The sequence below is a fragment of the Lissotriton vulgaris genome, chromosome 6 (genome assembly GCF_964263255.1).
Source record: "Lissotriton vulgaris chromosome 6, aLisVul1.2, whole genome shotgun sequence".
NCBI classification, from domain to species: domain Eukaryota; kingdom Metazoa; phylum Chordata; class Amphibia; order Caudata; family Salamandridae; genus Lissotriton; species Lissotriton vulgaris.
Genome location: NC_141694.1, coordinates 568184071 through 568328249, shown reverse-complemented (window position 1 = coordinate 568328249; position 144179 = coordinate 568184071). Strand labels below are relative to the sequence as shown.

The window sequence follows — 144179 nt, the reverse complement described above, 5'->3', positions numbered from 1 at the left end:
AGTATATGACGGAAGAAAGTGCATGGCGCATGTAGAGAAAGTTTTTGTTTTGTTTCATGTAATTTCGAACTGGAAATATGACAACCAGGGGTAGCAAAACGCAATAGGATCAGCTGATAATTCCTTTCAGAATAATCAAACAGCCATAAGACAAGTAGTGCAGATAATCTTGAACTTTATGTTTTCCCCAACACTTACAAGATGGGCAGATTTTAGACATTTGTCAATACGAGTACTTTGTATACATATTAACCACCATACCAAATTGTAAAGGTCAGTTTAGAAAGCAAGAGGAATTTGACAAAGAAAATGCAGGTTGCACACTATTTCATTTTGACAATGGGGCAACAAGTGCAGTGTCTATGGTTCACAACGTGTCACACAGTGGATGACCCACCAGTTTATTGCAAGTAGTAATGCATCTCATCCTCTGTATTATGTCTCCTTTCCACACATCTCAGATGGCATATCCATGCTGCTTCCCTTTTTCTTAGGGTAAGTTCGCGATTTCCCCCCCTCGGATGTGGGGGTACGTGATCAATACCCTGAAACCATATTGTCTTATTGTCTTTATGATGTTCTTGCATGTGGTAAGTCATGGGGTACTTTAAGTCATAGTTTTTCATAGCACGTATATGTTCTTGAATCCTTACTTTTAATGATCGTACAGTGCTTCCAACATATACATATAGCATTCGCAACCGATCACGTAGATCACATAACTTGTATTACAGTTTATGTAGTGCCTTATCTCATATTCACGATCGGTGTTGTATTTGAACTTCTTAGATTTATTCTTGCCTAGAGGGCAGATGTTACATCCTCCACAGGTATAGAAACCTCTAGGTTTTGAGGGTATCCAAGTTCCTGTCCTCTTGGTAATGGGGTAACTGGGACACAAAGCATTATGGCCGGGATGCCCGCCACCCCCTCCCAACACCACTTCCCAATGGGAGAAGACAGACACAGGTTTGAACTTTTGGAAGGCGGGGGGGGGGGTTACCCCCCCGGCCGTATTTATTAAAATATGAAACAAAATTTAAAACATTAAATAAAAGTTTCATGAATTATGTACAATTTTACTTTTATTACATTTTGATGAAGACATGTTCTTTGGCTAACCTTAACAGATCTCTAATACAAAGGTTTCCTAGCCGAGTCTAGCATCCTGAAAATGCATACATTCTAAATTAAAATTGTACGTCCTAGCATTAAGGGCCAACGGCAAGGTCTTAACCGGTGTCAGATCCCTACTACCAAAATCCCGCCCTCACGGTGTGAGTGGCGCATGCGCAGAGGACTTTACCCTCATTGCCAACTGTAACTTCCCTTGTCATGGGGGCCCCCTTTCACTCGACGCCATCTTAAAGGTCGTCCGAGTTCCCGTGTGAGGTATCTGTAGGAAGGACAGCGTGGACTCCCCCCCCATCCCCACACTCTCTTCCGCCGTCGCGGATATCCGGCCCCCGGGAAATTCGTAGGAGGGGCATCAAGCCGCCTGCCCCCTGGGAGGGGCCTATGGCCGTCTCCCCCTAGGCGACCCATCCTTAGTGGGTGCCGCCTCCCCGTGGAAGGGGCCAATGGCTGCCTCCCCCCGGGCGCTCCCATCCATATGGCTGAGATACCCGCCACCCCCTCTCAACACAATCCCCAAGGATGGGAAGACGGAAACGGTTCTGAACTTTTGGAAGGCGGGAGGGAGTTACCCTCCCGGCCGTATTTATTAAAATATGAAACTAAATTAAAATGTCAAAATAACAGTTTCATATCATGTACAATTTCATTTACACATTACGATGTTCTTGGCTGACCTTAACACATCTCTAATACAAAGGTTCTCCTAGCCGATACTAAACATCCTGCAAATGCATTACTCAAACTTTGAAATTGTACATCCTAACATTTATGTCAGATCCCCACTACCAGAACTCCCCCCTCACTTGTGAGGGGCGGTCGCACAGAGGACTGTACCTCTGTGCCAACTTCCAATTTCCCTTGTCTTAGCGGGGGCCCCTTGATAACTCGACGCCATCTTTAGTGGTCGTCCGAGGACTCGTGTGAGGTGTCTAGAAGGTAGCGTAGACCCCCCTCTCACCCCACACAACTTACCACATCTGCCGTCGCAGATGTCCTGGCCCCGGGAAATTCCCAGGAGGGGCCCTAGCCCCTCCTCCCCAGGGAGGAGCCTATGGCCGCCTTCCCTTTCGGCGTCCCCATCCTTAGAGGGGACCGCCTCCCCGTTTGAGGGGCCAATGGCCGCCTCCCCCCGGGCGCTCCCATCCATAATGGGTGACGCCCTACCTCTAGGGATCTTCTAATTCCTGCTCACCGATCATGACCTTACCGCACTACCAAAAATAAATACGACAATCTAAGACTAAAGTGGAGAAAACAATTTATACTTAAGCAAATTGAAGTATAATCTCAACCGAGCATCCGGTGCAACTACTTTGCTGAATAAAACATGCTGAAAAGGAAAAATTATCAACTTTATTACACACCAAATTACCAACTTTATTCAAAACAACCTGTAAGAAAAACAATATCATGACACTCGACTTTATTCCAACAAATCGCTGTCATCAGGGGCTGGTGGGTGGGTCAAAATTGGCTCTTCGTTCCGTCTCGAGCTCACGTGCAACGGGGAGGTGCAGCTTCAGAGCACAGGAACAAGAGGATGCTTCCTTGGCTTGTCGCTCCTTTTATCCTTCTTCGGGCGGGCGTGGACCCACCTCCAATCCGCCTCCGGGGCGTGGCTAGCGGTGTTGGTGTCTAGGACAACCCCCTCTTGGGCGGGAAAAAGGCGCGCCCCGGCTACGCCGCTTCGGGCATACCAGCCGAGGCTCGCCTCCCGCCCAAAATGGCTTCCCGGGGGGATCGGGGTACTCCACCATACGTTCGGGGGGACCGAGTGGTCGCCCCTTTCCATATGGCTGAGATACCCGCCACCCCCTCTCAACACAATCCCCAAGGATGGGAAGACGGAAACGGTTCTGAACTTGTGGAAGGCGGGAGGGAGTTACCCTCCCGGCCGTATTTATTAAAATATGAAACAAAATTAAAACGTCAAAATAACAGTTTCATATCATGTACAATTTCATTTACACATTACGATGTTCTTGGCTGAACTTAACACATCTCTAATACAAAGGTTCTCCTAGCCGATACTAAACATCCTGCAAATGCATTACTCAAACTTTGAAATTGTACATCCTAACATTTACGGGCCAACGGCAAGGTCGTAACCAGTGTCAGATCCCCACTACCAGAACTCCCCCCTCACTTGTGAGGGGCGGTCGCACAGAGGACTGTACCTCTGTGCCAACTTCCAATTTCCCTTGTCTTAGCGGGGGCCCCTTGATAACTCGACGCCATCTTTAGTGGTCGTCCGAGGACTCGTGTGAGGTGTCTAGAAGGTAGCGTAGACCCCCCTCCCACCCCACACAACTTACCACATCTGCCGTCGCAGATGTCCTGGCCCCGGGAAATTCCCAGGAGGGGCCCTAGCCCCTCCTCCCCAGGGAGGGGCCTATGGCCGCCTTCCCTTTCGGCGTCCCCATCCTTAGAGGGGACCGCCTCCCCGTTTGAGGGGCCAATGGCCGCCTCCCTCCGGGCGCTCCCATCCATAATGGGTGAGGCCCTACCTCTAGGGATCTTCTAACTCCTGCTCACCGATCATGACCTTACCGCCACAGGCCGGATAGTTTACCGGCTATCCGGACCCCCCACAAAAACTCCTACTTAAAGGTCATGGCTGCAAACTCTTTAACCAAGCTACGAAGTCTCCTATGAGTAAAGAATTCCCCACCCGGGACAAATGAACTCCATCCTCTAGATACATATGGTCCCCCCTGATACACCCATGCGGAATAGAATGCAATGTACTAGTACGGAACAATCTACCAAGCTTGTTATTCACCTTCTTCACTGAATGATTTACAGCAGCCACAGAAATAGCCCCCCGCCACACTTTTCGTGGAATCATATGGGACCATGCAATCGTGCACCCTGGAACCCTTCTCGCCAACCAACTCACTGTGGATAGTATCAACTCGAGAAGTATTCGTCTACCAGTGGTCACCAAATCATTGCCCCCAAGATGCACTATGATTACAGATGGCGGTGACCTTGTCCGCCCTAACAAACCCTCGGTAAAACTTTGAAACTGGTCAATACAGAGCCTGCCCCTTCCGTAGAAGGTCACCCTGTACCCGTATTCCCCAGCCATGTGAATCATGTCACCTGCTTTGAATACGTCTGCGGCACGCCTCACGTATGAGTGGCCCACGACCCACACCACTCTTTCCTCAGCCGGTGATCTTTGACCGCTGGTTCCCAGGTGTCGGGTCGACTGCACAGTCCGCCCCGCTTCGTAAGCTCGCGACACTGTAAACCAAACAAAAACAAGAAGCGTGAGTGCAAGACATAGGCTTCACAACATGTGCAACCGCACATACCTTTTATAACAATTCGAGGACCAACGCCCCAACTGTTTCACTTTTTCCACACTCAGACCCCTGGCTGTAGCCTCTGTAGCAGCCCCTATCCGGAAGGAATGGGTCCCAAACTCGCACGGGTTCAAGTCCGCCGCTGCGATCGCCATCGTTAGCACCCGCTGAAACTGAAAACTAGTCAGCGGGGTGGCATCGGCGTGCTTCAGCAAGCTTCCCTCCCATGATGCCGCCCTCTGCGCCAAATACTCCTCAACGCATGCTACCGGGCACATGGGAGATCCCGGAATCCGCTGAACCACTACACTGTCCCCGATCGCTTTCTGATCGGTCTTGGACCTGACAAATGAGACTACCATTGTCTCCCCCTTAATTTGAATGTGCTCACGGCACAGACCTCCCCCCGTATCCTGCTTGTTCCTCGCTACCAGCTCGCTTACCCGCATAGCCCCATGGAATGCTAATGCAAAAGCGGCCCGGAATAGCACTGTCTCTGATTGAGACGAACATGTCGCAGGGAGTACGGACAGTAACAGGGCCAACCTTTCAAGACCTATCGGATGTCTTTCATCCACTCTGCAACCCTCACGGCGTTGCCACCCACGCAGCGCCTTCTGCACCAAGAAAGACGCCGTGGGATCCTGTATGCCATGGGCCCGTGCCATGAAAGAAATGGCGGCCCGGTGCCTATTGGCCGTAGCCACTGATTTGCCTGCCTGATGTAATGATAACAAAAAGTTCAGGCATACTCTTCTTGGCCCCACAGCTCCCCCCTAGCTGAACCCAAAAAGGACAAATAAGAACGGAACGCCCCTTCATAAGCCTTCCTTGTCCTGGGTGCTAAACTCTCTCCCACGAGGTCTTGTAGTCCGGGGCACCGAGAGACCAGAGAGCTTCGGGAAATGGTGCCGCCACCGGGTCCGCTGAGGGCAGAAAACCCCAGAAGGCCTGCATACGGGAACGAGAAAGCGCATCAGCTGCCTGATTTAACACCCCTGGCACATGTCTCGCCCTAAAGTGGACGTTTAGTCTCATACACAGCAGGACAATTTCCTTCAACAGTCTCAAGATCCATTTGCAGCGTGCTGCCTGACTATTGATACACTCAACCACGGTCATATTATCAGACCAGAACACCACAGAGCGATCACGAAAATCGTCAGGCCATGTTTTCAAGGCCACCAGGATAGGGAACAGTTCGAGAAACCCAATGTTACCTGTCAGCCCATTCTCGTGCCACCAAGGCGGCCAGGTTCGTGCCGACCAATGATTACCCAAGATGGCGCCAAAACCCACGCTCCCTGCCGAGTCCGTCCACAACCCCAGCTCCACGGAGGAGACCGCTGGTTTGGTCCACACGACACGACCGTTGAAATCCGCCAGGAATGCCAACCATATGCGCATGTCCTGGCGGACCTCTGCCGAGAGCCTTGTGCGGTGGTGCCCTTCCTTAAGGCCGACCATGGCTTGAGCAATAGAGCGGGAAAAGGGGCGAGCCATCGGTATTACTCTAAGGGCAAAATTCAGCTGACCCACAGCCTGCTGCAACTGATGCAAATTTACCTTTGTCTCACTAATACATGTTTCAAGTGATGTCTTAAACTTCGTTACCTTTTCCTTAGGCAAACGGAAGCACCCCCCTTCGGAGTCGAGCTCTATTCCAAGAAACTCGAGCGAAGTAGCCGGGCCCACTGTCTTACCTGGTGCCAATGGCACGCCAAAGCGGGTCATGAGATCACAAAATTCATTCAAAGCCTGTGCACAGTCCATGTCCCCGGCTGCCCCCAGAAATAGAAAATCATCAAGATAATGCATAACATGTGTAAACCCTGTTGTTCTTGTGAACGCCCATTGTAAAAAACTACTGAATTTTTCAAAATACGCACAAGAAATGGAGCAACCCATTGGCTTACATTTATCCATGTAATAGCGTCCCTGAAACATGAAACCAAGGAGACGCTGATCATCTGGGTGTACCGGGAGCAACCGGAACGCCGACTCAATGTCCGACTTGGCCATCAGCGCTCCGGGCCCCAGGCAATTCAACATGGCGACAGCCTCATCAAAAGATGCGTACCGCACCGAACAAACTCCCGGGTCAATCGCATCGTTCACCGAGAGACCCCTTGGGGCTGACAAATTATGTATCAACCTGAATTCCCCTGGGTCCTTTTTGGGGACCACTACCAGAGGCGAACAAACAAAATTAGCAACAGGCGGCATGTCAAATGGGCCGGCAACCCGACCTCGGGTCACCTCCTTCCCAATCTTTGCTTGTACCACCGCCGTATTCTGCAGAACCGACAGTTGGTTCCTGCATTGCGCTTTACCCTGAAAATCCCCCGCCGGGATGCGGAAACCATATGAAAAACCATCTCGCAACACCCCAGCGGAGATATGATCCGGATATTCGTTCAACCAAGGAATCATTGCCATGATATCAATCGGGGTAGGGAGAGGCGCCCCTCGGACTATTTAAGACCTGTTTGGCGCCCCCTCTACTTCCCGGGTCACCATTTTTGGCTCTGCACATGGTCTCGGGGTGAGAGGACTGCCCGCACCCAGTACATTCATGCCTAAACCTGCAAGATCCCTGCGGCCTAGTACATTTACCTCTGTTAAAGCTCCAACAGACCCCTTTTTTACCTGAGTTGCCATTATTCCTTGTGTGCTGATCATTGCTTGATCCTGCCCGAAAGGGCGCCCCAGACGAATGGCGGGAAAACTCGACCATACCCCTCCCCTAAAGATGGCGACTTCGCCGTGCCTGACTTCTCCATTTTCTGCCAGGAAATGGAGTCGAAACAATCCCACGTCAGGGATGAGTCGTGCTCCTTGGACTTACGAAATATGCTATCGTAATATAACCATTGATTGCCACCATATGTTCCAAAAAATTCCATGATACGTGTCTGATACACGGCTAATCCCACCAATAATTCGGGCCTACGTTCCCCCATAATTGCAATGAACATTCCAAACGCTCTGCCCCAATTGTCGATCGACTCATCAACTCTGAAACTGGCCATCTTGGCGCGCCATACACTAGGATGCAGAAATTCCTTTTGATTTTTAACATGTTCGATCTCATAGTGATCGGTCAACAAGGAAAACATGTTCACGTATTTGTCAACCCAAATACTTTCTTTCACCTCAATCGGGATATGCTGAACAACTTTTTCCCTCCTTGAAGGTACCGATCCCTCCCCCGCAATCGGCAACAGCTGCTTACCTGAACCGGCCACTGTGACCGTAGTTCCTGCCGAACCAACGCCCGATACTGGTTGTTCCACGGGAGCCTGCGCGGAAACAAAAGGAGACGGTGCCTTCGCAGCATCTTTCGATTGCCGCAACTGCTTCATTATTGCCTTGGCTTCCTCAGCCGTGGCCCCCTCGTTTTCTCTGCCTAACGATGCCGCCAACTGGGCAGCCAGCACAGGAGGCATATCCTCCCCGTTCACAGGAGTAACTACTACAGGGATCGGTTGGCCCACGTCTGGGACCGGAGTCGGGGCCTCGATCGGGGTGTCCGGGTGCGCAGGGGGTACTTCGGGCACCGGGGCCTCCCCCCCCGACGCTCCCTTCTTGGCCCTTCTGCCTCTCCCGCTAGGGACCACTCCCGGCAATGCTGGTCCGATGACTCTCTTAGGCCCCCCCACACCATTCATTACCGCCATCTGCTTTTTCATATCCGCCATGTCTTTCATCAGCATACGGAGCATCTGATCGGTCCCGATCCTCTTTCCGACCTTCTTGCTAGGCATCGTCCACTTATACTCCTCAAAGGTCCTAAGCAGAAAGCTCCGAACTCACTGAAAGAAGAAACACACGATTAATTCTCAAAATTGGCTCTTCGTTCCGTCTCGAGCTCACGTGCAACGGGGAGGTGCAGCTTCAGAGCACAGGAACAAGAGGATGCTTCCTTGGCTTGTCGCTCCTTTTATCCTTCTTCGGGCGGGCGTGGACCCACCTCCAATCCGCCTCTGGGGCGTGGCTAGCGGTGTTGGTGTCTAGGACAACCCCCTCTTGGGCGGGAAAAAGGCGTGCCCCGGCTACGCCGCTTCGGGCATACCAGCCGAGGCTCGCCTCCCGCCCAAAATGGCTTCCTGAGGGGATCGGGGTACTCCACCATACGTTCGGGGGGACCAAGTGGTCGCCCCTTTCCATTCAGGGTGGCGCCCCCCTCTAGGGACCTTGAAATTACTGCTCACCGATCATGACCTTACCGCCCGACCAAAAAATAAATACGACAGTTGTTTTATCTACTAAGGGAAGAAAAAATTCTGACATAGCCTTGATGAGTCATCAACTTTACCTTTCTACAAAGGGAAAAAAATGTCCTAAAAGCAGAAGCAACATCATTATATGAAACATTCCCTTACTTTTCTAAAAAGAAAAAAGGCCTATACACTTCTTTCTAGTCAAACTTTATTTAAACAAACATTGCCATAGGGGCTGGTGGGTGGGTCAAAATTGCTGCTTGTTCCGTCGAGGGCTCACGAGCAACGAGTTGGTGCAGCCTTCAGAGCACAGGAACAAGAGGACGCTTCTTCGGATTCCCGCTCTTTTTATCCGTCTGCGGGAGGGCGGGGACCCTCCTCAGGTAAGCCTACTGGGCGTGGTCTTCCGTGCGGGTGTCTAGGACAACCCCTCCTGGGCGGGAAAGGGCGCGCCCCGGCTACGCCACTTTGGGCATACCAGCCGAGCCACGCCCCCCGCCCAAAATGGTTTCCCGGGGGGATCGGGGCACCCATCCATACGTTCGGGGAGACCGAGTGGTCGCCCCTTTCCATATGGCCGGGATGCCCACCACCCCCTCCCAACACCACTTCCCAATGAGAGAAGACAGACACAGGTTTGAACTTTTGGAAGGCGGGGGGGAGTTACCCCCCCCCAGCCGTATTTCTTAAAATATTAAACAAAATGTAAAACATTAAATAAAAGTTTCATGAATTATGTACAATTTTACTTTTATTACATTTTGATGAAGACATGTTCTTTGGCTAACCTTAACAGATCTCTAATACAAAGGTTTCCTAGCCGAGTCTAGCATCCTGAAAATGCATACATTCTAAATTAAAATTGTACATCCTAGCATTAAGGGCCAACTGCAAGGTCTTAACCGGTGTCAGATCCCTACTACCAAAATCCCGCCCTCACGGTGTGAGTGGCGCATGCACAGAGGACTTTACCCTCATTGCCAACTGTAACTTCCCTTGTTGTGGGGGCCCCCTTTCACTCGACGCCATCTTAAAGGTCGTCCGAGTTCCCGTGTGAGGTATCTGTAGGAAGGACAGCGTGGACCCCCCCCCCCCATCCCCACACTCTCTTCCGCCGTCGCGGATATCCGGCCCCCGGGAATTTCGTAGGAGGGCCATCTTGCCGCCTCCCCCCTGGGAGGGGCCTATGGCCGTCTCCCCCTAGGTGACCCATCCTTAGTGGGTGCCGCCTCCCCGTGGAAGGTGCCAATGGCCGCCTCCCCCCCGGGCACTCCCATCCATTCTGGGTGGCGCCCCCCTCTATGGACCTTGAAATTACTGCTCACCGATCATGACCTTACCGCCACAGGCCGGATAGTTGACCGACTATCCGGCCCCCCCACTCCTCCTAAAGGTCATGCTTCCTCAAACCCCTTAGCCATGCTATGAAGTCCCCTATGAGTAAATCAGTCCCCTCCCTGGACAAGTGAACCCCATCATTCAGATACATGAGATCACCCCGAATACACCCGTGAGGAATGCTATGCAACTGCGCGGAGCGAAACAATTTCCCAATTTTATTGTTGACCCTTTTCACCGAGTGGTTCAATGCTGACACTGAAAGACCCCCCCGCCAAATCTTCCTGGGGATCATGTGGGACCAGGCAATCGTGCACCCCGGGAGTTTCTTAGCCAACCAGCTAACTGCCGACAGGATGTGTTCTAATAACACTCGTCTTCCCAGCTTCACTAAGTCATTGCCCCCCAGGTGTACTATGACTACAGATGGCGGTGACCTTTGCCGCCCTAAAAGACCCTCCAAAAACGATTGAAATTGGTCAAAACAGAGCCTGCCCTTCCCATGGAAGGTCACTCTGTACCCGTATTCCCCAGATGCGTGAATCGCGTCACCTGCCCTGAATACGTCCCCGGCGTGCCTCACATATGAGGGGCCCACGACCCATACTACTCTCTCTCCAGTCGGTGATCCTTGACCACTGGTCTCCTGATGTTGGGTCGACTTCCAATTCCGCCCCGCATGACAGGCTCGCAAAACTGTAATTCAAACAAAAGACAAGAAGCGTGAGTGCATGTCAATTGACTTTTACAACATGTGCAATCGCACATACCTTTTGAAGCAATTCGAGCAACAACGGCCTAGCTGTTTTACTTCCTCCGCACTCTGACCCCGGGCCGTAGCCTCAGTAGCAGCCCCTATTCTAAATAAATGGGTCCCAAAATCGCACGGGTCTATGCCCGCGGCAGCGATTGACAGTGCTAGCACCCTCTGAAACTGAAATCTTGTCAGTGGGGTGCCATCATTGTGCCTAAGCAGGCTCCCTCCCCATGTAGCCGTCCTCAGTGCCAAGTATTCCTCTAAACACTTTATTGGACAAGTGGGGGACCCTCGTGCGCGCTGCACGGCAACACTCTCTCCCATAGCTTCCTGGTCTGTCTTGGACCTGGCTATCGAGATTACCATCGAATCACCCCTTATTTGTAAGTGATCCCTGCACAAGCCTCCCTCCATATCCTTCTTGTTCCTTGCTACTAGTTCGCTTACCCGCATTGCCCCATGGAATGCCAAGGCGAAAGTTGCCCGGAACAGAACTGCTTCGAAAGGGGAGGAGCACGTCTCATCCAGCTTTGCTAAAAGCAGAGACAATCTGTCTAAGCCAATCGGGCGCCTCGTATCCTGCTTGCGACCCTCGAGGCGTTTCCAGCCGCGGAGTGCCTTCCTAACCAAAAAGGAACCCGTCGGGTCACTTATGCTGTTTAGCTGTGCCATGAACGAAATGGCCGCCCTATGTCTATTGGCCGTTGCCGCTGATCGGCCTTCTCTGTGCAGTGCCACCAGGAACCCCAGGAAGGATTCCTCCTGCTCCCAGCTCTGTCTCCCTGTCGGACCCAAAAATGTGCAGTAGGAACGAAACGCTCCTTCGTAAGCCATCCTTGTCCTGGGAGCTAAGCTGGCTGCCACGAGGTCTTGTAATCCGGGGCACCGATTAGCCATAGCGCTTCGGGGAACGGTGCCACCACTAGGTCCGCTGTGGGTAGATAGCCCCTGAAAGCCTGCATGTGTGAACGAGAGAGTGCATCAGCTGCATAATTCAGTACGCCTGGCACATGTTTTGCCCTGAACTGTACATTCAATTTCATGCAACGTAAAACAATTTCTTTCAACAATCTCAAGATCCACTTGCAGCGGGCTGCCTGCTGGTTAATGCACTCAACCACTGTCATATTATCAGACCAAAACACCACGAGCGGTCCCTAAAGTCGTCTGGCCATGCCATCAGAGCAACCCAAATGGGAAATAGCTCCAAGAACCCAATGTTACCTGTCAGACCGCTGGAGTGCCACCACGTCGGCCATACTTGCGCCGACCATCGGTTACCAAAAATGGCGCCAAATCCCACGATCCCAGCTGAGTCGGTCCACAAACCTAGTTCATCCGAAGATGCTGGTGGTTTGTTCCACACAACTCAACCGTTGAAGTCCGCCAGAAATACCAACCAAATGCACATATCCTGGCGAACCTCTGCCGACAGTCTCGTACGGTGGTGTCCCTCCTTGAGGCCAACCATAGCATGTGCAATAGAGCGTGAGAAGGGGCGGGCCATTGGTATCACCCTTAAGGCAAAGTTAAGCTGACCCACTGTTTGCTGTAACTGGTGCAGGGTCACTTTCTCCTTGCCCAGGCATTGCGTCAAGGAAGCCCTAAACTTGGCCACCTTTTCCATCGGTAAACGGAAACATCCTTCCACAGAATCGAGTTCAATTCCCAGAAACTCCAGTGAAGTAGATGGTCCAACCGTCTTACCTTGTGCCAATGGGACTCCGAACTCCCGCATGAGGATGCAGAAGTCCTGCAGCGCCTGCGCACATTTCGTATTGCCGGCCGCTCCCAAGAACAGGAAGTCATCTAGATAGTGCATAACATGCCTATGCCCTGTGGCCTCGGTGAATGCACACTCTAAAAAACAGCTGAACATTTCAAAATAGGCACAAGAAATGGAGCAACCCATAGGCATACATTTATCCATGTAATAACTCCCTTGAAACGCAAAACCTAGCAAGCGCTGGTCTCGCGGGTGTACCGGGAGCAACCTGAATGCCGATTCGATGTCCGATTTCGCCATCAGTGCTCCGGGGCCTAGGTGATTTAAGATGGCAACGGCATCGTCGAACAATGCGTATCGCACCGAACAAATATCCGGGTCAATGGCTTCGTTCACCGAGGAACCCCTTGGGGCAGACAAGTTGTGAATGAGTCTAAACTCCCCTGGGTCTTTCTTTGGAACCACCCCTAGCGGGGAACACACGAAATCCGCCACCGGCAGGCAATGAAAAGGCCCCGCCACCCGCCCCAAGCTGACTTCTCTGGAAATTTTCTTTGCTGCTACGCTTATGTTATGTTGGACAGATAACTGATTTTTACAAAAAGAGTCCCCCCGAAAATCCCCCGCCGGGATGTTGAAGCCATATAGGAATCCCTTCCTCAACACTCCGGCGGATACATGATCAGGGTATTTGTTCAACCAAGGAGTCAGAGCCATGATATCGACAGGTGTAGGCAATCGGTTCCCAAGCATCACCTCACTCTTGCTTAGACCCTCCTTTTCCTCCCGTTCCGCTGTTCTTAGATCTACAGCTACTCTCCGGGTGTGAGGAGTTCCCACAGCCCGCACACGCATGCCTGAACCTACATGTTCCCTGGGGCCTGCTACAGTTGCCTCTATTGAAGCCCCAAAAAAACCCCCGCTTGCCGCCATTTCCGCCGGTCTTGGGCTGAAATTCCCCACCGGCGCCTGCTCGAAAGGGCACCGCAGGCATCTGGCGAACTGACCCTGACCCGCTCCCGCTCCCGCCCGGCGAGGACGTACCCGCTGCACCAGGCAAGAGCTGCTTGTGCCATGACACCGAGTCGAGGCAGTCCCAGGTCAAAGATGTATCAAACTCTTTCGCTTTTCGGAATTTCATGTCATATCCTTTCCACTCGTCCCCCTCATACATGGTGTAAAAATCCATAATCCTATTCTGGTAACAGGACAACTCGGTCAGCACTTCCGGCTTTCGTTCACCCATGACTGCCGTAAATATCGAAAAGGCCTTTACCCAATTCGCTACGGTCTCATCGACCCTAAATTCCGCCATCTTGGCCCGCCATACACTGGGGTGCCATAAATCTTTCTGGGACTTTGCATATTCCATCTCGCGATGGTCAGTCAACAATGAAAACATATTCACATATTTTTCCCCCCATATCAATTCCTTTGTGGCCGTAGGGATGTGCTGGGCCACCCTTTCGCGCCTTGAAGGTAACGAACCTTCCCCTGGCATTGGCAATGTGTGCTTACCGGGTTCTACCGTCGTGTCTGCCGCCTTTTCCCGGCTAATCGTAGATACTCCTGGCGCCACCTGTGGGGGAACAAGAGGAACATTCGCCGTCCCGGCTTCTCTCGACTGCCGTAACTGCTCGATTATTAGTCTAGCCTCCTCGGCCGGGTCCCCCGTGGCCACTGCCCCTCCCGCTTTCTTCTTGAGCCAGGGTAACACTGCCGCTAACTGGATGGCCAGTTCCGGGGGCATCTCCTCATCATTAACAGGGGTAATTACAACCGGGATTGGTAAACCTATATCTGGACTTGGTACCGGGGTGTCGTCGGTGCGATGGGGGCGACTGGGGGCACCTCAGGAACCAGATCCTCCCCGGAAACCGCCCTCCTCTTAATACGCTTCCCCCTACCCTCAGGGACGATACCCGGCAAGGCCAGGCCTATTACCTTCTTAGGACGGCCTGAGCTGTTCTGAGCCGCTAACTGTTTTTTAACTTCGGCCAAACCTCGACCGATCGAGTCAACTTTACCGAGTTTTCGGTCCATGATCGCCATTCGATTCGACAAGGTGCCCAGTGCCTTCTCCAACTCGGAGCTCTTTCCTGCTTTTTTGCCGGCCATCGCTTCGTTTACTCCGCTCTAGTCGATCAACGAGGTCCCAGATCCTTCGTACTCCAAATAACTGAAAGAGAAACAACAAGATTACAAGTTCTCAAAATTGCCGCTTGTTCCGTCGAGGGCTCATGAGCAACGAGTTGGTGCAGCCTTCAGAGCACAGGAACAAGACGACGCTTCTTCGGATTCCCGCTCTTTTTATCCGTCTGCGGGAGGGCGGGGACCCTCCTCAGGTACGCCTACTGGGCGTGGTCTTCCGTGCGGGTGTCTAGGACAACCCCTCCTGGGCGGAAAAGGGTGCGCCCCGGCTACGCCACTTTGGGCATACCAGCCGAGCCACGCCCCCGCCCAAAATGGTTTCCCGGGGGGATCGGGCACCCATCCATACGTTCGGGGGGACCCAGTGGTCGCCCCTTTCCATGCGTAGGGTTTTTCCTCTCCTAAAAGTGATTCTAGGGGTATCACTGATTTCTTCTTTTAGGTTGGGGACCTCACTCAGTAGTTTCCAATGTCTCCTCAAAACTTTAAACACCTCGGTGCTATTTTGTGTATATTGAGTAATAAAGGCCATGTTGGAATATTTGGGTCTTTTTGTTGTTCTTTGCTTTCTTGATTAAGGTATTACTACGAGTGACAGTCGGAATTCTCTTCTCAGCCTTATCCAAGACTCTTGCATTATACCCTCTGTTGGCAAATCTAATTTTAGTGTCCCGTATGGTGTCCTTGAAGTTTTTTTCATTGCTACAGTTTCGTCTAATGCGCACCATCTCTCCATAGGGTATATTATTAATGGTGGAACTAGGGTGCGCACTAGATGCGTGCAGTAAACTATTGCACAATGTACTTTTACGGTACAGATTGCTCTGTATTGTGTTGTTTTTCACATAAAAGAGTATTTCCAAAAATTCTGTCTGAGTGTGGCTTGATTTTACTGTCAACTGTACATTATAGGGGTTATCATTCAGGTAATTGAAGTAGTCTGATAGTTGTACATCGCTTCCTTTCCACAACATGATGATATCATCAATATACCTCCCCCAGAAGATAATCATATCTATCCAGGGGAGGCATATTTTCCCCACGCGTGTTCACTTTCCCACCACCCCATAAAAAGCCCCGCGTATGAGGGAGCAAATTTGCTCCCCATCGCGGTGCCCCTTATTTGGTGGTACCAGGTGTCTTTGTGTAGGAAAAAATTTCTAGAGAGTATCAATTCGGTCATTTCAATAAGCATCTCATTGTGATCAATGTGATCTGATGTTCTCAGTGATAGAAATGAAGAAAGTGCTCTAATGCCAAAATGTTGCGATATGCAAGTATATAATCTGGTCACGTCTAGTGTTACAAACATAAGGTCCGTAGACCATTCTAGACCGTCAAATGTTTTTAGGACATCACCTGAATCTTGTATATAAGACGGTAGGTCGACCACCAAAGGTTGTAAAAACCCGTCTACATATTGGGAAAGACGTTCAGTTGGGGAATTGATCCCCGATATGATGGGGCGACCGGGTGGAAATTGTAAATTGTTGTAAATTGTTGTGTCTTGTAAAGCGCACTGCTACCCGGAGGCCTCGTAGCGCTATAGACCGCTGGGGAACCCGTCCTGGCTTTCCCTGTGAGATAGTCCCTCCTGGGGGTCTCCAAGGTGAAACCAGGCATCCCCGGTGTTTGTGTGGGGCCGTTGTGGAGATGAGGCAAGCTAATGCCCAGAGTTGCCGAGTGTGCTCCCTGGTCGGAGTAGGCACCGATGCGAGAATTATCAGTCCGCTGATCCTGGTCCAAGACCCTGCCGTGTCGGGAATCGAACCCTGGTCCCGGGCCGTTCTCTGCACTCGGGTCTGCCGCCTCTAACCAGTGAGCCACACCTCTCCTTGTGTATTTTAGGGAGTAGGTAAATGCATGGTGCCATAGGATGTGTTACTTTTAAGTACCGACATTCCTCTTCAGAAAGAAGACCTACTTCACCCCAATCCTGTATACGATTGTTAATGTGAGTGACAAGAGAGGGAATGGGGCTGTCCTCCAGTTTTTTGTAACAAGTAGTGCCACCTAGTTGTCTGGTGATCTCATTGTCATAATCAACAGTATTCATGACAACTACATTTCCTCCCTTGTCTGCTTCCTTTATTGTGATGCTGTTCTCTTTAGCCAATCCATCAAGTGCAAATCTTTATTTTTTTGTCATATTCTGTTGTTTACATATGTATCTGTTAGGAGAGTCAATCAGTCTGCAAAAATCCTGTGAAACTCGTTCTTTAAACAAATCAATGTTTTTATGTGTGTTTGTAGGAATGTATTTGGAACGAGCTTTAAGACCACTATTAATTGTTATGTCTTCCTCAATATTCAGGTCCGAGTGTATTTCCTGCAATGAGGGATGGTCACCGGTCTCAATAGACAATAACAATTGTGCATTCTGTAAGTCAGAGATGGTAGTGGTACAGGAAGATGTAGTAACCAAATCATCACTATGAGATCTCGGATTGTTTCGGAAATGATCTTTTAATTTCAAAAGTCGTGTAAATTTAAACAAATCTACCATCAATAAAGTCGGGTCCCCAACTTGTGATGGGCAAAAACTTAAACCCTTTTTTAGGATGTTAATTTCCACATCTGTAAGTCTGCGGTCTGATAGGTTTACAATTGACAGGGCGTTGTCAGTAGAGATTTTGGGGTCAATGTTGACACTTAAACTTTCTGACGGAGTCACACTATCTAGGTCCTCTTGGATCTAGTGTCCATTTGGTGTACTGCTCCCCCTCATGGTTGTACTGTTTTTCCACCCTTTGCCCCCCCCTCCTGGTTTTGGGTCTGGGTTGGTATTTGGTATCTTTTTCCCTTGTCGGATACGTTCCATCTCCAATAAAAAATTACGTTTTGGAGAGATGGCCTGACATGCCCCACCATCCTTAGAGGATGAACTATCCATGGAGGACATTGAGCTACTGCTGGCACTCGCAGATTCCTCTCTAGCTCGTTTACCATCTCCTCCTGGTTTTAGATTATCGAATTTGTGAGCAAAGGTATAAATGCGCCCTGTCTTGTAATCGTTATCGTCGCGCTTTATTTTGCGTAGTTTTTTATCACGTAAGTAGATTTGGTACCGGCTTATTACCTCATCAAAGATTTCATAGTTCTTTTTTATGCTATCTTTCAAACTAGATTCATCTATTTCACGTTCCAGATCTACAATTTCTTGTTTCAAGGTTGCAACTTTTTTCTCAGAATGGCGGATCAATATTTTCATCATGGTATGGGAGGCCTGTTTCAAATTCTCCTCCCAATCTCTGATGGCATCGTCATCTAAGTCCTCAAAGGTTGGGAAGATCAAAATCCACAAGCCCCGTGGAATCTTTTGATTGTCTAAATATTTCTGTAGCGTTATTCCGTCTCACCATCTGGACATCTCTAACTTTTTTAGTCTTTCTAGCTTTAGAAATTTAGCTCGAAGGCCTTCTGTGCTAGGCTCTTTTGATGTATTGGCACCAGCAGGCTGACTATTGCCAAATAGACTTGAGGCCATCTCCTCTCGGGTATCTTTAAATTTAGACATAATGTTCCAAAGTTGAATCAAAGCTAAAATGAATAGTACATACTAGGTATCCCACAGAAAAATACTTCTAATTCAGAGGGGCCATATAAACTCAACAATTTACTTGGTTGGGATTGTGCAACAAATGGGTCCAAAACATGAAATTTTATACAACACAATTCGGACAGTGGACCACTCTGGAAATCTCAAAGCACCAACCCACATATCACCAACATGTGTAAAAAGTTTCCAATAGATTTGCGTGCAATTTTCAAATACTCCCTGTCCTCTGAGTGTATCCCAAAACCTTGGGAAAACCGTCAATATTTTTTGTCCAACTTGAAAAAGCACCGCTTCAAAGTTAAATCTCGACCAAACATAGGTGATAAATAAGTCATCAAAGAATGTCCCAAATGAAAAGACGCTGAATCGTGATTGCAAAAAGTTCAAGGTTCTTTTAATAATCCATTTAAGAAACCAGCCAACGCGTTTCATTCCTTCAAGCGGAACTTCTTCAGGGCTGTAAATCATAGAAAAAAGAAAAACATACAAAAAGCCAGTGTAAGATACAAAGAAACAACATGTGTACATACATTAAATAGATAAAAATTACACCAAAATACCCATGTTAAAAACATGCTACTGTCTAGAAATTGCAGCAATTGAATACATAAGACCATTATTAAACCATTTTTTAGTTGTAATGCTGTATATTCAGTTAATTTAAGTCTCTTTGTGTGTCTTGGGTGTGAGCCCAAACATTGAGGTAGTTTTGTTATAACAGACGCCATTTGGCTACTCTTATATTTACTGGGAGACAAATCCTCCTAAAGCATTAAATTCCAAAGTGCAATCACAGATGTCAGCGTCTACAGTATTATAAACATTTGAGCAAACAATTGTGGGAGTCGTCCCGCACTAAACATGTTCGTAAAGTTTTTGATTCATTATGCCTAATGTGTTGCCACAGGAATTCGTTTATCCCGAGGGGGTGTTGTTTACACAGGTACTGAAGAGAGGAGACTGTATTTGAGAAACTGTCAATATTGGACATATAACAGAGCCAGAATATAAAGCTCAAAGTTGTCCTCATAAAACAATATTCCAAAAAGACCTCTTAGAAACTTATTTATTTGCGGGTAAAAGGTCAAAAACCCATTTAAACCCCAAGTCGTCAAAAGACCAGTTCGACATACATGAAACCAGTATTTCCTTCCCCATTCACATGTCTTAAAAAGAAAAATCCTTTTGCGCTAGATTGAAATGATGTAAAAATATACATAATTCCTACCGTAATAAGCGTCACCGCACGTATGTATATTCCAAGTCAAAGTGTCATATCAGTATATATCCATTCCCTCTATGCAGGTGTTCCAAAAGAGATTAATCCAAATTCAAGCAAATATTTTTCGATTGCGTTTCACACTAATTTCTCTGAAAGATATGGAAAATAATATTCGCCTAAGAAAGTACAGGGAATAAAATGTAGGGGAAATTTTTTAGTCCCCAAATATTACATATCTATGGCATTACATGCCTACATACATACTTCTCACGTAGTACAAGACGCAGTAATCCTGCCTACCTTAATATTTGGACGAGCGCTCTTCTCACAGTCCAAAGGTCCCACTTCTTGTGCTTTTATTTCAGACGTACTACATGAATCACTTTAAGGTTATAACCTGAAACAATATGTTTGATATAGCCGATTATCATAAAATATGTTTTCCTCATAGATACCAATGTAAAGCAAAACGCGGAAAAATAAATGCCCGCCAGGTTGCTTGGAGAATGGAATTGTGATTAATCGACACACCTACATTGGTCAATCCTATCATGTAGCCCATGTGTTCATGTAGGGCACAATATAGAGTAGTTGTTTTACACAAAGTGAGAGTGGTTACGATCTCTATTTCGAACCGAATTTGTATATGGTTCACACATTAAGCATAAACTATAGTTTAGCATACCTTAATAGTGTAACGTGCGCATTTCGAACCGTCCAGTGGGCCCACTTTTTGGTCTTCAGTTGGAACGCAATGTTTTATTCAAGTAGGAAGTCCCGCCCCCATGGGCGTCACACAGCAAGCATCTTGGTAGACGTAGTTTTCATGCTGCTCAAGACTGCAAAAGTTCATGAACCCAGTGGACTCCGACACAGCCATCAGTAAAATTATAATAAAGTTCCCTGTTGGGTGAGTAACATACCACTGTGCTGACGCCTCACTAATGTTTCCCGTGACTCAGGACCCCTGTGTCCCTTGAAGTTTCCAAGATTGCAGAAACTCGGGGTCCGCCTGCAGGCAGCAGGACGCTTCGCGACTGGACTAGCCGCTGTAAATTCATGAAAAAGGATGCCCTTTGTGAAGCGCCACACGCAGAGGAGTATAAACACACGATGTCATAGGCAGCAAGTCTTGAGCAGCATGAAAACTACGTCTACCAAGATGCTTGCTGTGTGACGCCCATGGGGGCGGGACTTCCTACTTGAATAAAATATGTTCCTAATTAACCTGACTGCCGTCAGTACTTGCCAGTGAACAAGAGCACAAAAGAGGCTCGAAACGAGTATGGTAAATTGAGAAGCCTGCTGCCTGTTGAAACCTTGCTGCCTATGACATCGTGTGTTTATATCATCGGAGCATCAATGTTATCCAATTCAATAGGACAAGTACCTTGTTTACAGAATAAAGTGCAAGTGCTTTAAGCGATCCAATAGTTTATAAGACTTTTGATTGATGTATCAGTATAAATACCATAATTAAATAAGAAGGGGAGTCATAGCACTTACTATTAAAATATGATTATTAATGGCTGACAAGAAAGGGTCCCCTATCTGTCAAAGGTATATCTCAAGAAACCATTATATGTACAATCTGTTATACATAATAATTGTTACAGGATAAATATAAATAAGCTGTAAAATACGATCCTATATTGGATATAATATTAGCTAAAAATATTATCATATAAAAATTATTTTCTTCTCGTATAAAATTGGTACATAAAGTTACCTGATTCTAATAAATAATCAGTAAATATAAATAACTTATAAAACCCCCAATTATTAAAAAGTCCTTTGTAGGTAAAACCTATTGCTATTTTGTACTCATATATAAAGGATCACGCTAGAATTACAGAATACACCTCATTGTTGTTTACATTAGTGAGTTATTAGAGGCATGTGAACAAATCTTCTGTGACATTGAGACCTGACGGCTGTTTTGTATTTGGCTCTAATCTTTATTCGGCGACTTAATCACCATAAAAGAGGACATATACAATACATTTCCATACAATATAAATATTTTAAGATACAATAAAAGAAGAGTTACAACTCCAACACCGATGTAGTACCAGCGGATATACCGTCAGACCATTAAGCTCTCTGGCTGCAGTTTCAATAGGCGGGATCGTGTCATCCATGCACTTCCCAAGAACTTTGCTACCCCACAAATCATAAAGGGAGATGAGGAGTCTGTAGAGAGGACCCGAAGAGCTGATCTGTGGCACCTCAGGCCCAATTCTCTGCACACAGGTTTCAGCCAAAATTTGCGTGCCCCTTTATAAGCAGGGCAGGCAAAAAATACATGGGCCACAGACTCAGTTGGTGCAGCACATCCAGGGCATGAACGCAGGGGGGCACCAGAGTTAGACCATCTCGACGTAAAGTCATACACCGGAAGCGTCCCATAACGCAATTTTATATATAGAGCGCGATCAAGGGGTTTGGTTATCAAGTCCAGGAAGGGCTCTAGTTTCCTCGTACATTTAAATAGCAAAAATTGGTCCGTAAGAGTGCCCCCTCCCAGGTCCCTCCACATGTTGCTCTGAACCCAGTCCCAGTATAGCTTTTTGATCGCATCCTTTGGTGGCGGCGATTGTGTCTCCCAAGCGTCTCTTAGGCCTAACTTGAGCACTAAGTCCTTCAGTTTGTACAACCATCCAATTTTTTTTCCGGTATCCAATAGGAGAAGATCGTCCAACCCCTCTGCATATTTAGCAAGTTCTTCCGTTCTTCTTAGGCGGGTCCAGTAGAGCAACGGGCGTAGTCTTACCAAGTCCTTTAGTGCTCTTCTGCCCAGATCTAGTCTCAGGGGAACTAATGGGGTGGAAGCAGGGAGAGCCACCACCTTCCTTAGGAATTTATTTTCCGCAGTCGATAGATCTGATACATTTTCGAACCCCCATAGTTCAGCGCCGTATAGTGCAGCTGGGAGGATCTGGCCCTCATATATGGCCATCGCCGGGGAAATAGGTTTACTGCTGGATTCACGGAATTCCCTCAGGACCATCCCCGATACCCTTTGATGATTGAGTAACATTTTGGCCAAATGATCCTTCCATGTCATACGGCTGTTTATCCTGACTCCAAGGTAGTCAAAGGATTCGACCAACTCCAAGGGGACATCGTTCAGCAGGAAGTTATTTTTAAATCTTTTAGAGGGGGAAAATGCCATCAGTTTAGTTTTTGAGGTATTGATGGTTAAGCCTCGGGCGGTACAAAAGGAGCTAAACTGGTTCAAGAGTTTTTGTAGGCCCACCGGGGATTTGGAGATTAATATGGTGTCGTCGGCGAAGAGGAGAGTGGGGATTTTTTCCCCCGCCAGGGATGGGGCATCCGACTCCTCCCCCTTCAGATGGTCCACCACTCCATTCACAAAAAGGGAGAAAAGAGTCGGAGCCATAACACAGCCCTGGCGTACTCCTCTTCGCACAGGGATTTTCTCTGTCAGTTTCCCCTGGGATCCCCATCTAACCCTTGCATAGTTCCCCTCGTGGAGCCTTATGACAAGGGTCAGAAGACCACTCGGGAATCCCATCCCACCTAAAATCTCCCATAATTTTGCACGGGGGACCAGGTCGAATGCAGTCTTGAGATCTATGAAGGCCATATATAAACTGCCTTTCTTGATGGTAACTTCCTTCCAATAGATAACAAAAAAGCGAAAGACCTGGTCCATCGTGCCTACCTTTCTTCTAAAACCCGCCTGTAAGTGCGAGAGAATGCTGTCCCCCTCTATCCAATCACCTACTCTTGAAACGATGACCCTGCCGACTACTTTCTGAATTATATCGATCAGACTAATAGGCCTGTAATTCGCAGGGTCCTCTCTTGCCCCCTTCTTGTACACAGTTACTACCTCCGCCCCCTTCCAGGAGTCAGGAACCTGGTGACCCCTGGAGATCAGATTCATAATTGTGGCAATTAATTTTGCCCAAACCTGTGGCTCTGCTATCAACAGGTCTCCGGGGATCCCGTCTTGTCCAGCTGCTTTCTTCGGGGTTAGGTGCCTAATCGCCATCACGACTTCTGTGGTCGTGAAAGGGGGCTCGTCCACCCCTATGGGATCACCATCCCTCAGACTAACTACCTCACGGCTGGGCGTTTCCTCATTACCACCATAAAGTAATGAGAAATGGTCAAACCATTGCTGGCTGGTTATATGGACAGCCAAGGGTTGCGTTTTCCTACGTCTAGAAACATTGATCAGGTCCCAAAAGAGGTTCGGGTTCCTACTTTTTACAGCACTGGATAAGTCCTGCCAATGCTGTTCCTCCCACTCACATTTGGCCACTAATTGAACTTTGAGGTATTCCTTCCTGGCCGCTCTAACCATCGAAGGATCCCCCAAGATCAGGGCTTTTGTTAGCTGTTTCCTTTTGCCCTTGCACAAAAGCGTATACCAGGGTTTACTAGAAGCGGGGGGGTTAACAGTCACCCTATTGTCTTTCCCTTTCGAGGTAAAATAATTACCAACATGATCAATTGTATCTTTATATACTGAGACAAGGGGGGGGGGGTATAATGCCCTGCTGGTCTTATGTTCATCCAACCAGTCTTCCAGCTCGGAGGTCAAACCCTCCACCAACTGCTTTATCGCCCCTAGATCTTCCTCCTTAAGTTTAGCCTTATCCCATTTTAATCTACGGTTGTTACTATAGGGGATAATCTCTTTGGATGATTTTATGGAGTCATTCAGCCTCCTATCTTTAAGAGTGCCCCAATAAAACTTACAGCACAGGGGGTTGTGGTCGCTATCCTGGGTTGGGAGGACTTCCATATCTATAAGCTCCGGCCAAAAACTAATATCCATTAGGATGTAGTCAATACGAGATGGCCCAGTGAGCCTATTAAAGGTCAGTGCCCCTGCCTGATCGGATTTAGTCCTACCATTGAGGGCTCTGAGCTTATGGACCCTGGTCAGTGTATTAATTTGAATTGCCCTAGCCGACCACTTCCTGATGGGGGGCAGAGATAAACTTGGGATGGACCATTTTGAATCCTCCTCTTCGATACCCAAAGGGTCATCCCCGAGGAGGGGTTCAAACGTGCAGTTAAAGTCCCCCCCCCACAATAATTTTTGCTGCTGAAGGGCAATTATCTAGGGCGGAGTCCAGGGCTGCTAATGTCAGAGAAGCCGAATCCCCAGGTGTCCCTCTAGCATAGACATTAAAGATGTCAAACCTGCTACCTGCTGGCTTCCCATTAAAGGAAAGATGGAGTATGTCATTGCACTCCAGATTATGAGGTGTGGCCTCCCAATTTAGTTCCACTTTAATCCATACCATAAGGCCACCCGCAGGTCTGCCCTTCCCCTTACTTACTGCTGGCAGGAAATAAGTTGTGTACCCGGATTTATGTAAGGGTGATAGGCACCAAGTTTCCTGAAAAAGGCAGACATCGAACCTCTCAATAAACGTGTGCCATTCTGGGATATCTAGCTTCCTTTTTAGCCCCGCAATATTCCATGAAAGGAAATTTATTACCTGCCGGCCATTGGGTGCTATGGTTAACTCCCCCCCCATTTACACCTATCTTATCCACCCTGATCTTACGTCTCCCCCCCTCCTGTACCAGGAGAGTAGGTGTTATAGGGCGACCAACCACACTAGACATTGGCCCAACGGAAGGAGGAGCCTCTATAATGTCGCATGTACTAACAGTTTGGACTAGAAGGGGGCAGTCGTCTCCTGTATCTGTACTGCCATAAGCTCTTATCGGAGCCCCCCCTCCCAGAGGTTCACAAACCTCCCCCCCATGAACTGAACATCAATCACAATCCTCCAGCCTGGAAAGCTGGGAAAACCGATTGTAAGTGTCCAATGGAGTGAAAGGCCTCAGATGGTTCATCCTATTGCCATGGTTCGTCGTATGCCTGTAAGGGACAGTAGACCAGGCAGAGAACTGATCCGGTGGTAGGGGAAAATGTTGCCCAAAATAGTTATAATTATTATTATGGGGCAGTATAAACGGAGGCCTGAAGGAATAAGACTTGTTTGGGTATTTAAATGGAGCATCCTCTGGCCTGGGGTAAAAATATGTTAGGGCCCGAGGGGTAATACAAGTTCCCCCATTTCCTGGTGACCAGTTTAGAATGTAATCAACTGCCCGAGGGTCTCTAAAGTTAATCACAACTAGATCCCCCTCCAGGTCTTTAGTTCTAGAACCCAGCCAGTTTATGCGCCTAACGTGGACTATATCTCCATCTATATTCGGCCCTATCGGTCTGTACGTTCTTAACCAATGAATAATTTTGTATTTAATTCTAAGATGTACCTGGTCTCAAGACGGTGCAATTTCTCTTCTCTATTTCCGCCTCTCTTACTTGCAGGGACACAGTTGAGTATTTCAAGTCGCGACTTTTCGAGTCATGTTTAGCTTTAAAATGTCTCGCCACAGGATATGATTTGTCCTAATTATTTATTGTCCTAAAGTGTTGTAATATTCTTTTGTGGACTTGGAGCTTAGTGCTCCCTAAATAAAGTAGATTGCACAGGCAAGACAAGACATAAACCGCATATTCGGGTTTACATGTGAACAATCTGCCAATCTTAGGCTCCTTTTGGTCAAATGGTGAGAAATGTCGTTTTGTTTTCACCCTGTTGGTAGGCTTCACACGACTTGCAGTTAAAAAAAACAGTATGCGTTTGTAGCCTATGAGATGACTCAATAACTTCTGGGCTGGTTTTGACTAGCTCATCTTTCATTGATTGTCCTCTGCTGTAAGTTATTGATGGTCTTTTGGGTAGTTCTGAACCTATTACGGGATCGCTTAGAACTAAGGGCCAATTCTTCTTTATAATGGACTCAATCTTTTTATGTTGTTTACTGTATTGGACAATGATCCTAAATTCCGTATTGGTCTCAATATTGTTTGTTTCCATTGGTTTGACTGACATATTATTGGTATCTCCTCGGTGTGTTACCGCTACAACGCATCTTTTACAACGCGTTCCGTTACAACGCGATTTTTACATCGCAAATACCATTACAATGCATGCCATTACAACGCATGGCATTACATAGCAGATGCTATTACAACGCATGGCATTACATCGTAAGTATTGGTAAGTATTTAATTTTTTTTTTTTTTTATTTAATATTTTATAATTGATTTAATTATTATTAATTATTTAAAAAAAATTATTTCGTTTTTAAATATTATAAATTAAATATATTAATTTAAGTATTTTTTAAAATAAGTATGAGTATAGGAGTATATGTTTTGGGGTACTGATGTATATGTTTTGGGGTGTTTGGGTATTTTTAGGTTTTAGGGCAGTGTTTGGGTTTTGGGGTACAGGGGTGTTTTTAGGTTTTAGGGCAGTGTTTGGGTTTTGGGGTACAGGGGTGTTTTTAGGTTTTAGGGCAGGGTTTGGGTTTTGGGGTACAGGGGTGTTTTTAGCTTTTAGGGCAGGGTTTGGGTTTTGGGGTACAGGGGTGTTTTTAGGTTTTAGGGCAGGGTTTGGGTTTTGGGGTACAGGGGTGTTTTTAGGTTTTAGGGCTGGGTTTGGGTTTTGGGGTACAGGGGTGTTTTTAGGTTTTAGGGCAGGGTTTGGGTTTTGGGGTACAGGGGTGTTTTTAGGTTTTAGGGCAGGGTTTGGGTTTTGGGGTACAGGGGTGTTTTTAGGTTTTAGGGCAGGGTTTGGGTTTTGGGGTACAGGGGTGTTTTTAGGTTTTAGGGCAGGGTTTGGGTTTTGGGGTACAGGGGTGTTTTTAGGTTTTAGGGCAGGGTTTGGGTTTTGGGGTACAGGGGTGTTTTTAGGTTTTAGGGCAGGGTTTGGGTTTTGGGGTACAGGGGTGTTTTTAGGTTTTAGGGCAGGGTTTGGGTTTTGGGGTACAGGGGTGTTTTTAGGTTTTAGGGCAGTGTTTGGGTTTTGGGGTACAGGGGTGTTTTTAGGTTTTAGGGCAGGGTTTGGGTTTTGGGGTACAGGGGTGTTTTTAGGTTTTAGGGCAGGGTTTGGGTTTTGGGGTACAGGGGTGTTTTTAGGTTTTAGGGCAGGGTTTGGGTTTTGGGGTACAAGGGTGTTTTTAGGTTTTAGGGCTGGGTTTGTTTTTGGGGGTACAGGGGTATTACGACTTTATATAAATTAAATTAATTAAATTAATTTTATTTAATTTAATTAAAATAATAACTATATTTACAATTATTAATTTAATTGTATTAATAAACGATTATAATTAAATTATATTATTTTAAAATGTTTAATTAATTAAATTCTTTTAATGTTATTAAATATAATTATATTATGTATTATTTATAACTTAATTAAATTATAATTATATTTATTGTTATTAATTACATTATATTATTTTCTATTTATAAATTTTTTATATATCATTAATTATATTATTTTAAATATATTACATTAATATCAATTTTAATATTAATTAAATTACTATAATTACATTAATTACTGTTTTAAAAATGTTATATTATTTTTATTATTTTACATTAATTTAATTAACTTTATTACATTTTTTTAAAAAAAGATATACTTACCTATACTTACGATGTAATGCCATGCGTTGTAAAAGTATCTGCTATGTAATGCCATGCGTTGTAATGGCATGCATTGTAATGGTATTTGCGATGTAAAAAACGCGTTGTAACGGAACGCGTTGTAATACATCGCGTTGTACTGACACCAATCCATCTCCTCCAATGCCCAATAGATTTAACCTATTCTTTTGCATAGATTTGGTGATAGCAGAAATAATCATTTTATCTGAGTAGCCCCTTTCTTGGAACCTCTTTTTACTCTCTTCTTGGGCTATTATTATATCACATTCCTTGCTGTGAATGCGTGTTAACCGTAACATTTCCCCGTAAGGAATACTGCTAACCAAATGTTTTACATGTGCACTATTAGCATGGAGGGTTGAGTTTCCTGCAGTTAAGTTTTTGATGGAGTTTTCTTTCAATTTTATTATTCTCAATTAAAACTTCCTTGTCTAAAAAGGTCACTGCTGTGGAGCTTATGTTGGCAGTGAAATGCAAGTTGAGGTTATTAACATTAATTACCTCTACAAATTCCTCTGCTGTCTCCAAACTCCCGTCCCATGTCACAAATAAATAGTCTATGAAACAGAGCCATGTTTTGACCTTGGTAGTCATTGCTTCCTTGTGTTCCGTCATAAGGACCAGCTCCTCCCACCAACCCATGTGAAGACATGCGTAGCTGGGGGAGAAGCTGGCCCCCAGGGCCACACCTCGCAACTGCCTATACAAAAGATTGTTGAACATAAACATGTTATTGTTTAAACAGAAATCAACCATTTCCAATTGCATATGCTTATGTTTTGGCATGCTGCCCAAAGACTTTTCCAAATAAAAATCAAGTGCTCTTAGACCATCAGAATGTACAATACTAGTATACAGTGAGCTAACATTCAAGGCTATTAATAAGAAATTAGCTTCCCAATTAATGTCCTTCATTTTACACAAAAAGTCACTTGAATCACTCACGTATGATGGAAGAGCTTTTACATGATTTTGAAGGAAGAAATCCACGTATTGGGACGTATGTTCAACGCATCCTTTTCTTGCTGAAATAATGTGCCGGCCCGGCGGATTTTTCAAGTCTTTGTGTATTTTTGGTAAAAAATAAATTGTTGGTACCACAAGAAAAGTATTTTTGAGGAATTTGAATTCTTGTCCAGTAATAAGACCCTAAGATTTCCAATTTGATAGTTTTTGGTGGAAATTTGAGTACATTGTTTTTAACTCGGTCCCAGTACATCTTGTGTAACACATTCTATCATTCAGCTGATTGTGGGCTTCCTTAGTGTACATGCCCTGGTTCCTTAGAACAATGTTACCACCTTTGTCTGAGGCTCGAATTAGGATTTTGTTGTTTTTCTTCAGTTTAGATATTAAAGTGTTATATTCAGCCTTCTCCTTGTCATATTTAGATTTGCCTCTGTGGGTCTTAATATTGAGTTCCTTGAGTTGAACCGTCACTTGATCATGGAAAAGATCAATTGAATCCTTTAACATGACTGGGTTAAAAGTTGATTTTGGTCTAAATCCAGTTAGAGGGGAGGTCGTTTGAGTTAGTGGTGAGCTGAAATCCATATTTGATGTGGTTGTTTGACCAGGTTGCGACCCAGGATTGTTGTCAATTGAACCTTCATCCCACAACTCTTGTATGTCATTAATGAGTGCTTCTGTAGTTTTGGTATTTCCCATACTGTTAAAACTCTCGTTCATCCTTGATGGTATTTGGTCATTTGCGTTGTTGTTCAGTGCATATAACTTTCAATTTTAGTTTTCGCGTGCTTTTAAATATGTCCAATCTAGTTTTCACATAATTGAAATCATGTGTGGTGCAGTATGTTAAACCCAAGATCAATATTTCCATTTCTTTGTTTAGTGCCACATCCGATAAGTTTACAATAGTTTTGTTTGGCTCTGGGGAGGCCTTTATTTTCCTTTTCTCCATCCCACTCTCTTTTTGCAAGTTGCTCCAGTTTTGTTTGGCCTTCCGCTGCTGTCCTCGTTTCCAGTTTTTGTTTGGCCATAGTTTGTTCTTTGTGTGGGGGGGGCGGAGGCTTTGCCTTCTGTCCTCGCATAAAAAAGACAACTCATCATCCAAGGTGCGTTAGGGCATTGTTTGTAAAGCAATTCCTTTCCCCTCTGAATCACTGTCAGGGCCTGAGCTCAGATCTGATTGTGAGGTGCCCGATGAAACTGTATCTGTTCTCGCCCCCTTAGCTTTTGTTGTAGCTACTTTGCGATTATTTTTATTGGCTCTAAACACTTCATACATTTTAGAGAATGTGAAGATTTGGCCCATTTCATAGTCTGTTTTATCGCGAAAAAACGTATAGGTCTTACGTCCTTTAATTTTGTCTTCCTCCTTTTTCAGCCTGGCAATCATTCCTGACATAATTTTTGTTTTTCCTACTCTTGATCAATTGTGTAAATTTCCTCATTTATTTTAGCAATTTCCTCCAACAGTGCAGTGTTATCAATGTTAGCATACTTTATCAGAATTTGCATTTGGCGCTTAGAGGAGTCCAAATTGAACTCTGCCATACATACATACCATTTATCCATGTAATGTACAGGTTTGGTATATCTACAGCAAATTAGTGAAATAATAATATATAAAAAGCTTTGTAAAGGAAAAAACAATGCATTAAATCGTTTGGCTAAACCAACATTATTTTGTTATTAGTGCAGTACTTCTATATAATTATACCTAACAGTTTAAGGTATAGCTTTATATGCATGTTAATTTGTTAATGTGTGTATGGTATGGTATGGTTTATAAAACAGTAGAAACAACTTTTATATGCATTTATGCTATTTAAGGATTTATGGCCCGATGTAGGTACCAAATACCGGTCGGAAACGGCCGATTTTGGCCGTTTCCGTCCGGTATTTGGCCTACTGAGATGTAGGGCACCTTTTTTTGTCCGATTCGGTATTTTACCGATTCGGTAAAATTACCGAATCGCAAAAATACCGAATCGGTAATTTTACCGATTTTTTTTAAATTTGGGATGTAGGTGGGACTACTTTCAGTCCCACAGGCCCTTCAGATTCGGTATTTTAACACCCAATCCAATTGGGTGTTAAAATACCGAATCCAGGTGTGCATGCACATGTGTGCATGCACACCTATGCCATGTGACAGACAGACATGCCCTTAGGGCATGTCTGTGTACCACATGGCTCACATGCCTTTTTTTGGGGTGCTGGAGGGTGTCAAAGTGACACCCCCTGCACCCTTGCACAAATCGGTAATTACCGAATCGGTAATTACCGATTCGGTAATGCCCATTGATTCCTATGGGCTTCAAGGCCCATAGGAAGCAATGGGGGATACCGAATCGGTATTTACAGAATCGGTAAATACCGAATCTTACAGATTCGGTATTTACCGAATCTGAAATACCTACATCTCCCCCCCTCTAATTTACCACTTCATAAATACCGATTCGGTATGATTCGGTATTTATGAAGTGGTAAATGTAGATTTACCTACATCGGGCCCTTAATGCTTAAAGGCTCTGGGTAGTTGAGGTAAGCATTAGGTAGCATGGTCCTCTCACACGAATATCTGCAGTAATGGTAATCTCACAACTATATCTGCAGTGATTGTGATTTCACATGTATATCTGCAGTAATGGTGATCTCACACCTATGTCTGCTGTGATAGTGATCTCAAACCTAGATCTACAGTGATAGTGATCATATCTATATCTGCAGTGACAGTGATGTCACACCTATATCTGCAGATATATCTGCAGTGCTAATGATCTCACACTTATATTTACAGTGATAATGATCGTATATATATATATCTGCAGTGGCAGATTTTGCACCTATATCTGCAGTAATAGTAATCTTACACCTATATCTGCAGTGATAGTGATGTCACACGTATATCCGCAGTAATAGTGAGCGCACACCTACATCTGCTGTGATAGTAATGTCACATCTATATCTGCAGTGACAGTGATCCCACACCTAAATCTGAAGTAATAGTGATCTCACACCTTTAACTGCAGTTATAGTGATCTCACATCCAATTTTCTGCAGTGATAGTGAGATATATATATATATATCATTATCACTGCAGAAAATTGAATGTGAGATCACTATAACTGCAGATATGGGTGTGAGATCACCATTACTTCAGTTTTAGGTGTGGGATCACTGTCACTGCAGATATATATATATATATATATATATATATATATATATATATATATATATATATATATTCTTTCCACAAATCACCTCAAATCACCGCTATTTGCCATTAAATCTATCAATTATTGCACAGAAGAGGTGTCCGTGCTATCATTTCGTATTGAGGTGATTTGTGGAAAGAATTTATCGGGACCGCTGGTGCCCAGCACGGACCGCCCGCTGACAGTGCTTCTCCACTACCAGCACTCGTGGAAAGGATATATATATATATATATATATATATATATATATATATATATATATATATATATATTTATATATATATATATATAGATTCCAACCGGAGGTTGCGGCGCTTCCACAACAAACCCAGTACGCAGACACAGATGGATAAATCCACAGCCAGACTTTTTTAAAGGTATTTTCTTCGTCCTTTATTTCATCATCGTGCAGAGGTGCAACACACTGCCAAACAGATATATATATATATATATATATATTTATATATATATATATATTACCTACTGGCGGTCGGCAGTAGGTAGTTAAAAGTAGGACCTATTATCCTTAGGAAAAACGCAACATTCTATTGCTAATAACTTTGGCGTCGATTGATGAATATTCTTGAAATTTTCCAAACTTTTGGCCAGCTCCATTCCGCTCCTTCCCTAAATGTTTGTGGGTGTTTGGTGAAGCGGGAGCCGAGAAAAAATGGGGGTCCCAAAACACGTTTTCCCCATGCAATTTCTCATAGGACCTTTAGCCACGGCTACAGCTAGAACGGCTGAATGGAATTGCACCAAATTTGGAAGAGATGTAGTCCTCAGTTCTGACTTGTGCCTTTGGCATATCTGGTGTCCATCTGTTCAGTAGTTTCTTTGAAAATTACGGTTAAAGTCATTTATATATCTATGGACACGAAGGATCCGCGGATTGTGCGAGGATTGGTCTCGTAGGATAAGCACACCATTCCGATCACGTGCTGAATTCTAATTGGCTGTCAAGCGGTTATAAACATTCAAAACCAAGATCTGTTGGCAGCCATTTTGTGCCTCGGTAGAATCGAGGGTGAAGAAGTCTGTGAAATATGTTGGCAAAACGTGAACAGGGGCAGGTTAGACACACACTGACCCTCTAGGCCTGCTCAGGGTGTGACATAGGGACCCGTAGGGCAAAAAAAGTAGGAACATTTTTTAACCAAAAAAGTCGCGAGATGCGCGTAGGATCTGCGCATTTGGTTGCTGAAAAAAATGAAGCATGTATTTTTTAGATATATATCAGGCTTATGGGTATAGATGTTGGGTGGTTCTACAAAAAGCCCTTGTGTTTATTGAGAGATTTTAGTAATTACAAGTAAGTATCGATGCAGAGTCTAAAGTTCATGAGGAAGACTTGGTTTCCTTCATCTGTAAAATGTACACTATCTCTTTAATAGATGCCATGTATATTGAAATGCAGATTGTTGTGGTATATTGACAATATTCCATAGTCTCATTGAAAATTAGAAAGATGTATTCACATGTTTATTCACTTATTTGCGCAGATCAGGTGTTCCAGTCTTCCCCTATCTCGACGACTGGTAGTTGAAGGCGGGCTCACCCCAGACAGTCGTCTCCCACCTCCAGACTACGGTCGACCTCTTGCACCTGCTGGGGTTGTCCATCAACATGCTGAAGTCGCACCTGTGCCCTTCTCAGAAGCTCCTCTTAATCGGAGCGGTTCTGGACTCTGTGCAGTTTCGGGTTTTTTACTCCGAAGAGAGGGTTCGCGATATTTAGGCTCTGATTCTGATCGTTCAGCTTATCCCAGGTCTCGTCAGGTTGACCCTGCGGCTCCTGGGGCTGAAGGCCTCCTGCAACCTAGTGGTGCATCACGCAAAGTGGCATGTGAATAAATATAAACACAGGCCAAGCCCACATACTTTTAAAAGTGGTGCAAGAGAGTTGTAAATCTGGTACACAGTGTTTTGTTTTACTTTTCTTTCCTTTCTGTGATGTAGAAGATTCTGGGTAAATATACGGTTTTTGTACAGCCTGTAACTTTTAACCCTACCCCCAAACGGCTTTCTGACTGTTACCATAGTAACAGTTCATGGAACACTTACATGAGCACAGAGGTTAAAGGTTCACCACACCTCAGAATTCAACTTCACATTATAAATATCATTTCTATTGATGACTGCGACCCCTACAAAAAAACAGACTTGTACTTTTTTAATTAACTTTTATTAAAACAATAGCTGGAACTATAACTAAAAGATAACAATGCAATAAAAAACTAGAACTATAACTAACAAAACAATATAATAAACAACATATAATATGGACTCCAAAAGAAGTATTGTAGTTATTCTACAAAACAAAAAAGAAAATTAGTGTTTAAAATTAGATTGATGTGACTAAATGAGGTCAAACATTACAAGTCAAAGTAACACTTGACGATATTTATATATTTTTTAAAATATTTTCAGTGTGCCTGAAAAGCTTCCACTGGCATTGTACATGCAGACTTTGGTCCACCCTTTTTATCAATTTTTTCAGTTTGAGATATAACGTCCTAGCTCTGTTACTCATTTCCTACTTTCTCCTTTCAAATTCTCTTGTAAAGACCTTAACAACAATTAAAGGGAACATTTTCTGCATATTTTTAATGAAGCATTTGACACAATGCATAGTGACACCGTATTTATTGAATGTTTTGAAATTAATTTTCACAAGTCTTAAAAAAGGTGAATGCAAGAAAAGTTACTTGCCCATATGCAAGACTGCTTTCAAGAGGAGACCCCAATAAAGAGGACTGGTGTGGAACTGCAAGTATGCGGAAGTACTTGCAGGCTAAGAATCCGGTCAACTTTGCAAGGGAAGAGTTAAGGAGATGGAGAGAGGCTCCTTCTGCTTCATGAAAAGGCCCAAGTACCAGGGGAGCAACACCGTCAACCTCTACTGCACAGCCTAATATTCGTCCCCAATTTGGAAACCTTTAAGAAAAAAAGTAAGAAGGTTTGAAGCTCTGTATGCCATCCTAATACCTAATCATCCTGTAGTTATACAGAGATCTACCCGGTATCAGACCTATCCGTACAAGTGTGAATTGGAGATTATCTGCCACTGAAAACCCCTCAAGTACTTATATCCTCAAGTACTTATATCCGTTACTTTTTAGCTTCGTCGAGTAGTCGTATTGTGAGTATTTACCTTAAAGTTGTCCGTAAAAAATTTGTGAATCTCTCTGGCTTCATACAACTAGGTCATGCCATATTTGAGACATCAGTGAAATTAACTTGAACAGGAGGATATACTTTCTTCAATGTTGGTAACTTGCTGCTGACTTATGTAACATTATGGTAACTGAAAAAAGAGTTAAAAATGTATATGTTGTACATATGTCCAAGCTTAATTTTAATGTTCATAAAACAATTGTTCTCAATAGGATTGGGGATGAAAAGTAATCAGCAGAGGTTATATTTGGACAGCAAAATAGGAAATAGCATTGCATTATACAAATGTTAGGCCGAGATTGGTCACTCACTTCATTTACAAACTCCTGGGCTTGATCTGATAGAAACCTTTTTGGACTTTCATGATCTAGAAATTTAGAAATAAATAGCAGGGAAAATAAAAAGACAAGTTTTCATAAAAATAAAATAAAAACAACATTTTTACTTTGTATCTGAAGTACAGGCTAAAAATGTGTAACGAGCATTTAAAGAGAAATGGGTTTCAGAAAGAAAGGTCTATAAGACTATCACAATGCAGATTTATATTTTATAAAAAATATTTATAGAAGCAAGAAAAATTATAACTCATACATTTTTTCAATTTTAAATCACATATTTGGGCTATAAAATCGGGAGGACATGCTTTTTGTACGTTTGGTTGATTTCAGAATGCCCACGAATTCTAGTAAAAGATGACAATAACACAGTTATCCGTCTGCAAACACATGAAATACACAAATGCTTATCTCAGAATGGTTTTCGATCATGAAATGTTGAAGACAAACCTGGTAACTCCATTAGGTCCACTGCAATTTTCGGCTGATAACATATGGAGAGCAGTCAGTGGATCTGGTGTCTTGAGTTGTTCATCACCACGTGGTATATTGTATGGGCAGGACAGCTTGTGGCGACCAGTACGTCTCATGGTTGAGATCTGTATAATGAGATAGAACAGGGGGCAAATGAAGTTTAAGGTTATAAAAAAACATGGAGAGCGTGCTAAAATAGAACATTGACCAATCCATTATATGTGCAGTGCATGGGGAGGAAGCAGCACATAATGCACTGCTTAAAAAATTATATGCTGCAGGAATAAGTGATTTGCTCAGAAACATCGCCTACCAAGGCAAAATATTTAAGTTATAAGCACTGGAAACCATACTAAAATACATGTTTGCCGAAAACATTACTTTTGCAATCCATGGGGCAGGTGACTCACTACTTACACGAGAAAAACTACATCGCATTCAATTGAACAGCACGTAGCACACTGCGGTAGGAGTGGCCACGTGGAGCTTGGCAAATTAAACAAACGCACCAGGATTAAGTGATTTGCACAGAAACAAAAGTCACAAAGTCAAATTTAACCATATAAAAAAGAAGGAAAGCGTGCTTAAAACAGCATTGCCAAATAGAACATAAATTTGCATTATGCGGTATTTCAAGATTGTTCATATTAATTAATTTAATTACTCTTTAAAAAGTGCTCTCCTACGAAGAAGTGGATACGAACACTATCAATGGCTGTGACTGCGGAATAGGAAAAGTTCAAGAAGGTTGGCAGCTTATGAGCATGATGTCACTGGGTGTGAGAGCTTTGATTGGGCATGTTGTAATTGAGCATGCGCAAATAAAATGAAAAAGGTTAGGGGCACATAGCCAGACGGTGGGACGTATGGTGCACATGCATAACATTAACATTCATGCTCTACCACAAACATGCATGCGCAAAGTGACGGCAACTCCTATTGGGTACATACATAGATGAAGTTCGGACGTCCCCGTGGTCTTGAAGTGGCTTCAGGAGGGGGGCTTTGCAGCCTTCCTCCATGAAATAATAATATATATTTAGCCATGCCCCGGGGGCTGGGGACCCCGGTGCTCGGAATTGGGCGCAGGAGGAGGGCACGCGGCCCACTTCCCTTAAAAAAATTCAATATGTATACTCTGCTTATTGTCATCCTACCATAAGCGCACCCTTCCGATCACACACTGAAGGCTAATTGGCTGTCAAGTGGTTGTCAACATTCAAAACTAGAAACTGTTGGCAGACATTTTATGTCTTGGTACATGGAAGGCTGAATAAGCATGTGAAATGTGTGTTTAAAACGTGAAAAGGGGGAGGGTAGACACACCCTGATACTCTAGGTCTCCTCAGGGGGTCCCACAAGGTCTCCCAGAGCCCCTATTTTTTTTTCTTTTTTGGGGAAAAATCGCGAAGTGCGCGTATGATCCACGCATTCTAGCGATATTTTAAAAAAAAAACATGGGTTTACCATATTTGCAACATTGACACACCAGTACAAGTTTCTAATCCTAATCCTTCTAATTCCTACATCTACACACACATCTAAACACCTACCTATAGATTCACTCATACATGCTAACAAAGATCAATAGAAAACTATTAAATATACTTATATACCTACATCAACATTACAAACCAGCACATATCCTATTCCTTTATGCAGACATCCGACTCACTTATGCAAACAATTGATCATACTTGTATTTATTAAGCTACTCACTTACACAAACACCACTTTATTTATTCATATAGATAGTAACTCATACTTAGTGTGTTATAAAATCAGTATTACAAGTATACAGCTATCCATACATCAATCATACAATCACTGAGTATTATGTATACTTATTTATATACAATAACTGTCACATACACTGCCTTTCATATTTTTAGTTTGTTGGACATATATCATTGAGAAAAATATTTCCTCACAAACACACCCATAAAGAGATTCACTCACCCAAACAACTGTTCCACATAGTCTAACCTCATATACTTAGCAAATCAACTGTTTACACATCTTTCCACAGTCACACACGTCCCACCCAACCTCACACATTCATTCAGTATACCATACAAATACTCATTTAACTAATTAATAACTAATGGACTTTCACATATGTAGTAACCAACTTATGTAGTAGTTTACACAACAAGAGATAGAGTGATACAGGTATTCATACAGTTTAATCACTATCCCATATATTTACCATATATTTAGTGAGACACTTAAAATTCCTCACTTAGACAGTCAATCACATTGGTACTAAATCCTCCATTCACACACTTATACATCCACTCAGTCTTCAAGGCAGATTGCTATATATATATAATACATATTTAAATAACGAACCAAACCACTTTTACTGGATGATGTCATCAGTGATATCACTGACCATGTCATGAATGATGTAATATTTGACATCATCAGCAGTGGAATGCTGGTGCGCGAGTTATAGTTAGTACAACTAACTGTAACAGGGGAATTTCAATGGTTTTATACGAGTGAAATGTGTAGCTAACTATAACACCCCTAAAACCTATGTTTTTTCAGTGAATATAAATATATATCTCCGTAGTGTGAATGTCATTTGGCTATACCTCCCTGCCGCTCGTGCTGAATTAAATACTTTGTGATGATTGCATTTGGGCACACTGCAACACCTTTTCCACAGCTAATTCCCCAAGCTCAATACCAGGAGTTTTATGTTTTATTTAAAGCAATATGACGGGCTTGACAAGGTCTTTGTTTTAATAGCGCTTGAGATGAAATACAGCACAATGTTATGCAATCGTATTTTATCTGCATTCTATATTTAGGGCTTTATTTTTTAGAGTGATTAGTGCCATTCTCTTCATTTTAAGGTGATGTTCCCTCTAAAGAATGGTGTTATATTATGTACACATGTTTAGATACGTATTATAGAATGGTGTTGCATTAAGCTTCATTATGTTTTAAAATTAATTGCACTATGCATTTTATTGAAACATATTTGTTACGTGATCTTGTAATTCCACCAGTCACATTCTTTGATGTTAGGAGTGCGTTTAGATATTGTTTAGTGTCTGTACTACTGTACGGCTTTAAACGCATAAGTATTTTCTTTATGTTTACTCATTCTTTGAGGGGTTGGGACTATATAAATTCACAGATGTATGGCACTAATTAGATTGATAAAGGCTTCAACGAAGCGGTAACGCGTCTCTCCAATCTTGGGGTCGAATGAGACCTGTGACAATAAAGAAAGCCATATCGCACATCCTCGAGTACGTGCCTTCTTCCTGGCAGGAGTGGGATGGTGTGTGTGTATATATATATATATATATATATACATATATATATATATATATATATATATATATATATATATATATATATATATATATATATATATCCGCAGACACCCACTCCAACAGGAAACAGGTAGAGGCCACTCGGGGGATAACTTTGAAGAGTCTTTAATAAAAGCAGCGTTTAGCATAATGCATTTCAACCTTGGCGGTCTTCCTCAGATGCTGCTGCGTAGCCAAGCATAGCTCCTCCCCTGCCTTTGAAACACCAGAGTCACTGCCATTGGCGGAAGTCCGCTGACCAATGGTCGATGTAATACAACTGTATTGTAGTTCTCCCACAACTACAATTCCTATCATGCTGTAGGCTTGGGTAAGTGTTGCATGGCCATGTACTGGTAAAATGCAGGGTTAAAATTTGGAGTCCTGGTACAAATTTAATTACAGCCTCTTCTCAGGTCCCCCTTGCCGTTCTAACCACGTTGCACTTGTGCCGGCTGGATCGTGAAAACGGAGTTGCAGTGAACTCGTTTCCCCATATCACTGATATGCTGCAACCTGCAGCCGTCCAGAATGCAGGCATGTGCTTCGGGGCGGACCGGAGTCTATTCAATCCCTTGAACAAACAAAAAGCTGCACGCAGCGGATGCCAGTGAAGCTCCTGCCTCTTTGCAGAACGGGACCTCTTACGCGTCTCTGGCCGACGCGAACATATCCGCAGACACCCACTCCAACAGGAAACAGGTAGAGGCCACTCGGGGGATAACTTTGAAGAGTCTTTAATAAAAACAGCGTTTAGCATAATGCATTTCAACCTTGACGGTCTTCCTCAGATGCTGCTGCGTAGCCAAGCATAGCTCCTCCCCTGCCTTTGAAACACCAGAATCACTGCCATTGGCGGAAGTCCGATGTAATAGAACTGTATTGTAGTTCTCCCACAACTACAATTCCCATCATGCTGTAGGCTTGGGTAAGTGTTGCATGGCCATGTACTGGTAAAATGCAGGGTTAAAATTTGGAGTCCTGGTACAAATTTAATTACAGCCTCTTCTCAGGTCCCCCTTGCCGTTCTAACCACGTTGCACTTGTGCCGGCTGGATCGTGAAAACGGAGTTGCAGTGAACCCGTTTCCCCATATCACTGATATGCTGCAACCTGCAGCCGTCCAGAATGCAGGCATGTGCTTCGGGGCGGACCGGAGTCTATTCAATACCTTGAACAAACAAAAAGCTGCACGCAGCGGATGCCAGTGAAGCTCCTGCCTCTTTGCAGAACGGGACCTCTTACGCGTCTCTGGCCGACGCGAACATATCCGCAGACACCCACTCCAACAGGAAACAGGTAGAGGCCACTCGGGGGATAACTTTGAAGAGTCTTTAATAAAAACAGCGTTTAGCATAATGCATTTCAACCTTGACGTTCTTCCTCAGATGCTGCTGCATAGCCAAGCATAGCTCCTCCCTTGCCTTTGAAACACCAGAGTCACTGCCATTGGCGGAAGTCCTCTGACCAATGGTCGATGTAATACAACTGTATTGTAGTTCTCCCACAACTACAATTCCCATCATGCTGTAGGCTTGGGTAAGTGTTGCATGGCCATGTACTGGTAAAATGCAGGGTTAAAATTTGGAGTCCTGGTACAAATTTAATTACAGCCTCTTCTCAGGTCCCCCTTGCCGTTCTAACCACGTTGCACTTGTGCCGGCTGGATAGTGAAAACGGAGTTGCAGTGAACCCGTTTCCCCATATCACTGATATGCTGCAACCTGCAGCCGTCCAGAATGCAGGCATGTGCTTCCGGGCGGACCGGAATCTATTCAATCCCTTGAACAAACAAAAAGCTGCACGCAGCGGATGCCAGTGAAGCTCCTGCCTCTTTGCAGAACGGGACCTCTTACGCGTCTCTGGCCGACGCGAACATATCCACAGACACCCACTCCAACAGGAAACAGGTAGAGGCCACTCGGGGGATAACTTTGAAGAGTCTTTAATAAAAACAGCGTTTAGCATAATGCATTTCAACCTTGACGGTCTTCCTCAGATGCTGCTGCGTAGCCAAGCATAGCTCCTCCCCTGCCTTTGAAACACCAGAGTCACTGCCATTGGCGGAAGTCCGCTGACCAATGGTCGATGTAATACAACTGTATTGTAGTTCTCCCACAACTACAATTCCCATCATGCTATAGGCTTGGGTAAGTGTTGCATGGCCATGTACTGGTAAAATACAGGGTTAAAATTTGGAGTCCTGGTACAAATTTAATTACAGCCTCTTCTCAGGTCCCCCTTGCCGTTCTAACCACGTTGCACTTGTGCCGGCTGGATCGTGAAAACGGAGTTGCAGTGAACCCGTTTCCCCATATCACTGATATGCTGCAACCTGCAGCCGTCCAGAATGCAGGCATGTGCTTCGGGGCGGACCGGAGTCTATTCAATCCCTTGAACAAACAAAAAGCTGCACGCAGCGGATGCCAGTGAAGCTCCTGCCTCTTTGCAGAACGGGACCTCTTACGCGTCTCTGGCCGACGCGAACATATCCGCAGACACCCACTCCAACAGGAACCAGGTAGAGGCCACTCGGGGGATAACTTTGAAGAGTCTTTAATAAAAACAGCGTTTAGCATAATGCATTTCAACCTTGACGGTCTTCCTCAGATGCTGCTGCGTAGCCAAGCATAGCTCCTCCCCTGCCTTTGAAACACCAGAGTCACTGCCATTGGCGGAAGTCCGCTGACCAATGGTCGATGTAATACAACTGTATTGTAGTTCTCCCACAACTACAATTCCCATCATGCTGTAGGCTTGGGTAAGTGTTGCATGGCCATGTACTGGTAAAATGCAGGGTTAAAATTTGGAGTCCTGGTACAAATTTAATTACAGCCTCTTCTCAGGTCCCCCTTGCCGTTCTAACCGCGTTGCACTTTTGCCGGCTGGATCGTGAAAACGGAGTTGCAGTGAACCCGTTTCCCCATATCACTGATATGCTGCAACCTGCAGCCGTCCAGAATATGTGTATATATATGTATGTATGTATATGTATATATATGTGTATATATATATATATATATATATATATATATATATATATTCACTGAAAAAACCATAGGTTTCAGGCCTTATATAGTTAGGAATTAGCATTTAAAAAACCTTTGATATTCACTGAAAAAACCATAGGTTTCAGGCCTTATATAGTTAGGAATTAGCGTTTAAAAAACCTTGCAAATTCACTGAAAAAAACATAGGTTTGTGGCCTTATATAGTTAGGAATTAGCATTTAAAAAACCTTTGAAATTCACTGAAAAAACCATAGGTTTCAGGCCTTATATAGTTAGGAATTAGCATTTAAAAAACCTTTGATATTCACTGAAAAAACCATAGGTTTCAGGCCTTATATAGTTAGGAATTAGCGTTTAAAAAACCTTGCAAATTCACTGAAAAAAACATAGGTTTGTGGCCTTATATAGTTAGGAATTAGCATTTAAAAAACCTTTGAAATTCACTGAAAAAACCATAGGTTTCAGGCCTTATGTAGTTAGGAATTGGCATTTAAAAAACCTTTGAAATTCACTCAAAAACTATAAGTTTTAGGGGTGTTATAGTTAGCTGAACATTTCGCTCCTACAAAACCATTGAAATTGCTCCTATATAGTTAGTTGTACTAACTATATTTCACGCACCCGCAATCCACTGCTGATGATGTCACATATTACATCATTCATGACATGAAAATGTATGCAGCAAAGGACTTTAAACAGCAAACGTTAGCTACAGATAAAAGCTGAATTGGGAAAGATTTTTCACTCAATCTAAAAGCCAATGTTTGAGTCCTGGTAGTTCTGGTGCCGTGCTACCATTTTGGTATGTAATTGTAACAAAATTAAGGTGCAGATTCATAAGAAAAAACACCACCTTTATGATTTTACAAGCATATCAGAAATAACCAAATTAAATGTTGGAAACTGATTATACAAAAGCACCTCTACATAACATCATAATGAAAAGCTATAAATTATGCATACGTAACTTAAGTGCATAGGTATTGGCCCAAGCTATAAAAAAAAAATGGTACAATGAACTTTGAGGAACTACGTTCATAAACTCGAAGTAAGGTCTTTTTACCTATAAATAACTGCTTAAAATTCAATGTATGCATAGTATTTAATACAATTTAGTAGAGCCGCAACATTCAAAATCTATATCTTTGGCTGTGTAGCCTCGATGTCCTGTAATTACAGCATTTCCGCTGCAATACTATTGGGCGATGCGGGCTAGCATAAATTTCGCACAAATGCTTACTAATTGCAATAGAGCTGCAAGTATACACAAAAAAACATACTTTTACGGAATGGAAAGTACACGTTGGCAGTTACTCCCTCTACTGCGCAACGAGTAGGCAAGCTGGAATCATAGGCAATAATATATTAAGTCCTTAAAATGATTTGTTCTAATAGTAAAGCATAATTAAAGCAGCATAACGAATAAAAATAAGCAGATCATTATTCGGTTATGACTAATGTATTTAAACACAACCTATACTTGCATGCAAGTGTGCTATATTGCAATTAGTTAAAAAAATTATTGAGGGTACATCAATGTTAAATTCTAAATGCAGAGCAACAGAGAATACCTTATTTAAGAAATTATTTATATTGATATAATATATTTAACGCCAAGACATGATTAATATCACCAGTGCACATAGCGAGATATAAATACCGAACTGTTAGTGCAATTCCTTTTTCGCCATTGAGTGCGCACATCCAAAAGTGATGCAAAGTGCTCTTCAGATTAGCGTATGTGCGAGACAATGCTATATTTGACCCTGTAAGTGTTGTCATTATACTGAACGCATGCAGTACTGTACGCCTGTGAATAACAAAATTAACACGAACCCGCCGAACACAAACAAGCAGCCCCGTGAACAGAGCGAAAGACCAAGCCTCAGAAATAAAAATAAAAAAACAGCAGTGTGCATAAAAGTAGCTGCTCGGCTGCAATGTTATAATGAGAAGAAAGATTCTTAAATGTCCCCATCCGCAACATGCTGAACGCTGGCTCTAACACAAGCTACAGTAGCTCTACTCACAGGCATTGCGCAGAATCTGAAAGTCTAAACAGAATCCCTGGAGAAAACAATTCATTCACTCGTACCACTTGTAATCACTGGTCACAAACTAATTTATACCGTTCACAGACTTGTTTTTATTAATATTAAAAAAACATACACATGTAGATAAAACAGAATGCATTGCATAATAAATTTTGTTATTCATAAAAAGACTGGCACTTCATGCAATAAGTAAAAAACAAAGTTAAAAGTAATTCATCAATGTATACAGATAAAACAGCAGAGAAAAACCTTTTTAACACATTTTAGAGTGTCAACAAATCCTACCAAGGTTTATCACAACTTAATCTAAGGCAGACAATACAACACCTATGAATCAAAAGCATAACCCCAAAGAATCAAGAGTATCTATTTCTGATATTGATTGCAAGATTCAAAAGCCCTTGCTGTATTTGTGGGACAAATCTCATTTAACAATCAACCTTATTCCAGAGATTTACTGGGCTTGAATTCTAAAAACAGAAAAAGCGTCGACGCGTTTCGTTGTCTCTGCCTTTGGATATTGGCACACCTTCTTCAGGACAATTTCGTAGTCATTTGGGGTTGAACTCTTATATCCTTCCTGTGTGTTAGAAAAGGATTGGTTCAATACATGGAAAAAAACGTATCTAATTCAAAGTAAAAGACGTTTCCTAATCTACATAGTGTGTTGTTCTTACAACCATGATACTATAAACATTTTGTAGACATATTTTCTATTTCAAATTTGCGGGCATGTCCCCTCCTCACACTGCATTGCATATATTGATATTCTCTAAATTACTAAAAGCTAATCACATGCTCTACTACATTGTTCATCACTTCCACCCTCCGTTGTAACCTAGTTAATTACCAGTACAATCTAGATCCATTCAAGCACTCCATTCACTCCCATTGTTACTGACCTTCAAATTTAAAGTTCTGTTTCTTTTTAGATGGATAAAGGGCCAAATCCACGTTATGCTGAGTCCTAGATAGGTATCTCTGGAGTATACGTGGTCTGGAAGGACACAATATTATGTGTTTGTTAGTCCTAGAAATATACCATATTATGGTTTTTAAGTCTGAGCTCTCTAAAGAAGTTTGTAGCTCAGGGTATATAGAGTTAGCTAGTATATTACTGTAAAGGGAGAATCCCTTGCCCTTACATCTCTTCAGGTTTGTATGGTCGCCCTGACTGTATGAAACAAACCCCCCTCTGGATACAGGAGATTCACCTTTTATATGGACGAGGCCCCTGTATTGGATGATATCGATAATTTTGTTATAACTGGGGTATAAGGTAATGAGTTTTTGTTAAGCCATTTCTTATGACTATAGACATACCTTCGGATGTCGGGGTTAACCTCTTCCCGTGGTGTTCTTTCCTTTTTTAATTTCCCAAGCACCTCCAGATATCGGTGAATGGCTTTATTGGATAAATGCCTGATCTATATAGAAACATAAATTACAGATAGTAACACCTATTATGGATGCCATAATCAATAGATTTATTTTAAAAGACTTTGTTAAATGCTTAGCTTTCATTATCTTCCCATGTTTATAGGTATATTATACTAGTCTGCATGTATCTAAGAATCGCAATCCCTGACTAGACTGAATTATTCTGTCCTTATCCTTACCCTATGTACCGGAGCCTCTAAGGTTAGGGAGGGGTATCTATTGTATGAATATTCCTCCCCTACAGAGCTTAAAGGTACGGAGGTCCCAATTATATCGTTCTTCATCTATCCGTGGCAGGAATTAATGAGATTTATAGTACTCCCACCTTTTCTCGTAGTATGGGGCATACAAAAAGCTGTTACATTCCCTAATTTAAGATTAATTAAGACTACATGCTTGCCTTAAGTTTAACTAGACTCACGTTAAATCGCTGCTCTAGGTTGCAGTCTACCCTCCTTTAAGACGGGCTACTTTCAAATTCGAGTCCCTCCCGTTTTAATTTTTCGGGACCCTCCCGCTCACCTTTGTAATGATCTGGTCTCGACCGGCAACGGGTACGTCTGCTCCTGTATTCTTCTCTGCTGTATACGCACCATTCTGCCCCCGTTTATATACGTATCCTAGTTCTATCTAGTTAACTGTATTCAGCTGTACGAACCCTGTTACGGGGCGCGCAGAAGATGTCCTTGCGCATTAGGAGGCCGCAAAGTGTGTGGTATTGGACTACACTAAAGAGTGCACATACAGAAAGCGCACTCAAGTGAACTGCAAGCTAGCTGCACAGTCAGTCAACATAGGTATTTTTATTTTTGTAAAAATATACTTTATTTATAAAAAAAATGTCATAGATACATTTTAACCAATCCCATAGGGTGGTGTACATTTGAACCTGAGTAGGGGGTGCACGCAGGCACCAACCTACCGGTTTTCCATCAAGATATTTCTTATCAGTACACTTTTATGCTGAAGTGTATTTTTTAGTTTACCCACTCTGCCCATTTCTCCTGTTTCCATTTCCCCTCAGCAGTAGTTTTTCCAAATAGTTTAATGTCAGAGTAAAGGAAAGTCATCAGTTTATCAAGACATATATGGATTGCATCTTTTACGTCTAGATTTTTTTGCTTAAACATCATTAGGTTTCGTGTTGCCCATAGGCTTTCTTTAGCTGCACATAGGATTCTCCGTAGGGTCCTGTCTTTATTTTTTGACAAGGAGGACCCTAGGCCATACAACATGAGTTCATATGTGATATGCTTTTGGCTTGTTACCCCTTCAATGAGTCTGCCCATTTTCCCCCAAAAGGTGTTGGCAAAGGTACAGTTCCATAGGAAGTGGGTGATGGTTTCTTCTCCAGGGCAGTCTTGTCTTGGGCATTTGGCTGTATTGGCGAGTCCTCTTCTGTGCTGGAAGGCTTTGACTGGGAGGGCGTTGTTGATGGCCAGCCATGAGATGTCCTTTTGGGAATTGGTAATGTCCTGGTGGTTAGTTTTTTCCCATACTTTTTTGGAGAGGCTTTCTGTCAGGTTGTTTGCCATCTCCATGTTCTCTAGACCTGCTATTTCCTTGTTCAGTAGCGATCGGTTTTCCATGCAGTCTGGGTCTACCTCCAGCAGTTTCAACATCTGCAGGAATGGTAGAAGTACAGCATACAGTTTGTGAGGAAAAAAGGCAACAGGTAGTAAATTGTTCCTGGGGCTCAGCTGGAATCTGTGGAAAATGTCTCCTGCCCCATACCTGATAAAATGGGCGGCGGTGTTTCTTTTTTGTTTCATTGCGTTCAGGCACAGGCAAAAGTAGGTTGTAAAAAGGTACAGGTATAAATTTGGCACATTCTTGCCCCTGTTTTGTGTGTGTTTGAACATGATGGTCCTTTTGACTTTCTCCATTTTGGAGTTACAGAGGAAGTTGAAGATACTTTTTTGCAGTTGTCTCAGCGTAGATTTGTCAGGAGGGTAGATCATGGCAGAGTACAAAATCAGTGGAAGAATAACAGCTTTGATGATCATGACCTTCCCGGTCATGGATAGTGTTCTAGTTTTCCACAAGCTTACTTTTTGTGCAATTTTTTGTTGTACTGGCGGCCAATTAGCTTGACCTTCCTTGTCTTCTGAGAAAAGGATTCCCAGAATTTTTGTTGGTTTCCTGGTCGTCTTTACATCTAGCTTGGCCATGTTGTCCCATTTGCCTATGATGAGGCACGTGCTTTTTTCTATGTTCAGGGACAGCCCTGAAGCTTGTGCAAAGAGTTTGGAGTGTAGGAGGACCCTCCTGGCAGAAGCGGGGTCTGGGCATAGTACTGTCACATCATCCATATAGGCTATGCACTTTGCTACTTCCCCGCTAGCTCCTGGGACAAAGATCCCCTTGATGATTTTGTCCTTCCTAAGGGTGGCTAGTAGGGGTTCTAGGGCGCTTATGAACAGTGCTGGTGACAGGGGGATCCCGGTCGAACTCCTGACTTGATCTGTACATTTTGGGTGAAGTGACCGTTTACCAGTATCCTGCTGGTGGCGTTTGAGTATAACATGGAGATTGTTTTGAGAAATGATGGGGGAAAGCCCATGGTTTGTAACACCTTGAAGAGGTATTCGTGGGACACGCTGTCAAAATCTATTTGGAGGTCCAGTGAGAGAACCCCCAGTGAGTTATTTTCTTCTTGTGTTCTCAATATGGAATCCCTAAGTGTGATCAGGCTGTCCCATATTTTCCTTCCTGGGACAGCGCATGTTTGGTCTGGGTGAATCAGAGTTTTTAGTACCTTTTTAAGTCTGTTTGTGACACATTTGCTTAGGATCTTGTTATCTACGTTTAGCAAAGTAATGGGCCTCCAATTTTTGATATTGTTTGGGTCTCCTTTTTTGTATAACAACGTTACTGCCCTCTGGTTGAAAGCGGGTAGGAATTGGGTTTTTTCCAGACTTTCTTTGATCATGCTGCAGTAATCGCCTGCCAGCTCTTTCCAGAAAGTTTTGTAGAACTCCCATGGTAGGCCGTCTTGTCCTGGTGCAGAGTTCTTTGGGGATTTTTGTATGACTTCTAAGAACTCTTGACCTTGTAGGGTGTTTTCTAAATATGCCCTTTCCTCTTCTGATAGGCCTAGTTCGTAGTTGGCGAGCAGATTATCGCAGGCTATCTTATCTGTTCTTGCCTCAGAGAAAAGCTCTGTGTAGAAGTTGTGTACTATGTCGCTTAATTCCTCCTGTTCTTTTTTGAGGGAGTTTGTGGAGTCCTGTAGGCTATCTATTGTTTTGTGATTGCTTTTTGCTTTTTTAAAAAAGGAGTTGCATCTTTCGTCCTGTTCGTATTTTTGGACTCGTGAGTTAAAGATAGTTATCTTTCCTTTCCTAAGTAGCCAGTTTTTAATCTCGTTTTTTGTTTTCCTTATGTCCTGTGACACCTGGACTCCGGCATCTTGTAGTTCTATTTGGCATGTGAGTAGCTCTTGTAGTTCTTTGAATTCTTCCCTTGTTTCCTTGGCTTTCTCCCTGCCTTTGGTGGAAAAGAATTGCTTGGCTTTAGTTTTGGTGTCCACCCACCATTCCTGTTGGGATTTGAAATGGTGTTTCTGTGATTGCAGCTTCTGGTAGAGAGTTATAAATTCTCTTTGTATGTTGGTGTCCTGGAGGAGAGTTGTGTTTAGTTTCCAGTACCCCCCCCCCTTTTCCTGCCTGAAATGTTTATGGCTAGATTAGCGATAAGCGTTTTGTGGTCTGTGAGGCAGCTGTCTTCTAAGGTAGTTGACAGGCATGAGATGGTCTCTGAGATAAAGATATAGTCTATCCTGGAGGAAGTGGAGTTGTTGTTGGATGTCCACGTGAAGCCTGGTTGTTTTGGATTGTTACTTTTGTATGCGTCTTTAAGTTTGAAGTTTTCAAGTATTTCTTTGAGCTTTTTTGACGATTTGTCTAACTTGTACTCCTTGTTTGCCCCTACCCTGTCTGTGCTGTTTAAGATGCAATTAAAATCACCTATCATGATTGTGGGGGAGGCCCCATCCTAAAAGAATTGTAGGGTGTCTAGTAGGTCGATCCTGTCATTTTTGGTGGCGTGTCCGTATACGTTGCAGATGCGGAAATGTGTCCCTTTGTAGTTGATGGTTAGGATCACTGCCCTCCCATGTTCTATGTATTCCTGGTTTATAATGGAGAAATTGTTGTTTTTGAATAGGAAGGCAATACCTGCATTTTTGTTCCCCCCTCCTGACCAGATTGAGGGTCCTAACTCCCATTCCTCTTGTAGGAAGGAGTAGTCGTTATTAAAAGGGAGGTGGCATTCCTGAAGGCATATTATGTCTGCTTGGATTACCTTACAGTATTCTAAAATTGCGGCCCTTTTCCTTTGCTGCTTAAGCCCTCTTACATTTAGGGTGGCTATGGCGATGGCCATGATAAAAATTAGGTGTGTATACATCCTTGATTTATATAGCGTCCACATCTATGTCTTCACTGGAGTCTACTTCTATTTGTGTTTTGTTTGACAAAGGAAGTTCTCCTCCGCTACCCAAGATGGGGTCAAACTCCTGGAACTCTATTTGGGCTGTCTCCGCTGTTGGAGACTCTAGGCTTTCTTCTAGGGCTGTTGTGTAACCTGTCAAGTCTATGGCTTCCGTCTCTGCGAGGGTAGGAAGGTTAGAAAATATGGTTGTCACATTTTTTGGAAAAAGGCGGATTACCCCCTCTAAAGTGTTATCTTCTTTCTGGCTTGTTGACCTTCTTTTCTGGCGTGTGTTTATGGCCTCAGCGGAGAATTTAAGGGTTTTGTTTTGTTTCCGCTTTAATGTTTTCAGCTGGAGTTTAGATATTCTCCTGTGTATTCCTTTGAATTCTTTGCGCGCTTCTATCTTGGCATTTGTGTTCTCTTCCTCCTCCGTCCCCTCTGTGTCCTGTTCCGGGTCTGATTCTATGTTGGATTCTAGCTCCATATTTTGTGGTGTTTGTAGCCTGCGCGATTTCCTTTGTTTGTTTGTGAGTACTGTTTCCCATAGCCCTTCTAATTCTTTGTTGTCTGCTTCCTCTAACCCTGGTGTGTTCTCCTGGGTTCCCAGACCCGTGATGTGTGTGCTGGCATCACTGGGGTTTATATCTGTACTACCAGTATCCTGCCCTTGTTTTAGCTGGTCTTCGGTTGGTCTCTGACTTTCAGGGGTTTCTGTTACTATGTGCAGTGGGTCCTCGCTAGGGTTTGCTTGGCTATTGTTGGTTTCTGGATCTTTTTGGGGTTTGCTGGGTTTTTGATTTCCTTCTGGTTGGGAGAACAGATCTTGTGATTCTGGGGTGGGGGTGGGTTCTTTCTGTTCTCCTTTCCCTTCCTCTTTCTTCTTCCCTGGGGTGCTTGCGTTTTTTTTTGTATTCTTGCTATACCACTGTGCGTTGCTGATTTTTAAGTGGCATTCTTTATATAGATGGTCGTTTGTCCCACATAGGTTGCACGTTTTGGCAATTGTGCAGTTTTGTGCCTTGTGGCCTTTAACTCTGCAATTTCTGCACACATCTCCTGTGCACATCTCTTTTGAGTGCCCAAATTGCAAACACTGCCTACAAAAGATTGGCTGGCCTGGGTAGTACAAGAAGCCTCTGTTTGGGCCAATGGAGAAATTCAATGGAGGGTGTTTAGTACCTCCTATGCCTTCTTTGTCTGGGGACAGGACCACCATAAACCTCCTTTTCCCGTTCCATGCCCCCCATTCATTTTTTAATTCAGTTCCTCCTCTAACTTTTTCACAGTACCGAGAGAAAAAATGTTCAATTTCATAGGTAGGTGCGAATGGGTTGTACATGTGTACAGTCATAGGTATTTCCCTGGGGATTGCGATAGGGGTGACCTTGTAGCCGACTAGTTCAGGGTGGTTCCTATTGGTGTTATAATTGTATAGGAAGCTCTGGTAATCTGTCTCTGAGGACAGTGTGATGTCAAAGATGCCCTTTTTACGAAAGTCTTGGATGCACTTCGTTTGCGCTGGCTCTCTTTTAAAGACCTGTCACATTACTACCTCCATGAGGTGTTTAATGCTAAGTTTGTCTCTTGCATCTTCTTGGATTTCTATTTTCACTGTGAACCTAATGTTCGATGTGGGTATATTACCTCTGTTGCTGTCTTCTGAGGTGTATTCTTTGTTGCCATGTCCAGTACCAGCTGCTGCTGCGTATGATCTTGTTGCTGCTGTTGCCATGGTGCTCTGGGTGTCTGCCCCCTGGCCGAGCGCTGTGCGCGCCTGGGAGCTCACTGTCTTTTAAATCTTTCCAGCCAATAGTTCTGGCTGTGTTCTCCCTCCGTTTGTGTCGTCACCTTGCGTGCCCCCTGGCCGTGCACCAGCCGGTGCGCCTGGGGGCTCGCTATTGCTGTTGTAAATTCGATTTCCTTCGGTTGATTTCTGCTGTGCTGTGCGCACTGGCGTGCCCCCTGGCCGAGCCTCTAAGGGCGCATGGGGGCTCGCTTTATCGATTTCCCGAGTTCTGCCGGTTTCTGCCCCTAGGGGGAGCTTGTGAGCCCTCCTGAGATCTGCTTGGGACAGCTTTATTTCCCGTCAGTTTGCGTGCCCCCTGGCTGAGCACCTGCCGGTGCGCCTTGGGGCTCGCGATGTGTATTCTGATTTCTGTGAATTTGGAGTGTCCCCGGGCCGAGCACCGAGGTGGTGCGCCCGGGGTCTCTCCAATTTAAAATTTGCCAAAGAACGTAGGAAAATCGGATTTCCCTCTTTGGAGTCTCTCCGGGCCGAGCACCAAGGAGGTGCGCCCGGGGTCTCTCCAAAGGTATTTCGTCTCGGTAGCGCTCGTGAATCGGTCCTGCACTTTCCCACCACCCTCCCCGTGGGATTGGGCTCACCTGTCTCCTGCCCGCTTGGGCAGGTGTTCTGAGTGGGTTTTTTCGAGCCTGGGTCCGAGAGGTGCCCCGAGCCGTGCACTATTCCAGCGCGCCTGGGGCTCCTCTTTCAAAGTGTCTCCTCGAGCTGCAGCTATGTGCGAGCTCAAAAGTCTGTCCCCAAAAGGTGTTCCCTCATCAGCACGAAACCGGGGTCAGCGCAGCCTTGCCACGGACAAGCCGTGGAGCGAAGGCCCAGCTTTCCCCAGGTGTACCTTTAAGGTCGCGACCTTGCCTTAATCATTTCGCCTGCCTCCACGCAGCCTTGCCACGGTCCGTGTGGCTATCTCATTAAACAAATAAACTTGGACGGACAGGGCGGGGTTTCAAGTATGCTCCGATCATGTTCCAGGTTTATCTGCTCTCTGCCCTTTTAACGCTTACGTGTTCTTGACTTCAGTGTGTACATATCGGCACGTGCTCCAAGCATATAGTAAAAAATGTATATGAGTTAAACGCTACACAACAGTTTCCGTTAAAAAAAAAACACACATTCTTTTACTTAACCGAAATAGGAAACGCACAGCCTCCAGGCAAGTAATGTTAACAAACAAGTGGTGAACGTAATTTGCCTGTACATGGCATATTAGGAAAATCTTATTCTTTACACATGCATAATGCAAGTTCATAGCTATTGGCCAAGCTATGAGAAAAAACATGGTACAATAAACCTTCGGCAACTACAAATTAAACTTGAAATAATGTAGTTCTACCTATAAATAAAGATGTACACTTCAGTGTATGCATATTGTTTAATACAATTTAGATAGATTCGCAATATACCAAATGTGGTGTGTTACTCTTACAACGCAACTATTACAACGTAATGCTGTTACAACGCAGCTATTACATCGCAAATACCATTACAATGCATGCCATTACAACGCATGGCATTACATAGCAGATGCTATTACAACGCATACCATTACATCGTAAGTATTGGTAAGTATTTAATTTTTATTTTATTTTATTTAATATTTTATAATTGATTTAATTATTATTAATTATTAAAAAAAATATTTATTTCGTTTTTAAATATTATAAATTAAATATATTAATTTGAGTAATTTTTTTAATAAGTATGAGTATAGGAGTATATGTTTTGGGGTACTGATGTATATGTTTTGGGGTGTTTGGGTATTTTTAGGTTTTTGGGCTGGGTTTGGGTTTTGGGGTACAGGGGTGTTTTTAGGTTTTAGGGCAGGGTTTGGTTTTTGGGGTACAGGGGTGTTTTTAGGTTTTAGGGCAGGGTTTGGGTTTTGGGGTACAGGGGTGTTTTTAGGTTTTTGGGCAGGGTTTGGGTTTTGGGGTACAGGGGTGTTTTTAGGTTTTAGGGCAGGGTTTGGGTTTTGGGGTACAGGGGTGTTTTTAGGTTTTAGGGCAGGGTTTGGGTTTTGGGGTACAGGGGTGTTTTTAGGTTTTAGGGCAGGGTTTGGGTTTTGGGGTACAGGGGTGTTTTTAGGTTTTAGGGCAGGGTTTGGGTTTTGGGGTACAGGGGTGTTTTTAGGTTTTAGGGCAGGGTTTGGGTTTTGGGGTACAGGGGTGTTTTTAGGTTTTAGGGCAGGGTTTGGGTTTTGGGGTACAGGGGTGTTTTTAGGTTTTAGGGCTAGGTTTGGGTTTTGGGGTACAGGGGTGTTTTTAGGTTTTAGGGCTGGGTTTGGGTTTTGGGGTACAGGGGTGTTTTTAGGTTTTAGGGCAGGGTTTGGGTTTTGGGGTACAGGGGTGTTTTTAGGTTTTAGGGCAGGGTTTGGGTTTTGGGGTACAGGGGTGTTTTTAGGTTTTAGGGCAGGGTTTGGGTTTTGGGGTACAGGGGTGTTTTTAGGTTTTAGGGCAGGGTTTGGGTTTTGGGGTACAGGGGTGTTTTTAGGTTTTAGGGCTAGGTTTGGGTTTTGGGGTACAGGGGTGTTTTTAGGTTTTAGGGTAGGGTTTGGGGGTACAGGGGTGTTTTTAGGTTTTAGGGCTGGGTTTGGGTTTTGGGGTACAGGGGTGTTTTTAGGTTTTAGGGCTGGGTTTGTTTTTTGGGGTACAGGGGTATTCCGACTTTATATAAATTAAATTAATTAAATTAATTTTTTTTAATTTAATTAAATTAATAACAATATTTACAATTATTAATTTAATTGAATTAATAAACTATTATAATTAAATTATATTATTTAAAAATGTTTAATTAATTAAATTCTTTTAATTATATTAAATATAATTATATTATGTATTATTTATAATTTAATTAAATTATATTTATTGTAATAAATTACATTATATTATTTACTATTTATAAATTTATTATATTTCATTAATTATATTACTTTAAATATATTAAATTAATATCAATTTTAATATTAATTAAATTACTATAATTAAATTAATTACTGTTTTAAAAATTTTATATTATTTTTATTAATTTAAATTAATTTAATTAACTTTATTACATTTTTTTAAAAAAGATATACTTACCTATACTTACGATGTAATGGCATGCGTTGTAAAAGTATCTGCTATGTAATGCCATGCGTTGTAATGGCATGCATTGTAATGGTTTTTGCGTTGTAAAAATCGCGTTGTAACGGAATGCGTTGTAAAATAACGCGTTGTAACGACATAGATCCACCAAATGTATATGTTTGACTTTGTAGCCACAATGCCCTGTAATTGGCCCTGTCCCTTAACTAAGTTTGCTTGTTTTAAGTATTGCTCATTAATTTCTTAAGTGCACATATATTTACTTGATAAACTGTATGTGTTTGTTACCGTATTTCCACTGTAATACTATTGTGTAAAGCGGGCTAACATATATATTGACTTACAAATTACAAATCGCAGGAGATTAACCCTGAATCGCAATATGTAAATTTTATCTGTCCGTGTCCTAGGTGTTGCCGATTTACTCCAATACCATTTTTATTAGAAAACCCAAGGTTATAATTTGCTTGTCAATGTAAGTAGGCAATATATTAACAAAGACTTGTATGCCTATCTATATACGTACAGATTTGTCACATGTAGATATTACCTGTACACCTCCTTAGTTATGATGCTTTGCTATTGGGAAATAAAACATGTAAAGCTAATATGTGCGAGCTAAATTTTTTTCACAAAAAACACTGTATATCCCATAATTTGTTTCTTTGTGTTTTACTCGCAATGTTGGATTGCTATCTGGCAGGCTTTAATAAATGATACCTACTAATTATAACAGAACTAAGGCTATACATAAAAAACATACTTTTGGACAATAAAAATATATGTTGCCAGTTATTAGCTTAACGGCGCAACAATTAAGCAAGCGCAATAATATAAGCAAAAATATACTGTATTCTGTAAAGAATGTAATATATTAGTAAAGCAAGAAAAGCTGCATAAAGTATTACATTACAAGTTTTTTTTTGCGATAAGGGTAATGTACTTAGGCAAGCCTAGAGACATCAGAAATACAAGCTGTAGCTCTGTAATGTTTGAAATTTACTGTGTTTGTTTTCAACAAAAGTAGTGAAGCTGCCCACGGTGGTGATGTCTAGGTCTGGCGTTGGCTCTAGAAATGTTCGCAAAAGTTTGTTTTGTTCCACTTAAGTACACAAATAGGTAAAATAAGCAAAGTTTAAATTTACAAGTAAATATATTGCCTAATTACATATGCGTTGACTTGTATGCCTATCCGTGGGGCATATTACCAACAACTAGCGATAATTATCGCTATGTTGGTTGAGCGGCAATTTTTTTATCGCAGAGCTGCGGTGATTTTTATCGCTTAGGAACCTTGCTATTATCAAGGTATATCTCCTAAGCGATATAAATCGGCCGAAATGCATGAATATCTCTGAAAAGTCCGCGATATTCATGCATTACCGATCTAATGCTCTTAACCATGTTATCCACCTCCCATTGGATAACATGGCTAAGAACTGCTCAGGGCAGGTGTTAGCTTTTGGAGATATTCACGCTTAGCGCAAATATCTCCAAAAGTTGGTAATAGGAGATAGCGATGTTAGCGACTGTTTCCAGTCGCTAACATCTTGGCACGCCCACTTTGCATGTCATTGGTGATAAATATCACTGACATGTAAAGCGGGGCCCAAGATGGTCGGTATCTCCTACTAGCTGTCGCTAACTGGTGTTCGCGACAGCTAGGTAATAGGGAGATAATTTTATCTCCGCTTTCTTGGCTTTTAAAGCCAAAAAAGCGGAGATAAACCCCCTGATAATATGCCCCTGTATACGCACAGATTTGTAACATGTAAATATTACCTCTGTGCCTTTCCAGCTATGATGCTTTGTTATTGGATCATTTTAAATAAAGCATGTTGAGCTAATATGTGCCGTCTACATATTTGTCACCAAAAAACAACCATATAGCTCATAAAGAGTTACTTTTTGTTTTTCTCACTACAGTTAATTGCTATGTGTTAGACTTCAATAAATGACACCCACTAAGTGCAACAGATCTATAGGAATACTTACAAAAAAGTAGTTTACGCGAATGAAAACAATACGGTGCCCGTTATTATGTTATGTTATGTTATCCGGATTTATTGAGCGCACAGATGCCCCAGCGAAGGGGCGTCCTGGCGCTGGTACAGAACAGAAAAGCCGGACAAGAGGTAGAAGACACAACACAACAACGACAGAACTAAGGTGCTAAGGGGAAGAGAAAGGTTTTGACAGCCTTCCTGAAAGCAAGGAGCCCATCGATGGCACGAATGTGGACAGGCAAGGAATTCCATAGTTTGGCGGCAAGGACTCGGAAGGAGCGTCCGCCAATCCTGGATCTCTTAAAACGAGGAACTATGGCAAGGTGGAGAGCAGAGGACCTCAGAGAGCGAGCTGGAATGTAAGGGGAGATAAGTTGCTGCAGAATCTGAGGGGAAGAAAGCTTAAGGATTTTAAATGTCAGAATCAGAGACTTAAACTTTATTCTCTGTGCGACCGGAAGCCAGTGGAGATTATAGATGGTTTTCCTAGCTGAACAAAATTTGGGCAAACCAACCAGAGCCCTGGCGGCAGCGTTCTGGACGCGTTGGAGACGGGAGAGCTCAGCCTGATTGACTCCAAGAAAAAGAGAGCTAGCATAGTCTAATTTAGACAAGATCATGGCTTGCATGATGAGTTGTCGGGTGGGAGCGTCAAAGTATTTAAAGGTGGACCGAAGCTGATGCAGAATCCCAAAACATGATGCAGCGGTCTTTTTAGTATGGGTGGAAAAACTCAGTTGGGAGTCAAACCACACCCCAAGGTTTTTCACTTCAGTGACGGGGGTAGGTGTAGGACCGAGCTCATGTGGCCACCAGCTATCGCCCCACAGATGAGTTTGTTTCCCCACAATGAGCACCTCAGTTTTCTTGGCGTTCAATTGCAGGAAATTGTCATTCGTCCAGTGGGCTACAGATATAAGTCCCTCACGGAACTTAGCTGCCTCAAGATCGGAAGCCCCACTGATCGCAACCGCCAGCTGAGTGTCGTCTGCGTAGGACACGATGGAAAGGTTCCCACGCATGGCAACGGCTAGCGGCTGAACATAAAGATTAAATAGGGTGGGGCTTAAAGCCGATCCCTGTGGGACTCCCTGGGCAATCGCATGTCGTTTGGATTCGAAGGGGGGAGTGATGACCCTGAAGGAGCGATCAGATAGAAAAGATCTGAACCATTCAAGAGCCAGTTTATCCACCCCTGCCTCAACCAGACGTTGGAGTAAAATGTCATGGGAGACAGTGTCGAAAGCGGCACTTAGGTCAAGGAGCACAAGTGCCGCCGTGTGACCAGAATCCTCCAACATGCGAAGATGTTCAGTCATGTATAGGAGCGCAGTCTCGGTGCTGTGACCGGGCCTGAAACCATTCTGCGAGGGATCTAAAATATTCGCAGAATGGAGATGTTTTGCTAGGATGGTATTAACATGAGCCTCAGTCAGTTTAGCAGCCCACGGGAGGAGAGAGATGGGATGATAGTTTTCAGCTTTTTTAGGGTCTAAAGCAGGTTTTTTCAGAATAGGGATTACCTGCGCCTGTTTCCAGGCACAGGGCACAGAGCCCGAAGACAGTGACAGATTAATAAGCTTACAAAGCGGGGGAAGGCAAAGAGAGGAAGATTCTCTGAATAGTGAGGGCCGCAGGGGATCTTTCGGGGAACCCGATTTCACCCTAATAACAAGTTTGTCAAACTCCTCCATAGAAAGCTCCGGAAGATGGGATAGCGAAATGGTGGTTTTAGGAGTGGCTGTGGTACACTGCCGAGGACCTGTAGGGCTGGGAAAAGCTCAATAGATGCCTTCCACTTTATTAATAAAAAAGGCAGTCAAGTCCTCACAGTGGGAGGAAGAGCAAATCTCAGCGGTAGAGGTTCTACAGGTGGTGAGATCTTTCAGGGCTTTAAAAATAAGTTTACTAGGGTTGGTACTAGCACTGAACTCACGAGAAAAATAAGAGGCCCGGGCCCTGCAAATGGCTCTGTGGTATTTCTTGATAGTGGCGAGGTACAAAGCTTTCCTGACCGGGTCATATGACTTGCGCCAGACTCTTTCGGCTTGTTTGCAGGATTTTTTTAATAGCCGAAGAGCGTCATCATACCAGGGACTGGAATGGATGCGCTGTTGTTTAGTCAAGGTGAGAGGAATAAGCTTGTCCAACGCATTGGTGAGCCAGCTGCAGTAAAGATTGTAACCGGATTCCGCATCTGTAAAAGGGGCCAAAGGGACCTCACCTAAAAGCTGATGAAAATCATTAAGTTTCAACTTTTTCCAAGGGCGCCTAAGAATGGCAGGAGTGGAGGCGACTACAGGAGGATCTTCAAGTAGAAGATGGCATTCAATTAGGTGGTGGTCAGTCCAGGCCATGGGTCTAGGGGGCAGGACTTTTGCCGATGTAAGGGAAGTAAAAAAAGGGTCTAGGATATGACCACCAATATGTGTATCATGATGAACTAATTGAGAGAGTTGGAGAGCCTCCAAATCAGCACAGTTACTGCTGGCCGCCGAAGGACAAGGAGAGTCAAAATGAAGATTGAGATCCCCGATTATATTAAAATTGGCAGTTTTCAGGGCCAAAGAGCTAACTACATCGGGAAGGGCGGCCCTGAAGGCAGCATCGGGGCCCGGGGGTCGGTAAATAAGAAGGCCAGAAAAAGTAAAATGCGGTTTAACAGAAACTGAGAAATAAGCACTTTCGCATCCCGTAATATCCATGGCCTTCCATGTACATGGATACCTAGTTTTAATAGCGGCTGCGATACCACCCCCTCTAGAGTCACGATTAAGAGTATAGATGGTATACTCTGGAGGGAGTGCTAAGTTGATGGCAACAGAAGCGTCGTTATGGAGCCAAGTTTCCAACATAAAAAGGATGTCAGGAGCCTCATCGAGTAAATCATGGACCTCAAGATGGTGCTTGACCAAAGATCGAACATTAAGATGATAGATCTTAAATATTGTAGGCTCTGATGACAAACGAAGGGCAGGGCAGTGAGTAGGAATCGGGGTAGGTATAGGAAGCATGAAGTCGCAGTCGGGACACCTAAAAGGGCCACACAAAGGATGGAGAGATTTCTCCGAGCAGGGGACAGAAGTAGAGCGAAGATGGAGCAAGTCGGTTCTAGAGTACATGGTTGGAAAAAAAGCCAGGATAAAGCAAATAAACGTACCGACCAGACAGCAGAGCCCTGCCCTAGCGCTTCCTCAGCGCTGACGGGCGAGAGACGGGCAGGACTCTGGCGCGACTCAGGCGCAGAGAAGGCGCGACCCGCTGCGCGTCACCGCTGCGCGCTAGGGCAGAGCTTAAATAGGGCGGGCGGAGGAGGGCCGCAAGGCTAGAGCGCTCTGTCCGGCGCCTCTAGGACGGCACGTCCTCACCCAAGATGGCGCCTATAGAACTGCCGGCGAGCTAGGAGCCCCCAGAACCCAAACCCGCTAAGTAGCGGTGCAGGAGCCAATTATGGTGCAAGTGGGGGCCAGGAGTCCCTATTAAAAACAGGGTAAAAGGAAAATAAAAGTAACCAAAATAGAAAAAAGCAGTCAGTTAAAAGCGCGGAGCGCTATGCAGCAGAGTGTTGCAGCGTCAGGGTCTCAGCCACGCTGTTTGTCCAGTATTAGCTCTACTACACAATAATTAATCAAGCACGATGGTGTAAACAATAATATACTGTATTCCGAAAAGATTTTATAATAGCAAAGCAAGAAAAGCTGCATAAGGAATTATATTACAAGGTGCTTTTTTGCAATTAGGATTAAATAGTTAGACAAATCTAAAGACAGAAGAAATACAAGATGTAGCTTTGTAATGTATGAAAATTACCATGTTTGTCTGCAACAAAAGTAGTGAGACTCTCAGCGCTGGTGATTTCTAGGTCTGACGTTGGCTCAAGAATTGTTTGCAAAAGCTTGTTCTCTTGCATTTAAGTACATAAATAGGTAATAAAATAGAGGGCGCCCTAATTTGAATAACAAAAGGATAGTACATGGTGTCAGTAGAAAAAATGTAGGCGAGCTCGAGACTGTGTAATAATGTTCTCTTTTCTGCCAAGTAGGTGCGAAAGTTCTGTTGTGAGGATGAAAGAGTTGGTTAGTAGTGGCCCCAAGAATGGTTAGAGGGTATGTTTAACTTGCGCTCCAAACTGTGTTATAGTGAGAGTTGAATAGATGGGGATGTTGATAAAAAGGACATTTCCTGCTGCAAAAAGGTGTAAAAAAACTCACAACATGTGTTTGGAAGAGCAGAACGCTTTGCTTTAGGATGAGATTTTCAAGCAAACAGAAAATGGTGACATAGATACCTTTCTAAGACTTAGTGAAAGGAGAAAAAACAAATGTGAAGGCATGCTTCTTTTATGTGCAAAGTATCTGGTGTCAGGAAATGGTTATCACCTGTTGCACCCTGTTTAACACCTTTTTTTCCCCCAAATGGTATAAAAACATTGGTCTTGTCTCTATAAATGCCTTTACTGATGTTTTATAAAGTCTGAAGTAATATTAGGCAATATTGAGTTATTTGCAGTGCAGACATGAACATATATACACAGGTTCTACCTGCACTAAACTGCATTACATTGCGATTAAGCCTGCAAATAAGTATTAAATATATTAAATAGTAAACACCTAGGCACACATATACTAGAAATATTACAGCAAATTTATCAATATAAAGCTTTACTATATTGTACATGTACCACTGGTACTATGCTATGAATTTGAATTGTTATAAGAACCCAAACTAATTTGTATTAATTAGCGATAAAACCAAAACATGTACGTTTTCATAAGCTAAAACGCACGACGGCCAGCCACCTATGCTTTTAATATTCAAAGTTATGTAATTGTTAAAAAAAGCCTACTTATGTGGCCTGATATGTACGGGGTTTTGGTAGCCTGTGTTAGCCCTTGATAAGCCCACACGGGTAAGTGTACACTTGGTAGATTATATCAACTGTGCCTACCTTTAAGTGTGGGATGATACTATCAGCCTGAAAACTGGAAGTATTACAGATACGTAAAAGGTCCTGCATTTAGCAACATATTAGAAATTAATAAATATAGCTCTATTGCCAATTGTAAAAGTCTAGATTATGGTTTTTATAGCTTTGATGCCTTGCCACTGTTTTGCCCTACGTATCACAAAACTATTGAAACAGGGGGTCCCGCGGAAAATATTTAAAGACCCAACTGTATTCTATCCCCAAACCGAACTTTGTAAAAACCAAGAAATCGTAGGCCGGAAAGAGAAATACTGAGGCAGCAAATGCTTTGGTCAAAAAAGTCCCTAATAAAAGGACAAAATCCCATCAACCCACCAAGGTGAAATATGTCATCATCTGGGATGCCCTCTTAACTGCAGATCCTTATGCAATCAAGGGCTGCAACCTTCCCAAAAGTTGAAGGAAGCTGACAAAATAGTGGCCTACGCTAGAAACCACTATATTTCAACTGGGGAGGAAACAAAAATCTATGGGTAATGATGGTAATTGCAGTGCATTTGAATAATTGTGAAGAAGTGAATTAGTTAAAATTGGCTACCAGGATACTCAAAAATATTAATAGACGCTAACTTGGTGTCAAAACTAAAAACAGTGCGTATCCTGTTTAAAAATGTAACTGTAAAAGGTCAATACAAATGACAAGTCTACATGTTTCAGCCTATAGATTGACTAATCCAGGCTTTCATCAGGCCCTACACAGATGAAATCGCTCATGCAATATATATTTTTTTTTTTTTGTTATTTTTGAAAACCTTTATTGTGCATCAAAGAAGGACAAATACGGGCCTACAACCATCCGGCCGGCCACAAAACTTTTAAAGCACCAATGCAAGCATTACGGCGACACAGTATTACCCCATCATCCTAGTCAAGCATTAAAGAGTTACACATTAATTGCTGTAATACAGTGTCCCAGAACCAGTGAAGGTTAATTTTAAAGTTTTTTTATGCAGATATTGAATCAAATCGTGCTGTCCTGAATCATAAGAGAAGAAGAATCAAAAAGGAAGGATCCATGCGGGAGGAGCATGACATTAGCTACAAATCACTACTCAGGATATCGACCCAACCGTCAAGTCCCACCCGGGCAGCATGGCAGCAATTTGTAGAGCCAGCTAGATGACCCTTCTAACGTCCCACCCGTTGCCCGCCGCCACCTAACCTCTAGTAATCTAGACATGGACCCAGACCAAAAAGGAGAAAATCAACAATAGGAATAAAATAAGGCACCATAGAAATTATAACTAGAAACTAACTACTAACCCCCCACCCTACACGCATGCAGAGGCTACGGCCTGCCCCCCCCCCCAGCAGTGTGTCTGTCGCCCAATAAACCCGAAATATAGCGAGAAAGAAAAGAAAGGAAAAAGAAAAAGAAAAAGGTATAACATCCAATATAGAGAGGGAGAAAAGGACACCCTAATCATCGACTCTCAAAGACAAATAGAACAGGAGGAGGATCAATTCTAGGCAATCCCGGTCCCCACCAACCACAGATACATCTTCCACCCCAAGGTCAGGGTAGCCGGCAAGCAATAAGGCAGATACAGGAGTGAAATGTCAATTTGCAGCGTTCGAGTAAACTGGACACAAAAAACAATCCCTAACCCGGTTCAACCAGCCAAGAAGCCGATAATAAGGAAAGCAGCCTAGCCCTGGCCCGAACGTGGATACACCCCCAGATACGCTCCCCGAGAGAGGCCCGCCCACTGTAGAACAAAGAAGCAATATGGCGAGAGAAAGAATGAAAGTGACTTAGGAACACAAAATGGCCGTCGAAAGTCACCAGAAAATCCGTCGACTGTAGCAGGGAGTTCCACAGAAACATCAGGAGTGTACGAGTTTTTAGGCAGCAAAGTCAAAGGACACAACCCAGGAGCCGTCGATAGAACCAGCAATGCCGTAGATAGGTCCCAAGGCACACGCGATGGTAAATCCAACAACAATGTAGCACTCACCATTGAAAGGGGAAACAAAGTATCCCGGGCGGAGTTGTCAGGCGGGCGGTCTTGGGCGCCAATAAAATCGGAAGCGGGCACAGGTGTCCAACAGGCAGGAGAAAGCGCTGTATCCCCGTGGAATGTAGGCGGAGGCGAGTGGCAGCTTTGCGGGATCAGCGCGTTACATCCCCGCCGCAGCGCAGACGCCATGTCGTCCAGCTTGCCTCCCAATCTTCCGTAGCAATGGTACATATCCGCACGGAGGTCGCACAGGGCGGACAGAACGGCGCCAAGAGAAAGTGTGGGCTGTAGCCCCTGCCTCTCACTTCCCTGGGGAGTCGCTGGAAACTCAGACCCCATCTCAGGCGGGGCAGCACAGGCCACTGGCGGGAACGGGCGCTCTCCCCCACCACGCAAAGCACCAAGCAAAGCCATTATGGCGAAATTCCGGGGCAGTCGCCAGGATAGGTGAAGCACTAGCGTACGCCCATTCAATGCTGGAGGAGCACTATATACCGTGCCAGTGAGGCACACATTGCAGGACCGGGTAGAGAGGCATGGGGTCAGGCAATCCTGGTCAAGCAAACATGGCCGAGCGATCCTCTTCCCATACCGTCTGCCGCCAACAAAGGATCCGTTCCGAAGGGGTGCTGCAGCGTCGCGAGCGCTTCCTTCTCCCCGCCTGCTTCGAGTCGCTTCAGGTGGCTTAGCACGGGCAGCGCCTCGCGAGGATCTCACCGGTGGTCTAGCATTCAGCGCCTATCGAGCACTCTGGCTGTCAGCAGTTCTCCGGGGCACGGCAGACAGAGACCGTGCAGGCGGGGTCCAGGGCTGCAAACTGTTCCGCGGCTATCTCCGGACGCCGGGCAGGTCGAGAGTCCGGGAAAACACCACTGAGATCAGCGCCGCGCCGCCCACAATCCGTCGTCAATTTGCACCAGGATCTATGCCAGGATATCGGTGCGGCGGAGAAAGGCTAGTGGAGCCGGGAGCCTACAGGTCTGCTCCGGTCGCCATCTTGGCTCCTCCCCCCCATGCAATATATTGTTGTGAATATGTGAAAAAACTAAATAGAAGGTCTCAATAAAAACCCAAAAGGAAAGGTTGGTTCAATACAACCTACATTCCCCTGTGTCTCCATTATGGTTACATGTCACAGGGGTATTGGACGCATTCCTACAAAAACAGAAACATCATGGGGCCCATTGGGATGGTGGGCGGATAGCCCCCGCCAGGCTGGCAGTAGCCACGGCCGGCCTGGCCGGGGCGATCCGCCCACCATCCTTGCTGCAAAGACCCCCCACCATATTAAAAAGGACTCTGGGGTCCGCGGTGGACAGGAAGACCGTCTGCCGCTTTTCCGCCCCAGTCGCCTTGCGACCGGGGCGGAAAAGGGTTGAATATGGTGACAGTGTCTATCATACACCGCCAGCCATATTACAATGGGCTTAAACAATGCCTTTCAGTGGCGGCAATGCCGCCACGGTAAGGCATGCAGAGTCTCCCTGCGGGGGCCCGTTGCGGGCCCCCAGGGACTCTGGGGGGTGGGGGATGCACATGGGGGTACCTATGGTACCCCCTGCATTTCAATGTACAACATGATAGGCACCGCCCGGTGCCTGTCATGTTGTGCATTGAAAAGCCCCAGTGCATTTTTTGCATTGCGAAGGGAGGTGCTGAGAGCACCGCCCACCACAATGTTAAAAATGCAGGAGGCGCCCGCCACTGTGGCGGGCGCATCCTAATTCCCCCCACAGGACCCCCACCCTTATGGCGGGCGGTCTCGTTGTCCGATAGGATGGCGGGTGGACAAAGTCCGCCCGTCATCCTAAAATTCCACCATGTTTTTACTCAGAAGACCAAACAAAAGTTAGTTGCTGTCAAAGTACTAGTGCAGTTAACATCATTTTGACATTGCTAAATTAATTATGTTGATACTGTATCATGTACCCCTCAGTGTACATATCATGTGAAAATATTTTTAAAGAAATGTTATCGCACTTACCTGTCTATATGCAGGAGTACTCCTCACCTCACCTGGCTACCACTAAGTGCATGAGGCACCACCCTACGTTAGAGGTAAAAATATATTTTAAAAAACCAGTCGGAGAACACATTCACTGAACAGTGGCTACCTGTCATCATGAAAAAAGTAGTCACGCATAACTCTGACCCTTGACGAAAAAAAACAGGAGCTCTTTACTGTCAGATGAACCAAATCTATTCAGTATGTCTAAACATACATCTATGTGTAGTTTCCTGCTGTAAAAGGAACTCGCACACAGGATTATCTTGCCTATATGGTTGCAAACATAGGTCTTATAAAAATCTGACGCATACCCTAATTACATATAAACAACTCCTATTGGAAAAATATAGGGGATTAAATCTTGTATGTTTGTAAAAATTAATTTCAGAAAAAAAGGTGTGACGCTCTTTATGTTGGTCGTACATCAATCACACAATAATTTTCACCTGGGAAAATTTGTCAATATTCTCATTATAAGAAAAATCCTTTTTAAAATCAATATCCAAATTGGAAATGTTAAGTTCTCACTCAAGCAGCTTTCCCAAGGAAACATCTCCCGAGGAACAGGGACTGGCACCAGAAATCTCTCGCAAAAAGGAAGGCATACACCCAGAGATAAGCGCATAGAGAAACAGCCTGCCGGTCTGCTCCTTACCTGTCCGTCGGTACCCATGACTAGACAAAAGCTGAAGGGGAGGTAACCAGACGGACAGGCAATACTTGTTTAAATGCACACAGTGGCCGCTGTAATTAGCCGTAATTTGTATAAATCAATCACACCTGTGTGATTCAGCATCGGCGGCATGACCCCATTTCCGACACTGTGTCTATGACCGGAGTGGGGTGTGCTGTTGGGAAAGGTAGTGTATTAATCAATGTTTTCAATGAAACACTCGCATATGTCGCGTCTTCATGACAAACAGGCATATGAGGAGTGAAGTGTAACGCTGGGAAAGGTAGTCTATTACTCTCTATTTTCAAAAGAGAACATAGGATGCGTCCCGCGTGCATATGAAGCAGGGTCAATATCCCTGGTACCACTACGAGGTGTACCTAGGAATTGTAGTTCAAAACTTTGAAATGTCACTTATTCACAATATTATCTGAAATGTAACACGCCTATGTACGACGTGATTTCAGTATTTATTATTTCCATATCGCTACAGTCAGACCAAAGCATCTTCGATAAAATTCAGAATCATATTACCTTAATCAAACACATGTTAGCTCTAATTCAAATTTAAATATGAATCTATAACCACTGTACTAAGATGTTCATTTTTACAAAAACTATATAATTCCAACTGAGGAAAAATTTGTGTTGTAGATAACCCAGTATTTTTAAGGGAGTTCACAGAGAAAAGAGAAACATAATACGAACTCTCATACAAATTGGAGAAGGTGCAGACAGGGAAAGGAGAATAAACTGTCTACACACTGAATCATCTCTCCTCATCTCTAATCATGAGATGATTGCAGCTTCTCATTAGAGGATGGAGGAGCGGAAAAAAATGTGTAGAAAAAAGTCGCTACAATTCCAAAAAGAGAGAAGAGATCGGGATACTCGCTCAATTGCAAAGATTGTATATATTTTGATGAGAATTATTCACAACCCTATTTTTAATAAAGATGGCAACAGTGTCACCCAAGGTATTTCATCGTTCAACCCCTGACTCTCGCTTTTGAGCTTAAAAATCCATCTTTGCTCTTTTATAAACAAAAACCTGGAGATATCACTGATATGAGGTGGAATAAAGGGTTGCTTCAGTACAATCCATCTAAAATCTTCTGCCTTATGTTTCAATGCAAGGAAGTGGTTTGTCAATCTTGTGGCTTGCTTTTTACACCTGATGGTACTTTTGTGTTCATTAATACGAAATTTCACTGTGCGTGTCGTCATCCCTATATAAGTAAGGGAGCATGGACAGGTGATCATGTAGATCACTCTTTCGGTGTTACAATTCGTATGACGTCTGCGTATCGAAGGTCTTCCAGTACTGATGTCTACTGTCTTGGTCTGTTTAGTTTGGGTCCAGGCAGTGCATGATCCACAATGGAAGTGCCCTTGTACTGCAGGCAAATCCCAAAGTGTATTTTCGGGCAATGGAGGTTTGTTCTTTGATCTAGTATGTATTAGACTATCTCAGACTCTGACACCTCTCTTGAATGAAAAGAGTGGGAAAGGTATTATCTCATTTGTTACATTTAGGATACACCAATGTTTCAGCACACTCCTCTGTATCTGATTTGACAAGACACTAAATGTATTGACAAACGTTAGCCTTTTCAGTGGTGGTTTTACTGTCGGAGGTTCCAAAAGGGCTTTACGATCATTATTGGAAGCTCTTTTCCAAGCCCACCTTACTAGTTGTTTAGGGTAATTGCCAATTTCTCTATTGTACGGATAGTGTATTTGCATGCTGTTGGTAGTCATCCTTTTCTGAACAGTTCCTTTGAATCCGTAAGAACTGTCCTACTGGCAGATTTTCACAGAGGGGCCTAGGAATATGACTGTCAAAGGTTAGCAGAGAGTTCTTAACCAATCTACCATGTAACGGACATATGAGGATGTCGAGAAAGGGCAGACTGACCTTATTGTATTCCACCTTGAACTTCAGAAAGTTGTTTTTTTGTATTAAGCCAGGCATGGAACTCGAGAATCATGGCAACTGCGCCTCACCAGACAACAAAAAAATCATCAATGTATCTCTTCCACAGCAAAATCCAATCCTGGAATGGATCGCTGTGGGTAGGTACAAATTCCTGCTCGAACAAGTGGACATTAAGATTGGCCAGGCTGGGTGCAAAAATGCTGCCCATCGATGTTCCAGAGATTTGCAGATACATATTCTCCTCGAACCTGAAAACAATTTATGTCATTGCCAATCTGGCACACTCCATAATGAAGTGTACCGGTGTGATGGTATCTAGATCTTTAGCGTCCATCAAGCCTCTGATTGCTTCAAGGGTCTCCTCTTGTGGAATGCATGTGTACAGAGATTCAACGTCAAAACTGACTAAAAACTCAGTCTCAGTGTCGAATTCAGTTTCCTATAACAACGTCAGTATATCTTTTGTATCCTGGAGGTAAGTCTGCATTTCTTTGACCAAAAGACGTAAAAAGTGATCAACAAAAGCTGATAAGGGTTCCACCAAAGACCCAATCCCCGATATGATAGGGCGACCCGGAGGTGGTCTTTGGGTCTTATGAATGTTGGGTAAAACATAGAAGTAAGGCATCACCGGATGGCTCGCAATTAAGAAGATAGCTTCTTGTGTCATTATCCAGCCTTCAGTTTTGGCCTCTTCTACGAGATCTCTAATTTCAGTAGTAAGTCTGGGTGTCGGATCAATCATCAAAAGGCAATACGATCTTGTCATTTAGTTGTCTAAGACACTCAATGCTAAAGGTATCTGTGTCCGTAACCACGATGGCTTCGCCTTTATCAGCGGGTTTTATTGTGATAAGAGTATCATTAGCCAACGTCCGAAGAGCTTGTTTCTCTACTACAGGTATATTTTGATAAGTCCTGCTCTTGGTGTCATAGAGAGTCATTATGTCACAAGTTACTGCCATCTCAAAGACCAAAACAGGATTTTATTTGCCTTGGTGAAGGCGGGTGCCCACCCCTCATTGGCGCCAAAGAGGTCACTGGCAGTTGTTGCAAGAGACACAGGTGAGGTGGTTTCATTGTTATCCTCACTTCGAGTATTATGTTTAGGAATACCGTCTTGCATTATGTGCTTATGGTTGATATGTGAAACAATTTGTTGAGAAAAAGCACCACAGGAAGAAGTAGAGAGGGGATTGGTTGGGGCTGTTTTTTTGTTGTTTTTTTACAAGACTTCACATGCACCATTTGTATGACAATCTGGATCAACTTTTGTTTTTTTCTTGCTTGGGGAGTAGCTAGGTGATCTCTCAATGGTTTGTGTATTTCGCTTTGGATGATCTGCACAATGAAAACACGATACTTTACATTAGAATTAATTGCTGGCAGTAACAGGTTAACAAGACTCTTCTCTGTAAGATGTTTAGAAAAAAAATTGCTTGCATTGTAACATGGAGGAACAAAAGGGACTGTACTAAAAAAACAGGGCATCAGTTCCAGTTTGTGCCATGGTCCACCTTTACATTTGTGTACTAGGCACAATAAGGAGGAGTGCATCCTATTATAATTAATGAGTCGCTCCCATGTGAGATGCTCACTCCCTTCTGCCCTAAAGACAGAGCCTTACAGAAAGTCAGAATGGCTGTTTCAAGCAGCTAACTTGTCTTTCAGACTCCAAGCTGCACCAGGCCTGCTGTACAAAAAATAGAAAGCAGAATCCCCTGCAGGCGAGTGCAGTTAGTGACAGAACAAGCCTGTGGGGGGAAGCTTGGGGAGCAAGATTAGGTCCCCGCCTTAACCCCTTTAACTAGATGCCTTTGAAGTTCCACTGACTGTGCCTCTTTGTGATACGCCTTCAGTGCTCCTCTTGATGGCCTCTTTGTGTCTGCTTCTGCATCCATATTATGACACAGGCACAGAGAGAATATTCACATAATTAGCATGGGGTCATTGCAATTTGCAAATTAGTGTTTGACAACTTTTCATTGTGCAGGAGCACAATAGTGGGCTGCTGCAGCACATTGTTCAATGTGGTAATCACGAGTGTCTGCAATCACTTTTCAAGTATCCAAAACATTGGTGTCAAATAACACACAGGCGTATTGTGCTGCCAAGGAACCCTCGGACATCATGAACCCTGTTTAAAACCACTGTATAGTCATCTATTGTCAAACATGTGGCATGGATGCAAACAAGCATTAGGGTAACATGACTTTTAGTCAACATAATGGAGTGCTCTAGTGAAGTAGATGATGAAGGAAATCATTGGCACTGCATTGCATTGGAAATAGTGGGGGACATTGCTACCTACTTTTGAACTACAATGAGAATGTGACTAAGGTGACTGGCAGGGTGACATCTCATTAATAAATTGCATACATAACATCTCTCATCTATCTAAACAATATACATTGACATATTGGTTAAAAGCATGACTGTCATAATGTTGATAACAAAAAACTTAAACATGAGCCACAGCTACCCTAAAAATGATTATACCTTCTCTAGGACCCAAGGCATTGTACACACACAAGTACTGATTCAAGGCACAATACTTGCTGTGGATGAAAGGTCACAAGAACGATTTTATAAGACTAATGCAAAAACACCAAAACATGTCTAAAACATGGCAGGCTTCAAATTAGAACTATGGGCCGTATTCTGCAAGTGCCACGCGGGCGCAAAAGGCATTTGCATCTGCTTTGAACGCCCCAGTCGGCCCTTAGGTATTACAGAAAGGGCCACTGGATACTGTTAGGGCTGGTGCACATAAAGCACAGCAACATTTTCAGACGGTGTTCCCTCAATTGCATGGGAGAGAGCCCCATGCAAGTGAGGTAATCCCTCTGCCTCTGGGCCCGCGCCGTATTACAGACGCGAAGGCGGGGCAAAAACTATGAAAATGCGCTTTTGGTAATACGGCCCACTGGGGGTGGATGGGCTCTTAATCCAGCACCAAACGTTGCTTTGCTAGTGGTTTTTCAGACTGCACAAAAACCTACATGTTCATTAACTTATTACTATTATTATTATTATTATTATTATTATTATTATTATAGTATTGCACATTGCCTTCGATAAGCCTGACTGCTCGTGCCAAGCTACAAAGGGGGTGAGCAGGGGTTATCTGAAGAGTGTTTCCTCCTTACCCTGACTAGAAGCAAGGGTCCCTATTTGGACAGTGGTACCTGCCTCTGCCAACTAGAGACCCCAGTTCTAACACCCAGTAAGTAATTTGCTGTACAATACACGTTTTTCTATGTATGCAACATACTGTGCATATCATCATGCACTGCAACAGGCCACACCGCGCCTCTCTGAGGCACAACACAACTTGGACTGGTTACACAATGCACATACTGGGAGAGTGTGCCCTTTTACAACAACTGCACTCCACTTTCAGGACAGGTGCAGCGCTTTACTCAACAGAGGGTCAAGGGACCTATTATATGGGAGTATTGCTCTAGTCTGTGCCACAGTGCTGCTTGACCTAAGTGTAGCATGGGACAGTGTCCTCCAGCATAATAAACATGGTGCCCTCCAACAGAGGTGTACAGCTGTACCCCTTCTGAGGTCAGCACCTTAATGAAAGACAAACCGATTGATTGTAGCAGCCTGTCTGTCTTTCACAATGCAGGTGCCTACTATAACTAATATAAACATGGCCTTCATGTCCTGCTTAAGCATTGTAAGCTGATATTCTGCACTGCAGAAAAGCCTACACTATTGAATTAAAATTTGAATAGTGCATAGTACATATAATGAACAGATATGCCATGCACGCATCACCCTTTGAGCACACAAAAATGCGATCCACCCACACTCGCTGGCCTTGTCCACCCCCAGTCTGCACTGTACAGTCCCTAGTCTTAATTGTCATCAGCTCACACCCCTGGAAATGTCATATTTGCAACTTAGAGCTCTCCTACATTTGAAGCAAATGTATAGGGTCCTCCCTTAAAGCCCAGTCAAGGCTTCATTGTGCGCTAATTAATGCACGCTCGCTTATCAAACATAAATTTGAATTCTCTAACTTAGTCTAAGAGCAGAGGCTGGACATGCTGTTCATTGTAGAAACCAGGGCAGATGAAGCTTCAGGTCCTGGCCTGGTGGTAGCCATTCCACCTGGGGTTTTGCCATCTTTAGGAAGGATCGTAGAGGGAAAAAAAGGCGGGAGGCTCGCAGTTGTCTATAAGAACCACTTAAAAGCCACCTTCAATGACATTCCTGCGGGATTATCATGTGAGGCACTCACTTTCCAAATAACTATCAGTCACATCCATTCTTTCAATGAGATGCTGATCTATCACCCCCCTGGACCCAGTGCCAACTTACTACAATCCTTGGGGCAACTATTAGAGCACAAAGTTAACTTCCAGATTTACACCATACTATGGGACTTACATTTTCATTTAGATAATGCACTGGACAATAACTCGAAGGCCCTGATGGACCTTCTCACTAGTGTTGGTCTGACACAGCTGACAGAAGCTCCTACTCACAGAGCCGGTCACCTACTGGATGCAGTTTTTTTCTGATTGTCCGCTCTTGAAATTTAAAAGCAGCCTGCAACTACTTTGGTCAGACCACGCAGCCGTCATGCTCACTCTTACCATGCCTTCCTCTGCAGGTAACCAGCAGGTGCTTATAAAAAGCCAATCGTTTTCTCTGGTATTACCTCGACCACATTGAATTATCTTCCGAACTTAGTAATAGACCACCCCTGTCCCGTGCCCCAGAGAGAGCAGCCCTAGATTACCATTCCCCAAAAACTGGGAATAATCAGGAGGACAGCCCCCACTGAACCATGGTTTTCGGATGAGTTGAGACTTCTTAAAAGGCAGTGCTACAGGCAAGAAAAGCGCTGGAGACTCAAGTATGATTCCAAGGAAAAAGAGCGCTATAGGGAAATACTCACCCAGTATAAAGGCAGGATCCATACCATAAAAATAAAGTATTTCTCAGAGACTATTGGCAAAGCCAAGAATAATGCGAAAGAACTGTTTGCCACAGGTAAACAACTGAGCCAAGTGCAGGTCCACAAAGAGACTATTCCGGATTAAGCCTTTTGTGATACTCTGGCTTCCAACTTTTGCAGTAAGGTTCGTAACACCTATGACAAATTCACATTGAATCCTACCCAGGTGACAAGTAGTCTTGATCTCCCTGAGTTAAAGCACCCCAGCAGCCCGGATTCCGTGGTTCTGTCCGAGTTCCCACCAATTATTTACGAGCAGGTGATTAAACTTCTTTCTGTGCTAAATCGAGCTCACCATTGGATTCATGCCCCCTACCCCCCCAAGATTGTAATCTTGGCAATCAAACCAATAGCCTGCCATCTCACAGAGCTATTTAATATTTTTCTCCAATCTGGTATTTTCCCAAAATTATGGAAAAAGAACTCCATCTTACCACTATTAAAAAAAATAATAATAAGTTGCAGAAAACAGACCCAGGCAACTATCGCCCAATAGCTCGTCTGCCAATACATGAATCAAGAATTTACTGCGTTTACCAATAACAAAAACATTCTGGATCCTTCTTAATGTGGTTTTCGCAGTGGCCATAGCACGGACCTTGCATTGATTATGGCTGCTGAAGAAATTAGGTGCTCAGTAGACAAGGGAGGCATGGCAGCACTGATCCTTCTGGATTTGTCGGCAGCATTCGGCATGGTGAACCATGGCCTTCTACTACGTCGCCTTCAGAAAACAATACAAAATGAGGGGTCCAGGTGAAAAAGTATCAAAACTTCACTCTTTGAGTCTAGGGGAGTGAGTAGGTCCTCCAGCGTGGCGACTAGTAAATTTTTCACACAAATTAACTTGCCACCACGCACGACTCGAGGAGTCCAGAATTATACTCAAATTGGGTGGACCAAACCATTCCACCATTGCAGAGGTGGCGACATTCTACTGAACTTTGATGACCAGTTTGGCAACATACCGGAATTCCAAATGAATTAATGGTTCCAGTAAATATTGACCCCTGGAATTCCTTTCGGATACTTTGATGTACCCCTTCTGCGTTCTCCTGTTCGTGTTGCGAGCTTAACAGCCCAACATTCCATGAAAAACCAGTTTCCCTGGGCTCCTTCTTTCTGTACTGATGAAGACCCCCTTTAAGGTGGGACGTACACCTACCACTGTAGTCTTGGGATTGAAACGTCGACGGCTACTATTATACACCAGTTGGCGCAACCTTCATTTTAAATATTAAATATCAGCGTTGCCAGCATGGTCTTCCTATAACTATGGAGCATTAGTTGCTCCCCCATGCTACTGGCTCAGTGCTCTGAAGCCAGCTGTATCATCTGTTTATAAATTATGTATTGATACCATTGTTTGCACTTTGACATACCTTGCACATCCCTCTCTCCTCACACAATCACAATTCTTTACCCTCCATTCCCCTGGGGCTCTATGACAACTGTGTTATCAATTTGGTACATGTAATTTGAAAAAGCACATTGTGATTAAATAACTGTGTGTTGAAGGACTTGTCTGTGATTTGCTCTTTTTAAAAAAAAAAAATACTTTTGAAAGTGTTTGCTCATGTAGTTTTGATACTTTTTCACTAGGACCCCTCATTTTGTATCGTACAGCACCCAGGTCCCTAGTGACTTTATTGGGTAAACCCCCCTTGTTTAATGCCTTCAGAAAACAGGCATTGCCAGCACCGCCTTACAACTATTTAACTCCTTCTTTTCTAACCGGGAAAAATTTGTGGAGATGGATGGCCTGAGTTCTCAGAGTTTTAATCTTCCATGTGGGGTCCCACAGGCCTCGTCCCTTAGCCCAACTCTTTTTTATTTATATGGGGTTTCCCTGGCCAAGCTTATCAAAACCTCTGGATTTGCCATGGTGTCATACGCCGATGACCCTCCGATTATAGTATCCATCTCCGAGGACTCTCGAAGCACTATTCACAACTTTCATGCCTGTATGGGACAGGTGAGCAAATGGATGTCTGGGAACTGTCTTAAGCTGAACTCCAACAAAATGGAGGTTCTTCTCTTTGGCTGAGATTTCTCCCATTGGTAATCACACTTGTGTCCTAGTAAACTTGGCCCTCCCCACTCCAGTCTCCAAGGCTAGGAATCTGGAAGCCGTCCTTGACACCACTCTTTCATTCTCCCATCATGTGAATGCAATCACATCAGCCATCTGTTACCACCCTAAAGATTCTGAGGAAAATCTAATGCTTTATACCAACTGCCCAACAGAAAACAGTAGTCTCTGCATTAGTTCTGTCAAGGCTGGACTACGGCAACAGCCTTTTGATGGGAATTAGTGAAGCCCTCCTCATCAAGATGCAAGTCGTACAGAATTCAGCTGTCCGCCTGCAATTTAAATTACCTAAATATAATGAGGATTAGGTTTAAGGCCCTCTGCATCGTCTTTAGGGCGCTGCACAATCAGGGTCCTGCTTCGTTGGTATACTCCTCCCAAAATGTTGTGTCCTCTTCTCATTGACTGGTGGAAGTTCCCAAGGCACGTCTCTTTAACTGGGGTGGAAAAAGCTTCCTATACATTACCACCAGATTGTGGAATTAATTGCCACTCTCACTGAAAAATGCATCAGACATGATATGCTTCAGGAAGAGAGTCTGAAGACCTGACTTTTTTAGGCCTAAAAATAAGCAGTGATTACTTCTCTTTCTTCTGATTCCCCATGGCTGGCAGGAGGTTGGATGTCAGTGCGTAGACAACTCTGGGTATTAGTGCGCAATATAAATATATAAATAAATAAATGGCACAGCACACATTTATATGTGCTGGGCGCAAGACATTCCATAATGTGGCCCCTGGTGAGCTGTTAAATCCCATTAACCAAGGACGAGGTATATGTTGGTCGCAGATTTCCGCTACGTTTTAGACACTCTTACCACCAGGTGTGCTAATGTTCTTGCAGCTCTCTTGTGGTCATGAGAGCCTCTGTAGGTCCCAAAGGTTTTGACAAAGTTTGCTCACATGCTCTGAGAGACCTAAAAACAGATCTCAAAGTAACATACCTCTCTGGTTATACAACTCAGAAGTAATTACAAAGAGTAAGTGAAAAGGTGAAAAAAATACATCACAGATGAAGCCCTGGGACAATTTCCTTGACCTTGGTTGTTTGAAGAGCAACTCCAAATTTTGGGGCACTATAAACCACTCTTTTTTTTGCTCAGACTGATACCCCCTCCCTAGTGCGTCGCATTGAGGCCAAAAATTTAATTAACTTCTTTGACGGGGTGTAGAACGGAGAATATAGCTCAACCAACAGGGTTGCTGAATGCCTGTCTTGTATTCACCCTGACTGAAGTGAAGAGAGGAATTTTAGACCTCTCCAAGAATATGGCCCAGGCCCAGACGGCATTCTGACAGATGTAGCTGGGGATGATATGATTGACATTTAAGCTCTGCTGTAATGGGAAGGTCACCTACCTTCCTGGGCACTGCTTATATCTTTCCAGTATTCAAAATAGGGGACGAGGATAGCCCACTGTGTTATAGGCCTATCTCCGTACTTGATTAAGTTATAAAAGTCCTTGGTGGGGCCCTGCTAGATAGACTGATGGCTTGGTCCTGAGACAACAATATACTTTCGGATCTCCAATATGGTTTTAGACCTGGGAGGTCCACAATTGACCGATGTCTGAATTTATATCTAGTCTTGAATACATTTATGGACTTTAAGTCAGCCTTTGACCGGGTTAATCGAAACAAGCTTTGGAGAATCATTTTGGACATGGGTGATAACCAGGACATCATTTATTTTTTGAGGGATCTCCATACTGTGGCGTTGTTCACATATACTTCTGACTCACACTGCACAGATGGCTTTAGACCAGGGTGAGGGGTCAGGCAAGGGTGCATGCTGGCCCCCTTCCTTTTTACCGTGTACATTAACAAACTTGAACCAATATTGCTAGAGGTGGGTGTGGATTGTATGCAAGTTATAGGCAAACCCCTACCTGTCCGGTTATATGCAGACTGTGCTCTTCTTATGGCAAAAACGGCCAAGGCCCAATAAGCCATTATAAATGTATTTGTGTGTTTTATAGAATGGATAGAACTCAGCACCAATATTAGTAATTCATGTAATGGTGATTGGCCCAAAAAACACAGACAAAATCTTTAACGATTGGCCCATTTCTCCTTACACATGTCATTAGTTTGCCATATTTGTGGGTCATGTTTGATTATGAATCTTCACTAGAGCCCCCTGCTGAAAGGGAAGTTGTCTGATTTTGATAGGACCAACACTGCTGCATGGAATTATGCCACCAGACTGGGTAGAAAACAGACTAGTGCCCTTCTGGAAGTTAATCGCGCCAAAACTATTTCCAAGGCCATCTACGGGAGTGTGATTTAAGGCCATGTTAAACATGATCACTTACAGGTGGCAGAGACAAATGCTTGAGATGTCTCCTCTGTGTCCCCCAGAGTACCCTCTCATACCTAGTCCATGAGGAATTAGGGGCTAGGTATCTTTCTGATACAATTTCTCTTGGCCCCCTCTTATGCTGAGTTGGTAAATGGGCCAAGGATGCCCAGCTAAAGAGAGCAATTTTACATGATTGTTCATCCCGTTTCTTTGCCCTGCATGCCTATGGGTTTAAAAAAAAAGTTTTTTTAATTATTAACTTTTTTAAATATCTTAGCTTAAGTTTGTTAATTAACCTAGGAAGGGGGCACCTATTTGCTTACCCCAATAAAATCATGAAGGTAGACTGAGGTTGGGTCAAAGATAAGTTCTTAAAACTCAAACAATTAGAGAACAAATCTGCGGCTCTTCACAAGATATCAGTATTTGTTACTGAAAAGTCATCCCCTTATAGAACCCTACCTTACCATTGTCGTCTCTGCTCATGCCCATTTTCTACTCACTAGACTTAGGTTCAACATGTTGCCACAATTAATTGCCTTTCCTCAAGGGTTGGCATGAGTTTTCAATGTTGGCATCCTACAGCTGCGACCAGGTATCTCTGCAGGACACCTTACATTTTACCTTGTTCTGCAAGTTTGGTGGAATCCCTAGGGAGTATTACTTACTCCCCAATCTCAAAGCCTGTGAGTTTGAGCAAGCACGACTGGCTCTCTTGATTTTACAAAGGTTATCTGATGATATTTTATTTCATGTTGGCAGCTTTTTAGCAGCTGTATCTTTTTTAAACACAACTTTACATTTCTTTACCCACACACACTTCTTGATTCAATTCCTCAGTCAGCGTGTTCTCTTCATTATTCACCAAGTGTAATTCCAAATAATCCCTGGTGGTATCACCACGAAATGTTAAACACCTTTTTTAACACATATACACCATGCCAAGCATACTTCTAATTAAACTGTAATAAATACTCAACATTTCCTATCTGGTCAATTTTGTTTCCTACAAACGATACCGAAATCATGTCAGGTGGCATTAACTCCTTAGATCTCCATATACTGTCAGACAGCTCTTGTGTGATAATAATTTTTGCTCCTGAATCCACCAATAGACATAATCTGTTACTATCCAATTCCACTTCGGCAAATTGGTCCACACATTCTGCTTCACCCCTTCATGTACTATTCATACCTTTTCTTACGTATTGTCCCTTTAAATCCTGATACTCCTCGTTACTCATTTTATTTTAAGACGCCTACCCTGTTTTTTGTTACTTCGACATACTTTTACAAAATGTCCAATTTTGCCACAGATGCCACAAGTCTCACTTTATGCTGGATATTACCAACCTATAGATTTGTGATTGGGAAACCAATATCTAAAACAGAAATATTGTTAAAAAAAGGGTTTGGTTTTCTATACTTCTTGTAGTTATCCAGTTTTTACTTAAATGTCCCTTGTTTCCATACAGTACTTTCATCCACCAAAGTGCCTACTTCACACATTTCTTTCCTTACCAATTCTTTGGATGCCCTGTGAAAATTCTCAATACTTTTCACAATGTCAATCTCCACTAATGACAGATTCTTTAATGTGAGTAATTTTTCTTCTACCTACTTGTCCCAACACCTAACTGCAATCTGATCTCTGAATAATTGAGAGGGAAACTCCCAAAACTCCCAATCAACAGCTAAGATGCATTAAGCTGCAACATAAGTATCAAATGCATCCTTTTGTTTCCGCTCCCTTGTAAAGAACCTGGTGCTGCTCCCTTGTAAAGAACTTGTGCCTATTTACTATAAGACATGGTTGTGTGTCAAATTGTTTTTACAACTTTCGGACCGGTTCCTGGTACTCATCTAATCATTTTAATCCTCTGAGCCATCAAATACTTTAGTTGGTACATTTTCATATATTGCTTGTTCTTCAAAACCCAGAATATGTTCCAGTATGAATAATATTGTTTCTGGGAACTACCTATTGCCCCCAATAGCTCCTAGACATTTGGTAACCGCCCTGAACCAGGTTTTCTATGTAATATGTGGATCACTTGGCATCTGCAAAAACAGCTGTGATGCACTCACCCCTATAATGTATTAAACAGGGCAGCACAAAACTGTACACAAACAGCTGCACAATTTTAGCATGAATACTGTGTGACACAATATCGCAACCCCACTATAGTGTGTTCCTTTCTATAAGTAACCATTAAAAACAAAAATGCAGAACACAGCAGTACAGTAAATCTGCCAACCCACACTTTTTTCATGCAGTATTCTCCTGTGAAATGTAAGCATTGTTTAAATTTCCAGAACTCGAAAAACCCAGCAGGAGAACTGGAAGTGTGCTCGATAACTGACAATATGCAGCCATATATTCCAAATGTTTTTTTCCTCCAGTAGATGACTCAATTGAGAGATTTGCTCATATCAGGTACTCAATTCTCATTAAACAACAAGTGTGTGTATCACTAAAACACACATCCACCAAAAAGTTGACTTTAATCAACTAGTGTGCACATCACTGTAATTTTTAATTTCAAAATGCTTTATTCAGTATATATATATATATATATATATATATATATATATATATATATATATATATATATATATATATATAACCATATAGCAGCAAAATAACAAGAGATAAAATATTACATGTACAAGATAAATTTAACCCGACAATGTCAACATCAAATCCTAAATCATCAAATGCTAAGTCCAAACAAATATTGCTCCTTCTTAAGCCAAAAGTACACATAGTAAAGTGCGATTTACCTTTATAATGCATGTGCAAAGTTCGCAATAAAGTGACATATGCTAACAATCAATGAAGATAGAACATGATTGGTCGATAAAGATAATACATGCTATGCAATTTTTTTTAAAAAACATATGTGCAAAATTCGCATTCAAAAGTGTAATGTTCATCTTTCGGTGCATGTGCTAAACTGGCAATGATAAAGTGCGTATAGATTTGGGACACAGATTTAAAATTCACAGTGTCACTAGTGTACCGAACACATAACAGATTTGGGACACAGATTTAAAATTCACAATGTCACTAGTGTACCAACCACATAATAGGGCCAAAAAGAATTGCCATCTTTCCCAATTACAATAGCATAAAAACTATTTGTACAGCTTATTCATACAATCATCGATTTCCGTGCAAATATGCATTTTAAAATATATGTAGCTTCATAAAAACATATGTCTGGGCTCTGGAGGTTAAACATTATCTGCATGGCTGTCTCAGTACATCGTAGTTCGTAATTTAAAAAGATGGACTTTAAATAAAATTTCCTAAATGAAATATAAAATTTACAAAACAGCATAAAATCACAGCTACTCTGCTTAGAGGTACCATCACAAGGGCATGGGGAGGTGCTCTGCTGCTTAACCAACGGGAAAGCTACAAGTGGTGCACAGTGCCCAAGCGTAAGCGAGTTAATACAAAACGATGTGAGCTTTTTGTAACTGCTGTTAGGTACGGTTGAAAGCCTTCGTTTACGCTATACTCCTGATAAAGAGTTAACGTACTTTGTTTCACGCATTCAATGGTTTTGGTGTTTCTTTTATGTTTTAAAAAGGATTATACAAGCTCTTTTTTAGATATACAAACCCCCAACTCAATTTCATGAAAAGCGTCAAATTCATAGAGTATTTTATACCAATATTGGATGTGGCTAAGCCATGGTATAAGTGAACAATAATCGAGCTTTAGACAGTCATTAATCACGTCCTGGGTAAATTTGGTTTCGATTTTTGACCAGAATGATCGCCATAAGGCCAATGGGCGCAGAGCTGTTAAATTCTTGGCATGATTTAGGCCCACTTCCCTATGGATTATCTCAGTAGAGGCTGAAGCCGGAGCACAGACCAAGCGTTTCAGAAATGAGTTCTCCTCGTTCTGAATTAGCTTGCCACTTTGAGTATGATAACCCCATATGCCCGCCCCATATAAGGCTGATGACAGACACCTTGAATTATAGATCAACACCATCTCCTTTATTCTGCGGCCCCCTAATTTAGCAGCAAATCTAAAAACACTACTTGTGTTCCTAACCATTTTAAAACGTACACTTTCCTGTTCATTGGCCCACCTTCCATCTCCAGAGAATGTAATGCCAAGGTAGCAGAACGTTTTAACAGTTCCTAATTTCTCCCCATCTAGATAAAAAGTCCTGTTTTTTCTGGTCTTCTTCCCACATGACATTACGAATGTTTTGCCTTTATTAATTATCAATTTCCTACTAGTTATAAAAGTCTGGAATTTGTTAATAAGGCATTGCAGACCATATTGGGTACGAGACAGGAGGACCGCTGTACTACACACACATCTGCCAGGCCTTGTAGATTGATTCTATGCTTTGCTCCGTTGTAGTATCTTCTAGATTTTTAAATGAACTTCCAGTGTCCACATCACTGAAATGCACACCCGAGATGCCCTAAGCTATGTGACACTGAAATCTTATGCGGTGTGCTGCTCTTCTTACAATTGCAAAAAACACAGTTGATGGACAGAATGCAGAACAATGTCTTACATTCACCCCAGTACAAAGATCTGGGCCTAAATCCATCGTTTTTTTGCACTCCACACCACCATAGGTCAGACAATGGCTATATGCAAATCAGCAAAAAAACGATGGATTTAGGCCCAGATCTTTGTACTGGGGTGAATGTAAGACATTGTTCTGCATTCTGTCCATCAACTGTGTTTTTTGCCCTTACAATGGCGTGTGCTGTCAATGAAAGGCACACTGAACTTTTTTGTGACTTCATGCTGTGCATGCTCAGGCACCCTCCTGGTCAAGGCTCCCTATGTCACTCACGAATGCCTCATGCCTTACGCTAGTAAATTTGTAATGATGGACAGTGCGCGTGCTCTCCAACCATAAGATTCACTTGTTTTCATTTTGTGGTAAATAATACAGCACTGCCCATACATACAGCAATCTGTGAAAGCCAACGGCCACGGGCAGCTCCAAGCAACGGTTCCCCCAAATAGCATCCTGTCCATAAACCGTGTTAGTTCAACTTTAGTGTTATTGCTCGCACACTGTGACATAGGCCAGACAATGTACATGTTCTGCTTGATTCTTAAATAGCAAACTCATTCCTCGTATAGTAGTTTTTGGCTTGGTTGTTTTTTCTATTTTTTTAACACAGAACAACTCACGACACTGTGGCACGTAGTTTAGTCAGCAAACATTCGTATGGCTGTGACATTGTTCATTGGTTCTTCCTTGTGTATCGTAGCCAAATTCTGGATGTCTAGCACCAGTACTATAGTACTGTAACTGGAATTGTCAGCAGAACTCTTAGGGCAGCCACACAGTTTGGTTAGATGTCTTCTAATCTGTTCATATAAATATACTGAAGAGCCTCTAAGAAATGTCTTTTTTGAAGAAGGATTTAAGCAAGAAAGGAAATCTCCTGGAACAGTTCAATCCCATGTATGTCAAAAGATATAACACAATAAGCTGTGCTGTCTGACAGAATATGTTGCAGATCATTGCAGCGCTTTTGTAGGTCTTCACTGTTTTATAAGCTGGTAATAATATAAAGAAAGACAAATGGTTTTTGGTGATTTTTCAGCTGCTCAAATACTCTGTCAGTGCACACAACTGCTGTATCAACAAGAGAATCAAATAAACTGGAAGTGAAATTGCTCTTTTGGGTCCGTTATTGGCATATCAGCGCCCTATATTCCAAACGTTTTCTTTTTTTTAGGTATACTTCAATCACCTTTGAATTCATTTGGAAATTTCAATACACCTGCAAGTTCAGTCAATGCAGCAGTAAATCCCTCATGGCCATACTTTGTTAAGAATGCATGTAGTTTCTTAACTTGTTTTACAGCTACATGAATCTGCATGTTCTCACTCTGCATCAGTTTACTGACTATAGTGAGTGTCATTAAAATATTATACCATATTACCAAACATAGCAGTAATTTAGATGATGCATGCTATGATGCTATTGATGTTGCTTCACTCCTGTTTTTCACATCTTTATACCTTTCAGACACCTGCAGAAATGCTTCATGTATTAGACTCATCTGTTAACGGACAGATTTCACGCTTTCCAGAAGGTATTCTCACCAAGTAGCAGAAGAGCTTTTGAGGGAAAAGTGTGCTTCAGCTTTAGTTACTACATTCAATCTTTTTATCAATGCGGAGAATAATGATCAAAAACCATTGAATAATAACAAAGAACTTGGCAGCATATGTAGATCAAGCTGCAGCATTTCCTAAGACCAGGTTCCAATTATGAGAGCCGCATGTTGTTCTCTTTTAAGATTCAAGCTTGCACGCCACTGTATTGTCCATGCATATTTGCACCATTGTCATAACCGTGCCCACGCCAATCAGCAAGAGGAAGCTTCAGTGCCTCCAGCTTGTACAACAATACATCAGTAAGAGCTTGTCCAGTTTGCTTTTCCATGGGAATTAATGCAATGAAATGGTCCTTAAGACACACATCAATTTGTAGAACTGACAAATCTAAAAAATAAATGTAATTTGTTCCGTATAACTCCGATCAGGAGCACAGTCAAGAGGCACCAAGAAATATTCAACTTTTTGGACATGCTGTAGGATTTCTTTGAGAACCATCACAGACATCAGCTCAATCAATATATTCCGAATTTGTTTGCCAAGATAATGTGTATGAATCTCGTTGTGGTAACTCTGCAAACATGTCCCATCATAACCCACTCATATTTGCCTGAAAGTTATACAAGCCCTAAATGGCTGCAATTGTGGGGTGGATTCAGCTGGTCAACAATGTCACGGAATGGCAAGTTATGTTCTTGTAGGTAATGTGTAATGCTTGGTGCCTCTCCAAGATATTTCGCTAATGCATCCTCTCCTGCTGGATTTGAGCAATGTTTTGCATAACAATTGTGCATTCCCACTGAAGTAGTAGTTCAAGCTCCTTCCACTTCCTAATATATTTCAGGTACTCCTGAGAATTTTCTTGTTCATATAAATGCTGTCCAAGATGGTGCAAGTCAGACAAACCACTGCGCACAAGCATGTTATTGAAAGGAATGCTAAACAATTTGCAGCAGAAACAAAATGCTGCATTTTTGTACATCAAATGAACTAGCCACAGCCGGTTATTTTTCTGGCCGTTATTCCTTTCTCTTTTCAAATAAGTAGGGCTAAAGGATCAATTTTAAAAGTCACATGGGAAATAATCAAATGCATTATGTCCAGCCTGGGTAGTTCCTCTTTCTTCTAAGTAGCAGCATATTTTATCACTTTTGTTAGTAGGCCATTTCCCAGGGTCATCATCAATGTGGTGGAAAAAGCTTTCCAGCAGCTTCGCTAGTAGTTTCATCACTATCAGTCTTTCATACTTTTACAATGTCCAGCTGCTGGCCATAATACTTCTTTACTTCCTGATCACAATGTTCAACTTATATCTTAATTGTGACTTTAACTTACTGTTGCACCTCAGAGTTTGGAGGTACCTATCCTTAGACCTTGTGAACTTCTCTGGCTTTTTCTTGCTGCTGGTCCACTGGTTCCTGTTCTTGCAACTATGATACAGGTACTTTTGTAACCCATTGCTCATATTCCTGGTCACATTCTATGGAACAGGAGACTATACTGACTGTGGTAGTAGTGATGTGTTTATGATCTACACCCAGAATGCTCTTCACCTCTTTGAATGAGTACACAAGTGGCAGTTGGTGCTTTGTGCTGGGTCTGTGGGTTCTCTGGCTCCTGATTTTAGAAGTGGAAGACTCCTGTGTTGGAGGTATTTTCCTTCTCATTATACATACCTATTATCATAAACTTGAGTAATTCTTCCCGCTGACTTTAATATTCTTCAAGCTGTTTCCACTTCCTTTTCCTTTTGAATGCACCAAAGGCATCTTTTTCTCCAATGTCACAGTCACAGGTAGCTATTTTTTGTATGATAAAAAGTTTGCCATGCAGCTTAAATATAAAATGAAATATTTTATATACAGAAATGGGAACATAAGAATATGCCTTTCACAGAAAATGAACTAGGGTTCAATTTCAATAGCAAATCGGAAGATGAAAAGTTAATATTTTGTCTCGTATGCTATCCCCTACTGCTCACCAATAAATATTATGTTCCCAGCTCAGTCTAAAACATACAAAGAAAAGGGTCAGAGCTTTTAGAGGTCCAGCACCAAACATCACTCCTTATGAGAGCCTGTTAAATCTACACTGTCTTGGTGCTTCTAGTTTAGGATGTGACCCCACATACATCCCAAAAGAGTTGTTACAAACCACCACTATCCAAAGCAAACACAACTGACCCTGCACCCGAGAAAAACAAGTACTTTCTTGTATAAATGTCCTAGTGCATCATATTTAAGCAAACTAGACAAATATATTAAATAGATATCTTCCCAGATAAAAATAACAGATGGTCGTGTAACTTGATTGTAGTCAATATATGTATTTTTTTGAAAAGCGCTTTGTTCTTTAAAAATGACCACACAATTGCTTGCCATGCATTTCATCGCTCACAGGATTTCCTAAGGGCTAAAAGCACTTAAAATACACTGTTTACAATATGAACACAATAAATCCTTCAATACACAAAAACGACAAAATTCATTGTAATTCATTATTAAACTAGCACTGTATTATTAATGACCCTCATGGATAAACATAACTCTCATCCTATCAAATTTAAATCAACGGGAAGCTACTCTGAATATCACAAAATGATTGTAACATCATTATTTAAGCTAGGGGAGGAAACACAGAAAACAGGCACATAGTTTACTGCATTATGTCTTACATCAAAGCTATCACCTATATGACAGCTCATTGTAACTCTAACAAGAATATCTTGTGCACTCCAATTCATACCTTTACCATAGTATTTATCTGCTGACGGGATGCATAATGGTTCACGTTGTTTTAAAAAGCAGCGAAGGCAATACAATGTATCTATAAATGCACACAATAACAATGACAACTCTGCAGTGAGTCTTATTCTGGGTCAAACGTTTACCAATTGTATATGTATTTCTATTACTATTCAAAGTCTAACCCGTGTCTTTACACGGGTCTGTCGCACGTATAGGTAAGAACATTTTGTAAGATGCTTCAGATATAAGCTCTAGGTATTATGGTCCCTTCTAACTCCTTCTCTGTCCTCATTCCATTTTATTTAAAAGATCAATTTGTAAACAAGAGAACTTACTGATAATACAATTCACATTGTCAGTATTATTCCGGTATGTGCTGATGAACATCATACAAAGTTCATATGTGTCTATGATTTAAGATACAACCGTTTTTAAAATAGGAGATTCTGTAAAGACACAAAAAAATAATATTGAGCCTCTTAAAATTATATAGTATATTACTAAGCTATAAATGACACCACAGGGGATCCAAATTTCTTAAGATTTTAAGTTCAATATTAAAATCTCATAGGTCACTCATGCACCTCTTTATTCAAAAGCTGTCAATATTGATCAGCAAGTAATGCGTACCCCCGAAATTAAGTCCACACAAAACAGCAGCATAAGTCTGCTTGTAAACAAATAACACAATATAGATTTTAAAACATGGTCCTGATTAATATGACGCCAGAAGTACAGGCACATATATGCACTTACTAATAGTACGTTCCACGTTACCGATGTTATATCTGTATATGCTAATACCCTCCACAATGGATCATGGCAAACGGTAAAACTGTAATCCTTGGTTTTTCAGTGAGTTATGCTGAAACAACATAAAGAGCTATCATTACGTCTCTATAGATGCGAGCCCAGCATGTTAACAGGTGCCATCGATCAAATGTTGGCTTATTTATAATCTCATACAGAGTACAAAATAAGTTACGCCAGGCATGAAAACTGTGAGAAGCACCCCTTTGGTGCTAAAGCCTATATGGGTTGGCATTTAACATATATGTCAAACAGCCAACACCCTTGTCGCTATCATGTTGAAACAAGGCGAGCATCCAATTCATGCACCCAAACCACGTAAGGGTGACTTTTTTTACATACTGTCATTAGTGATTATTGGCAGTTCGAGATCATAAAATAAAGCCCTAAGTCCCCCCACAGTCCTGCCTCTGGGGGTTATGATGGAAACCTTTCAACGCGTTTTAGGTTTGGCATTTTTCATTGTCTGATCAGCTACCCAAGGATGAATTACTGGTTTAATAACCTCAGCCCATGCCCTTGTGACAACATTTCTCCTCAAACTACTATTCACTGGATTTTATTTTGTAAACACTACAGTAAGGAAAGATCAAGATGGATTATGCCCTTATTGAAGGAGGGGGGATGGAGACAATGCCGTCCTGCTTTTTTATATCTGAAGCTGTTGGATAGCGTGTATTGTATTAGTGTGATGACTGGCTTTCTAAAGAACATCATGAAAGCAAGAAAAAAGATAAGTAGCAAAAATGTCTATGTAAATGAATGTGTCTGCATTATTAGCTGTAGGGTTACCCTGTGCTTAAATGTTTTAATATGTTTAGCTTTGCATTTTTTTTCATTATCAAAATGAATTGTGGAATATGTGCATATCTGTATTTTATTTGCCTGCTTTTGTGATTTTAATGGCTAAAATCGAATAAAGCATATTTTGATTTGATTTGACTACAAACAAGTTACATGACCATCTGTTATTTTCATCTGGGAAGCTATCTATTTAATATATTCTATTTTGCTCAAATATGATGCACTAGGACATTTATACAAAAGAGTACTTGTTTTTCTCGGGTGCAGGGTCGCTTTCGTTTGCTCAGTCTAAAACATACTTGAGAATGACTTTCATGTGGTGACTTCAACAGTATCTGCATAATTTTTAAACACTGTGCACAATATATGCTGCTGTCACCGGATTTAATAATAGTGTACATTTATGTCTCTTCAACATTACCTAAACACCAGAAAAAAGAAAGAAAACAAAAATGAAAAATAAATAGGCTACAGTTTGAGGAAGGTCCCTTGATATATGTAAGGACTTTCTACCCAGATCCATCCTCTTACTCTAATATAAGTGTAATCTGCAAGTAACCAGATCCCCTCTTAGTGAGGTTGCTCCTTCTCAGCAGATAGTTTGACCTATATATAAGGTGAGTTCTACAGCAAAAGATAGAAACCAATGTAAATATTTAGCACAAGAATGCACCGTTGTTCAGACTAGACAATCCTATAGATGAATGAATGAGGCCCAATTGGCATAGCTCCTAATATATGTCTTTTATTTCCAAAGGTCTCTCTTTTTAGCAATAGGGAATTACTGCCCCCTAAGTGCCTTTAAAGTGAGACACATTCTACATTCACCCTCCAGGTAGGAGACATTTTCTTAGTTGTGGTGCCAGTACATCGGCAAAGCAAAAACAAGGAGATGAGAAAGTGAGCAAGGGACCCACGTCTGGACATATCCTGCCAACGTAGGGCTAACAAAGCAAACACAAGGAGATGATGGACAGAGCACTGAAACTTTTGAGACACTCAACCCCGAGTCACATATCTGGGTTGAATCCATCATCATTCTTTAACTCACATTGCCACCCCAGTTCATACTCATTTATGCAAATCAGTCTTGACCATGTGCCTCATGGGAACAGTCCAGACTGAACTGCCAAGCTATGTCTTACCTTGACCAGTAACAAGTATCCTGGGACCGGTTTCGGGGCAACACCCCTGATCAGCCAGTTAACTTGAATCCAGTGGCAGGGCTCTCTACAATTAACCAAATGTTCTGAAATTCAGCCTGTTGTGGAGAAGAAATCTGGTTTACCTGCACTCCGAACAATTTTGTTAATTAAGAACTAGGCCTTCTGATAGAGAGCATGATAAACTAAGCGCACTCATGTTGTCACAAGTTACAGATAAAGGGATTTCAGTTGTGCAATTAAAGGGAGTAGGTTTTTTAAAGCGCTGATGATTTCCCCAGGTAGAGCTTTAAGTGGGGTGAAAAAAGGGGTCTCTACAAGAGGCGAGGCCATAGAAGCAGAGGTATGTTCTATATAATTACTAGAGTGACCTAAGACATTTAAACTGAAATTTTGTGCTTCGGAAAACTTGCCCTCAGACCAGGAGTTGAGTGTCTCGCTGTGAAGTTTCTGTCACTGCATCCAAGTATAGTTTAACACACATGACCTATAGGCAGGGCTGCTGAATTAGGCAGCAGAAGAGGGCCATATTATGCAACAGTGTTGAGTAAATTTTGCAGCAAAACCAGGCAAATTATGCAACATAATGCAGCATGTTTTGTAATAGTATTGCTTAATTATTTCATCATTTTTAAACTTGGTAACACTCGCCGGGCATTGGTTGAACCCCATTAATATCAATTTAACATTTAAATATAGCAATGAGTAACAGAAAGGTGAAAAGTCCATCTTTGCAAAGGGCCTTCTACTGGACTGCAACACGTTGTTGCATTTTTTAGTAGTTTTTGAACTGCTTGAGCTAGAAACAAACTTTTTTGTTAAATCTTCAGATTATGCAACAGATGATGGATTATGTGGCATGAGCGGCAAAACATGTATTAATCTGAAAATTGCTGAGGATGCACAATTGCATAATTCCAGTGTCCCTGGCTGTAGGCTTTACGACTGCTTGTTAGCATATCAGATAAATGAGTTACAGTATTGACGTTGTGCATAATAAAAACTACAGATTTTTGTCTTAGAATTCTGGGATTTGCAGTCCTGTTTTATAATTTTATAATAAACCTAGCCTGGATCAGTATGTCAAGCATGGAGCTGGGAAACTTGGTAGGGCTGGCCCCTTAGTGACTATACTTTCCTTTCCTACTAGAGATATTGTCCCATAGTTCAATTTACAAAATCCTCCCACTTTGCACTCAAGAAACAGAACAGTAAACACCACTCTCCTTGTTTAAAAAAAAAGAAATTAAGCAGCAAGTTGTCTGAAGACATAGTCTTAAATTTGACCTTTGACTTTCAATACAAAACAAATGAAACAAGATGAAAGCAAAATTTAAAGTCATATTTATGCCCATTCACTTTGGAACTGCAGAAGGGTTATTAGCACAGTTATGAGGGTACTGCTGCACATTTTACACCTGTACTATGGGACGTCCACTGCACTGCCTACACCATAAATGCTCACAGAAATTAAATCTTTCACTTGATTTGATTTGATTTATTGTCTTATATATCACTTGAATCACCCTTTGGAGGGTATCTCAGCGCTCAGGATACGCAGCAAGAGCAGCGGCAGGGGGCTTGAGACTTATAATAGCGCAGTTTTCAGAATTTTTCAGAATTCCCCGTGTTCCGGGCATTGCCTTAAGGCTAGAGGAAGTTGGTTCCAAATGAGTGGGGCTTGTTAAGAGAAAGACTTGCCTCCAGTTTTTGCCTTTTTATCCTGGGGTTTTTGAGGAGCTATTTTGAGCTAGAGCGCAGAGCCTGATGTGGGGTGTAGTGCTGGAGTCTCTCTGCCAGGTAGGAAGGTCTGTTTCCCCAAATTGCTGTGTGCGTAACACAACAGATCTTAAATTTCACACGTTGTCGTATGGGCAGCCAATGTAGTTGGTGAAAGAGAGGGAGAGTTGCTGATCTGTTGGGGGCATTAAAGACCAGGCGGGCAGCAGTGTTTTGTATCATCTGCAGGCAGTTTAAAGAGAACATGTTCACTGCGATTAGAAGGGCATTGCAGTAATCTAGCTTGCTCAGTACCAAGGTCTGAGTCAGGGTCTTTCTGGTAGAGTCTGGGAGGTAGGGAAAAGCTTTCCTTAGTAGGCCTAGGATGTGGAAGCATGAGCCCACAGTAGGTGTAACATGTTTCTTCATAGTGAGGGTCTGTTCGAGGTACACTCCAAGACTTTTGACTGTGGTCGCCAGGGTTGGTAAAATGCCTAGTTCTGGGGTGTCCATAAGAGGGGGGAATCTCCAAAAAGCAAAATCTCCATCTTCCTGGCATTCAGCTGGAGGAAATTGATTTCCATCCAGCGTGATATTGCCAGCATGCCGGAAGAGAAGGTAGATTGAGCGGTCTGAGAGGTTTTGTTAAAAGAGAAGGTGAGTTGGGTGTCGTCCGAGTAGGAAATTGGGACAAACCCATAGTTCCTCAAGAGAGTTGCCAGGGGGGCTAAGTAGATGTTGAACATAGTTGGGTTCAGACATGATCCCTGTGTCACCTTGGTAAGTTCTTGAGGATTGGATCGAAAAGGGTCATGGTTGATGGTCTGGGAGCAGTTGGAGAGGAAGCTGACCATCCATTTTAGGGCCATTCCCCCAAACCCTGCCTCCCTAATTCTCGAGAGCAGAGTCTGGTGATCAACTGTATCAAAAGCAGCAGATGGATCTAATAGCACTAGAAGGGTAGGCGGGTTCTGATCTAAGGTGAGCCTGATGTTATCAGTGACGGCCACTAGTGCCGTTTCAGTGCTATATTTTGGACGGAAGCCCGATTGGGCCGGGTCCAGGTAGCCAGTTGCTTCGATATGGGCAGATAGATGTTTATTGACGTGCTTTTCAGGACTTTGCTCAAATAAGGGAGGAGGGAGATGGGGCGGAGGTTCGAGAGATTCTCCCTGGGAAGTTTGGTGCTTTTCCGGATGCGAGTGATTTTGGCGGCCTTCCATGAGGGGGGTAAGTGACCTTCTTTCAGAGATTGGTTCAATTGTGAGCAGATGGGTATGGATTGTTGTTTTGCGAGAGATGCCGTGAACTTGGCAGGTATATTATCAAGTGGGGATCCGGATTTTATTTTGTTCATTATAGTTTTAGTTTCTTCTTGTGTTCGAGGGGAGAAATTCAGAAAAGTGTTTAGTGTTTAATGTGGGACTACGGGGAGTGTCCAGGGAAGAGCCTGAGGGAAGGGTAGGTTTGGTAGTGACAATATTATTGTATCTGTTATCAATTTTCTGCATAAAGTGGTTGCTTATGTTATCACATAGCATTTGAGAGAAGACTTCTTTTGAATCACATGCTTTGGGATTGGTGAAGTTTTTCAAAATTTGATACATGACTTTAAGGGAGTTATCAGCTGGCTGAGTTGAAGGGCTATATGTGATTTACGGGCACCCTTAATGTTTTTGTGATAGAGGGTGAGAGCGTCCTTAAACTTCTCTTTATTGGCTATAAGGTTGGTGCAGCTTAATTTCCTTTCAAGGTTTTTGCATCCATTTTTTTCTTTGTGGAGCTCTAAGGAGAACCAAGTTGTCTGTGGAGCTCTGGGTTTGGAGGAGCCTGTTTTTATCGGGGCGATCAGGTCGATGGCAGTTAAGACAGATTTATTGAAATGGGCTAGGCTGTCTTCAGTGTTGCTACATCGTAGGTTTTTGGTGATAGTAAAGGCGGATGAGAAAGTGGCTGGGTTGACTTTATAACATTGTCTATAGAGGACTGGGAATAAGCAACAAGGGAACCCTACTCACGTGGAGCCTGGGTACTAAAGCTAAACGTTACACAAAAGTGTCTGGTGTCCCAGTGAAAGAAAAAATATCCCAACTGGGTCGAAACGCCGTTGACAGTTCAAAAGGGCGAACCAAAACACAGAATTTATGAATATATTAAGTGCTGTGCATTACATTGCTGCATTTCCTTTGGTCGCCTAAATGTTCTAAAATTGAAACCTTGTGCATATGTAACCTTAAATGTCACTGTCTAGCTTAGGTTCAATTGTTTCTTTTACTGGGACACCAGGCACTTTTGTGTAAGTTTAGCAATTGTATAGCACATTTCTCTATTCGAAACACCCATACATGTATATATTTTGTCAATTGTTTATTTCTCCATATAAAGAACTTCAATAATTTACTGAAACTTCATTGTGTGGTGCCAGCTTTGCTTTCTGACATCACCCTAACCCTTAGCATTGCCATTGTGCCTCACATTATTAGAAGGATTCTTTTCTCTGAATGGGCCGTTGTGGTTCTCTGGGTCCCTCCGGTTGAAAGTTGATAATAGCATGGTCTGACCAGCTAACTGGCTTCCTGGCTTCGCATGGAGGAGGGGGGCATTAGAGAAGTCTATATCCAAGGAATGTCCTGCTGTGTGAGTCGGGCCGTTGCTGATTTTATTAAGGTTTAGCGTGGCAAGGTCTGAGAGGAAGGACACGGTTTCTGTCTTGTCAAGGTTCTCACTGTGAATGTTAAAGTCTCCCATTAGCATAAAGTTGCTAGAGGAGATCACGTGTGGCTATTCTATTAGTTTTAAGAGAAATCGGCTAGGGGTCCTGAGGGCGGTACACCAGTGCCCCTTTCCAATTGAGTTGGGGTGAGAGATCTAATCATCTAATCTGAATAGCATGATCTCGATCTGCCCATTTGAGCATTTTTCCAGAGTGGAGAATTTCACCCTGTCATTGTAAATCATGGCACTCCCTCCTCCCGTTTTAGGCTGTCTGTCAAGTCTAAGGATCCTATACCCTTCAGGCAATGTAATAGCGATTGCTGGAGTGTTGGCTGGTTTTAGCCAGGTCTCGTTAATAAAGACTACATTGGGGGAGTTGGTATCCAGTAAGTCCCATATCTCAATTGCTTGCTTTGGTAGGGATCTTACGTTTCCCAAAAAGCCTATCCAATTTATCCGAGGGGGGAGGCCTTTTGTGAGGGATTAGGTTCAGGTTTCCAATTTCTTTTAACATTTAGGGTCTGTGGTGGGCACAGGATTAGGAGGATATACTTCATGCTTTGTTGGAGCGCAATTTGTGCTCTGATGTTTACAGTGTAAGCATGAAAAGAACCCTTCTAGGTCTTGGAGGTGGGGTGGGCCCTTATTGTGACATTAATGGGGTGATTGGTGATAGTATCCTCCGATAAGCATGAGCTCTGTCCTTGAATAGGTTAGTTTGTTGTGGGCATCATGGTCTGGGCTTAGTTGGGCAGGATCGCAGGCGGCGGTCTAGTGCGGATGGGTGCAGACGGTCTTGCCTCACTGTGCGCGTCCGCTGCCATGAGTTTTTGAAGTTGGAGTGGGGTGGTAGCTAGAGGGCTGACCTCCTTTCTTCCGGAAGTACATCCCTTCACACAAACAGGATATCCCGCGATGGACCAGGGAGAACAGCTCGGGAGAGTCAGCGTGGTGCAGGTAGGCAGGTTTAAAATTTCTGTTAGCTCGCTAGTTCAATTCCAGTGCCTTAAAATACATATACAATCACAAGTAGACAATTAAAAATTGGCTGCCCTTGGTAGTAATCACTGTTAGTTTGCTCTGAAGGTGCCAGGTTGTAGGAGTGAAGCAGCTAGCGCCTGTTGCCTAATGCCTTTGCTGCAATCAAACCTAAGTCCAAGCCACCAATCGGTCTGGACTGTGGAAGAAACCGCGCCAGGACAGGTGTTGATTGTCAAACAGCATTTTGAACTGTTTTCTTTTCCTCCAGTTTATATATCACAATCTCAGCCCAAGGTTTTTGGCATGCTTTACAGGGACACCTATTGCATTACAAAAGGTAAGAATATTTTTTTTAGATATGGGGATTAAAGGGATTTGACAAAAATCACAGGATGTTGAGCCAACGCCAGGACTTGAACCTGGTTCCTACTTCCATAGTATAGCTCTGTGAGGCAAAGAAGATGGGCCCCCTTTCCCTAGCCTCGCAGGAGTACATAATGGCTGCAAGGCCATGAGGACGGGAGCACAGCACCTGGACCCGGCTGGTCCTTGTAGCCCTATGAGGCTCAGGGAAGGGAGCCCACCTGCCCTTGGCCTTGCAGCACTACAAAATGGCTACAGGGCCCAGGTAAAGGGGCCCCACACCTGGACCATACAGCAGGATGGAGCCCTGGGAGTAGGGTTTTCACCTTTCAAAGACATAAATACTGGTCTGTTGTTGTTTCAAAAGGCTGGTATGTGCTGCTAAATAGGACTTCATAACAAACTGTGTACATTAATTTGTAACCTGACTTATCTCTATTTGTTCAGTGAATAGACATGGGTTATTAAAGTGACTCTAAAATACATTTAAAAGTGCTTTCTATGTATATTGCTGTTTAAATTATGCATCGATAAGGGTTAACAAATACCAGCCATTTCTTGTTGTTTCTAAATTGTATGCATTCATTTGTAACATGACTTTTCTATATTAGTTTGATGACTAGGCATGGATCATCAAAGTGACTCCTGATCACATTTAAAATTGCTTTCTATTTATATTTGCTGTTAAATAATGTAAGGATGAGGGATACAAAATGCTTTTGTTAAGTGGTTTTGTTCATTTTTGTACCTGTGAGATCTCAAAATACTGGTGGCGCCTGTGGAAAGCTGTCCAGGTAGAAACCCTAGCTACAAGGCTCAGGGAAGGGTCCTACCTATCCTGGGCCTTGCAGCACTACATTATGGCTACAAGGCCTAGGGAAGTGGGCCCTACACCTGGACCTTGCAGCCTGATCCCATGCTTTGTGGCAGAGCAGTAAAAAGACACCTCCCAAAACACTACCCTACCATGGCAGTTCTGCATATATTTAAAATGCATATTCCAATTTGCAGAAAAACCTTTTGTGTGGGTGAAGGCAACGATTAACAAAATGATCTGGCTGCTCCCTCCTCCTCCTCCTCTCACCCACCTCTCCTTACGTAACCTTCCTTCCCTGTGTCTGGGAAGTCGTGGAAACAAACATTGCCATGGAAACAGATTGCACAAAGGGCAAGATGGCAGGTATTTACCAGAGGCGCTTCCCAGCCCCTAAAAACTGTGGGAGAACATACTGGCTGTCCCATATGCTTGCTGTCACGTTCCCCACTCTCTGCCCCCTTCCCTCCACCATTGCACACCCACTAATGCCATCACACTCTGCAGCAAGGTCAAGACAACAACACTTAAACATAGATTTGTAATGTGATTGGATGGGTTGGGCCCTGGGCAGATGCCCACACTACCTTTGCCTTGTGCTAGCCCTGCATTGATGAGACATTCTGACAATACATCACAATAGTCATTGATGTCTTGTACCAGGGGAGCATGCACAAAGTTCCCTGTAAACAATTTTGTCATGCATCCGCCCCCAAAAGCCTGGTTAAATTTTTATTTTGTAACACATTCAGCAGCTTATGTGAGTTGACAGCCTTCTTCAAAAAGAAGGTGCCTGTTTTTCTTTCTGGTAATTTGTCACCTTGGAATGGAACATTATAGTCTTGCTTTTGCCTTTCAACCATTCATTCAGATCTAGTTTGGTTTATCTGATGTCATTCTTTCCCCGCTTCTTCTAGTTGCTGTAATAAGATAAGTCTTCATTGCAACCTTGGGTAATCATTCCATGCCACCCTGTTTATTAGGTGTCCTTGATTCTAAAAGAAGGCCTTGGTCTTTATTTTTACCTATCACTACCATTGAGAAGTGTTGGGAAAACTGTATTTATGGCATGCCAATTTCTGGTCATGCTGCATACGTTGTTCAAGTAGTGGCATTAGCAAGAAGCTTGGAGTTTAGTTTCCAGGAACCCAGCTCCTTCTGAGGCTTCTCTGACACCGGGATAGGTGTCACCAGATTATGATCAGAAACTGCAAAATGGTGGACTAAGCTCCTCTCTGCGCAAAATGGTTTTGAGGCAAAAATATAGTTCAAATGGGACTTACTTTGACCATGATCTGCCTCACAGATAAAGCCAGTGCCTGGAGGGAAATGCTTCCTATGTATATCAGACTTATCAAAGTCATTGTATGTTAGGTGTTTGGTTGTGGTGTTTAAAGTGTACACAACCTGAGCCGCTTGCCTATCTTTGTGTGTGATGCAGTATAAAATCTCTTACTAAGAGAAGCAGGATAGCACCTGTTGAAAATGGTTTAATTTGTTGAAATAATTGTTCAAGTTCAGGCGTTTGTAGTGTATGCATAAACATTACAGGACCTCAAAGGGCTACTATCCATTAATAGCGAGAGCAATATGACCTGCCCTGGGCAGAGAACCTTCTCATCCAATAATTGCCATGATTTGTTTTTGGACAAGACCACAACCCCATCATTTTTATTTACTCCATTGGACCATATAGATGGCTCATGTTGCCATACTTCACACAAGGTTGTGTAATTTTGCCGGAAGCCTAGGTGGCATTATTGCAAACAAATTACATTCGCTCTCAACCATTGCAGTAATCGAGTCCCATATCCCACCTTAACTCCTTACCCATGCCCTTCACATTTCAAGAGGCAATTGTTACAGACTTGATGATAAAAAACAGAGAGTAAGCCATATCTACTATTCTGGGAAAGATTTCTACACCAACAAGCCACTCTTTCCATACTGCACAGTCGGGATTACCTATGGATAGTGAGCGCTGTTATAGATTAGGCGTTGTCTCCAGGCCAATTACCTGGCTGTCATGTATTTCTGAGGTTTGTGGTGCACACGTGTTACTCCCCTCGGAATCCTAGTGGTAAAAAGTTAGATGGGGGGAGCCACCCCACCTATTTCATGGGTCCGCTTTAAATGTCACTACGTATTTCCTCTTGCCTTTCCAAATGCCACATTTTAATGTTCTGACCCCCTTTTATCATTGAGCATTAACAACTGAAAAACACTTAAACCAGGCACGGATTGGTAAACAGATTGTACATATGTACTACTAACACCACTTCTTTGGGTGCAAACGTATGTCAGGGTGAGTCCGTGTAGTGTCTAGTTAGATCTATGCAGTGTAGCATTCTTTTTTTTTTTCTTATTCGCATTTATCATTTTTAACATTGCATGATAAACCTTTCAAATGTATTCATACCAGCATTATATGTATGCATCTTTTCATTATCAGACATTCAAGAACAGGTGGTGAGAAGTGTGATGATTATTCCATAGCTCCAGTTTGATATTCATGTAGACAGGCGCAGTACCTTTTGGGGTATTAATCCTATGGCATTCTCTAATATGACATTATTAAGACTGACTGGGCCCATGCAAAGTTGCTTCTCATATCATCTACTAAAATTCTGTGTGGGCCAAAGGTTGGAGAGTCTTCTATTTCCTAAGACTCTGTTAGCTTTCTAGTCATCTCTGCCCAACCAGCTATCTCTTCTACTGCTCTGCAGTTCAATCTGGCAATCTCAATATGCAGTTACGCCACTAAAGCCCTTTCTTGCAGGTCTCTGTTCCATGCTGTCTCAGTGGAGGAGCGCAGTGCAGCCAGTATGTCAACCCAGTGTTTGTAATATCCTTCCCAGGACTACTACTTAAAAAAAAAAATCTTTATTGAATTTTGAATTTAGACCATAAAATGGTTGACAGTTGCAAAATCTCAGCCATTCACAACATTATCCCATGAAAATAGACACATATGGTTGGCATAGAATATATTTGCCAGCTCTGTAAACCATACAATTAACCTGGTTAATGCAGTGCTGTGGTATCTTCCAGAGAGTCTGTTAAGAGGTATGTGGGGAGTATGTCTCTCATGGTGGTTCAGGGGAAGAGGACTGAGTAGAAATGTCTAGTGTTAAGGTTTGGAGATATGCGCTGAAGGATGTCCAGATATTGATAGGGTGGGATGTAGGAGGTTGCAGATTAGCATATTCCTCCCCCATGCTCATGCAATTTAGCCATTCTGATATAGTGGGTTGCCTGGCGCTACCACAAAGTAGGGTTAATGCCCTTTTACCCAGTATTAGCACCAGAGAAACCAGATATGGTATTGTGTGCAGGATGTTTTGGGCTTATCCCAAGAGGGCAGTTAGAGGGTCTGGGGACTTATCATGGGAGGACATAGTTTAAATGTGGGAGTATATAGCCGTCCAGTAGGTGGCCACTACTGGACACGTCCAGGTTAGGTATGCGAAATCCGCCCAGGAGGCGTCGCAGTTTTTTTACATTGATCGTATCTGTATGGGTCAAATTTAATCATGTTGGCTGGAGAGAACTAATATCTATGTAAGTATTTAAAGTGCAATAGCTTGTGCCTCTGGTTAATGAACATTTTCTTGGTTTGGTTGCAGCAGTTGCTCCATATTTGGTCCATGAGCTGCATCCCTAATTCTCCCTCCCACTTGCTCAGTGCTCGTGCGGTGGTGCCATGCAGGAGTGGGCAAGTCTAGATGTCATGTGGCTACCGTCTGCAGCCCTGCTCAATATGTGCAGGGGTGGAAATTCATTCGGTGGTAATGGGTATGTGGGCATGAGGGAATGCAAAGTTGTGTAGTCTCTTAAAGACGAACAGATCCATGTAAGAAGCCCCCATCCATTAATCGTCACATTCTGCACCAAGTCCAGCATGTCGTGGACCGTCTAGATGTTTCGGGTCTCCAGTGGTTTTCCCTTGGGTAGTATATGCGAATGGAGTAGTCCTAGTTGTGCGCATTCGGGCGAATGTATGGGATGCCTGCATCAGGGTGGTACCACCAATAAGTGCAATGGCACTGGGCGGCATGATAATAGAAGCAAAAATTGGGAATCCTGAATCCCCCTCGATCATAGGGGAGCACAAGGGTGTCCCAGCGAATTTGTGAGTGACTCCCCGCCCATACCAAGCATTGTAGAGTGCTGCGCAAGGTGGGGAAGAATGTCTGCGGGAGGGGGATGGGGTGACTGTGAATAAGTATAGGAACTTGGGAAGAACTACCATTTTAATTATAGCTATACGTCCTGCCATGGAAAGGGGTAGTTTAATCCATTGGTCCACTTGGGCTGTGAGAGAGGCTGTAATTACGTTGCAGAATCTGGTCCCGGTCCCGGTCCCTGTCCCTGTGTATGTGCACACTGAGACATTTACCGCCATATTCATGAAAATCGTCATTTGCGATTCTGAAATAGCGAAAAAAAGCGAATCGCTATTCAGAAATCGCAAATCCGAATTCATGAATAATTGCGATTAAAAAAAAGCGATTCGCACGCGATCGCAAAATCCGATAGCGATCCGATTGAAATTGCGATTAATCGCAGAATAATCGCAATTTCCGGCTACCCGCGCCTGGACTGCGATCTCGCAAATAGCAATATCGCTATTTGCGAGATCGCAAACTCGCGAGATCGCAAACTCGCGAGATCGGGAAAACTGGAAGTCGCATTTCGAGCCCAGTGATGACATCACAACCAGGAAGCTGCCGGTTCCCCCTCCACCTATTCCATCTGTTGTGGGGGGTGATGATGCGAGTGAGGGGGCGTCCAGCGTCAGCTCACAATCTGCCTCACAGGCCCCACCACCCACCCGCAGCACCAGGACCCCCCCATTGCCTGAAGCCCCGGAGGAGGATGCCCCTCAGAGGCGCTATGGAGGAACGCGCACTAGGCGCACCTAGAGACCTGCACTTCACCAATGGCACAGGCTGAGGTCAAGCCTGCCATGCAGTCATGCACAGCAGTATGGCGTAATACTGTTTGTTGGACTTATTTGGACAGAAACCTTATATTTCATTTTGTGAATTTAACAAATACATTTATTTTGCTATTTGGACAGAAACCTTATATTTCATTTTGTGAATTTAACAAATACATTTATTTTGCTATTTGGACAGAAACCTTATATTCTATTTTGTGAATTTAACAAATACATTTATTTTTCTACACACATTAGCGTTGTGTCATCATTACATTTTGCATGCATTGTTGATTTGTGGGGTGATGGAAGTGGTTGTACTAGAAACTGTTCACTGTGATGTGGTTGCGACGTCTGTGCCCTTCTGCTGGGTTCTCCCCTTGTGCATGGCGTGCATGTGCAGGTGGCCGGTTGTCCCCCTCAGATTCACTGCCAGAGATGTCAACAGGTATCCGGCGCTTGGTTGCAATGTTATGTAGTATTGCGCAGACAGCCACTATGCGGCAGCACTTTTCAGGACTGTAATACATGGCCCCACCTGTCTTGTGCAGTATGCGGAACCTGCTCTTGAGCAGGCCAAATGTCCTTTCTATGCAATTCCTTGTCCGTATGTGTGCAATATTGTAGCGCCGTTGCTGGGGTGTAGCAGGGTTGAGGTATGGGGTCAGGAGGTATTCACGGAGGGCGTAGCCACTGTCACCTGAATGAGAGGAGCAGATGGTGATTGCCTCTGCTGCGCTGTTACATCTTTGCAATGTGACATTTCAATCAAAGTGTACTTACCAAGTAGGTGTCCTTCCCCAAACTCTCCCCTGACCAGTCGTGTGTGGAGTCCGCTGTGCCGGAAGATGAAGGAGTCATGGGTACTCCCTGGGTACCGTGCGACGATGTCAGTGATGTATGTCTTGGCATTGCAGACCATCTGGATGTTGAGGGAGTGGTAGCACTTTCTATTGCGGAACATATACTCCATGCCAGCTGGTGGGCAGATGGCGACGTGGGTACAGTCTATACATCCGAGCACATGTGGAAAATGGGCTACATTGTAGAATTGTAGCTTGGTCATGTCCAATTCCTGTTGGCTGGCGGGGAATTTGATGTGACGGTGTAGCTGGGTGAGCATGGCGTCAACAAAAGTGTGGAGGCAGCGTGACATGGTGGGCTGGGATATTCCCCCAGCAGCCGCTACTACCCCCTGGAAACTTCCGGAGGCCAGGAGGTGCAGGCTACACAATACCTGCACATGTGTAGGCACAGCATTGGTACGGCTTGTTGGGTGCTGCATCAGGGGGTCACGGTCCTGTATTAGCTGCATTATCATTTCCCCATTCAGCCTGTATTTAGCATATATCTGCTCTCTGGTTTGGCCCAGCAAGGTGACCCGCTGGCAGAATATCCTGTCCTGGATCCTGCGTCTCCTCCGTGCTAATCGCTCTAGCCTGCGACGCCTCACCACCATGTACATTGCTGGCATTGTGGGACTCCTAATGCTGCTGCTGATGATGGTCCTTATGTGTGATTGGTCAGGCCAGTACCTGTTGGTGATAGGACAACGGTTTTTTGAAAGTTTTTTTTCCATGGCTTTCATGGTTACCACCTGCTTTGAGTTGTCCTTTTTTTGCGCGGTGCAAAATGCGATTTTTGGGTTTTTCGCTAATTGCGATTTTTCTTGAATACCGATTGCGATTATTTTGCCAATTCGCTAATATTTTCGCAGAATCCGTGGTGTGTCGCTATTTCCGAATCGCTAATGCTCAGCGGCTGGGATTCTGCGAATATATTAGCGATTTCGCAAATATGTGTTTGCGAATTCGCTATTTTGTTGTTGAATTCCGATTACGGAAATTGCGCCCGCATTTGCATTTTTGCAGCGATTGCAGGCGCAATTTCACTTCATGAATCAGGCTGTTAGTGCTATATGCAGCCCATTGCAAGGGGAGGTCAGAGGGTGGTATGCTAGAGGTGTCTGTCAGCAGAAAGAGTTCTGACTTCCTCCAATTGATACGGAGTCCTGATAGTTCCATGTATCGTGATTTTGCTCTCATTAATGGGGGGCAGTTATCCGGTGTGTGCCAAATGAAGAATAATAGACCATCTGCATACAGGGAAAGTAACAGGGGACCATATGTTAATTGCAGTCCATGATGTGCGTTGTTATCCTGTAAAATACAGACTAATTGATCCATTGCGGCTATGAAAAGGAGAGGATAGGGCAGCATAGCATTCTTTTGGAACATTCTACCAACAGATTCACTAGAAAAGGAAACAACAAAAATACCTCGACTTGAGAACTCATGTACACATTCAATGGATCTCTCAGCCACATTTAATTCTCATTTCCGAAACTCTTCCACTAAAAAGAAAAACAGTACATTATTTTTCTTCCCCCCTCACAAGCTTCCCCACTCCAACACAAATTAAATTAGGCCAAAAATCAAAAGCCCTAGTAGCTTCTGACATTTTAAAGAAGGTGGCATTGACCACCACCCCTGAAAGGGCGTATGTTGGTCCCTTGTAAGGCTGATCATATCGGACGTGACATGCCTTCAATAGGTGCTTGTAAATTAAACAAGGAAGACTTTATCTGCTCTAACGTCATTGAGTCCAACTGCTGCAATGACAAGCGGCAATGCACCACGAACGAGAAACAAACCTTGAACCCTTTTAGATATTGAAAAAGGCACAGGAGTTTGCTCTGTCCATTCTGCCGCAGGGACACTGCGGATGCCAGGAACAAGTGCCAAACTCCCACACTCCAGCTTTCAGCAGTCTGTCTCTTCACCCGCACCAACGTATCTTTATCTCTAGATGATGAAGAGCCAGGACTCTTCGAGCAGCAGGTCATGGTAGGGAGGGGGGATTGTGGACTGGGGCCTCACCTCATAGTTATGGCTTCAACTTCTCTTGGGCTTCTCTGGCATCTTATGCTCGTCTGATGACACAGGTCACTGCCGAACATGTCACCGCCAAAATGGAGCTCCTGCGAGGTAAGCTCTGGGTACCCTCCAACCTTAGATCTTCAGCCAGGTCCCAGGCAAGCCAGAAGTGGCAGGCCCATCTCAGCATCCCTAGGAGCCCTGAGACGTACCCCCGAGGGAGGTGTTTAAACCTCCATCCACCACACCAGGAGCCTCAGCCTTGACCTGGCCTTTTGGCTAAAATCAAGTGTAGTATCTGCTCTTATCATTTTGAAACCACTATTACTGGAAGTAATTTTGATAAATTTAGGGACTTTGAGGCAAAGTAAATTAGCATGTAATGTAAATGTATGCAAATTTCAGAAAAGGCCCAACTAACTTCTAACGAAGCAGGAGGTGAGATACCAGTGTGCTGGTATCTGTTTTGCTCACCAGGAGCGCAAAATAGTGCTCGACAAGGACATGTGGTCAGCTCCTAGAGCCCAGTAATGTTGCGCTCCCTAGATAGCAGTGAGGAGAACATGCGATCACAGAGAAATGGAGCCAAGTCAGGTCCCAATCTCTGTGCCACAAATATGCAAAAGAGAAGGAAGAAGCAGAGAACCAGAGACGGACCAATGCCAAAATCCAACAGGCTACTCTGCATGAAGCATCACCGCCTGAACCCAAGTAAGATAAAGGTGGAGTAGGTTGCAGCGCCGGACACAGCCCTCCAGCGGGGAAGCAGGAAGCAGCCGATGACAAGGAAAGAAGACTCTCTAGCCAGCAAGATCATCAACAAGGCAGGTACAGAGGAAAATGATGACATTATCAAAAATGATGAAAACGAAGAGGTGGGAGAAGAAAAAAGGACCAGGAGGAGGTCTGTACTCTAAGAACTCCACCATAATCGGAACCACTGGAGCCACAGGTGAGACCGCACAGTGGATCCCGGAAGTAGGAACAGAGGTGTTAATCGGAGGCACTGAAGACAGCACAGGAGAGTGGGAGCAGACCCAGCAGGCAGCTCAGCACCCCAAGTAGAACAGCTCAGGACCTTTAACCCCAGTAGAGGTTTTGAACCAGACACTGACTCAGCCGGTCACACGCTTGACCCCATGTTCTCCGCAATCCCCCATGTCTCCTTCAACCATACCACCGAATTCCACTGGACCGACCACCGCTGCATCCACTTCACCTTCAAGAAACCTACCACGCACCACCGCACCCAACAGATGCCTCACCGCTGCTTGAGCAAAGTCACCGAAGACCAGCTAACCACCAACCTCACCCAGAGCCCACCCGCCGATCATACCGACCCCGACACCACCGCCCACAACCTCAGACAGTGGATCAATGACTGTGCCAACACCCTCGCCCCGATCAAGAAACCCTCCAACAATCATACCAACAAGAAAGTCAGCTGGTACACTGAAGACCTCCGGGACTCCAAGCAAACCTGCAGAAAGCTGGAGAGGATTTGGCTCTGTGAACATACACCGGACAGCCATGCCGCCCACAAAAATGCCACCCGCATATACCATCATCAGATCCGCCAAAAGGGCCTCCTTCAAAGACCGCCTAGACAACAACTCACACAACAGCAAAGAGCTCTTCAACATCATGAAGGAACTCTCCAAACCCAGCTCCGACACCAATGATGTCCCACCCTCGCAAGACCTGTGCGACTCGCTGGCCACCTTCTTCCACCGCAAGATCACAGACATCCACGACCGTTTCAACTCCACGACCGTCCGACAACCACTGAGAACTCCGCCCTCACGACCACCATCCGCACCAATCGCCTGCTCTACTGGACCAACATCAACGACGATGACACCATCAAAATCATGAACACCATCCACTCCGGATCGCCGTCAGATCCATGCCCACACCACATCTTCAACAAAGCCAGCACATCCATCACACCCCATCTCTAGAAAGTTATCAACACCTCCTTCGAGACAGCAACCTTCCCGGGGAGCTGGAAGCACACCAAGATCAACGCCTTACTCAAGAAACCCAAGGCGGACCCCAAGGACCTCAAGAACTTCCAGCCCATCTCCCTGCCCCCGTTCCCGGCAAAGGTCATTGAGAAGACCGTCAAAGAACAACTGACCCGCTACCTCGAGGAGAACAACATCCTGGACCCTTCCGAGTCTGGGTTCCGCAGCAACCACAGCACCGAGACTGTCACAGCAAAGAAGGGGATTGAGGCTTTAGAGGCCGCACCAAGGGTCAAGTTCCTAATATTAGTCAAAGTAAGGGTGCAAATGGTTTGGGATACAACCCCCTAGATCCCAACATAGAACAAATAAAAATTTGTTCTGTACATCTAATTTCACAAATTGACCTCGCACACCAAAAGGCTATATGATAAACACAATGTTAATGCTCTATCAACATTCGTATTGTAGCAAAGATAAAATCCAACTGTTCTCCCAAGAAATTTTTCAAGTCAGTTTTCTTCGTTTTATTCTTTCTTTATTTGTTCAAAAACTCGCAGATAAAAATAGCCAACGCGTTTCGTCCGAAACCGGACTTCTTCAGGGCTACATTTAAAAAGATACAAAAATATATTTCAATATGTGTATAGATACAGCAGTACGTGCACAAATAGTTAAATTATACATTTTTAGATTCAAGGAGACATTTACAAAACACCAGACCATTTAGATATGTACAACATACAAAAAAAGACTTGAAGACAATGCCTTTTGATTCCAGGGAGAACATGCGCTATTACAAAACATTTTGGTAAACAACGCGTTTCGTCCGAAACCGGACTTCTTCAGGGCTTTGCGCAGTGTATTCTTATGCTAAACGTCCCATCCGTCCTGGCAGGTGTACAATCAATGAGTTTTATAGTTATATGGTTGGCAGATTTAATAATCATCCATTCATTTTGGGATCCAGTAGAGTTAGGGGAAGAGTGAAGTATATGCCATAAATTCGGCGTCTTCGTCGCGTGCGTGTGTGGTCGTCTGGTCTCCCGGTCCATGACCGGGAGACCAGACGATAATTTAACGATAATTTAACTAATTTTAACTATTTGTGCACGTACTGCTGTATCTATACACATATCGAAATATATTTTTGTATCTTTTTAAATGTAGCCCTGAAGAAGTCCGGTTTCGGACGAAACGCGTTGGCTATTTTTATCTGCCAGTTTTTGAACAAATAAAGAAAGAATAAAACGAAGAAAACTGACTTGAAAAATTTCTTGGGAGAACAGTTGGATTTTATCTTTGCTACAATACGAATGTTGATAGAGCATTAACATTGTGTTTATCATATAGCCTTTTGGTGTGCGAGGTCAATTTGTGAAACAGCACCGAGACTGCCCTCATCGCCGCCACCGATGACATCAAGTCCCTGCTGGACAACGGAGAAACGGCGGCCCTCATCCTCCTGGACCTGTCAGCCGTCTTCGACACGGTCTGTCACCACACACTACGAACACGCCTCCACAACGCTGAGATCCAAGAGAAGGCCCTGGACTGGACCACCTCCTTCCTCTCCGGCAGAACACAGAGCGTCCACCTTCCCCCCTTCCGCTCCGAAGCCGACGAGATCATTTGCGGCGTACCCCAGGGCTCATCCCTAAGCTCAACTCTGTTTAACATCTACATGGCACTGCTCGCCCATGTCGCCCATCGGCACGACCTCAACATCCTCTACTATGCCGATGACACCCAGCTGATACTCTCCCTCACCAAGGACCCCCACACCACCAAAACCAACCTTCATGAAGGAATGAAGGCCGTTGCTGAATGGATGAGGAACAGCTGACTGAAGCTGAACTCGGAAAAGACTGAGGTACTCATCCTCGGATCCAAACCTACGGCCTGGGACGACTCCTGGTGGCCGACCGCACTGGGAACCGCTACAACACCCACCGACCACGCACGCAACCTAGGGGTCATCCTCGACTCCACCCTCTCCATGACTAAACAGGTCAACGCCGTCTCCTCCTCCTGCTTCAACACCCTCCGCATGCTCCGTAGGATCTATAAATGGATCCCCACTGAAAGAAGAAGAACAGTCACCCAGGCCCCTGTCAGCAGTAGGTTGGACTATGGAAACGCCCTCTATGCAGGAGCCTCGGCCAAACTCATGAGACGGCTCCAACGCATCAAGAACGCTTTGCACGCCTGATCCTCGACATCCCACGCCGCAGCCACATAACACCCCACCTGAGAGACCTGCACTGGCTCCCGGTCAACAAGAGGATAACCTTCAAGCTCCTCACCCACGCACACAATGCACTCCACAACACCGGACCAACGTACCTCAACAGACGACTCAGCTTCTACACTGCTCCGCCGACCTCGCCCTCGCTACAGTCCCCCGCTTCCGAAGAGCGACATCAGGCGGCAGATCGTTCTCCCACCTCACCACAAAGACCTGGAACACCCTCCCCATCCACCTTCGGCAGACCCAAGACCTGCTGACCTTCAGAAAACTCCTCAAGACCTGGCTTTTTGAGCAGTAGCAGCATTCCCCACCCCAGCGCCTTGAGACCCTCACAGGTGAGTAGTGCGCTTTACAAATGATATGATTGATTTAGTGACTGACTGCTAGCGCTGAGGCAATGGCTGTTTCATAGTTCACCCTAAATGTAACAAGTGTGAAAGACCAGTTCATGCGGATTGGCACGTTGCACTTCCTGGCCGCCCAGAACCGAGATATCTGCTTTCTGCAGGAATGTGGGATTCCATACACCCAGTCATACAGACTGCTCAAATGGCAGTTGATTCATGGGCCATCATTTTGTTTTGGAGGAAACTATTGCAAATCATCTGGAGTCACCATTCTGATCAAGGGGAGGTATTTCATCACGGACAAGGTTTCCAAGCAGGTCAATGACAGAGTGCTGGTTGTGGATGGTTTGTGGGCCAGTGAGCTAGGTGGGCTCATCAATCTTTATGCCCCCCAAGAATAATGCGTGGCTCATGATCAGGATGCTCCAGGTAGAACGTGTGACCTCCAGGACCACCCTGATGGGTGGTGATTTCAATTGCACTGTTGAAATGGTTGGATGCACTGGGTCAGACTCTGTGGGGATGGACGGGACATCCAGGGTGTTGGTGGAGATGATAGGGAAGGCATCCCTCCAGGATGTCATCAGGAGCATGGGTTCATATGGCAGAATTTTTTTTCTGGAGGATCTCAGATCAACTTCCTATTTACCTCCCCGATGGTAAAGCCTGGGTGAAGCTCCATGGTCTCTGTCCACTTCTCTGACCACAGAGCAATCAGTTTGAGGGGGAACTTACAGCAAAGTTTCACTCTATCACAGGGTTATGGAAGCTGAACTGCTTGTTGCTGGAAAATAAGATGTTAGTGGCAAACCTCTGAGTTGTGTATGTAGAGTGGAGGGACATGAAGGACCTCTTTTACTACTCCAGTAAGTGGTGGCAATGGGTGAAGGACAGTTTCCAGAGCCCTGGTGGTTCAGGAAGCTGCAGAGCAAACTGCAGCAACTGTATGAACTTTAGCACACGAGATGGGATGTGGAAACTCAAAAAGTACTCACAGAGTACTTTAGGAAGGAATTCAAGAAAATCATCTTCTAGACCATAACCGAGAACCTTGAGGCCCAATTTTTGGCACCTGAGGTGTCGGTGTCGAAGCTTATTCCATGTTTTTTATTGGGTCCCTAATAGTCTTGACCATTGAATTGGCCATGTTTTTCCACTGCTCAATTGTCATGCACACCGATTTATCTTGATTTTAATTGTGAGCGCTGAGGCTTTTAAAAGAACTTGACATGTTTGATCCCTTTGTAATGATGCACAAGAAGTAAACAAAAGATGGTTCAATGGTCCATATTTAACTCTCTCTTCCTCTACACCCTTGTAAATAAGTTCCTATAATGTGATTGTCTTTTATGATTGTATTTAGGAAAGGTGCAATGGCAAATATAAAACGTGCAGGGACAGGAGGCATCCTTGTCTGACTCCCAATTAGATTCTGACAGTCGCTGAAATAAAGCAATTTAATATTACTTGACTTGATGCATTTTTGTATGTCATTTGTACTGTTTCAATGAACGAGATTGAGAGGCCCATGAAGTCTAAATCTTGAAACAAGAAGTCATGTGTAACATTGTCAAAGGCGTTTTGTAGGGTAATAGAACTCCTGAAGACTGGTTCAGTTCTACAGCCAGTTGAATTGTTTCTCTTGTTATCATGAGGCTGACCCAAATCCTTCTATCGGGGATGGCGCATGTGCGGTTCTTGTGAACTATGAATGGGAGAACTTTTTTCAGCCTACTAATTAGCATCTAGATTAGCAACTTGCCATCTACTTTAAGGAGGGACATTTGCCCCCAGTTCTGTAGGTCGTCTTACTCCTCTTTTTTAATTTGATTTATTAAGGAGATGATACTGGTGGAGAAGTGTGCAAGGAACTCTTTCTTTTACATTCATTTAACATTTGCATGAGTTTTTAACAAATTATTGATGAGACCGTTTTGCAGTATTTCCGTGACAAGCCTTCTTTTTCCTGATAAGAAGCTGGAGTTTATGCTAGCACTTCTATAAATTCTACTTCTCCAAAAGGTCATTCAAAACCTTCTCTTTCCTGTGGTGATAAAACATTCTGGATTGTGTTCAATTATTCTGCACATGCTGAGGGGAAAATATTCTTAAGTTTATAAAAAATTGTTATAATCTACTAGAATTCAATGTAAGCTTTGTCTTCCTCTTTGTTGTCGGCCATTTCTGTCTCTTTAAGCAGTGATGTGTTTGTGCTGATTTTGCTTTTTTTTAAAGAATAATCTAGTGTGTTTTACATTCTCCTTAAAGTTTTTCACTCATGAATTAAAAATGTTTTGTTTACCTCTGTCCATGAACAATTTATTAAGTCTGTTTTTTTCTTAAAGCCTATCCTACAGTTGTAATTTAGTTTGCAGGTCATCATACTTAAACCTTTATTCTTTAGCTTTCCTAACACACACAGTAAAAAAAAGGTTTTGCTTTTCTTTCTTACTTATCCCCACCGCTTTCACTGTGACATAAATTTGTGTTTGGCATTCTTCCATTTTTTATATTCAACTGTGTAGCTGATCAATAGATGTTCCTCTTCTAATATGGATACATCCATAGTCCTTTCCTTTGTTATGTCCTGTGTCAAGTAACCAGTCCATGATTAGGGTCTTATGGTATGACAGAGAATTGTTCTCAATGTGTGCCGTAACAGAGTTGATTGTGTTGGAGGCAAAAATGAAATCAATTCTGCAGGGAATGTCTCCTTTGTCAGATTGCCATGTAAACCCTGTTCCTTTGGGGTTGTTTTAAGTATACATATCTCTCATTTCATGTCTTTTTAACCATGCATTGGATTATTTATCCAGGTTTGTTCATGTATTATTACCTTTCCTGTCTTAGGGATGCATATTACAGTTAAAATCCACTGCTATGAATGTGGTGATGGTTCCTGTAAGAAATTCATGAAACATTTTAACTCATTCAATTTTTCTGATTGGAGCATATACATTGCATACCTTGAAGGAATAATCTTCAATATTAGCAGTTAACATTTTCTTAGTGAATAGGATATTATTGTGCCTACAAAGTATAGGTACACCTGCATTGTTGCTTCTTCCTGCTGACCAGGTTGAGCGCCCCTTTACCCATTGAGGCGTAATTATAGTAGTCTTGCATAGGTGGAATGTTGCATTCTTGCAAGCATATTATGCCTGCTTTAATAAGGTAACAATATTGCAGTATGTGTTTTCTCTTAATGGACTATGTGTTACCCCTAACATCCAGGGTTGCTATGGAAATACTATTGTTTTATCCATCAGAAGTTGTATAGTGGGGGGTTTGGTAACCCTCCTTTTATTTTGCCTTTACACCTTCCTGCTCTAACAAGGATTTTGACTCTCTTGGTGGCACATTGATGTCGCTCTATGCAATGCTACCTAAGAACGAGGTTTTATGTCTGTTGTGGCAGGGTATGTGTGGGGTTGGCATCTTGTATTGATATGTTTTATATTTCTTTTTTTTTTACTCTTTTTATTGAAACATATGAAAATCAGTACATGTTCCTCATAACCTCAAGTTCTTCACCAGATATAATGATTTTCTATTTCTTATAGATTAGACAGGGGGTCAAAATGTTATTTGTTGGTAGTGATTTTTTTTCCTGGACTCTTCTTTTGTGCAACTTGTTTTTTTCCCGTTTCTTGTGGTAGGTCTGCCCTACTTCACAATTTTGGATTTGACTTGACACGCATTTCTGGTGGCTACCTTTTCTTATGTTATGTTAATAGATTTGTAGAGCACTCGAATACCATAATGGCGTCTTGACGCTAGTGTCAGATAATATATCTTTCAAAAAGGCAGGTTGAGATTTAGATTGCCGAGCAGAAAAGCCAGGTTTTAGCAGTTTCCTAAAGATTAGGAGATTAGTTTGCATTAAATAATAGTCGGGCATGGAGTTCCACCATTTGGATGCAACATGGGAGAAGCTTCTTCCCCGTATGCTTTTTGATTCTAGGAGTACTTATTAATCTATCTGCACTGGCCCACAGGGTGCATGAGGGTGAATACCATTTAAATGTTTCTTGAAAGAAAATATGAACAACCTAGTGTAAGGCTTTGTGAGCACAGCATAGGGCTTTAAACTTAATCCGTGTCCTGATAGATAGCCTGTACAGATCTGTTTGAGTCGGAGAAACTGAACACAATTTTGAAGGGTTCATCAGCACCCGGGCTGCTGAATTCTGAAGAGTTTGCAGTATGACGTTACAGTATTCTGAATTGGAGATTACAAGGTCTATGATAAGTTTTTCTTGACTCCTTTGGGAGGAAGCTAAGAATTTTATTCAGTAGAGTCAATACTTTATTTCGGTCACATGATCATAAAAGTGCACATGCAATGAATGCATATGATACATTGATATAGCAGCCAAAGTAAATTCTCAGTCCCATATTCAATAAATAACCAATTAATATTTTACAGTTTCCGTATTATGGAGTGGTAAGCTCTGAACAACATAAACCTCATGAAATCCTAAAACATAGACTAAAGGGGTCCGCCATGTTGAATGCCTGATCCATGCCAGCCTAAGGATATATAAATCTTTAGGACTCATGGCTGTTTAATCAACATCTAAGTATACACAGTCGATGAGTAACAATAAATAACTACAAGCATATATGAATTACAAAGCATAACCACTTGTATGTCTAGTATCTGACTTAGGAGTCAGTACGGTTTTAATAAACCCAAATGCAAATACAATAACAGTAAAAAATTGATAGAAAAACAAACGTCAGTGGCGATTTAGTAAACAAATGGAAAGTCCAGATGAGTCTTGATGTAAATGACTCAAAATGCAAGTTGAAGAGCAGACATCCGACACATGTTTCGTCGTGTATGACTTTTTCAAGGCTGTAGAAACAATGTATAAATGTTTGACTTCCTATACATGGCATCCAAATTGTAAGAGTACAATTCTTGGTACAATTGTGTCAGACAGTTATTAAGAAAAAATATATTAAAGGTGAAACAACCTGAAAATAGCGTGAAAATGAGAAAATATATAAAGTGAGATTAAAAAGCAACTAACCAGACATGATTGTGTTTGACCAAGAAAGGTCCACCCATGCTTAAACAGAGAAGGAAAAAGACTAAACAAGATACTAGAGAAAGGTACCTCGCAAATATTTCTACAACAGTGGCTTGAAATGTTCTACTGGAAGACCCCGTGGAGTTTTCTAGGGATCTTGAATGAACTAAGTAAAAACGAAGTTTTGAAAATGTCAAATTAAATTACATACCAGCTTACTATCACAATAAGAAAAAAGGCTAATTAATACGATGTGAGAAGTCAATGTATAAGTAAAATGTCAGAGAACACATAGGACAGTCCAACAGGATCTACATTATCACGAGTACCACTGATATTTTTACATATTAATCTATGCGCACTTATTAGTGGCTGGATACTCCGAATTGTTGTCAAAACACTCTGTCATAGACTGTCACTTCAAAACAAGAGTAAGAATTAAGTAAACATTTATTTATACCCGCCGCAGGCATATAAAGAAACATACCTTGGATCAATCAAATGACACCAACGATCCTCCTTAGGTATGATGCATCCAAAGTGAAATATTCAGGATAGGTAAAAGCCTGTATTCTGTGAAATCCAAATAGAACCAATTCAAATAGAAGGTTCAGATATATGACTAAAATAGTATATAGAAGTAAATCGGACGTTGCATCACTGATGTGGTAGACAATTATTATTAGGAATGAGCGGAAAAAGATAAATACAGTAGTACATCGTTAAATAACTATTGAGTCTCTTGCAAGACATCTAGTGTCAACGCCTGCCTGGTATGCTAAAAGTTGAAGTTCAGTATTAGTCAGAATATCGTATGTTGAACACTAGGAATAGTGTTATCAAACGCCAAGACGTCTGCTGCAGTTCAGGGCAACATCTGAAAGCGAGTAGAACATAAAATTCTATATATATTTGAATAGTTTTACGTATGTGTACTACAAAGGTCCCCGACGTGCGTCTCAACAGTGTTGATATTTTAAATGGTCGAATCTAAAAGGACCTGTTGGGGGATTATGAGGTTCAGTAAACCACATCCCACTGGGTATAAAGGTCACAAAAAGATCAGTAGTCCTATCTATATAGAGTCCATGTTACCCTATTGCATTGGTTTACAGGCAGAGAAATGTATATGATAAACAGTAGTGTAGTTTCTAATAAACCTAAAACTTTCTTTAGAAGTCAATAGTTAGTGAGCGCCTACCTGGTATGATGTAGAAGTATGCATATTCATGTTCGAATTGTAAGTGAATTGAAGACTCATGACTAAAATTCCAAAGGTCCCATCATTAGATAGTGAAAGACCCGATCATCTAAAATTGAGTAAAGAATTTCTTGACATACCCATTTAATGCAAGGAGCTGCCCTCGCACTTCTAGTCTGAAAACAATTAGAAAGGCAAGTAGCCTATCCGGTAAAGCTGCAAAAGGGAATTCAAAGCGCCATCTTAGGCTGTCATATAGTTTTAAACAAATAGGGAGAGATGACATCGGAAAGCATTTCTGCCATTGGAGAAACCAGATTGAAGGTTGAATACCGTTTTTAAAAATTGCGGACGAGTTCACTATATTTTAAATGGCATGTTTGCCATTCTGGAACTTTTAATTGAAGGTGGCGATTTATTGTCAAACTAAACGTCACTTTAAATTAAGCTCTATGTTGTCAGCATACCTCCGTTAAGGAGAAATGAAACTATTAGAATATTGCGACAACAAACGATGTAAGCTGTTGCTACTACGCATAGGGAATCGCAGTAGCTCAATTATTTAAAAAAATGCATATGGCGGGGAATTACAACCATGTGCCAATTTACTGGTATTTACAAAGAGCCTACATAGTGAAAATAGATATAAAGAGTGAATAGGTAAAGACCCAACCACCATTACAATATAGTTAAAGTGTGAAAGAGGGCGGTCTTTACATATCATGATAATCCGCAACAATATTCAACCTAGCATTTTTCTATGCATATGATTTGCATGAAAATGGGTACAGTTCAGTAATAACTATACCATCACATTGCAATACAGTCCTATTTCACACTGTGTGCCCCATCCCGTTATAATCTACAGTTTCTCTCATAAGCATTTCATATCAGTATTGGCTTGGACGGTAGCATGATTAAGACCTAGCATTTATTTTTCTGCACCTTAAATTGTAACCTGATATGGTTCTCTCATCCACATTATTTTTAAGCATCATATTGATAATATTTCATAAGGGGAAAACATCTTTAAATATTGTATTTTTCATCATATGCATAGCAATAGTCTTCATAGTAATTGGTCAATGGCAAAACAGGAAGTACAGTTATTTGATACAAAATAAACAGACCATTATCTGTAATAGTCCTAAAAAAGTAGATGATATTATCAGGGGGTCATCCTTGCATTGACATCAAGAAAGTCCTGATCCTCTTGGTAAGTATATACTTGCTCCATTCCAGGTACATGTATTCAGTATCCCATTTATATTAAACCCATGACACATGTACTACAGATTTTAATCTAAAAAAAAAAACTGACAGCTCCCTGTCCGTGTTAAGTCCATATTCAACTGCCCTTAGTCTATTTATCCAAGTCGCCTCCAACTTACGTAGGCAGTGTGTTTGATAATCCTCCCCTTGGATTATCAAAGGCAGTTTCGATCCCATCAAATCTTACCCGGGGCAATTCTGCTGAACCATGAATTGAAATAAAATGAATGGCCATGGGGTACTCAGGGTTGTTATTTCTGTTTGCCCTGATATGCTCTTGTAATCTCTCATTTATCGATCTGCTCGTGCTACCAATGTAGATTATTCCACATGGACAAATAATACAATCCACTGGAAATTTGGTGTTACAGTTCATGAATGTTTTGATCTTATGTGTAGTTTGTGTATTGTATGGATACCTTTCTTTTTTTCACAAGCATATTGGCAAACAATACAGTGCCCACATTTATAGAAACCCACTGGGGGTGTTCCCAACAATGTGTAGGCTTCAAGTTCTTCTTTCGATCGGGATTATACAAGCTGGGACAGAGGACATTTCTTAAAGTCTGTACACGTTTAAAAATGATCCTTGGTTTGGCTGGTAAGACTTCACTTACAGTTCGATCTAAGTGTAGTGCATGCCAGTGTTTGTTTAGAATGTTGTACAGCACATGGCTCGCAGAATTATTCGGTGAACTCAATTACATTTTGTCTTAAAATGTAGTTCCCCTCATTTGTCTCTGATTGGTTTTTCAATAGTTTAGATTGATTTAGTCTCAAAGCTTTTGTCTTGGCTACATTGAGAACTTTTTGGCCATAACCTTTGGAACTAAATCTAGCAATGGCGTGTTCCAATTCCTCTTCGAACTTATCATTCTCGCTACAGTTGCGTCTTATTCGGGTTAGTTCACCAAGTGGAATAGATGCCACCTAGGATTTGGGATGCGCTGTATCACGCTGACGGTTTCCTAAATAAAATGGACAAGATAAAGCCCCCTTTGAAGTACAGTTTTAAATCCAAAAAGGAAATCTCATTTTTGTTCCATTCATGGATGAAGATAATATTGCAATTGTTGGAATTGAGAAAGGTATAAAATTCCTGCAATAGATCACTATTTGATGTCCAAATCATCAAAATATCATCAATGTACCTCCCCCAATACAATACATGGTCCATCAAGGGTGCAGGACACTTGGACCAGATGTACAGTTTTTCTAACCATCCCATGAAAAAGTTTGCTATAGACGGGTACAATTTCGATCCCATAGCAACACCTTGGTTTTGCTTATACCAGGCACCATTGTGTATAAATACATTATTATCAAGGACTAGGATGATCATTTCTAATATCATCTCTGTATGCTCTCCGACTGAGGCATCCCTACTTGCTAAAAAATGACTTACTGCCTCTAGCCTGAAATCTGTGGGTAGCGAAGTATATAAGGAAGCAATGTCTAGTGTGACGAAACAACATTCTTCCGTCCATACAAAGTCACTCAACTGGTTCAGCAAGTCCTTAGTATCTAAAACAAAGAAGGGTAACTTCTTTACCAGAGGTTGTAAAAATTGGTCTATATATCCGGAGATATGCTCCATAGCAGAACCAATTCCTGAAATGATTGGTCTTCCCGGAGGGAAGACACCGGGCTTGTGGATCTTTGGTAAGTTATATAGGCAAGCAGCCACCGGGCACTGAACAAGATATTTATATTTTAGGTCGCTAATGAGCCCCTGTTCTTTCCATTTCTTCAGATGTTTCTCAATTTTGACAGTGATATCTTTCATAGGATTAGATGTTAATTTGGCATGGGCATTAATGTCTAAAAGTTGAGGGTCAATTTCTGCTAAATTATCCTGCGTGGCCATCAGCACCATGTTTCCCCCTTTATCTGCTTCCTTTACAATTACTTCGGGAAGCCGTCTCAGATTGTGTAGTGCTCTTCTCTCTCCCCTTGGGAGGTTTTCAATTTTGTTAAGGTGCTGGGAAGAAAAAGAATCCTCCCATTGAAAGAGGTCAGTTGTTACTAGACGGTGGAAGGTGTCAACAACGTTGTCATTTCCTAGTACCGGTTGAAATGTTGACTTGGTGTTAAGGCCACTGTCTAGACCCAGATTTGTGGATATATTCAAATCATGCATTAGTTGTGCCTTTGAAGGAACATTGTTTTAATCTTCTGTAAGTGAAACTAATGTTCTTATGTTGTATAATTTCTGAATGGTCCTATCACAACATGTGGTTGTACCCAGATCTTGTGGTGTGACATATTTGGGATCCAATGCAAAAAAAATGTGTGTTTCATTTTCCGAACAAATTTGAACATATCAACATGTATTTGGGTAAAGTTGGGTCCAGAAACCGGACATAAGTTCAGACCTTTCGATTACAGTTTTATTTCATCCTCGTTGGGTGCATACAGTAGCAATATTATCTATTTTGTCATTACAGACGTCATTATTCTTAGAGCATCCGTACCCCAACGCATCCTCCATTATAACTTTTTCTGGGTCTCGGACCTGGTCAAGTAACCTTCCTTGTCTGTTTCTGACTGATCTGTTGTACCCCCTCCTGGTCATTTTATTAAATTCTGTCTTTTGTTGTATTCAGCCTTTGTCCCCTTTCGGTACCGTTCAACTTCCAATAAAAAAGAAGTGGAAGTTGGCATTGCTGTTGTACTGCCCATGTTAACACTAGTGCTAGGTCCCTCACTCATTTAGCTTCTTATGCTAGATAGATCTGATTCACTGTTGGAGACCACACTGTTAAGATCTCCAGCATTATTTGAATCTTTCTGTGTGTTCAATTGGATGTTGTCAAATTTACGGTTGAAAGTAAATATTCTCCCTGCACTATAATCATTGGCATCCCTTCTCAATTATTTTGAGTTCTTATCCTTAAGATATATTTGGTGCTTCATGAGCACTTCTTCCAAAATGTTGTAGCTCTTCTCTTTGACCTCAGTAAGGATTAATTTATTGATTTCCTCCTCAAGTGATTGAATTTCTACTACTAGTTGTTCACGCTTCTTACTGAATGTTTAATCAGGATAGACATCATCCCATATGATGAGCTAAAAGGTAAGTCCTCCCACTCTATTAACAGGTCCTCCCCAAGATCGTCAAATGATGGGAAGATTATGATCCTCAATCCCCGTGACATCTGTTTCATGTCAATATATTTACTCAAAATGGCGGCATCCCACCATTTAGAGGATTTTTGTTTTCGTATTCTTTCTAGTTTCTGGATTTTCACCTTTAAACCTTCCTCCTTGCAGGAAGAAGGCATTACATTTCCATTATCGTTATTTTGAAATAATTATTGGAACAGTCTGTCCCGATCATCTGTAGAGCTGGCCATAATTATACACCAGTGTAACTAGTTGTAGTTAATCTCACATTGAGGAGGGGATAGTGGAGTGCACAACAATACAACACAACAATGATTTATAGAAATAGAAATGGCAGTGGTTACAAGAGAAGTCAGCACCTCCGTCACAGTGTTACCCCAGTATTACAGCAATATAACATTTCTATGTGTGCTCTACGTAGAACACCGTTCCATCTATCAGTGTCTGTCCTATATAGAGAAAATAATTCTCTTTCCCATATACAATACAAGCATATATAAATTACATAGCACAACCACTTGTATGTCTATTATCTGACTTAGTAGTCAGTACGGTTTTAATAAACCCAAATGCAAATACAATAACTGTAAAAAATTGATAGAAAAACAAATGTCAGTGGCGATTTAGTAAACAAATGGAAAGTCCATAGGAGTCATATGTAGATAACTCGAAATGCAAGTTGGAAGAGCAGACAGACGAAATGTGTTTCGTCGTGGTGGTACAACTTTCACAACAATAAATAACTAAAACAATCTTTACCCAGTTTGCACATCTTAAAAGACATTTTTAAGATATCTTTACTAAGAACAATTAAAACCACAGTTGATGGCATACGATCATTTAATTAAAGTTCTTATTGCCACATATGAACAGACAGTCATAGTAAAACTCCTAAAAACAACATCAAAGCTGTCGTAAGCATAATTACATGTCTGGTAATAAAAAAAAAACACCCAAACAATCTAAGTTATAAACTTCTGTCGCCTAAAGCACACATTCAATAAAAATCTGCTTACAGCAAAAGCAAATGTACCAGTGCTTAAGTTCCTTAGAGTAAGCCAATAATGTCTGATTCCCAGATTGCAACAAACAGGTCGACTCCACCTTCATCGAAGGAAGCAGTGTTCAATGTAAAAGAACAGAATATGAGGCAGTCCAGGTGGAGTATCACAAAGAATTTTCGCCAAGGGTGGTCTGATCAGATCGAGGAAGGTATCAAACATTGGGTGGAAATAAAAACTCACTAGTTAAACGGCCAGCAGTTGTAACATTTTCTTCAGTATCCTCAGATTGAGGAAACAGAAGAATGTAACCTGGTTTGTACGGTCAATAAATGCTGCCTTAGCATCAAAAATGACACCCAAGTTCCTTGCTTTCTAGGCTGGCAGTGGTAGAGGCCCAAGGTTAGAGGAGCCACCATGTGGTATTCCAGTAAGGAGTATCGTTGCCAAACGGCAATACCTCCATTTTCTCAGAGTTTTATTTTAAACATTTAATTTCCATCTAAACAGCAATGCTGCCCACATAGCATATTAAACATTGCTTCCAATTTTTCGTGTTCAGAGGAAACTGACACCACTATTTGAGTGTAGTCAGCATATGAGAATATGGAGAATCAATGAGAATGAATACGTCTGATCAGAGGAGTGATATGTACATTAACCACATTGATGCCACAGCAATTCCCCTGCTGTGCTGAAGGGTCTTCATATCCATTATACATGACGAGCTCAGCTCGTCATTAGTGCAGCTCCACTGTGCCTCATGACGAGCTGAGCTCGTCATTAGCGTCGATGTGGTTAAAAAGGGTAACACATATTGAGGATCCCTTTGGTACCCTGCAAGGAAGTGTAAGAGGATAAGAGGTGAACTCACCCTAGGCGACCACTTGTCCCTGTCCAACATGAAAGAGGCGATCAATTTTAGAGCAGGATCCTTGATGCCAATGCTTTTGAGAGGGTTGACAAAAATTGAATGGTCAACCATGTTGAATGTAGCTGAGAGGTTAAGCAAGATCAGGGCTGCCTTACCACCTCCATCTAGGATGGCTCTGATTTCCTCTGCAGTGGCTAATAGAGTGGATTTCATTACAAGACTGGAGGATACCATTATGCAATAATCTTTTATTGCTGCCCCAAACATGCAGCATTTGAAGTAATATTCAATACATCATAAGTAGAAACATTTCAGTATAGTGTTGTGTAGTTCCTACTAATCTGTAGCATCTGCACATTGTTTGGACACCATAAACTAAGGACTTGGTGCCTAGACTGAATCCGGCACCCGCCCGCAGGATATGTTTGCCTTTAGACCAGTTAGCTCACAGTGCCACTGCAAGCCCCTCTAACTTACCAAGGAGCAAACAGTTTCTGGTAACCAATCAACATGACAACCCGGATTCCCCAGGAATCTTGGAAACCGTACAGAACCTTTTGCTCAGTCGCTCGTACTCACTTATTTTCAGATAAATATAAAGAGAATACACAGTGGGAAATTTTCATAATATTTATAGAACTAACGTTATTCTTGCATAAAACACGAGTGCTGCAATTATTGGTAGACAGAAGCAAATAAAGGAGATTACAAGCACCAAAGGAGTCAATAGTATATACATTTTTACCATGGTGCTGACCAATGGATATATTCAGGCATATAAGCAAAATGGTAATCTAACGTACTCCTATAATGCGAACCCTACTCGAAGTGTACCCTAAAGTGTGTCCAGGTGTAAAGTCAAGAATCCTCCCCCCAGGGATGATCCAATCCCATTACCTGATGGGAGAGAGTCATGGACTCCGTCTTGGTCATTAGGAGGACACCCCTTACAGAATGTCAGACCGGCACGTAGTGATTTCACAGCAGACAGGAACCTTCGGTGTCCACAGATGTGCCTCCTCTACCAATCACCCAGAATACCTATTATTTATATTAAAAAGCAGCCTTTGTGATGTGCACGCTAGATTAGTGATGTTATGGATACGTGGATAGTGTTGTCGCCCCGTGGATGAAGATAGGACGACTTATGTACCTAGTTCTTAGAGAGGTCTAAAGCATGATGTTCAGGGCATCATAACAATGTTGTGCAAAGCTGGATGTATAAACAAAGTAGTTTCAGAGAAACTCATCCAACATTGTCATGCATGCAAATGTGTGCAAAAGGTCACAGCTGAAACATTATTTTCTAGGACATGGGTACTCACAAACTTTGTCGGGGCCTAAATTACAGTGTGCTTTGTGGCCGAGGGCCGCACTGTTAGGGGTGGGGTCAGTGGTGGCGGGATCAGTTGGGGGTGGAGCTAGAGTAAAAAAAACCTGTTTCAAAACATTAGGCAATGCGACAATGCTGTATTTCAAAATCAGATGTAACTACAAAAAGCACATTTTGATAATACATGTTTATTTAAAGGCCTTTAGTGAAAGTCGAATAGCAAGTACAAAGGCAAATGTAATGGGAAAGTCTTTTCCAAGGCACAGTTTATGCACTAATTTTACACTTCATGGCCGCAATTAATTTCTTGTACTCTGGAACCTTTTCAGAGAGTGCAAGTCTCAGGAGGTGATCCAGATGTGCATCAGTCAGTTTGTTTCTCAGTTTATTTTTTAGAACACCCATTGTAGAAAAGGAACACTCTCATACATATATGGACCCAAACATGCTAAGTATTCTTTGTGCCAAGGTAAAAAGAAGAGGGAATTTTTCAGATGGCACACTTGCCAGAAATCTTCTGGTTCCGTCCCCAAGAAAGAGGACTCAAGCACAGACCTGTATTGCATGTCAATTAGTTACATCTCAGCTTGTGCCCTTTTCAAACCAAGAAGTTCAACAGCTTCGAGATTCCTTGCACTAACCATCCATGGGTTTTCTGCAAGCCTGAAAAGCGGGGTGAGAACTCTAAACTGAGAGAATTGCCTCTTAATGTCCCCAGACATTTCTTCCAGATACGCATACAGATTGAGACTGAGCAACATTTCCTGAGCTTTTTCAACCTCTATGTTAAAGCCAGCAACTTAGGACAGTTTGTAAGATCACCATTGTTCAACTGCTCTCGGAACAGCTCGAGTTTACTTTCAAAGGAGTATATGGCACTCATCATTGAGGACACCAGTTTCTGTCTACCTTGAAGTGCCAGATTGAGAGAGTTTAAATGTGAGAAGATGTCGCACAGAAAATGGAGCATGGTGAGTCATTGGAAGTTATATAATTCTGGGAAGGACTGCCCTCGACTGATTACAAATTCTTCATTTCTGGAAGCAAAGTAATAAATCTTACTATCGCTCTACCTTTGCTCAACCACCTAACTTCAGTATGTAACAACAGGTCTGCATGTTCACATTCGACATCCCTCAACAATAATTTAAAAAGTCTGTGGTTGAATGCTTTCGCTCAAATAAAATTAACAATTCTCACAACTTGTTTCATAACATCATTTAGTTGTCCTTGTTTTATTTTTGCGCATAATGCTTCCTGATGTATTATGCAATGCTAATCAATTAAAGTGGATGATTGAAGTTTTTTTCTTAACAGAGATACAAAGCCCTTCTCATGCCCCCATCTGTAGTAATACTTACAAGATTGTTCAATGGCAGGTGATGAGATTTAAAGAAATTACACATGCTGGCCAACACATCCTCTCCTCTTGTGTGACCATGCAATAGCAAACGGCAGAGGAGCTCTTCCTTTGGAATGATTTCTTGTTCCAAATACTTCACCCAAATCAATAACTGAGCCACATCACCTACATCTGTGGACTCGTCAACTGCAATGCTAAAGAAAGGGAACAGCTTGACTGCATTGATGACCTGTGCTAGAACATTGTCACCAATTGACTCGATTCTGCGTGTGCATGTCGAATCTGACAGTTGTACTGCACCTATTTCCTTCATAATATTGGATTTATTAAGATAGTTGGCAAATAAAATGTCTGCTGCCGAGAGAAAACACTTCTTAACCAGCTGTGCCTTTGTAAATAGCTTTTTATGTTTTGCAAGCCAGTAGCAAATTTGGAAGGATGCCTCGGTTACAGCCTCAGATTCTTTCATCTGGCACAGAAAGAGCTTTTGTTGGGATAGAAGGGCTTGCTTTAGTGATGCCACCTTCGCAGAATGCGGTTTTGAGGACATTGGAAAGTTTTCTGTGAAGTCAGAATGTCGTGTTTTATAGTGCCTCTCCAGGTTATATCTTTTTAGCACATTAACCTTTTCTTTGCAAAGGAGACAAGTACCTTTATCTTTCTGATGCTGGAAAAACAGTCTTTTTCCCACATTTGTCTCTTTTCAAAGTGCAGCGTCTGAAAAAAAAGAAAAAACAGATTTAAAAAAATGCGATAATGAAATAAATAATGCATGGCCCGGTGGCCGCAAAGTGGCAAATAAATAACATAAATACATAAGTAAGGCAAGACACAGTGACCAGTTTGCTTTTATTCACACGCATACACAATAGTGCCACTTTACAGGGTTTGGTAGTGAAGCACTGCTTTCGTTTTCTCGTCTATTTTTCAACAGCATTGTTTTCCCCGGGTGGGGAAGTGCACCATTCCTGGAGGTACTGCAAAACCAGGTTGATGCGTGGAGTGGACAGAGCAAGCTCCAATTCCTTCTCCCTGTTCCAAAAATCTATTTAATATATGGTCCCCAGATAGAGGACGTATCAGATATTAAACTGATAAGAACAGATTGTTTTTTCAACTTGTTAGGGTGTCGTTTCTGGTTCAGATACATCAATCGTCACGTTCCACAACACCCTATTTATTCGTAAGTCGCTGGTTACAAACATGGCAACAAGTGTACAAGCTATCCCATTGACCTTTTACCTGTGAAGGGAAAAGGTCATGTCAATAAAAGACATACAGTAAGTTATTACATTTACTCCACCTGTCTACATCCGAGCTCTCCTCTCTCCTATCGCCAAACTGATTCCTGGATTGAAGGGAAGAATAGGCAAAAGACAGGTTAGTCCCTCCAGGGCCCCTTGCGTTACAAGGGGACCCCCTTTGGGGTTGCTTTCTTTGCCTGGGCCTTACTGGGCCCCCTGCGTGACAGGGGACCGCTTTGGGTCCTCAGGTTTCGTCCTCGCTATCTCCATCTGATCTGTCCAGTGCTGCGTAGGCCCGCAGGAGGCTGTGGATCATCTTACAACACACCTGGGTTGATATCTCCTTTTTCCCTACTACCAGGTGGTTTCAGGAAAACAAAAGATTATCTTTTATCAGCACATGAGCCTCCAGCAGTTCTGGAGGTCACCCTGCGCATGTGTCCCTGGGAACAGTCCATACATCAGAGTCAGCGGTGATGCAGGTTATGGGTATCCAGGCCCTGAGCTCTGTGCCAATGGCCCTAAACAAATCCAGTGCGTATGTGCACTTCCAGAAGAGATGGTATGTTGTCTCGTCCGCGGTGCATCCTCTTGGGCAGGACTTGTATCGGTTGAGTCATCTTGCGTGCATGAAGGCTCTCAGAGGGATTCCTCCTTGGATGGCCATCCAGGTGGTGTCGTTGTGCTGGTTTGTCAGGCGTTTGGATGCAACGTTTCATCACACGTGGTCTGCTGTGGCTGAGGGGAGGGCGCCGATCGGTTCGCTGATGTCTCTGGCACGTATCTGTTGTTGGACAAGTCGGGGGGTCAATGTGACGGGACTACTTGCTTCCAGTCCGAACTCCTTTACAAACTTCTCCACTTATTTGTAGTACCATGGGGTCTCCCAGTTATACGTGACGGTCATCAGCCACTCTACCCATCCGAGGCATCTCCAGGTTGGCAGCAGGAAGAAGCGTGCCATCAGGAAGCCGGCGTGGCTCTTGTCTTCAGCCCTCAGGGTCGTCCTCACGCAGTTGCACACGAAGGTTCCCCTCAGGATGGTGGCGATGTCCGGCACTCCCTTGCCTCCCTTGTCGTGTGTCTTGAACATCACCGCCCTCTTCACTCTGTCCATCTTCGAGCTCCAGATGAAGTAGAAGATCATTCTCATGATGGCCTTGGCCGTTCTGGTCTGCACTGGCCATACTTGGGTGACGTACTGGAGCACTGGCAGCGTCTCGTTCCGCAGGACCAAAGACTTCCCTTCGATCGTCCGCCTCCGGAGGCTCCAAAGTCCTAGCTTCTGCCTCGTCTTCGACAGTCTTTCCTCCCTGGACTTCTCTGCTGCACCTTTTCCTTTTTTTAATGTATTTTTCTTTTTTACTTTTATTATGTTGAAACCTTGTACACATCAGGAGGCCACAACCCGGAGGCCGGCAGCAGGATCAGCAGCAGCATTGGGCTCGACAGCAATTATACACAGCCAATTGGCCGACAACCCGGGGGTCCGGCGGCGTCTTAAATAAAGTCTTGCCTACACTTTTATACATATGAAGTATCTCTACAACATACTGTACTGTTAGGCTCAGTAGACGGGGTGTAATCCGCTCACCGCCCCCCAAGGCCTCAGGGCCGTCTCCCCGCCGTTTTCAGCACCACTTACCCTCAATCGTTTCTTATTGAAAACAAATCCCAAATAACCACCCACCCCTATCTCAGTGTCTCCCCCCCACCCCCCTGCTCTGCCTCAACTAAAGTTAAGCACTTTGCCCCGCCATGTGCCCGTACCTCTCTGTGTGGAGATGTTAGTGTAGTGGGGGGTCTAGACCCGTGAATATGAAGCTGGGTAACTAGTCGGCCAGGTCATCACTCGCAAACAGGGTTCTGGTTACTTCTGCTGTGCCACGCCTGTGTATGCACCGTCAATCCAGGACCACAGCCTCGCCCCGTGTCGGCTCTCTTCCTACAACAATCACTGAGCGTCACGGCACCCTGCATCAGGGAGCACACCGCCCAGGCACTCTCATCTCTGTGTCCTCCACTCGCAACACACTCTCTATGTCTTTTATTCTGAAATATTCTCGATAGAGGCTCCAGAAATTCTTTGGGCGACTCGTGGGGGGGAGTAGTTCACTGTAGCATTCCGTCTGCATACAGCAGTATTTCATGTCCTGTTCCCACCTCTTCATGGTCGGTAGGGGGCCTCTAATCCAGCACATTGCAATGACTGGTCTGGCCACTAGCATGTCCATATCCGTTAGGCACCGGGCCGCGACAGGGAGGCCCCGAGAATAGCCCAGTAGTGCCAGAGCAGGGTCAGGAGAGAGTTCAATTTCTAGGATCGCACTCATTTCATTGAATATCCCGGTCCAGAATTTTGGGATTCCCGGGCACTGCCACAGCAAGTGCATAAAGTCCGCTATCGGAGCATGGCACCGTTCGCATTCGGCAGATTGACGGAGGCCGTATCTATGGAGCCTCTCCGGAGTGTAGTACACTCGTTGAAAGAATTTAAAGTGTACCAGTCTATGTCTGCCGTTTAAGGACAGTTTCCTGGTATTTTTACCGCCGTCAGAATGCCCATTTTCCACAGCGCCTGAATCACTCCCTTTTCCGCCACAGGTGACAACCACTGTGTCTATTCGATAGTCATTAAGGGGGAATATAGCAAAGCGCTGCATTGTGCTCGGAGGAGTGCATTCCAGGCATGGTTATTGGACTTTATCGAATCCAATACACCAGTTCTGCGGTCCGGGGGGCGGAATATCGTGGAAGGGAGCGGTAGCGGTTCTGCAAAAAGTCGCTCCAGCCGAACGTGCGGTATTGTCGCCTTACCATGAATCCACGTATGCAGATGTGCTGCTTGCGCGACTCTGTAGTACCGTTCCAAGTCCGATGCATTCAGTCCCCCCAGGTCATACGGTAGCATGAGAGTAGACCATTGTACTCTGGGCTGTTTGCCCCCCCCCGCACCCCCCCCCAGGCGAGTTTAATAAGTAGTTGTGTTAGTGTGTTGAAGAAGGACTTTGATAGGACAATTGGGATGGTATTAAAGAGGAATAAAAATCTGGGAAGGACCACCATCTTTTTTTTTTTGCTATGCGTCCCATTAAGGACAGCGGAAGTTTGGTCCACGTCTCTACGTCATCCTCCAATCTGCTATACGCCACCCCATAATTTTCACGTATTATGATTTCCGGGTCGGAGTGAAGCATGACCCCTAATTACCTGATTGGTTCCGTCGTCCATTGCAACTGGTACTCCATCTCAAAGGACGAGGTCTTCGGGGTCAAAGGGAAGGCACCGATGTCGACCAGTTGATCCTGAGGCCAGAAAGTGCACCAAAGCGCACCACCTCCCGCAGTACTGAAGAGAGGTTCGACTCAGGGTCACGTATATACAGTAAAGTGTCGTCCGCATAGGTTGAAATGACAATTTTGTATGTAGGGAAGTTCACTCCTTCATTACTATGGTACTCTCTGAGGGCACACGCCAGCGGCTCCGCCACCAACGCATAGAGCAGATGTGAAAGAGGGCAGCCCTGTCTAGTGCCTCTGCAAATCCCAAAGGAGTCCGAGACACGATCCCCCGTGCGTACCCTTGCCGTGGGGTGGTAGTATAGCGCCCCCACTATCTGCAAAAACGACTCGCCCAAACCCAGTCGTCTCAGGACACGAAGCATGAAGGGCCACTCCACAGAGTCAAATGCTTTCTCCATGTCCAGGAAGACAGCCAAGGCCTTGGTGTCTCTCCTGACATGTTGCATAGTCCCCAGTATAGTTCTAATATTATAGGTGAGATTCCTGTTGGGGATGAATCCGGCTTGCTCCGGGGCCACTAGTTCCAGGGCTAATAACGCCAAACGTGTTGCCAAGATCTTTGCATAGAGCTTGGTGTCAACATTCAGAAGCGACAGCGGCCTGTAAGAGCCACTAAGATTCGTGGGTTTACCTGCTTTGAGAATGGTGACTATCAGTGCTTCTCTCATAGATCGTGGCATGCTGCCCTCCACGCAGATATCATCAAATAGTATGGATAAGTGTGAAATCAGTGCGGCTTTGAATGCTTTATAGAAGCCCACCGTGAGCCCATCCGCCCCGGGGGCGCTGTCCGAGCGCATACTCGCGAGCGCATCTGCTATCTCGTCCTTGTGTATGGGTTGCATCAAGAATTCCCGTTCCGAATTAGTCAAGAAGGGCAACTGTATATGACCCAGGTAGTCGTCTATGGCTTCCTCATTGTTCTCAGCCTGAGAGGCTTAGAGCCCCGAATAGTAGTTTCTAAACTCTTCCACAATCTCTGTTTCCTCCGTGAGGAGACAACCATCCGCCGTCTCCAACTCTGATATCACCTGCGGACGTCTGGGGTTTCTCATTATCCTAGCCAAGAGGGCACCCGGACGCTCTCCCTCCCCGTACGTTCGGGCCGTCGCATATTTCCCCATATGCTGTACCTCCCTGTCAGTTTCCTCGTTATATTCTGCTATGAGGCTCTTGATGTCCTCCGACACATCAGTGCCCGGGTCCACTAGTTGTCTCCTCTCCAACTCAGCTAATCACATCTCCAAGTGCCACAGTCTGTGGCGTATAGCCTTGAGCACACTCGAGTGCTTTGCCATAGCAATGCCTCTGATGTAGACATTAAACGTTTCCCATACGGTTTGGAAACTATCAATCGACCCCACATTGATTTCAAAGAATTTCTCAATCTCTTCAGCAAGTTCACCTCGAAAAAGCTCATCCAGTAGAGAGTACGGGGGAAAACGCCACGTGAAAGGCGGGATCCTCTGCGCTGGAGTCTCTAGAACCAAGAGGAGTGGCGAGTGGTCCGAGAGGGTGCGCGGCAGCACCGTACAAGATTTTATGTATCCCGTAACCGAGGATGACGCCAGCCAATAGTCAATTCTGGTGTGTATGTCGTGGTATGCCGAGTAATGTGTGTACCCCCCTCTCGCAGCGTGCCCGCTTCTCCATACATCCACTAAATCTAGTTGAATAAGTTCAGAGTGTATTTTCAGTGCAGCAGCCGTAGGTCTGCGAGGCGGGCCTGAGGACCTGTCTAGCGCTGGGTCTAACACCAAGTTTAAGTCTCCCCCCCCCCCAAAGCGTTTTCGTAGAGGAATATGCACAACAGTGCTGGGCTAGGACATCATAAAAATCCGGGGAATCGTAGTTAGGGCCATATACGTTAATCACTATTAAATCGTGCCCCCTCCCCACACACCTGGAGATTAGAAAACAAACTTCCCGGTCTGCTCTCAGTAATGACAGGGTCAGTTACGACTTTGGGTTTACCCAAGTTATAACCCCTCTAGCATGGGTTGTGAATCCAGCAGCAGTGAAATTACCCGCCAGCCCCTTGCTAAGGAACATTCTACTCGTGAGCGGTAGGTGCGTTTCCTGGTTCAGGGCCAGATCTACATTGACGCTGTAAGTAATTCAGGACTTTTCTGAGTTTACGATAATCATTCAACCCCTGCACATTCCACGTAAGCGCTCTAAGCATTCCTGGCCCCCCCTCCACTGTTATATCATCAGAACTAGCCATCGCAGAAGTGGGGAAGACCAGTGTGGGACAGATGGCATCTCCAAGGCCGGTGTAGGCAGTGCAAGCAGACAGAGCAAACAAAATTGTACCCAAAAACTCCCAAACCCTCCCACCCTACTCCCACAGCAGACCCCCCTAACTTAGCCATGCAGGTTCCCATCCCGCCCTCCCCACCCCGGTACCATCTCCCTCAACATAGCAACAAGAACGTCAGTAGTGCATTGCGCTCTGGGGCCAAGGTCGCCGAACAGCTCGTTACCTCCAATAGTGTAAAAAATCACCATGTCAGGCTGTCAACCCTCCTTCCGCCTCGCACTATCATAGCTGTAAACAGAGCTGTGCAGTCGCACTTCAGATTATTCAATGCAATCCGCAGCATTCCTCCCCCCCAACATCTGTCCCCCCCTCCCCACACACCCCATGGACTCTCAGTGTACTATGCGCCCACGCCGGTCGCAAGAGAATAGATGCATTTACAGTCAAAGATCAAAAACAACACCACCTTTCTCTCCCTCCACCACTTATCTGACAGGATTCCTCCATCAGTATAGCAGGCCAGGACAAAGGACACGCCCTCCCAGTCGTAGGGCGCAGTCTCACACTCCACTCCGGATCTCCCCTATGTCGGGGCTCCGTAACTGTCTGGTCTCATAGTCATTCCTGGTCGTCTAGATGACTATTTTCTCCTTCCGGCAGGCTTTCTGCATTATCGTTCCTCTGTTCCCTCGACCACCGCTTCATCACTTTTAGTAACTCTTTCGGTCCGTGAAAATATGCAAGTGGCCCTGCCTATTGACACGAAGTTTGGCTGGGTAAACATCGCATAGTCCATGCCCAGCTCTCTGAGTCGTTTCTTGTGAGGAACGAAGTGCTTGCGTGCTTCTTGTACTTTCGCAGTGAAATCTGGGAATATTGATATTGCCGAACCTTCATATTGAAGTGGAGTCTTCGATCTAGTCAGTCTGAGGGCAGTGTCCCTGTCGCGATAGTTGAGCAGCTTGGCTAGGATCGGGCGGGGTGGCGCTCCCAGCTTAGGGCGGGGGCCCAGAGACCTGTGAGCACGCTCCACTACAAACATAGTCGAGAAAACTCCATCTCCAAAAAGGGCCGTGAGAAGTCTTTCCACGAAAAGCTCCATCACGCCAGTCTGCGTGGTCTCCGGCAGACCCATTATGCGAAGTTTGCTGCGCCTCAAGCACGCTTCCAAATCCTCCGTCTTGTAGTGTAATGCACGCATCAGGTTTTCTATTTTCTTGTGTGCCGTATCCAGTTCGGTCTGCGCCTCTTCGACTTCCGTTATTCTACTCTCAGCCATGTCGTGCTTCTCAGCATGCTTATCCAAACGCTCGGCCATAGGGTCCATTCTGTACGTCATGGTGTCCATCTTGGCACCTAGCGCTGATATGCTAGTTTGGAGGCTTTGTTCCATAGAGCGCAAAATGTTCTTGATATCGGAGCTGTCCGCCTGGTCCTCCACCGGTTGCGTGGACTCCCTATGTTCCAAGGGGGGGGCTTTGCAGTTGTAGACGTCTCTGCGCAAAGGGGAGTTTGCTTTGCGTTTTATCCCCCTTACCCATCGCTATGGCCGTACCACTCCGCCGCCACGTGTAGACTTGTGGAGCTCTCAGGGGGGCCGGGACAGCGACGAGACTCACCGCCAACCAGAATCGTGGAGCCGTTAATGACTGCCGCTGTGCAGGCCTGCTCTCACCTGTACCGGCGCTACAGAGAGGTCCGTGGGATCCAAACCGCTCCGTTCAATGAGGACACTGAACTATGGGGGCCACTCCTCCAGATAATCGAATAGTCGAGCAGATGTTCCTCTGCCCTGATTCTCTCTCCTGCACCAACCGGAACAGACCTGCCGTGCTCTCACTCAGGTTCAAGTAGCCAACACTCAGATGTGCCTCAATGCCACTACCACACGCGGAGGCCAGAGCCCCTCCAATGGGCCCGCAGCGGTGTTTCCAGGTCCCAGCCCCAGGCCACCTCCTCCGCCTAAGTCTCGTGCACTCCGCCGAGGGTTCCAGGCCACAATGCCGCAATAGCGTGGGTCAGTCAAGGGGGAGTGTGGGAGGGGGACCCCTTAGACTCTAGGGACGTCACTTACCGGCCTGTGGACATCTGTCTCTGCCCAGGACCCGGCCCCCAGTCGCTCTGGTCCCAGCACCGCAGCTACTCCGAGGAGACCCCCCGACAAGGGCAGACCGAGCAGGAGATCCACGTACTGCTCCAGCTGGGCCACAAAGTCGCGGGATACTCCCTCCGGGCATCGTGGCAGCCGCTCATCACCTCCCGAGGACTCACTCACCTCAGCTAGGGCAATTCTACCCTCCGGCGGGGCCCCCCCCGTGGGAGCCCGGGACAAGCGCAATAACCCCCGCCGCATGCAGGGGCACGTTGGGCGGTTCAGCGTTCACCAGAGGGCACGGATTCTCGGCCCAGTCTCACTCCCCTGCCGCGGCTAGATTCCGGTGTGGCAAATTTGCTCGATGTTGGGGTTGCTAGTGTACAGCTGTTTCCTACTGCCGTGGGGAAGTTTAGAGCGGAAATCTTTGCCCTGTGTCAGGATTTTAAAATGTAAATGTAAATGTATTTGAGCTTATATAGCGCACAGCTACCCACAAAGGGTTTCCCGGCGCTTGCTTAGGGAACCCGTCCTGGTATTCCCCTGTGAGATAACCCCGGCAGGGTATCCACAAGGTGAAAGCCAGGCATCCCGCCGCGAGGGGCCGTTGTGGAGATTAAGCAAGCTATTGCCCAGAGCCGCAGAGTGTGAACCCGTGAGTTGAGAAGGCACCGGAGCGAGAATTATCGAGTCCGTGGAATTTTTTGAGCCCCGGACCCGCCGAGGCGGGGAATTGAACCCTGGTCCAGGGCCGATCTCAGCTTCCGGGTCTGCCGCCTCTAACCCCTGAGCCACACTTCTCCTTTTAGGAGGATATTTGGCAGTGCTTGGCGGAGCTCCGGGATCAGTCAGCCATCTTAGCTGCTGGCAAGCTCCGCCCCCCCTGCTGCACCTTTTCCGCCGAACCAGACTCCAAGGATATTCAGGAAGTCCTGCTTGATGGGGAATGGCAGTGGGTCTCGGGGTGGGGTCCAGTGTCCGAAGAGTAGGGTTTTCGACTTTGTGCTGTTGATCTTCACTCCTGATGCCTTCCCAAATTTGATACAAGTCCTTTCCAGTTCTCTTATGGACGGTCCATCTGCGCAGAATACTGAGAGGTCGTCCATGTAGAGGGAGCACTTCACTTCTCCGTTTCCTCCGCTTCTCGGTGCCTTCACTCCTCAGATGTTCCTGTTCTGCCGGATGCGTTCCGCGAGGAGTTCAATTATGCATATGAACAGGAGGGGGGAGAGCGGGTATCCCTGCCTCACCCCTGATAGGCCCGGGAAAGGGTTGGTACTCCAGCCGTTCACTGATGCCGTGATGGAGATGTCTCTATACATTGTTTTCACCACGTCGCAGAAGAAGTCTCCCAGTCCCAGTGCTCTGAGTGCCAGGTCCATGAACTCATGAGAAATGCGGTCGAACGCCTTTTCCTGGTCCAGGCTGACCAAGGCCATCGGGACATTGCAGCCCTTGACGTACTCGATCGTGTCCCGGACAAGGGCCAGGCTGTCTGCGATTTGCCGGCCCGGTATACCACTGGTCTGGTCTGGGTGGACTATCTTTGCTATCACTTTCTTTAGGTTATTGGCCATTACCTTCGCGAGAATCTTGTAGTCCACATTGAGGACAGAGATGGGCCTCCAGTTCTTGAGGTCTTCTCTCTCTCCCTTCTGTTTGTACAAGAGTGTTATCATGTCCTCTCGCAGTTATTGCTGCATACTGCCCTTGCCCACCATTTCCTCGTGGAGGTCCAGCAAGTCCGGCCCGATCAGGTCCCACAGTTCGACATATAGTTCCACAGGGAGACCGTCATTCCCGGGTGTCTTGCCTCTCTTGGAGGTTGTGGCGGCCAAGTACAGCTCTTCCAGGGTGAAAGGGGCGTCCAGGTCTTCTCTCTCTTCCGGACCCAGTGTCTTTGAGATGCCCTCCAGGAGACTGTCCGTTTGGGCTCTCTCTGACGACATCGATGAGTAGAGTTTGCCGTAAAAATACGCTACGACTCTCATGACTTCCTCTTTCTCACTTTGGAGGTTGCCCTCCGAGTCCCGAAGTTCCACCAGCGGCGTGTGGGCTGAGTGAATTTTCTTAAAGAAAAATTAGTTGCATTTCTCGCCATTCTCGAGGTTCTCGGTTCTGGTCCGGAAGATGAATTTCTTGGATTCTTCCCTAAAGTGCTCTGTGAGCCCGTTTCGAGTTTTCTCCAGGTCGTCATCCACTTCCCATCCCCTGAGCTCGAGTTTGTACAGTTGCTGCAGTTAGCTCTGCAGCAATCTGAACGTCCTCTTCTTTTCCCGTGCAGCAGCTCTGCTTGCATCCTGGAAGAAGCTCCGGAACCTGACCTTCACCCATTCCCACCACTCGCTGGCGGATTGAAAGAGGCCCTTCATGTCCTTCCACTCTATGTACGTGTCTCTGAGGTTCGCCACTAACTCCTCGTTGTCCAGCAAAGAGCAGTTCAGCTTCCACGAACCTGGGCCGGCAAGGAACTTCCCTGTAAGTTCCCCCACGAAACTGACTGCTCTGTGGTCAGAGAAGTGGATATAGCCACTGTCTCTATGCTATCGGTCAGTGTCTGGTTTCGGTACCTACTGGTGTTGAAGGCCCTGGGTGTTCCTACTGTGCTTGTAGGTTCTCCTGTTCTTCTGTTGGTCCCCACTCTTCTGCGGCGTCCCCTGTTCATGTGATGAACACCTCGGATTCCACTACCAGGTCCCAATGTTCCGGTATGGGTATGTCCGCCAGGCTGCTGATTTGGCGGTGGAGGTCCTGGAGGGTTGACTCCTCCCCTTCTTGCTTGTCTCCCTCTTCCTCCTCCATCTCCTCCTCCCCGTCACTCTCTATGAGGATGGGGGTGTCGTTTCCTGTTTCTTCCTCGGTGCCCGCGTTGTTCACCTTCTTGCTCTTCACGAAGTCCTCCTTCACTTGTACCTTACTTTTCTGGGGGATTGTCCGTGGGGGTGTCCGTCCAGCGTCTCCCCGTCCTCCAGCGTCTCCGGCTTGGTTTCAGGTGGCGGTGGTTTGTGCGCTGCCGCCATCTGGATTCTTGCGCTGGAGCGTGTTTGCTCTCTAGCTTCCGCGTGTTTTAAGGCTTTCTGGTGCAGCGACTGGGCTTGGACTTGTGCCCACGACTCCGGCATGGTCATCCACTCGTCCTCGCTGTCTTCCTCATGCCTTCTGTCTTTCTTCTTCTTTCCTTTCTTTTTGTCAGTTTTCTTGGCTACCTTTGCCTTGGCAGAGTCCTTTTCTCCTTCCTCGCCTCCTGGTCTCTGTGTCTGGCCTTGGTGCCGTCTCTCCGGTGGCCTCCTTTGACGGTGATGTTCCTTGCGGTGCTCCGTCATTGGGGGGTTCTGTTTGTTCCTTGGCTGGTGTTCCCTCAGCCGGTGTGGGTCCTCTCAGGGTTTCCCTTGGCGGGCCTTCACTGACACTCTGTCCTCGGGGTTCCCTTCGGGGGTCTGGGGTTCCTTGGCTGGTGTTCCCTCAGCCGGTGTGGGTTCCCTCAGGGTTTCCCTTGGCGGGGCCTTCACTGACACTCTGTCCTCTGGGTTCCCTTGGGGGGGCTGGGGTTCCTTTGCTGGTGCCGTCACAGTAGGTGGTGGTGGTACTGTGTTCGGTCCTGCTTTGGGGCCCTCTACGTTGCTCTGGCCTGGTCCTGTGGGGGTTGCTGTTTTCAGATTCTGGCCCTCTGGTCTATCTTCCCGGGTTTCGCTGTTGTTTTCCCCGTTTGGTCTCTGGCGTCCTTCAGGAGGGTGTTCAGGTTGGCATTGGCTTTTGCCGAGAGCCTCGGCCTGGTCTGTCTCCATGGTTGGCTCCAGGCTGGGCTCGCTGCAGCGGCCGCTGCGTATGTCTTGGGCAAGTCTGACTTGGGGCATCGGTAGTACGTGTAGCCCACCTCTCCATAGAGGTTGCACTTCCTGGTCCCTTTGCATGAGCTTGCGTCGTGTCCAGACTGCTTGCAGATCCAGCAGAATTTCACAGGGCAATCCTTGCCGGCGTGGCCCGTGCCTTCGCACTTCCTGCAGGTGAAGGGTTGTCCTGGGTATTTGATCCTCCCCATGTCTGATCCTAGGTTGAAGCTGGCCGGTTGGTGTTTCATGCCATCTATCCCTGATGGGTCTTTGTGGAGGTTGATCTGTGCCTGCCAGGTCGTGTTCCAAATTCCGTTGGAGTCTCTGACCTTGATGGGTCCTGTCAGGATGGTGCCATACCTTTGGAGGAGCGACTCGATGTCCTTGTCCGGGATGTGGGGGTTGGTCATCTCTACCGTTACCCTCTTCTCCGTGGTTGCTGGCTCCATTCCTGCCGTTATGCTGAAGTTGCTGTAGGGTGTCTCCTCCTTCTTCCCCTGAAAGAAGTCCCAGTACTTCTTGAAGAGTGCTTGGGTGAAAAAGCTGAGTAGGAAGATCATGCCCGATGCGAATGCCTGGCAACTCAGCACCTCGTCCCCTTGGACCCCTGCTGGCTTGAGGATTTTGTTCACGAATGAGGCTCGCTCCATTCGGGGTCCAGTTTTGTCCTTCATCTCCCACCGCATGAGCTGGGTGTGCCGATGGGTGATGCTGTACCCATTGAAGGGTTCGGGGGCTGTCCCCTGCCTGGTCCCTGCCTCACCCTTCCCTCCACTCCCCGGTTTGGCTGCCTTGGGGTTTCCAGGGACACCTGTTTGCCCTCCTGGTGCCTGGGGTACCGGGGATTTGGGGGGAACCAGCCTTCCCTGCGCTGGTGCCCGCTTCAACGGGTGCCTCCTTACTCGCCGCCTTGCCGCTGTCCCCAGGGGGTAGGGGGTTGGGTTTCTGGGCGTCCGGTTGGGGGATGCCTTCTGGGTTGGTCACTGAGGGTTCAGTGTCCATGTCCTCCATTTGGTTGGTTGGGGGGTTGTGCCTTGTAATTACTGGGATACCCCCGGTTTACCAAGTTCGCCCTTAGACCATCCGCCTGGGTTCCTGGGGTGTCACCGACAAACCTTAGAGGTCTGTAGTGCAAGAAACACTGACCAGTCGCTCCCAAGACCTAGGGCAGGGTTATAGGTGTTTCCACCTAAGCATAAATCCCCTTACCAAAGGTCTGGGTGCTGTTCAGGCCTGTGAAGGATGTTAGGAGGTGTTTTAAGCCTCCAGCATTAGTCCACCCAAACGCCAGGAGAGAAAGAGTAAAAAGTGTGCAACGTTACCTGTGCTCTAGGAGCTGGCCGCAGGCCCTTGGGGGTTCTACTTTGCATTCCTAGTGAACAAACAGGCACCAGCACGCTGGTGTCCCTCCTCCGCCTTAATTAAAAGTGCGTCGGGCCGTGTCGAAAATTTGCATAAAGCAAATTTATTCGTCTCACAAGTCAAAGTCGTAATATAGCCCAAATCAATATTCAGCTGTGCCGAAACCACGCTGTGAATCTGATAAGAACAGATATTTTTTTTTTGTAAAAATATACTTTATTTAAAAATTTGGAGTGTGCAATTTACATTTCAACCAATCCCATAGGGTGGTAAACATTTTAACCTGTCTAGGTAATGCACGCAGGCATTTACCTAGCGGTTTTCCATCAAGATATTTTTCAACTTGGAGAACACTTTTATGCTAAAGTGTTTCCTTAATACATTCAAGTTACCCATTCCGCCCATTGCTTTTGTTTCCAGTCCTTTTCAGCTTTCTCTTTACCCATAAGTTTAATGTCTGAGTAGTAGTAAGTCATTAGTTTATCTAGGCATATATGAATGGCATCTTTAACATTCAGATTTTTGTATTTAAACATTACTAGGTTCCTTGTTATCCAAAGGCTTTCTTTCCCAGCGCATAGTATCCTCCACAGCTTTCTGTCTTTATTTTTTGACAGGGGGGTTCCCAGGCCATAAAGAATTTGTTCATATGTGACAGTGTCAAGGTTTGTGATCCCCTTAATAAGTTTCTTCATTTTTTCCCAAAAAGCATTTGCAAATACACACAACCATAAAAAATGCATGACAGTTTCTTCTCCTCGGCAGTCTGATCTTGGGCATTTCGTACTCTTGGCCAGTCCTCTTTTGTGTTGGAAAGTTTTTACTGGAAGGGCATTGTTGACCGCCAGCCAAGAGATGTCCTTCTGGGTGTTGGTTATGTCCTGGTGGCTTACTTTTTCCCAGACTTTTTTGGAAAGGTTTCCTGATAAGTTGTTGACCATTTCCATTTTCTCCAAATTTTCAATGTTCTTCTTTAGGTGTGTTCTGTTATCCATGCAGTCAGTGTCTATTTCAAGTGTTCTCAGCATCTGCAGAAATGGCTGTAGACATGCATAGAGTTTGTGCTGGAAAAAGGCCACAGGTACTGTGTTGTCTCTTGGCAAAAGTTTGTATTTGTGCAGGATGTCTCCTGCTCCATACCTGATGAAGTGGGCGGCCCAATTTCTTTTTTCTTTCACCGCATTCAGGCATAGGCAGAAGTACGTTGTGAAGATGTATAGGTACAGGTTAGACACATTCTTACCACCGTTTGGTGTATGTTTAAAAACGATTGTTCTTTTTACTTTTTCCATTTTGGAGTTCCATAGGAAGGTAAACAAACTTTTTTGCAAGTGTCTCCGTGTGGGTTTGTCTGGGGGAAAAATCATAGCAAAGTAACGGATCAGTGGTAGTATTTATTACTGCTTTGATTACCATGACCTTCCCTGTCATGGATAGGGATCTCTTCTTCCACAAACCAAATTTTTGGTTGATTTTGCTTTGTATTAGGGGCCAATTCGCTTGTCCTTCTGTGTCCTCTGAAAAAAGGATGCCGAGTATTTTGGTTGGACTTTTAGTTGTTTTGACGTCCAGTTTGGCCAGGTGATTCCAGTTCCCTCATGGTGAGACATGTACTTTTTTCTAAGTTAAGGGCCAGCCCTGATGCTTGTGCGAAGATTTTTGAGTGAAGCAGTACTCTCTTGGCTGAGGAGGGGTCTGGGCACAGGACTGTGACATCATCCATGTATGCAACACATTTTGCTACCTCTCCCTTGGCTCCAGGGACGAAGATCCCTTTGATGACTTTGTCTTTTCTTAGTGTGGAAAGCAGGGGTTCTAGGGTGCAGATGAAAAGTGCTGGGGACAAAGGGCAGCCTTGGCGGACTCCTGATTTGATGTTTACTTTGGGTGAGAAGTTGTAATTCCTGGCGTTCGGCCCTATGCTCCCGATGACGTCCTGGAGGGACGCCTCTTTTATCATCTCCGCCAACAGCCTGGACGTCACATCCATTCCTGCAGAGCTTGGCCCACTGCGTCCATCCAACTCTACTATGCAGTTGAAATCACCGGCCATCAGAATGGTTCTGGAGGTCACAAGTTGCATCCTGAGCACCCTGAACATCTCGAGTCGCTCATTCTTCTCTGGGGGGGCATAGACGTTGATGAGCTGAATGGGCTCACCGGCCCACGAGCCGTCCACGACCAGCACTCTGCCATTGACCTGCTCGGTGACCTTGTCCACGGTGAAATGCCTTCCCCTGATCAGAATGGCCACTCCAGATGATTTGCAATCGTTCCCTCCAGACCAAAAAGATGGTCCGTGCGTCCACTGCTGTTCAAGCTGGCTGTACGACTGGTCGTACGGAATCCCGCATTCCTGCAGAAAGCAGATATCTCGGTTCTGGGTGGCCAGGAAGCGCAACTGCCAACCCGCCTGACCTGATCCTTCATCCTTCTGATGTTTAGGGTGAGCAATGATACAGCCATTGTCTCTGTACTAACGGTCAGTGTCTGGTATCGGTACCTACTGGGGTTGAAGGCCCTGGGTGTCCCTACTGTATTTGTAGGTTCTCCTGTTCTTCCATTGGTCCCCACTCTTCTGCGGTATCTCCTGTGCAGTGGATGAGCACCTCAGTTCCTAATTCCAGGTCCCAATGGTCTGGTACGGGTATGGTCTCCAGGCTGGCGAGTTGCCCCTGGAGGTCCCGGAGGGTTGACTCCTCCTCTTCTTGCTTGCCTCCCTCTTCCTCTTCCATCACCTCCTCCTCACTATGAGGATGGGGGTGTCGTATTCTGTTTCATCGTCATAGGTGCCCGCGTTGTTCACCTTCTTGCTCTTCAGGAAGTCTTCCTTCCCTTGTAGCTTCCTTTTCTGGGGGGCTGTCTGTTGGGTGGTTTCTTCTGGCCCCTTCCCGTCTTCCAGTGTCTCCGGCTTGGATCCCGTTGGTGGTGGTTTTTGCGCTGCCGCCATCTGGATCCTTGCGCTGGAGCGTGTTTGCTCGAGTATCAAGGCTTTCTGGCGCAGTGACTGGGATTGTACTTGCGCCCATGACTCTTCTATGGGCACCTAGTCCGTGCTGTCTTTCTTCTTTCCCTTTTTGTCCATTTTCTTGGCTACCTTTGCCTTGACAGGGTCCTTTTTCTCCTTTCCCGCCTCCTTGGTCTTTGTTTCTTGCGCTGGTGCCTTCTCTCCGGTGGCCTCCTCTGTCGGTGCTGTGTCTTGTGGAGCTCTGTCCTTGGGGGGTCCTGGGTGTTCCTTGGCTGTTGGTTCCGCAGGCTGTGTGGGTTCCCTCGGGGTTTCCGTTTGCAGGATCTTCACTGACTCGCCGCCCTCGGGTCCTCCTTTGGGGGTCTGGGGTTCCTTAGCCGGTGTGGGTTCCCTCTGGGCTTCCTTTGGTGGGGCCTTCACTGACTCTCCGTCCTCGGGGTTCCCTTTGGGGGTCCGGGGTTCCTTGGCTGGTGCCGTCACAGTAGGTGGTGGTCCTGTGTTCGGTCCTGCTTTGGGGCCAGCAGCGTTGCTCTGGCCTGGTCCAGTGGGGCTTGTTGTTTTGGGATCCTGGAATTTTTGGTTTACCTTCCTGGGTGTCGCTGTGTTTTTCCCCGATTGGTCTCTGGCATCCGTCAGGAGGGTGTTTAGGCTGGCGTCGGCCTGGTCTGTTTCCATGGTTGGCTCGAGGCTGGGCTCGCTACAGCGGCCGCTGCATATGTCTTCGGCATGTCTGACTTGGGGCATCGGTAGTACGTGCGGCCCATCTCTCCACAGAGGTTGCACTTCCTGATCCCTTTGCCTGATCTTGCGTCGTGGCCGGACTGCTTGCAGATCCAGCAGAATTTCACAGGGCAATCCTTGCCGGCGTGGCCCGTGCCTTCGCACTTCCTACAGGTGAAGGGTTGTCCTGGGTACTTGATCCTCCCCATGTCTGATCCTAGGTAGAAGCTGGCCGGTGGGTGCTTCAAGCCATCCCTCCCTGATATGTCTTTGTGGAGGTTGATCTGTGCCTGCCAGGTCGTGTTCCAAATTCCGTTGGCGTCTCTGACCTTGGTAGGTCCTGTCAGGATGGTGCCGTACCTTTGGAGTAGTGACGCGATGTCCTTGTCTGGGATGTGGGGGTTGGTCATCTCAACCGTTATCCTCTTCTCCGTGGTTGCTGGCTCCATTCCTGTCGTTACACTGAAGTTGCTGTAGGGTGCCTCCTCCTTCTTCCCCTGGAAGAAGTCCCAGTACTTCTTGAAGAGTGCTTGGGCGAAAAAGCTGAGAAGGAAGATCATGCCTGATGCGGATGCCTGGCAGCTCAGCACTTCTTCTCCTTGGACCCCTGCTGGCTTGAGGGTTTTGCTCACGAATGAGGAGCGCTCCATTCGGGGTCCAGTTTTGTCTTTCATCTCCCACTGCATGAGCTGGGTGTGCCGGTGGGTGATGCTGTACCCATTGAAGGGTTCAGGGGCTGTCCCCTGCCTGGTCCTTGTCTCACCCTTCCCTCGGCTCCCTGGTTTGGCTGCCTTGAGGTTTCCAGGGGCACCTGTTGGCCCTCCTGGTGTCTTTGGTCCTGGGGCCTGAGGTACCGGGGGTTTGGGGGGACCAGCCTTCCCTGCGCTGGTGCCCGCTTCAACAGGTGCCTCCTTACTCGCTGCCTTGCTGCTGTCCCCAGGGGGTAGGGGGTTGGGTTTCTGGGCATCCGGTTGGGGGATGCCTTCTGGGGTGGTCACTGAGGGTTCAGTATCCATGTCCTCCATTTGGTTGGTTGGGGGGTTGTGCCTGGTAATTACTGGGATACCGCCGGTTTACCAAGTTCGCCTTTAGACCGTCCGCCTGGGTTCCTGGGGTGTCTCCCGACAAACCTTAGAGGACTGTAGTGCAAGAAACACTGACCAGTCGCTCCCAAGACCTAGGGCAGGGTTATAGGTGTCTCCACCTAAGCATAAACCCCCTTACCAAAGGTCTGGGTACTGTTCAGGCCTGTGAAGGATGTTAGGAGGTGTTTTAGGCCTCCAGCATTAGTCCACCCAAACGCCAGGAGAGAGAGAGTAAAAAGTGCGCAACGTTACCTGTGCTCTAGGAGCTGGCCGCAGGCCCTTGGGGGTTCTACTTTGCGTTCCTAGTGAACAAACAGGCACCAGCACGCTGGTGTCCCTCCTCCGCCTTAATTAAAAGTGCGTCGGGCCGTCTCGAAAATTTGCATAAATTTGCATAAAGCAAATTTATTCGCCTCACAAGTCAAAGTCGTAATATAGCCCAAATCAATATTCAGCTGCGCAGAAACCGCGCTGTGAATCTGATAGGAACAGATTTTTTTTTTGTTTGTAAAAATATACTTTATTTAAAAATTTGGAGTGTGCAATTTACATTTCAACCAATCCCTTAGGGTGGTAAACATTTTAACCTGTCTAGGTAATGCACGCAGGCATTTACCTAGCGGTTTTCCATCAAGATATTTTTCAACTTGGAGAACACTTTTATGCTAAAGTGTTTCCTTAATACATTCAAGTTACCCATTCCGCCCATTGCTTTTGTTTCCAGTACTTTTCAGCTTTCTCTTTACCCATAAGTTTAATGTCTGAGTAGTAGTAAGTCATTAGTTTATCTAGGCATATATGAATGGCATCTTTAACATTCAGATTTTTGTATTTAAACATTACTAGGTTCCTTGTTATCCAAAGGCTTTCTTTCCCAGCGCATAGTATCCTCCACAGCTTTCTGTCTTTATTTTTTGACAGGGGGGTTCCCAGGCCATAAAGAATTTGTTCATATGTGACAGTGTCAAGGTTTGTGATCCCCTTAATAAGTTTCTTCATTTTTTCCCAAAAAGCATTTGCAAATACACACAACCATAAAAAATGCATGACAGTTTCTTCTCCTCGGCAGTCTGATCTTGGGCATTTCGTACTCTTGGCCAGTCCTCTTTTGTGTTGGAAAGTTTTTACTGGAAGGGCATTGTTGACCGCCAGCCAAGAGATGTCCTTATGGGTGTGGGGATGTCCTGGTGGTTTACTTTTTCCCAGACTTTTTTGGAAAGGTTTCCTGATAAGTTGTTGACCATTTCCATTTTCTC

At 44.1% G+C, this 144179-nt stretch overlaps 1 pseudogene; it reads right to left on the bottom strand.

Annotated features, from left to right (window-relative positions):
- Positions 1-125009: 125009 nt before the first annotated feature.
- On the bottom strand, positions 125010-125187 carry LOC147707650 (U2 spliceosomal RNA; annotated as a pseudogene).
- Between the last annotated feature and the right edge of the window lie 18992 nt (positions 125188-144179).